General features: G+C 42.2%; 2 protein-coding genes across 5 annotated transcripts; one reads left to right on the top strand and one right to left on the bottom strand.

Moving 5' to 3' along the window:
- Window positions 1-47,786: 47,786 nt before the first annotated feature.
- arel1 (apoptosis resistant E3 ubiquitin protein ligase 1) lies at window positions 47,787-115,537 on the bottom strand. The gene is made up of 20 exons (XM_078406875.1): window positions 115,449-115,537; window positions 101,869-102,066; window positions 101,693-101,764; window positions 99,341-99,567; window positions 97,215-97,464; window positions 95,629-95,798; window positions 92,262-92,442; window positions 90,705-90,949; window positions 77,078-77,155; window positions 76,486-76,627; window positions 75,364-75,485; window positions 74,980-75,055; window positions 71,710-71,819; window positions 70,437-70,616; window positions 68,025-68,150; window positions 65,081-65,210; window positions 63,184-63,242; window positions 56,788-56,877; window positions 54,644-54,819; window positions 47,787-53,135 (listed from the first exon to the last, which is right to left on the bottom strand). Exons 2-20 carry the CDS (start codon window positions 101,870-101,872, stop codon window positions 53,033-53,035), a joined length of 2,541 nt encoding a protein of 846 aa, XP_078263001.1. The 5' UTR covers window positions 101,873-102,066; window positions 115,449-115,537; the 3' UTR covers window positions 47,787-53,032.
- Window positions 115,538-118,519: 2,982 nt separating this feature from the next.
- fcf1 (FCF1 rRNA-processing protein) lies at window positions 118,520-137,106 on the top strand. Of its 4 annotated transcripts, none has more exons than XM_078406871.1 (8): window positions 118,520-118,597; window positions 123,066-123,133; window positions 123,530-123,601; window positions 125,334-125,482; window positions 130,249-130,321; window positions 132,143-132,230; window positions 133,668-133,762; window positions 134,666-137,106. In XM_078406871.1, exons 1-8 carry the CDS (start codon window positions 118,595-118,597, stop codon window positions 134,712-134,714), a joined length of 597 nt encoding a protein of 198 aa, XP_078262997.1. In that variant the 5' UTR covers window positions 118,520-118,594; the 3' UTR covers window positions 134,715-137,106. The 4 variants fall into 4 exon arrangements, with proteins under 4 accessions (XP_078262997.1, XP_078263000.1, XP_078262999.1 ...); XM_078406874.1 differs by lacking the exon at window positions 118,520-118,597 and adding an exon at window positions 121,324-121,426; XM_078406873.1 differs by lacking the exon at window positions 118,520-118,597 and adding an exon at window positions 121,436-121,653.
- Window positions 137,107-144,179: the final 7,073 nt, after the last annotated feature.

The raw sequence follows: 144,179 nt of genomic DNA, 5'->3' as shown, positions 1-144,179 counted from the left end.
GGATTGGTGTTTGTTGGTGTTCTGGTGCAGAAGGCTGTATCTCTTCCTCTATACATATGGGAAGCCTGCAGTTTAGGTCTGGATTTTGTTTCCAGCGCACAATGGGCTCGGCAGGGAAGGGCACTGTGAACAGTGACCGATTGAAGTAGTGATTGAGGACGATGCCAACAGCTGTGGAGATCAAATTACTCGGAAATCGTGGTGCTCAACAAAACGGTCGATATAGACGATGAAGAGGTGTTGAAGGCCCAAGAACAAGCACAATAGACGAGGCTGCCAGCACTGGAGGAGAAAATTGCAAATGATGGTGGTGAAAGACTAGCTGAAAACAGAATAATCATGAAAAACAGATGAGTTCTGGTTCAGAAATTCACTAAACCCGAATGTTTTTTCACTATTGTCGATTATTCCACTGTGTGGTTTTTTTTAGGAGAGGGCAATTTGGTGCGTTGGTTCACCATTTGGTTGAAGGGAATTCTCTATTAGCCATAATAGACGGTCAGTGTAAGAAAATAACTGCAAATGCTGGTGCAAATCAAAGGTATTTATTTCACAAAATGCTGGAGTAACTCAGCAGGTCAGGCAGCATCTCAGGAGAGAAGGAATGGGTGACGTTTCGGGTCGAGACCCTTCTTCAGACTGAAGGGTCTCGACCCGAAACGTCACCCATTCTTTCTCTCCTGAGATGCTGCCTGACCTGCTGAGTTACTCCAGCATTTTGTGAAATAATAGACTGTCATGTCGGAATGATGGTTCGAGAATCAAGACAAGAGTGTTTTATTGTCATATGTCCCAAAACGGAACAATGAAATTCTTACTTGCAGCAGCACAACGGATATGTAAACACAATACTCTGAAAAACCCATAATAAACCTCAAAAAGAGTTCAGCATATGTAAAACAAACAGATAAATAAATAGACAATAAGTTGTGCAAAGTCAAAAATGTCTACAAGTCTATATAGTTGGGAGCCTGTTTGGAGGTGGTAGTGTATAATAGCCTGGTGGTTGTAGGGTTGTGGTGCTAAAACAGGAAAGGAAAACCCAAGTGAAAATAGAGTGAAAACCAGCGGTGTGCCTAATTTCATGAAAGGAAATGAGGCTTCTGCTCAAGTTTCTGAGGTACTTCACTCCTGAAGCCGTGTGGATATTTTGTGAACCATCTCCAATGTCCAATGTAACAGCCATCACCCTCAGTAAACAAGACATTGTGATTTATAACATTGTGACATAGATCGTAGTACAAGTACAGCACAAGAACAAGCTCTTTGGGCCACTATATCTGTGTCGAACATGATGCATAAACAACTTTTATCTGCCATGTCTCCCCATTCCCTGCATATACATCGGTAGTGGGGAAAATGCTAGAGTCAGTTATTAAAGATGTGATAGCATCACATTTGGAAAGTGGTGAAATCATCGGACAAAGTCAGCATGGATTTACCAAAGGCAAATCATGTCTGACGAATCTTATAGAATTTTTCGAGGATGTAACTAGTAGAGTGGATAAGGGAGAACCAGTCGATGTGTTATATCTGGACTTTCAGAAGGCCTTCGACAAGGTCCCACATAGGAGATTGGTGTACAAACTTAAAGCACACGGTATTGAGGGTTCAGTGTTGAGGTGGATAGAAAATTGGTTGGCGGACAGGAAGCAAAGAGTAGGAATAAACGGGTCCTTTTCGGAATGGCAGGCAGTGACTAGTGGGCAAGGCTCAGTGCTGGGACCCCAGTTATTTACAGTGTATATTAATGATTTGGACAAGGGAATTGAATGCAACATCTCTAAGTTTGCGGATGACACAAAGCTGGGTGGCAGTGTTAGCTGCGAGGAGGATGCTAGGAGGCTGCAGAGTGACTTGGATAGATTAGGCGAGTGGGCAAATGCATGGCAGATGCAATATAATGTGGATAAATGTGAGGTTATCCACTTTGGCGGCAAGAACAGGAATGCAGAGTATTACCTGAATGGTGACCGATTGGGAGAAGGGGAGATGCAACGTCATGGTGCACCAGTCATTGAAAGCAAGCATGCAGGTGCAGCAGGCAGTGAAGAAAGCGAATGGTATGTTGGCATTCATAGCAAGAGGATTTGAGTTTAGGAGCAGGGAGGTTCTGCTGCAGTTGTACAGGGCCTTGGTGAGACCACACCTGGAGTATTGTGTGCAGTTTTGGTCTCCTAACCTGAGGAAAGACGTTCTTGCCTTAGAGGGAGTACAGAGAAGGTTCACCAGATTGATCCCTGGGATGGCGGGACTTTCATATGAGGAAAGACTGGATAGACTGGGCTTGTACGCGCTGGAATTTAGAAGACTGAGGGGGGATCTTATAGAAACATATAAAATTCTTAAGGGGTTGGAGAGGCTAGATGCGGGAAGATTGTTCCCGATGTTGGGGGAGTCCAGAACCAGGGGTCACAGCTTAAGGATAAGGGGGAAGTCTTTTAGGACCGAGATGAGAAAACATTTCTTCACACAGAGAGTGGTGAGTCTGTGGAATTCTCTGCCACAGAAGGTAGTTGAGGCCAGTTCATTGGCTATATTTAAGAGGGAGTTAGATGTGGCCCTTTTTGCTAAAGGGATCAGGGGGTATGGAGAGAAGGCAGGTACAGGCTACTGAGCTGGATGATCAGCCATGATCATATTGAATGGCGGTGCAGGCTCGAAGGGCCGAATGGCCTACTCCTGCACCTATTTTCTATGTTTCTATGTTTCTATATCCATATGCCTCTCCAAAGGTCTCTCAAATGTCACTATGGTATTTGCCTCAACCACTACCCCCGACAGTGCGTTCCAGGCACTCACCACCCTCTGTGTAAAAAGCTTGCCCTGCAAATCTCCTTTAAACTTTGCCCCTTTCACCTTAACGCTATGCCCTCTGGTATTTGATTTTTCCATCTTGGGAAAATGGTTCTGATTGTCTATCCTACCCATGTTTCTCATAATTTTACATTCTCCTGTCTACGCCTCTCATCATGTTATTAACGCAAGATAAGTTGCAGAGTTAAACCAATACCTTCTTAGGATGGACAGTATGCTCACTTTAACTCTAGTACAAACATTTTTATATTTTATTTTATTTTAGTTTAATTTAATTTATTTTATTTTAGTTTAATTTAGTTTAGTTTAGTTTAGAGATACATTGCGGAAACAGGCCCTTCGGCCCACCAAGTCTGCGCCAACCAGCGATCCCCGTGTATTATTTCTATTAGACAATAGACAATAGGTGCAGGAGGAGGCCATTCGGCCCTTCGAGCCAGCACCACCATCCAATGTGATCATGGCTGATCATTCTCAATCAGTACCCCGTTCCTGCCTTCTCCCCATACCCCCTGACTCCGCTATCCTTAAGAGTTCTATCTAGCTCTCTCTTGAATGCATTCAGAGAATTCTATTCTATTAATACTATCCTACACAGACTAGGCACAATTGTACATTTATACCAAGCCTATTAACCTACAAACCTGTGCGTCTTTGGAGTGTGGGAGGAAACCGAAGATCTTGGAGAAAACCCACGTAGGTCACGGGGAGAACATACAAATTCCGTACAGACAGCACCCGTAGTCAGGATCAAACTGTAAGGCAGCAATTCTACTGCCGCGCCACCGTGCTGTCCTGATTAACATGATTAACAAAATCAATTCCTCCTTAACACACCAGACTTGCATTCCAGCCAGTGGCAGGGGTCCCACGTCCCAGTATTCTTCCAAGAGCACAATAACTATATTTTAAATCATTGGACGCTTCACCACGTAGTTGCAGATGCGGAGCACGGACACATCACATCAGCACACAACATTGTCATTTTATTTTGGTTGGACTTCTCAAGAATGAAAGTCAATGCATCTTATTGACTGAGGAATTTTGTTTTATATTATGAAAATCAAGCAAGTCTGCAGAACAGTACCAAAAATTTTGAATGAAGTACCTGTAAATTGATCCAAAATTAAAAATGCAAGCTCTACAATTTCCTTTCAAATGAAAATATTGAATCTGCTTCCTCTGGGGTGGGCATTGAGACCTTAGCGATGCGTTGCATTTAACAAAACTCTCCTCCTGTCCCACTAGTTCTTCAGACATCTATTGTAGTTTAAATCCCAGCTCTCCCCCTCCCTTCCCCTCCCCCTCCCTTTCCTCCCCTTATTTCTGCTTAAGGTTTAGTTTAGTTTGGCTTAGTTTAGAGATACAGCACGGAAACAGGTCCTTCGGCCCACCGAGTCCATGCCGACCAGAGATCCCCATACACTAGCACTATTCTATACACTAGGGGCAATTTACAATTTTTATCAAAGCCAAATTAACCTACAAACCTGCGTGTCTTTGGAGTTTGAGTGGAAATCGGAGCACCAGTGGAAAACCCACGTGGTCACAGGAAGAATGTATGTGCGGACAGCACCAGTCCTCACGATCAAACTCGGGTCTCTGGCGCTGTAGGGCAGTAACTCTACCGGTGCACCACCGCGCCGCTAATTCTATACTTTCTACCTACTATCCAAAGTTAACTCAATGCCTAGTCCCTTCTAAGCAGTATCGCAGAAAACGAAATGAACGTTAAAAGCCCTGGAGTAACACCACAATTTCAAGGGTGGGATTAAGTTACAGCAATGGACTTGGCACATACCACTTTGTCAAATCAAGGTTAGGCTGGAAGACTGACAGACTTGAAACTTGACCTTATGCTGGAGTTATTTACTCAATCATCGTATTGGCAAGATACTCCAGACCCTCATCCATTACAGCTGATGGAGAATCCCCTTTAGCCAAATGACAGTAAATAAACAGGATGCAATTAGAGCCTTTTTGGAGGAATGAAGGAATGCTCAATCAAGGGCCATTTTGGTGCCAACTTCACATTTTCTGCTTCCATTGGGACTTCAGCTGAGACGGCCATGGTTAGAGACTTTACCCAACCATCTTAGAGGGAAAAGTCACGCTGTCTGTGTTGGCAAAACAACTTTTGCTTTGTTTTATTTTCTACGTGACAGAGCTGTGTGACCATAGACATTCTTGCAGACATCTTCACGCGGACTGCAGCCTGCTTTAGTCAGAGGGTGGTTAATCTGTGGAACTCATTGCCACAGAGGGCTGTGGAGGCCAAGTCAGTGGATATTTTTAACAGAAATAGACACATTCTTGATTAGAACGGGTGTCAATGGTTACGCCTGGGATGGCGGGACTTTCATATGAAGAAAGACTGGATAGACTAGGCTTGTACTCGCTGGAATTTAGAAGACTGAGGGGGGATCTTATAGAAACATATAAAATTCTTAAGGGGTTGGAGAGGCTAGATGCGGGAAGATTGTTCCCGATGTTGGGGGAGTCCAGAACCAGGGGTCACAGCTTAAGGATAAGGGGGAAGTCTTTTAGGACCGAGATGAGAAAACATTTCTTCACACAGAGAGTGGTGAGTCTGTGGAATTCTCTGCCACAGAAGGTAGTTGAGGCCAGTTCATTGGCTATATTTAAGAGGGAGTTAGATGTGGCCCTTGTGGCTAAAGGGATCAGGGGGTATGAAGAGAAGGCAGGTACAGGTTACTGAGCTGGATGATCAGCCATGATCATATTGAATGGCGGTGCAGGTTCGAAGGGCCGAATGGCCTACTCCTGCACCTATTTTGTATGTCTATGTCTATGTTGCAGAGAGAAGGCAGGAAAATGGGACTAGGAGGCAGAGATCAGTCATGATTGAATGGCGAAGCAGACTTGACGGGCCGAATAGCCTAATTCTACTCTAATAACCTTTGAACCTGTACATTATTTCTCCTCACCACTTCTTGGCGGCGTTTGTTTCCTCTGCGTTTCCACCCTCAGTATTTGTCGGATCAGGAGCTGGAAAAGCCACGATTCCAAGTAGCGGCGAGTAAGAAAATTACCCTAAATCGCACCTCTGCTTAAATAGGAAGCACTCCAACGGCTTTGTCGGTGTGTGCGCTGCCTGGTATAGCATGACATTGAACCAGAGAGACCAGAAAGCATCAGATTCTGCTCCACGAAGGAAAGACCACCGAGGGTGCCTAGGCCAACTGAAGCCGTTCCTCAGTAAAAGTCGACATCAATAGGTAAAGCAGAGGAAATTGGAGGGGGCAAACCAATGCATAAGCTGGGAGCGGACGTGATTTTTATCGTGACCAGCAGTAGATATTGCAACATATCCCCTCAAAGGGTTTAATACCAAATTGAGTTGCTAATTCATGTTCAACAATGAAGGTTCATTTACTGAAACCTGCAACCCACATGTCTTTATTTAACTTGCTAACATTCATTGGCAAGTTGTTTTGCGTTGTTAATAGCATCATAATGTAACAATATAAGAATTCGGACAAATGTCTCATTTTGAGATTATAATTTTGAACTTCTGGGGAATTTTCTTTGTAAAATTGTACTAACTGTCTGGGAATGCTACAGGGACAAATAAGTTAATTGGTCCGTGAGGTTTGCTCGGGACTTGTTTCCAAGGTGCTGAACCCAGTCTAACCCAGTCCCACAGGAAACATTGCATTTAAAACATTGACCTGTGTCTCGTGTGGATGTAAATAATATGAGCAAGTGTGTTTTCGGATTGTAAGCTGTCGAGCAGTATGAGCCCCTTGTGTAATGATGTGGGGTAAGCACAAACGGATCATTCAGCCCAAGTAAAGGACCCATTCAAACTATTTGGATTCCCATCTGCTGTCTCCCAATGTGTGTCCTACTGGTAATGGAACAATCTGTTATTCTGGGCAGTCGTCTTGGTTAGGTAATTGTTATGTGTGAAGTGTTTGAAATTCCACTTGGCTTGAAACTTGTAATCATGTCTCCAGTTCGAAAGTTTCTCCATGTTCCATTGTGATCTTAAAAACTTGGACTGCCTTTCTGCCTCATTCTGTTCCCCAATGAGACGGGCCTGGTCTCGGTTTTTTTTAGACACACGGTCTTGCTTTTCCTCACAGCTGAACGATTTAAGACCCATATCTCAGCCTTTGCGAAACGTCTCAGTATCTTTCTTTTACGGAATTAGAAAAATGTCAACACATGCGGAGAACGTTTGCCACGTTGTGCCTGAGTTAAGGCGAGCTGCAGCAGCAGCAGCAGAGTGATCAGTTTTAATTCTGCTCTCGGGCTATCAAACCAGACACAACTCTCCAGGCACAGTTACGCCCAATGAAAAGGACTTGGTTCCATGAAGAGATCACGCCCTACAGCAAGCAGGTTCACGAAGCGTGCAAGTTATGAAAAGTTATTCACCTGCAAAGCCAAGACTTGGGAGGGATATGGATCAACAGCTGGGAAATGGGACTATCCCAGAGAATGTTTTAGTTAGCACAGGCATAATGGGACAATAACCTCTTCCTCAACTGCAAAATATCTATGATTCTACAGACGTTCGAACGTTTATACTTTAGACTTTAGAGATACAGCGCGGGAACAGGCCCTTCGGCCCACCGAGTCTGTGCTGACCAGCGATAACCCCGTGCACTAACACTATCCTACACACTTGGGACAAATTACAATTATTACCAAAGACAAATTAACCTGCAAACCTGTACGTCTTTGGAGCGTGAGAGGAAGCTGGAGCGCCCGGAGAAAGCCGACGCGGTCACAGGAAGAACGTACAAACTCCGTACAGACAGCACCCGTAGTCACGATAGAAGCCAGGTCTCTGGGGCTGTAAGACAGCAACTCTACCACTGCGCCACCGTGCTGCCAATTAACTGGCCTCCATTGCAAGACTGCCGGTTGGATGTGTTAGGATACGATGAGGATAGGACGTCAAATGTTCTGGGGAGAAGGCAGGAGAATGGGGTTGAGAGGGAAGAATAGATTGGCCATGATCGAATGGCGGAGCAGACTCAATGGGCTGGACGGCGTAAATATTCTCCTATGTCCTATGCTCTTAAGGATTTCAAATTATGATCCGAATTGAAGGAAACAAAAGAAACCAATACATCATGACTGCAAAATTGCAGGAGAGTAGGTCTATGAACCGTATTGTAAGAAAAAAGAAAGAGGTTAAAAGCAGTTAGCATTTCAACAATGATTGCACAAATTAGTTTGGAGTTTGTGGAGATGATGTATGGGAACAATGACTGGATAAATGACATGGAAATGTAGCCTCGGGCACATCTGTAGGAACAAGGTGACCAGGTTTCAGTTTTGATCTTAAAAGAATCAGAAGTAATCAGGCATCACTGGGGAATGGTGCACTTTCCATTTAGTGCAGTTTAGTTTAGAGATAGAGCACAGAAACAGGTCCTTCAGCCCACCGAGTCCGCGCCGGCCAGCGATCCCCGCACACTAACACCACCTCACACAGGCTAGGAACAATTTACACCTATACCAAAGCCAATTATCGTACAGGCCTGTACGTCTTTGGAGTGTGGGAGGAAACCCGAAGATCTCGGAGAAAACCCACGCGTGCCACGGGGAGAACGTACAAACTCCGTACAAACAAGCGCTCATAGCCAGGATCGAACCCGGGTCTCTTGCGCTGCAAGCGCTATGAGGCAGCAACTCTACCACTGCGCCACATTTGACATCAATATCGAACGTGTCTGAAAAAGATTGGAATCAGTTGACTATACCTGACAATGTAAGATCCCCTGTCCTTTCACTAAACCACAAGTACTGAGCCATTGGGTCACGATGGAAGTCCGATTCCAGATATCAATGACACTTCCTCATGTGTGGCAATCGCCTGCATTTGCCTCATTTCTACGCATTTATTTTGAGGATGCTACAATATTACTCCCTTTGATTGACGGAAGGGCAAGTCTGCTAAGGAGGAAGTGGGTTGAAATTAGTTTTGACATTCCAAATTAGTTTCATAATTTTGAAATTCATGCTCACAGAAATGAGGTAATTATTTCCAGTCGATCTAGGAGATTGTAGAGCACGGGGGGAGTAGCCAACATTATTCCTTTGTGTAAAATGGGAAATAGAGTAATCCAGGAAATAGGATCATCTGGATAATTACAGGACTGTAAGGCTCGCATCCATGGTGGGGAAGCTATTGGAGAGGGTTATTAGAGAAAGGATTCATTCGCAGATTGAAGCGAATGGACTAATTATATACAATCAGGGTGGCTTTGTCCAGCATATATCATGTCTTACAAACTTCACTGAGTCTTTTGAGGAGGTGATGAAGGAGATCGGTAGATGAGGGTGGATGTTGTCAACTTTAGTAAGACATTTGACAAGGTTCCTTGTGGTAGGCTGATCCAGAAGATTAGACTTTAGTCTTTAGAGACACAGCATGGAAACGGAGGCGGACTAAGATGGGACCAGATGGAACACAAAAAGCTGGAGTAACTCAGCGGGTCAGACAACATCTCTGGAGAAAAAGGAATAGATGACGTTTCAGGTCCGAAAAAGGGTCTCGCCCTGAAACGTCACCTATTCCTTTTCTCCAGAGATGCTGTCTGACCCACTGAGTTACTCCAGCTTTTTGTGTCTATCTTCGGTTTAAAGCAGCATCTGCAGTTCCTTCCTACACATGGGACAGATGAAGCTAGGTAGAGTTTGGGGGGAAGAGAGGGGGTGGGTTGAAGGTGGAGACAATTGCACAAAATTCTCACACAGCTGGACACAGTCATAGAGCTTGATGTCTAGAATCAAGGATCACAATATCAACATAAGTGGCAGGTCGTTCATAACAGAGACGAAAATACATTTCTTCAGGCTCAGTCGGTGAGTATATTCAAGACGGAATTGGTAGATTTTTAGACTTAAAGGAAATAAGAACTGTGAATTAAATACACGCCAACTGCTAGGATTATGTGCTGTGTGGCTGAGGAGGATACCAATGACATCAGTCTTTTTAGCTTTAAGGTGACCAGATTACTGCAATGTGCTCAACGTTGCCAAGTCAATTGGCATCTCTACTGGGAACGGGACAACATTAACATTTTGGGGTATCCCCTTCCAGCTATTTTTCTTAAATGGAAATGGCATGATACAAACTCCGTGTGACAAAAAAGGAAAGCAGATCGTAGTGTTTCTTCGGGCTGCCAAACAATTTCGCGAACTGGTAGAATAACAAGACGAGAAGTCTGCCTGGATTTCCCAATTTACCATTTTATTGCCTTGGTGCAGATGCGCTGCCTATCAATTTGCTGCGGTGAAACGTGAATGGTTTAACAACGGAACATTTTAACAATTCGTCCTCTGTCATTACTAAACCTCCAGCCTGCAAACAATCATCTGGATTTTCTAACAGGTCATAAGAATTTTATTATTAATGATGCACTGAGACAGTATTCAGGCTCATGGCTGTCAGGAACCTCCAGTGTACTGGCAGGCCTCCACAACGGGATGAGATTTCAACACAGAAGGCTATTTTATTCAGGTGGGTTTTTTAAAAGTAAAATCATCGATGCCTTTCAAATCAAAGCCAAACATTCCAATAAAACCCCAAAATACTGGCAATAAGTTTATTGCAGTATATGAATTATGGATGATGGACACGAAAGAAGAAAGAAGAAGAAGAAGAAGAAGACTTATGAGCAGGAGTTGGTCGCTCAGGCTTCAAGCTTTCTCCGAAGCTAGACACAAAATGCTGGAGTAACTCAGCGGTGGAGTGACTTTTCCCATTCGTTCTCTCCAGAGATGCTGCCTGTTCCACTGAGTTACTCCAGCATTCCGTGTAAACCAGCATCTGCAGTTCCTTCCTACACATGTCAAGCTTTTGTCCACCATTTGATGAGATTACGGCCAATCTTATTGTACCCTGCACTGATAAATTCATAAGTGATAGGAGCAGAATTAAGCCATTCGGCCCATCGTCTACTCCGCCATTCAATCATGGCTGATCTATCCCTTCCCTCAACCCCATTCTCCTGCCTTCTCCCCTTAACCCCTGACACCCGTACTAATCAAGAACCTATCAATCTCTGCCTTAAGAATATACATTGACTTGGCCTCCACAGCCTTCTATGGCAATAAATTCCACAGATTCACCACCTTCTGACTAAATAAATTCCTCCTCATCTACTTGCTAAAGGTACATCCTTTTATTCTGTGGCTGTGGCCTCTGGTCCGAGACTCTCCCACCAGTGGAAACATCCTCTCCACATCCACTCTGTCCAAGCCTTTCGCTGTTCGGTAAGTTTCAATGAGGTAAACACAGTGATGCCAATCCACAGTAACTTTTCAACCCTCTGCTCATTAAAAACACATCCAATTTTGCCTTAAAATGTTCAAAGGCAGCTTCCACCGACCTTTGAGGAAGAGGTTTCAAATACTCACCACCCTTTAAGCGAACAAAAATTATCTTAATTGGGCAATAACTTCTTTTAAACATTGCCCTCTGGTTCAACATTTTCCCACAGAAGGAAATATCCTCTCCATATCAACCCCTGAGAATCCTATTTGTTTCAATCAGGTGATGCAAACTCCAGCAGATACAAGCCTAGCCTATGTGGACAACACACTCATTCCAGGTATTGGTCCGGTAAACCTTCACGAGTAAATTAATGTCCTTCCTTAAATAAGGAGGGCAACACACTGTACGCAATCCTCTGTATGTGGTCTTATGGATTCCCTTGAAAACCAATGCATGACTCCACTACTTTTGCATTCAATGTAAATGCTCGTTATCCAAAATACTTGCATACTAGCCCTCTTATTTTTCATGCACTGTGATGCACATCCGCCTGCATCCCAAAGCTCTGCAATATCCCATTTAGATATTAAGCATCCATTTTCGTTTACTTGCCAAAATGGACAGTTTCACGTTCAGCCACCATATCTTTGCTCCCTCTATCCAACTGTCAAGGCCACCAGCACATCACTCATTATACACCTCCATTCAAAAAAGATTAATTCATTCTATCACATTAGCCAGCCAGACTTCCATCATATCTTTTTGGACAGGTACATGGATAGGACAGGTTTGGAGGGTTATAGAGCAGGCAAGTGGGACTAGGGTAGCTGGGACTGTTGGCCGGTGTGGGTGAGTTGGGCCGAAGGGCCCGTTTCCACACTGTATAATTCTATGACTCTATCTATCCAAGAAGTTATCTCCTATTATTTGCTAATCTACAATAACCTGGGATTTGCTACTTTGTCAATGCTTTCTGGAATTCTCAATAGAAACATAGAAACATAGAAAATAGGTAGGCCATTCGACCTTTTGAGCCAGCACCGCCATTCAATATGATCATGGTTGATCATCCAAAATCAGTACCCCGCTCCTGCTTTCATTCACTTGAATGCCGTTAGCCGTAAGAGCTATATCTAACTCTCTCTTGAAAACATCCAGTGAATTGGCCTCCACTGCCTTCTGTGGCAGAGAGTTCCACAGATTCACAACTCTTCTGGGTGAAAAAGCTTTTCCTCTTCTCAGTCCTAAATGGCCTACCCCTTATTCTTAACAAATGTGGCATATCCACTGGTTCCCCTTTATACAGGGCATGTATATTGCAGAGTAATGAAGCCATCACAGAGTGACATGAAATTCTTAGACATGCTCGTGAATAGCCAGGAAATTTCTAAGGTGAAAGGAGGGTGAAGAATTCTGCACTGCGCTTCACTTAGCGTGTCAGTAAACCTCCTCGCAGGTGCAGCAAGTGGTTTGGAGACATGGAAGAAGGATCTTGACACAAAATGTTGCCTGTCCATTTCCTTCCACAGATGCTGCCTGATACGCAGCCTCCCAGCAGTCTGTTTTTTTGCAGCAAGTGTTTTTGCATTTATATTCCAACACCCTTTGAAGAAACTCCACCAGATCAGTTGCTTTCCAAGTTGTTTGATGTACTTGCATGCATACTTTGTGCATCTACGAAATCGTCACACAAAGATAGACAATAGACAATAGACAATAGGTGCAGGAGGAGGCCATTCGGCCCTTTGAGCCAGCACCGCCATTCAATGTGATCATGGCTGATCATTCTCAATCAGTACCCCGTTCCTGCATTCTCCCCATACCCCCAAACTCTGCTATCCTTAAGAGCTCTATCTACTTCTCAACACCCATCATTTTTTATTCCAGAAAGTACTCTGTTTTCCTGATCTTTACAGGTCTTTGATTTTAATGTTTTTTTATAACTACCTTGTTCCTACAATCACAGCCACTATGCACAATGCAGATAGACACAAAATGCTGAAGTAAGTCTTCGGGTGGCGCAGCGGTAGAGCTGCTGCCTTACAGCGCTTGCAGCACCGAAGTTCGATCCCAACCACGGGCGCTGTCTGTACGGAGTTTGTACGTTCTCCCCGTGACCTGCGTGGGGTTTCTCCAAGATTTTCGGTTTCCTCCCACACTCCAAAGACGTACAGGCTTGCTATAAGTGTAAATTGTCCCTAGCGTGTGTAGGATAATGTTAATGTGCGGGAATCGGTGGACTCGGTGGGTTTCTATGCTGTATCTCTAAACTAAACTAAACTAAACACAGCGTCTGAGTTACTTCAATATCTCTGCATCTCTGGCGAAAAGGAATAGGTGACATTTCGGGTCGAGATCCTTCTCCAGAGATGCTGCCTGACCCGCTGCGTTATTCCAGCTTTTTGTGTCTATCTTCGGTATAAACCAGCATCTGCTGTTCCTCCTGTACATTCACAATGTGAAGACTGGTATATATTTTTTAATATTATCAATTGATCATGTCTTTAATTGATCCTGCCTTTTTCATTGTAATTGATCCTGCTTTTAATTGTCTTATTTAATTTATTTTATTTTATTTAACTTATTTAAAAGTAAGCATGCAGGTACAGCAGGCAGTGAAAAAAGCTAATGGCATGTTGGCCTTCATCGTGAAAGGATTTGAGTTTAGGAGCAAGGAGGTCCTATTGCAGTTGTACAGAGCCCTGGTGAGACCACATCAGGAGTATTGTGTGCAATGTTGGTCTCCTAATTTGAGGAAGGACATTATTGCTATTGAGGAAGTGCGGCGTAGGTTCACCAGGTTAATACCCGGAATGGCAGGACTGACATACGATGAAAGAATGGGTCGACTGGGCTTGGATTCACTGGAATTTGGAAGAATGAGAGGGGATCTTATAGAAACATATAAAATTCTTACAGGATTGGACAGGCTAGATGCAGGAAAAATGTTCCCGATGTTGGGGGAGTCCAGAACCAGGGGTCACAGTTTAAGAATAAGGGGTAGGCCATTTAGGACTGAGATGAGGAAATTTTTTCTCTGGCACAGAAGGCAGTGGAGGCCAATTCACTGGATGTTTTCAAGAGAGAGTCAGATTTAGCTCTTAGGGCTAAAGGAATCAAGGGATATGGGGAAAAAGCCAGAATGGGGGTACTGATTTTGGATGATCAGCCATGATCATATTGAATCAAGAGAGAGCTCAAGAGAGAGCTAGATAGAGCTCTTAAAGATAGCGGAGTCAGGGGGTATGGGGTGAAGGCAGGAACGGGGTACTGATTGTGAATGATCAGCCATGATCACATTGAATGGCGGTGCTGGCTCGAAGGGCCGAATGGCCTACCCCTACACCTATTTTTCTATGCTTCTATGTTTCTATTCAGAATCAATTCACAGCACAGATTCACAGATGTCACACTCTGCCCATGAAGCGAACCTGGTTTGAAATAACAATTGTTAAACCAGGATTTTTGCAGCAAAAATCGGAGTGTAGGAAATTGCTGGCTTTTCCCTCATGAGTCCAATCTAACTTCTCCATTGTGTCCACACAGCCACGAGGGGCAAATTTATGTTCTTGCTGCAGTTGCATCCTGCTGCATCTGGTCTGTTATGTCATTGAGTAAAGACGTTATCCCACATCATAAAAACACATAGATTTGGAAGAAACCATTTAGGGGCACAGAGCCAATCTGGCAAGCTTCTCTCTAGTTTCCAACAGGAGGCAAGATGTCTTGTAACTGGTGTCAGAATTAGAATTGTGGCAGTCTTTGGACACAATGTCAGCATTTGGAAATAGATTAAACGAGTATTACTGCCTCACAGACTGAGTTGTTCGACACAAGTGAAGGATGAGGGAGAAACAACAAATGAACAACACATGTTTATTTTCAGGTTGTAAAAGGGTATTGGTCAATATCTGTCCACTGAGTGATTTATGCAGTGAGAAGTAGAAATGGCCTTTTCCCAGCCAAGGGGGAACACATATAGAATCAATCAACAATCTTGAATAACGACGCTAGAGTTTTTAGATCATCGGTTGGGAAGATAGAGTGTGATTCCTACCTTTCACCAACATCTGTCAGCAGCCTTCCCCTCTCGGGGCAATGTCTGTGGATCTTCAAATGACCTCCAGGATAAGAAATATAAAATTAGTACAGAGATTGCGAATGGATCCTGAAACTTAAAATGTCACCGACTCTGGAATGCCAGTTCACATCTTTCAAACGCAATGCGCAAGTGGAATAAAAGGGAGTAGCATTCATATGAAAACCTAAGGTAACAGCGGGCAAGATTCTCATTCTTCCTGTACCTCGCCGTTGCTGTGCATTTGACAATGTGCTCAACTTCAGTTTCAGTTTTAGAGGTAAGGCGCGGTAACAGGCCCTTCGGCCCACCAAGTCCGCACCGACCAGCGGTCCCCACACATTAACACTATCCCACCCTGAACACAGGATCCCCCCAGGGTTGCATTCTTAGCCCCCTATTGTACTCCCTGTACACACATGACTGTGTGGCCAGGTTCAGCTCAAACTCCATCATCAAGTTTGCTGATGACACTGTGGTGGTGGGCCTGATCTCCGATAACGATGAGAAGGCCTACCGGGAGGAGGTGGCTGATCTGGCACTCTGGTGTCAGGACAACAGCCTCCTCTTGAATGTCACAAAAACTAAGGAGCTGATTGTAGACTTTAGAAGGGCTCAACATCGGAGGACGTACACGCCACTGGAGATAAATGGGATTACTGTGGATAGGGCTAGCAGCTTTAAATACCTGGGAGTCCGCATCACAGAGGATCTGACATGGACAACGCACATTGCCGTACTGGTGAGTAAGGCAAGGCAGTGCCTTTACCACCTCAGACAGCTGAGGAAATTTAGTCTCTCTGAGGATCCTTCAGTGCTTCTACTCTGGGGATGTAGAAAGCATCTTGTCCGGGAACATCACAATCTGGTTTGGGAACAGCTCTGCCCAGGACAGGAAGGCTCTGCGGAGAGTAGTGCGTTCGGCTGAACGCACCATGGGAACTACACTCGCCCCCCTGCAGGACCTATTCATCAGGAGGTGCAGATCCAGAGCCAGCAACATTATGGGGGACCCCTACCACCCCAGCAACGGACTGTTCCAGCTGCTACGGTCAGGCAAACGCCTCCGCTGTCACGCTGTGAAAACAGAGAGGATGAGACGGAGTTTCTTCCCACAGGCCATCAGGACTGTTAACTCTCATATCACCAGGGGCTAATTAAATTTACTGTATTATTTTTTTTTGTGTTCAATTTTTTTTTTTCTATTCTGTTTCGCAGTTTAGCACAATCCGCAGGCATTGCCACTTTCATTTCACTGCACATCTTGTATATGTGTGTGACAAATAGACTTGACTTGAAAGGACAATTTTACACTTATACCAAGCCAATTTACCTACTTACCTGTACTTCTTTGGAGTGTGGGAGGAAACCGAAGATCTCGGAGAAAACCCTCGCAGGTCACAGGGAGAACGTACAAACTCCGTACAGACAGAACGCGGGGTCGGAATCGAACCCGAGTCTCTGGCACTGCAGGCGATGCAAGGCAACAACTCTACCGCTGCGCCATCGTGCCGCCCTGATTTGAATAAAACCAAGTGAACCAGTAACAGTTCAACATATACAGAGCAGGGAAACACAATTTCAAAATTTGCAAGTGATCCTAAATTGAGAGCCTTAGAGTGAACATAAAGAGTATAACAAAAATACAGGAACACAATATGTAAAGCTATAGTAGGTGTATGATTAGGAAATTAATTTCTATACAGTTTAGTTTACTTTAATTTATTGTCATGTGTACCGAGGTACAAGTGAAAAGCTTTGCGTGTTATCCAGTCAGCTGAAAGACTATACATGATTACAGTCTAGCCGTCCACAATGTACAGATACAGGATAAAGGGAATAATGTTTAGTGCAAGATAAAGTCCGGTAAAGTCCGATTAAAGATGGTCCAAGTGTCTCCAATGAGGTGGATGGCAGGTCAGCACCACTCTCTAGTTGCACCTTATGTGCAAGGTGGTGAATGAAGAACCAATGTATTCTATGGAAGGTAAGTGTCTAAATGAATTCAAAGGACAAAGGAGTCTAATGGCAAATGTTTATGCTCTCATAGAAGTCGTAGTCATAGAATCATCTAGAACAGATCCTTCAGCCCAATTCATCCACTCCAACCAAGATGCTCCATCTAAGCTCATTCCATTTGCTCTCATGTGACCCCTATCCCTCTAAATCTATCCTATCCATGTACCCGTTCAAATGTCTTTTAAATGGTGTTTTAGTACCTGCCTCAAGTACCTGCCGTGCTAGCTCGTTCCATATACTTACCACTCCCTGAGTGAAAAAATTGCCCCCCAAGCTCCTACTAATCTTTATCCTCTCACCTTAAACCTATATCCTCTACTTCTTGATTCCCCAACTCTGGGTAAAAGACCCTGTGCGTTCCCTCTATTTCCCGCCCCCATCATTTATTTTCAAGGCAAACTGAGGTTTACTTCCAGAGGGCTAGAATTAAAAAGTTATATAATTATGTTAAACTTGTGTTGAATCTTAATTAGGCTTAGGAGTACAAAGCATAGACTGATCGGCCACCTATCTACCACATGCCACAGCACTGTAGAAAGCATCTTTTCAGGATGCATCACAGCATGGTTTGAGAACCACCCAAGACTGCAAAAAATTGCAGAGAATTGTGGACGCAGCCCAGACCATCACACAAACCAAGCTTCCTTCCATTGACTCCATCTACACCTCACGCTGCCTCGGCAAGGCCAGCAGCATAATCAAGGACGAGTCGCAACTTGGCCACTCCCTCTTCTCCCCTCTCCCATCAGGCAAAAGGTACAGAAGCGTGAAAACGCACACCTCCATATTCAGGGAGAGTTTCTTCCCAGCTGTTATCAGGCAACTGAACCATTCTGCCACAGCTATAGTCCTGAACTACTATCTACTTTACTGGAGACCCTCGGACTATCTTTGATTGGACTTTACTGGCTTTATCTTGCACGAAAGATTATTCACGTCATGTGTAGGAAGGAACCACAGATGCTGGTTTAAATCGAAGGTAGACACAAAATGCTGGAGTAACTCAATGAGACAGGAAGCATCTCTGGAGGGAAGAAATGGGTGGCGAGACCCTTCTTCAGACTGATCACATTATTCACGTTATACTCTTTATCATGTATCTGTACAGAGTGGATGGCTCAATTGTAATCATGTGTTGTCTATCCGCTGAATGGTTAGCATGCAACAAAGGCTTTTCACTGTACCTCGGTACACGTGACAATAAACTAAACTAAAGTCAGTATATGGGGTGTACACCATTTATGACATGCAGAACACACCAAGGTTTCTTTGTCAGTGCTTCCCAACGCACGACTCTCGGCTGGCAAAGGAGCCAGCCTGTTGCACATCATCAGCAGCTCGTTCACCTCACAGTCATTTCCCTCACCATTGTTGGTCTATGTGTGGGAACTCCTTATCCGGCAACATTGTATACTTTCACCACAAAGTGCTCAATTCTCATCAGCTGTGCCCACATCCTGCAAAATACATTGTGGTTACCTCATTGTGGAAAGTGTAAAGAGGCACTGGAAAGAGTTTAATAGAGATTTCCAAAGATGATACCACAACCGAGTAGTTAAACAAACAATGATCACATCAACCAGTCAAGAAAAGAGAAGTTAGAATTGTAGTTTAATTTAGTTTAGTTTAATTGAGTTATTCTCACATGTACCAAGCTTTTTGTTGCGTGCTATCCAGTCAGCAAAAAGACTATATATGATTACAATCAAACCATCCACAGGTGTACAGATACAGGATAAAGGATATCATGTTTAATGCAAGATAAAGTCCAATAAAGTCCGATTAAAGATAGTTCGAAGGTCTCCAATGAGGTAGATGGGATATCAGGACTGCGCTGTATGTAGAAATAAAGAACTGCTGATGGTAGTTAATACACAAAAGGACACAAAGTGTTGGAGTAACTCTGCAGGTCGGGCAGCATCTCTGGAGAACATGGATCGGTGACGTTTCAGGTCAAGACACTTCCTCAGTGTAATCTCTACAAAACGTGACAGGGGGTGAAAGTATTATATAGCATGAGTTGTTTTCATGTTCTTTACTAATATCCTGTCAATTCTAAGTGGAAGTATTAGATAATTCTAACAGGATGTATTAGCCAACCCAGGTCATAATCCAACATTTCTTAAGGATGACATATTTTTCCTTATACTTCCTTAAAGGTTTGATGCATTGTAAAAAATATTTTTAGGGGGAGTCCAAAACTACAGGCTACTAATATAAAAGACTAATTTAATAACCAAGCAGGAAATTCAGCAGGGGCTTATTTAGCACGGGATTTATTAGTACGTGATATTCACAGGCACAGGAGTGGTTGAGGCCAAACGCATTAGGGTACAGTGTGTGTAAATAAGTGTGATGGCAGCTCGTAATGTATTTGATCATTGTGTGCAGATTCGACCACACCTAAACCAATCCTCCAGTGCTGCCTTGTTCAGAAACGGAATGCTTTTCGCAAGGGTAAGCGGAAAACTGTATCCGTTGTTCAAGTTGTGGACTCTTATACATCGGTGAGACGAAACGCAGACTGGGCGATCGTTTTGCTGAACACCTTCGCTCAGTCCACCTGGACCTACCTGATCTCCCGGTTGCTAAACACTTTACTTCTCCTTCCCATTCCCACACTGACCTTTCTGTCCTAGGTCTCCTCCATTGTCAGAGTGAGGTTAAATGCAAATTGGAGGGACAGCATCTCATATTTCGCTTGGGCAGCTTACAGCCCAGTGGTATGAATATTGATTTCTCTAACTTCAGGTAGCCCCGGCATTCCCTCTCTCTCTATCCCTCCCCCACCCAAATCGCATCAGCTTCTCATTTTCGCCCAACAAACAGCTAACAATGGCCTGTTTCCTTTATCATCATTACATTTTTTGCATATCTTTCATTCGTTGTTCTTTATCTCTCTACGTCATTGTCTATATCTCTCGTTTTCCTTTCCCGTGGCTTTCCGTCTGGAGAAGGGTCTCGACTCGAAACGTTACCCATTCCTTCTCTCCAAAGATGCTGCCTGTCCTGCTGAGTTACTCCAGCCCTTTGTGTCCATAAAACTGGAATGAAAGGCAGTTTGGAAGATTCCCAATTAATAGATAACTTCAGAATGGAATTGAAGATACACGAATGAACTCAAGTGAAAGATTTGGCTTAAAACTTAGGCACAGGAATGGAGTGAAAGTTTCAAGTTTTTGGGAGAGTACAGTTTGATGACTCCATCGATCTGAGGGAAACTGGCTCAATAAAAAGTTACAAGTGAACAGCGCAAGAATTTCCATGTTCTTTACGAACATCCTGCCAATTCTAGCCGGACGAGTTAGTTTACCAGGGTCATGACCTGACACATCCTGCAGATTACGCATTTTTCCCCAATATTTCCGTAATGATTTTCCTGTAGGTTATTCTGCCAACACCCCAAGCTGAAAACTGAGCTGAAACGTGCTAAAAGGCGGCGATATATTCTCATCGATTGTTAAATAGAAAAGTAGTATAATTATCACACACAATTGTGATTGATTGATGTGACTCACTAACCCTATAAATCCACTTATTCTGTAGGATGTCTATTAATCTAGCGATGTTCTCCAATGTTTGTACTTGTGAAAATATTTGAAACAATTATTAAAGAGGTTGTAGCAGGGTATTTAGAAATCGTCAAGGTAATCCAGCAAAGTCAACGTGCTTTTGTGGAGGGAAGGTGTAGGAAGGAACTACAGCTCAATGCTCTCAAGACAGTGGAACTAATTGTAGACTTTCAAAGAGATCCCCCTCCCCTCCCCCCACTCACCATCAACAACACCATAGTTACATCTGTGGAGTCATTTAAGTTCCTTGGAACCATCATCTCCAGGGACATTAAATGGGGGGCCACCATCGACTCCACAGTCAAAAAGGCCCAACAGAGGATGTACTTCTTGTGGCAACTGAAGAAGCACAATCTGCCACAGGCAATGATGGTCCAATTCTATACTGCTATCATTGAGTCCATCCTCACCTTCTCCATCATGGTCTGGTTTGGCTCAGCCACCAAGCACGACATCCGGAGGCTGCAACGGATCGTTCGCACAGCTGAGAAGGTTGTTGGCTGCAACCTTCCCCTCATTGACGAACTGTACACTGCAAGGGCCAGGAAGCGAGCGGGCAAGATCATCTCTGACCCCTCTCACCCTGGCCACAAACTCTTTGAAGCACTTCCCTCTGGAAGGCGACTCCGGACTGTCAAAGCAGCCACAGCCAGACATAAAAACAGATTTTTTCCACGAGTGATAGTTCTACTCAATAACCAAAGTCTGTAGTCTCTATTTTGCTCTGGTTTATTTTTACCCACATGTTTAGACCGTAATGGTGTATCCGTATTGTTTCGATGTGTTTATGCTTTATTTTCAATTGTTAACTGTATGTGTTGTCATTTGTGAGCGGAGAACCAAGGCACATTCCTTGTATATGCATACTTGGCCAATAAACTTATTCATTCATTCATTCAGATGCTGGTTTAAACCGAAGATAGACACAAAATGCTAGAGCAACTCAGCGGGACAGGCAGCATCTCTGGAGAGAAGGAATGGGTGACGTTTCGGGTCGAGACCCTTCTTCAGACTGAGATGCTGCCTGTCCCGCTGAGTTACTCCAGCATTTTGTTGTGGAGAGAAGTCTTGTTTGACCAACTACAGGAATTCTTTGAAGAAGTAACATGCGTTGTACATAAAGCATGAGCCAGAGAATGTATTCTGCTTCAACTATAAATCTTGTCAAGAAAACACCATGGAACAGACATTCAGAAGTGCACCTTGTGTAACAGCAAGAGAGTATGAAGGTTACAACGAAACAACATCACACTGAACAAAGACCTTGCCAGTAATCCTATGGACACAATTCTGGAGACTGGACCTTCTGTGCTACATGAACTCTGAACCCTACATGAAGCAGACAAGGAAGATGAAGCTACCTTTCTCACTGAAGGGAAACCACATCTGGTCCTAGAGGTAACCCCTGCACAATTAGCAAACAATAGAACATAGAACAGTGCAGCACAGGAACAGTCCCTTCGGCCTACTATGTCCGTGCTGAACATGATGTCGTTCAAATAAACTTCTCTGCCTGTACTTGATCCATATCCCGCTATTCCTAGCTTATGCTTCTGCCTATCTACAAGCTCTTTAAGCTCCCATATCATATCCGACTCCACCACCATTCCCAGCAGTATGTTCCAAACGCCCACTCTCAATGTTAACTTTGCTTGATTACTTTATCTCTAGGTGCCCTGCACCTGGCCTTTAAAATTTGCCCCTCTCACCTCAAAGCTATGCCCTCTAGTCTTTGACATTTTCATCCTGTGGAAAAAAGGGAGTGCATGGTCCAAGACTGCATGGTCTAATATTTCCCAGCGCCTGCAGTCAATGCTTATGTGACCATTCCAAACGATGGCTCCAAAATCTAGACATCGAGGTACACAATTAGAGTGGTTGCATCGTGCTCTGTGGCAGGCAGTGATTCCACAAGGAAACATCTGCTGGCCAGCATGGACCATCAGAGACACACTGGCAATTAGATCCTTAATCGCCCACTCTTGAGTCTTGAGGCATCTTTGAATTATTCCTAGCTGAGTGGCCAGGTCAGTCACGACTGGCTCATTGGAATGGAAGTAGCCAAGCATTATAAAAGTGAGGTTAAACCAAGTCTTTCGACTCATTGCACCTCAAGGTGAATTTCTATTTTTAATGAACATTATTGCAATTAGTTTTAAGTAAATTTTTCTTTAATTTTGAATTAAAAAAAAATATATATCTTTCTTTATTAGTTTTTTTTAAATGAAGAGATCATCGTGGGTTCCAAATAAGAATGCCCGCAAGATATGATGTATTGGCAACAACTGCACTTCACCAGAGATTATAGACAATTTATACCGGATGGTAGGAATTCTTATTGTCCACTTATTTTAGAATTTTAAGGCTTCTTGGTTAAGACATTCAGAACTTTTACATTCTATTCCGATTACACATTGATATACATATTGGTCTTGCAAAAAAATAGATTCACTCCATGTTGACAGTTCAGTTTCCCCTGACGCATTCTGGCATTCATACCACCATGATATCTTTAGTTACAGTCTTTAAGCTGTCAAGATAAGTCAATCAGTTGAAGGCAGACAGGTTGAGTTAATCAATTGAAGACATGCGGGCTGAGTTAATCAATTGAAGGCAAGTGGTTCCATCTGGTCTGGGCTCCAAATAAACCGATTATTTGCAACTAAAGACGTTCACTTAAGCTGGATATCACAGCGGGTTAAAACATGATCCTTCAACATCCTGAACAGTGTTAGGACATAGCCCAGACAAACAGTTGGAAAGTCTCCTTTGTCTTTTGCAAGAGTCCACTGTGAAATTTCAGAATGGGCATGGGTCCACACCACAAAGCTGGAAACTGCCCATCACAATAACTCTAGTTTCCCTCTGTCCTGACTTGCAGTATGAAGAAGGGTCTCGATCTGCAACGTCACCTATTCCTTCTCTCCAGAAAAGTTGCCTGGCCCGCTGAGCTACTCTGGCATCCTGTGTCTATCCGTGGCGTAAAAACAGCATCTGCAGTTCCTTCCTGCACATTTTGCTCGATCCAAAACGTCACCTATTCCTTTTCTCCAGAGATGCTGACCTGCTGAGTTACTCCAGCATTTTGTGTCTAACTACGGTGTTAACCAGCATCTGCAGTTCCTTCCTGCACAACACGCTAACTTTGAATGGTTGTACAATAAAAAAACAAAATATCACATTGAGGTGTTACAGCTCCTCAAGCTGCAATAAGAAACATTAATTTGGTAGTGGAGCAAGCACTTTTCACAAAAGCTCTTCACTGTACACGTGACAATAAACTAAACGGAACTGAACAGATTTGCCACCAGCTTTCTCTGTTCAGATTTTTTTTTTCAAGTACTGCATATTGGCTGAATTGGTAAAAAAGTAAATGGAAGATCATCAATCTCTAGAGCAGTAATCCTTGCCAACGAAATTGAAGGACAGTGAACGAAAATATACACAGTAATGCCAGAGAAGAAAATAAAGGTGATTTAGAATCAGGTTAGGAATTGAGGGAAGAGTGGTTTAGAGGAAACCTTATAGAACATTTTATATTTAATAAATCTCTGGGGAACAAATTACTCACTAGAAGAGTGGGCATTCTAACTTGAAGCGCCAAGTCTGAATCCTAAATCAAATTTTTAGTAGGATCCTTCCAAGACACATTATGCTGGCGCAAATATCTACAATGAGATTCATTTATGTTCACATTGTAAATCAGGCAATTGAGAGAGTTAGCTATAGCTCAGGGCTAACAGAATCAAGGGATATGGGGAAAAAGCAGGAACAGGGTACTGATTTTGGATGATCAGCCATGATCATATTGAATGGCGGCGCTGGCTCGAAGGGCCGAATGGCCTACTCCTGCACCTATTTTCCATGTTTTCTATGTTTCTATTATATTTTAACGGTCTGTGACCTGGTCTTGCGTTGTGTTTATTTAAGACTAATAACAGGGCAATACAAACACTCCAGCAATTTGTGGCAGACTAAACTGTCTGGCTACAATTATTTTCCAATATACATGCACTAATGCATGAGCCACAAACTCACCATTATTTTTCCACAATTTTCTAGACCATTACCAAGAAGTACAGTAAAAAATTCTGCTAAACACAAGGACCTCCAGTTGCTGAAAACTTGAGCAAAACGCAAAGTGCTGAAGGAACTCAGTGGCCCAGGCAGCATCTATAATGGCAGTAAGATATTTAATACCTGTATACGGTCATGATGGAAGCTATGCGTTCAGAAAATGGCATCTACAAACCAAAGTGCGCACTTAGCAATGAATGCTATTGGACCTTCTTTGCTAAAACAAAAATGCTTATTCATTTTTGAACTGAAAATATCAGAATTCTAATCCCATTCTAACCAAATCTTTGCTGGCCCAGGACCTAAGCTCTGGGATACCCGCTCTGATTCTCTGCACTTCTCTCTTTCCTACTTCACAACACACAGTCTGATGTGACACTAATATCCGATAACTTGATGTTATCAATAGATGTTCCATATGGCTGAAAAATCCCACATCGCCAGCCATCTACCTCCAAATTATTTCACATCTGTGGTCAGAGGATTTAAAATTCGGAATGATTTGCTGGTTTACAATAAATAAAAGGAGGATTTCCCCTCAAAATATAATTCTTCTTTGCTTGTTTTCTACATCTGTTTTTCTCTGGACTTGTTGCATATCTTGTAACATGCTTTACCCAGGCAATAATCCTCTCCTGCTTCTCTGCAGAATATGACTCTGGTAGTTTTTCATTCCAGACTTGGCATTAGTCTGACCTGAATGGGTGTCCGTGCTTATGGTTCGAAAACTGATCATAGTCATGTACATGCATAAATATATATAAAGCCCATGACTGCTCAGTCCATCAATCTCAGTCACCCAGTCCATGATAGGCAATTATAACCATATGCTCTATCTGTATGATAATTAAGACAGTTTTATTGGGACAGATGAGTTGCTTTAGAAACATTAAGATATATTTTCACAGCTTTAATTATTTTCTGCACAAATAGTGAAATTAAACCATCAGTAAAGAGCAACTTTGAGCATTTAGCTCTTTTCCAACTCAAAAATAAATCAATTTTGAGAATACGTTTTAAAAATATAGAAATGTAGTTGACTTTTTTGCAATTTTGTTCATGATTGTCCAGGTGGAATTGAGGGGGGGTCAAGGAGCAGTATTCTCTCAAAATATGTTGAATTTTTTAACCATCGGGGAAATAATTTCAATTCCGTTCCAAATCTGAAATGTAGAGTTTAATTCCTTCGGGAATTGGGATTTGGGTAAGGTCGGGTAAGTTGAGGGGGTGGTGGTGGGTACATTTCTCCGAACCTTAGATGGGAAATAGCAATGCTTCAACACTGTATCTTCAATCAACCAAACGATTTGGCACTTGTACGTCTTTTGAGTACCTTTCAATCCTTCTGCAGTTGTACAGGGCCCTAGTGAGACCACACCTGGAGTACTGTGTGCAGATTTGGTCTTCAAATTTGAGGAAGGATATTCTATTGAGGGAGTGCAGCGTAGGTTCACGAGGTTAATTCCCGGAATGGCGGGACTGTCTTACGTTGAAAGACTGGAGCAACTGAGCTTGTATACTCTGGAATTTAGAAGGATGAGAGGGGATCTTATTGAAACATATAAGATTATTAAGGGATTGGACACGCTAGAGGCAGGAAACATGATCCCAACGTTGGGGGAGTCCCGAACCAGGGGCCACAATTTAAGAATAAGGGGTAGGCCATTTAGAACGGAGATGAGGAAATACTTTTTCACTCAGAGAGTTGTGAAGCTGTGGAATTCTCTGCCTCAGAAGGCAGTGGAGGCCAATTCTCTGGATGTTTTCAAGAGAGAGTTAGATAGAGCTCTTAATGATAGCGGAGTCAAGAGATATGGGGAGAAGGCAGGAACGGGGTACTGATTGGATGATCAGCCATGATCACGGTGAATGGCGGTGCTGGCTCGAAGGGCCGAATAGCCTACTCCTGCACCTATTGTCTATTGTCTTGTGGGACTCCCTGATTATAACTCTGAACATCTCAACATACATATTTTGCTGCTTTATTATTATAGGAACCTGGTGTTTACCAGACCAGTGCCAAAGTATAATCGATGCAAAACCAGGTATAATGGCGGCCCATACTTTGTTGAATTGCCTCCAGTTGTCATTGTAAATGCAGTTAAGTTTCGAGCTGGATCTTCCTGAGATTCCTCGGCATATCAGCGGTCGAGTCTTCTCGATGCTCCGGTAAAGGATCCATAAGCCCATTGATTTCAAGGGGATTGATTTCAAGAGGAAAGGCCTAGGGGGAGTGGGGGTGGGGGACTGCATGGAATAAACATAAGAAAGTAGTAATGTAGAAAATTAGAAGCAGGGGTAGCCCAGTCAAACCTTCAAGGCCACTCCACTGTTCAATGTGATCACGGTTATGTGGGCGGCACGGTAGCGCAGCGGTAGAGTTGCTGCTTTACAGCGAATGCAGCGCCGGAGACTCAGGTTCGATCCTGACTACGGGTGCTGCACTGTAAGGAGTTTGTACGTTCTCCCCGTGACCTGCGTGGGTTTTCTCCGAGATCTTCGGTTTCCTCCCACACTCCAAAGACGTACAGGTATGTAGGTTAATTGGCTGGGTAAATGTAAAAATTGTCCCTAGTGGGTGTAGGATAGTGTTAATGTACGGGGATCGCTGGGCGGCACGGACTTGGTGGGCCGAAAAGGCCTGTTTCCGGCTGTATATATATGATATGATATGATATGATGGTTGATCATTTGTCTAAACACCATATTCCCACTCTCTCTGCATTTTATGTCTCAGAATCGTTGTATCTCTCGAAAACGTGTTCAGAGATTTGGCCTGGGTATTAAAGAATTCCACAGGCTCAGCACACTCTGAGTGAAGTAATTTCCTGACATCTCAGTCCTAACTGTCTGGGAATGTGACACCTGGTTTGAGATGTCCCAGTGAGGAGAAGAATCTTCTGTCTATTGAACCTCGTCTGAATTTTAGAAGCATCAGCGAAACGTGTAAACTCCAGTGAATACAGGCCTAGCCAACGCAATCTATCCTCAGTCCCACCATTCCAGCAACTAGAGTGGCGAGCCTTTTGTATCTTGCTCCGTTTACACAATAAGTTGTGAATTTCCTTCAAAAACTCTCTGCAGTGTACACCACCTGTCAAATTCTTGACCAAAAGGAAACTTGTTTCCTTAATTATGAGTGGCTCGTTCGATGCTTTTAGTTATGTGAATCTATATAATAAAACTCTCGTTTGTTTGTTTGTTTGTTCCTGAACTACAGCCAAAATGGTACACGATAGCGCGACAATTTTAGACCCACCTTACTCACCGTCGTCCCTTTGGTGCTAATGGAAGAAGTTTCATTGAAATCGGTGTTATATGTTTAAAGTTATTCACATTTTGAACTTTAAATCTATCTCCTAGGGAGGGAGGGGGGAGGGTGTGAGGGAAGGAGGGGGGAGGGTGTGAGGGAAGGAGGGGGGAGGATAAGGGGGGTTGAGGGGGATGGAGTGGGGGGGAGGGGAGGGGGAGGGAGGGAGGGAGGGGGAGTGGAAGGGGGATGGAGGGAGGGGGAGGGGAGGAGGGAGGGGGTGGGAGGGAGGAGGGAGAGGGAGGGAGGGAAGGGGTAAGGGGGGAGTGGGGGAGGGGGAGTGGGGGAGAGGGGAGGGGGGGAGGAGAGGGTGCTGCACCAATGCAGGAGAGGTTTGGGCCCAACGGGTCCGCTTGGTCTAGTAACTTATAATTTCTTTATTCTTTTGAAAAACATGAGATTATTTCATTTTTAAGAGTTTTTTTGTGTGTGCCTGAATGACAAACTGGTGGACTAGATTCCCCTGGCTGCCAAAGGCTTTCAGGTAACGGTCCTCCCTATTGATTTGCTCTGGGTCCTTGTACTGCCATGCAGTAGAGTGTTTCAGGCCAGTAGGACAGCTCCTGTTCTTCACCAGAAGCAGAGTCAACAGGGCAGTACATAGGAGTCATGGCTCCATACCAGAAAAAATACCCAAGGAACCCACTGATTGACTTTAGACTTTGGACTTCAGAGATACAGCGCAGAAACAGATCCTTCGGCCCACTGAGTCCGCGTCGACCACCAATCGTTCACTAGAATTTAAAAGGATGAGAGGGGATCTTATAGAAACATTTGAATTATTAAGGGATTGGAAGCAGGAAACATGTTCCCGGTGTTGGGGGAGTCCAGAACCAGGGGCCACAGTTTAAAAATAAGGGGTAGGCCATTTAGAACTGAGTTGAGAAAAAACTTTTCACCCAGAGAGTTGTGAATCTGTGGAATTCTCTGCCTCAGAAGGCAGTAGAGGCCGATTCACTGGATGCATTCAAAAGAGTGTTAGATGGAGCTCTTAGGGCTATCGGAATCAAGAGGTATGGGGAGAAGGCAGGAATGGGCTACTGATTGTGGATGATCAGCCATGATCACATTGAATGGCATGATCACATTGAATGATCACATTGCTGGCTCGAGGGGCCGAATGGCCTACTCCTGCATCTATTGCCTATGTAACTACAGTATGTATCTATGTATGTACCCCATACACTAACACTATCCCACACACTAGGGATCATTTACAGAAGCCAATTAACCTACAAACCCATACGTCTTTGGAGTGTGGGTGGAAACCCGAGCACCCGGAGAAAACCCACCCGATCAACAGGGAGAACGTACAAATTCCGTACAGACAGCACCCGTAGTCAGGATCCTGGGTCTCTGGCGCTGTAAAGCAGCAACTCTACTGCTGCGCCACCGTGCCGCCCAAAGTGAATCGCCACCTAATAACATGCCAGTAACCCAGCTGTAAATCTGGTTTAGTCTACACTTTCTTCCTCTTTCGTATGTCAACTGCAACAGTCAAAAGTCCCACTTTTCAAGAAAGGAGGGAGAGAGAAAACGGGAAATTATAGACCAGTTAGTCTGACATCAGTGGTGGGGAAGATGCTGGAGTCAATTATAAAAGACGAAATTGCGGAGCATTTGGATCGCAGTAACAGGATCGTTCCGAGTCAGCATGGATTTACGAAGGGGAAATCGTGCTTGACTAATCTACTGGAATTTTTTGAGGATGTAACTAAGAAAATTGACAGGGGAGAGCCGGTGGATGTGGTGTACCTCGACTTTCAGAAAGCCTTCGACAAGGTCCCACATAGGAGATTGGTGGGCAAAATTAGAGCACATGGTATTGGAGGTAGGGTGCTGACATGGATAGAAAGTTGGTTGACAGACAGAAAGCAAAGAGTGGGGATAAATGGGTCCCTTTCAGAATGGCAGGCAGTGACTAGTGGGGTACCGCAAGGTTCGGTGTTGGGACCGCAGCTATTTACAATATACATCAATGACTTGGATGAAGGGATTAAAAGTACCATTAGCAAATTTGCTGATGATACAAAGCTAGGTGGCAGTGTGAACTGTGAGGAAGATGCTATGAGGTTGCAGGGTGACTTGGACAGGTTGTGTGAGTGGGCGGATGCGTGGCAGATGCAGTTTAATGTGGATAAGTGTGAGGTTATCCACTTTGGTGGTAAGAATAGGAAGGCAGATTATTATTTGAATGGTGTCAAGTTAGGAAAAGGGGACGTACAACGAAATCTGGGTGTCCTAGTGTATCAGTCACTGAAAGGAAGCATGCAGGTACAGCAGGCAGTGAAGAAAGCCAATGGAATGTTGGCATTCATAACGAGAGGAGTTGAGTATAGGAGAAAAAGGTCCTTCTGCAGTTGTACAGGGCCCTAGTGAGACCACACCTGGAGTACTGTGTGCAGTTTTGGTCTCCAAATTTGAGGAAGGATATTCTTGCTATTGAGGGCGTGCAGCGTAGGTTTACTAGGTTAATTCCCGGAATGGCGGGACTGTCATATGTTGAAAGACTAGAGCGACTAGGTTTGTATACACTGGAATTTAGAAGGATGAGAGGGGATCTTATCGAAACGTATAAGATTATTAAGGGGTTGGACATGTTAGAGGCAGGAAACATGTTCCCAATGTTGGGGGAGTCCAGAACCAGGGGCCACAGTTTAAGAATAAGGGGTAGGCCATTTAGAACAGAGATGAGGAAAAACTTTTTTAGTCAGAGAGTTGTGAATCTGTGGAATTCTCTGCCTCAGAGGGCAGTGGAGGCCAATTCTCTGAATACATTCAAGAGAGAGCTAGATAGAGCTCTTAAGGATAGCAGAGTCAGGGGGTATGGGGAGAAAGCAGGAACGGGGTACTGATTGAGAATGATCAGCCATGATCACATTGAATGGCGGTGCTGGCTCAAAGGGCCGAATGGCACACTCCTGCACCTATTGTCTATTGTCTATTGGCAATTGGTGCTTCAGATTACCGTATTTGACGCTTTGCTGCAAATGTTGCCAGTTCCGTAGAACTACCCAGGGTGGACGACGAGGATGTAAAGCAGCTCCCACCCCATCTTCACTTTGCACCACTGGAAAGGAAAATGCCAGAGTGTATTACCAAGTACGTGGGATAGAGATGTATATATGGTCAATGCTTTGATTTTTTGTGGGCAAAATGGTGCTGGTACACACATCATTCCTTGCTGTTTGTGTCTATGGCACTTCATCGTCCGATAAGCTTCTTAAGTTGTTGATGGGCCTGACAACCTAACTTAATTAATACATTTCTTTTTTTTACTTTACTAATCTTTTTGTAATATTAAAAATGTACAAAATTTGAAAATTGAGTTTTTGACTTCTTAGAGGTTCCTGTACTCCAGACTGGAGATGCAACAGCTCATAAATGTTCATGCTCATGTCATCGTCACCTTATCGGTAGTGAAATCAGAGGTGAGGACCTTTTATATAAGGAGTCTCGGCAGAAAGTAACTCAGCCATATTCCAATTAAACAGATTATTGGAAGACTCGGCACACCACCAGATTCAGGGACAGCTTCTTCCCAGCAACTGAATCACCCTACCACAACCAGAGAGAGTGCTGAACTATTATCGACCTCTTTGGTGACCCTCAGACTATCTTTGATCGGACTTTGCTGGCTTTTCCTTGCACTAAACGCTATTCCCTTATCATGTATCTATACACTGTAAATACATTGATTGTAATCACGTATTGCCTTTCTGCTGATTGGTTAGCATGCAACAAAAGCTTTTCACTGTACCTCGGTACACGTGACAATAAACTAAACTGAACTGAGATCTTTTATGGGTCACAGCTTTTATGGGTCAAGGGAGGCAAAGTGGCACAGCGGTGCAGTTATTGCCTTATAGCGCCAGAGACCCGGGATCAATCCAGACTATGGGTGCTGTCTGTATGGACTTTGTATTTTCTCCCTCTGACCACATGGGTTTTCTCCAGGTGTCCCGGTCTCCTCTCACACCCCAAAGACATACAGGTTTATAGGTTAATTGGCTTTGATTTTTTTTTTATTGCCTCTAGCATGTAGGATAGTGCCAGTGTACAGGGTGATCACTGGTCGGCGTGGACACAGTGGGCCAAAGGGACTGTTTCTGCACTGTATCTATAAAGTAAAGTCTAAAGCTCTCATCTTAGTGAAAGGTTGACATGTTGTATGTGGTCATCATTCAAACAGATTGATTTGTTACAATCGACAATAGGTGCAGGAGGAGGCCATTCGGCCCTTCGAGCCAGCACCGTCATTCAATGTGATCATGGCTGATCAGTCTCAATCAGTACCCAGTTCCTGCCTTCTCCCCATACCCCCTGACTCCGCTATCTTTAAGAGCTCTATCTAACTCTCCCTTGAATGCATTCAGAGAATTGGCCTCCACTGCCTTCTGAGGCAGAGAATTCCACAGATTCACAACTCTCTGACTGAAAAAGCTTTTCCTCATCTCCGTTCTAAATGGCCTACCCCTTATTCTTAAACTGTGGCCCCTGGCTGTAATGATAACAAAACAATCACGATGGGTGCATGAAGAAAGGCTTGCACTTGTATAAAGGCTCTCACTAGTTTTATGAAAAGTGAACTTGAAAAAATAATTTTGCAAGTAGTTTGTTTTGCTTCATTTTAATCCGGTCACATTATTTATAATAATCACAGTAACATTGCCAAATTGGGTTGAACGTGAAAATGTATTTCTCTTCCTTTGCGAATAATTACAGAAAATTGCAACAAAACTATAAAAGGGTTTGTAGTTTAGATGAAACCATCAGCCACCTGTGGCTACTGCCTCTCCTCCCTCTTAAGTATGATTGATGGAGTTATTGTATCTGAATATGATTTAATTATATCAGCCAGATCCTCCATCAAGAATACTGACAGAAAACCCCACCAAAGCCATTAATCCCATTGTTTTTAAGGAATATGAAATATCCTGGCAGTCTAATCAGGATATCCTGCAAGGCATTACCAACTGTGAGCAAACCTTACTGACCTGGTTTGGGGATTCAAGTGGTAGGAAGATTAACGCATTCACCACCAATAGTAACATGCCTTTGCAATAAACATAAGCGAGTACAATTGTAGCTGGAGGCTTAAAAGGTGAACTGGGGATGATATTGTAGTGAGACAAAGCCTTACGAGTGCTTGAAATTATGGTATAAGCAAATGTAGCAACTTACAGAGCCACTGCACCCAACATCCCAGCCATGATTAGAGACTTTAAAAGATACACAAAGTGCTGCAGTAACAAGACGGGTTACAGAGCTTCTCCAGAGAACATGGATATCCACCTTCTCCAGAGATGCTGCCTGACTTGCTGAGTTTAGTTTAGTTTAGTTTAGTTTAGAGATACAATGCAGAAACAGGCCCTTCGGCCCACCGAGACTGCACCGAAAAGTGATACCCAAACATTAACGCTACCCTACACACACTAGGGACAATTTACATTTATACCAAGCCAATTAACCTACAAGCCTGTACGTCTTTGGAGTGTGGGAGGAAACCGGAGATCTCGGAGAAAATCCACACGGTCACGAGGAGAACGTGCAAACTCCGTAGTCAGGATCGAACCCGGGTCTCTGGCGCTGTAAGTTGCTACAGGAACTCCATCGCTGCACCACCCTGCTGCCCAGTTTTTTTGTGTAAACTAGCATCTGACAATAGACAATAGACAATAGACAATAGACAATAGGTGCAGGAGTAGGCCATTCAGCCCTTCGAGCCAGCACCGCCATTCAATGCGATCATGGCTGATCACTCTCAATCAGTACCCCGTTCCTGCCTTCTCCCCATACCCCCACACTCCGCTATCCTTAAGAGCTCTATCCAGCTCTCTCTTGAAAGCATCCAACGAACTGGCCTCCACTGCCTTCTGAGGCAGAGAATTCCACACCTTCACCACTCTCTGACTGAAAAAGTTCTTCCTCATCTCCGTTCTAAATGGCCTACTCCTTATTCTTAAACTGTGGCCCCTTGTTCTGGACTCCCCCAACATTGGGAACATGTTTCCTGCCTCTAATGTGTCCAATCCCCTAATTATCTTATATGTTTCAATAAGATCCCCCCTCATCCTTCTAAATTCCAGTGTATACAAGCCCAATCGCTCCAGCCTTTCAACATACGACAGTCCCGCCATTCCGGGAATTAACCTAGTGAACCTACGCTGCACGCCCTCCATAGCAAGAATATCCTTCCTCAAATTTGGAGACCAAAACTGCACACAGTACTCCAGGTGCGGTCTCACCAGGGCCCGGTACAACTGTAGAAGGACCTCTTTGCTCCTATACTCAACTCCTCTTGTTACGAAGGCCAACATTCCATTGGCTTTCTTCACTGCCTGCTGTACCTGCATGCTTCCTTTCATTGACTGATGCACTAGGACACCCAGATCTCGTTGAACTCCCCCTCCTCCTAACTTGACACCATTCAGATAATAATCTGCCTTTCTATTCTTACTTCCAAAGTGAATAACCTCACACTTATCTACAGAGATTTTAATGTGGAATTTGTCACATTTTGTACAATACCATGCCTATTGTCAAATAACGTGAAGGATATTTACTGCTATCGCACTCCACCCATTGTACACTCTGTTCCTCTCCATGGCTCTAGAATTCCTTTCAAGAAATGCAGCCAATGAACATGGCAAGAAAGAATAGTTAGCAGTGAGTGGAATAAGATTATGCACTAAAAATGTAGTATTTTCACCATGCAATAAGCCATCACTACATCTGAGTATTGAAAGAATTTTATCAAATAACTGATGCACCAAAAAGTGGAAATGTTCTCACGACCTAACTGGAGAAGATAAAATGGATTTATTCACAAAATGCTGGAGTAACTCAGCAGGTCAGGCAGCATCTCGGGAGAGAAGGAATGGGTGACGTTTCGGGTCGAGACCCTTCTTATGGAAATATATTAAGGTAACAAAAGAGTTACAGTGAAAGAGGACAAATACAACAAGGAAGCGGTGGCATAACGGCAGTGTTGCTTCTATACAGCGCCAGAGACCCAGGTTTGATCCTGAGTACAGGTGCTGTCTGTGTGGAGTTTGTACATTCTCCCCGTAACTTGAGTGGGTTTTCTCCAGGATCTCCATTTTCCTCCCACATTCTAAAGATGTGGTTTGTAGGTTAATTGGCTTCAGTAAAATTGTAAATTGTCCCTAATGTTAGTGTTCGGGGGTTGCTGGTCGGCACGGACTCAGTGGGCCGAAGGGCCTGTTTCCACGCTGTTTCTCTAAACTAAAAAATAACTAAAAATTAAAGATGATTGAAAATAAGAATGGGAAAAAAAAAATCCGAAAATGTTTTAGGGAATTTCTAGAGATTGCTTTTCAATACGGAAAAAAGATGCTCCTTTAAAGATGGGCGAGGCAATAAAAAAGGGTATCACAAAATGCTGGAGTAACTCAGCAGGTCAAGCAGCATCTAGGAGAGAGGGAATGGGTGATGTTTCGGGTCGAAACCCTTCTTTAATAAAAAAGGGGCTCAATTTCACGGTAGATTTAGAACTATCCATTTGACCTAATTCTTCAGAATTTTATTCAGAAGGTTGAGGATGAAAATAAGATCATAAGTGTAATCAAGTTAATGACTAGGCTTGTATAGACTGGAGAGGGGATCTTATCGAAACGTACAAGATTATTAAGGGGTTGGGCACATTAGAGGCAGGAAACATGTTCCCAATGTTGGGGGAGTCCAGAACAAGGGGCCACAGTTTAAGAATAAGGGGTAGGCCATTTAGAACTGAGATGAGGAAAACCTTTTTCAGTCAGAGAGTTGTGAATCTGTGGAATTCTCTGCCTCAGAAGGCAGTGGAGGCCAATTCTCTGAATGCATTCAAGAGAGAGCTGGATAGAGCTCTTAAGGATAGCGGAGTCAGGGGGTATGGGGAGAAGGCAGGAACGGGGTACTGATTGAGAATGATCAGCCATGATCACATTGAATGGCGGTGCTGGCTCGAAGGGCCGAATGGCCTCTTCCTGCACCTATTGTCTATTGTCTATAATGCTCCACAGAATATTGAAGAATTTCAAAGAATGAAAATTGCACGATGCCATGAGGGTATTTCTTCAGATCTGAAGCATACACAGTGTATGGTGAAGGGAGAGAATGTGCTGAAGTGGAATAGGTTTCCTTTAGGTGCAATACATGATATTACACTACATAGTACATTAGATGCGTGACATTGGGAAAGAATGCAGAAATGGAATAACTTTCCTTTAGGTGCAATGTACAGTATGGGAAGGGAGTGCACTAGGAAATCATTTTGTCCAGGAGCAGATATTTTCAAGCATGAGCCATTATGATTCTTTATTGTTAAAGCAAACGTTCGCAGGTCAAAAGTAAGTGCTGTAAAATGAATAATAAAATTGGTTTAATTAAATGAGACAGAATGTAATCATTAACAATCATCAATCATCTGATGCATTAACTGGTAGAATCGAACGTTGCCTCTGATGTTTGACATTGATCAATACATTCAATAAGAAAAAGAGAATGTCTATAATTGCTGTTGGCATATGACCGCATGGGGTAAGAATCAGGAGCCAGAGATCAAAGTTTATTGCAGGAATAAAATATCTACTTCCATCCTATTGAAGCACTTTCTCCTCTCCTCTCCTCCTTTTGTTTAATAAACTATACAAGTTAATAATACTTCACATAGGGGTTCATAATCACTTTTCACAATATTATTTATTTGCCAAATGAAGTTATGGTAGATTCAATAACGATAATACCTCCAGTCTTTCACACTGCAGTGAATTTCAATTATCGATCAAGGTCACAGAAGACAACAAAAATATGTAGAAATAGGAATATTACCTCAATGCCATGAATGCCCAACAGTTTATTGAGCTCAGGAGTGTTTTGAGTATGCGTTTTTATTGTCCAAGTGAACCAATGCAGAGTGGAAAGCCAGTGAGATCGTATCCCCCCTTGACCTGTCGTGGCAGTAACGTTGCATTCTTGTGCACTGCCTAGATCATAGAGTCATAGAGTGATACAGTGTGGAAACAGGCCCTTCGGCCCAACTTGCCCACCCCAGCCAACATGACCCAGCTACACTAGTCGTACCTGCCTGCGCTTGGTCCATATCCCTCCAAACCTGTCCTATCCATGTACCTGTTTAACTGTTTCTTAAACAATGGGATAGTCCCTGCCTCAAATACCTCCTCTGGCAGCTTGTTCCATACACCCACCACTTTTGTGTGAAAAAGTTACCTCTCAGATTCCTATTAAATGTTTCCCCGTTCACCTTGAACCGATGTCCTCTGGTCCTCGATTCCCCTCCTCTGGGCAAGAGACTCTGTGCATCTACCTGATCTATTCCTCTCATGATTTTACATATATATATGTATATGATATTACTGTATATATATGATTTTGGGTGTGGTCTGCTGTATGATTTTACTGGGGTGTTTGCAAAACAAAGCATTTCACTGTGTATATATGACAATAAAGTATCGTTGAATCATTGAATTGAAACAGGTCATATATCTGTTTAGAAATTAGTGGGTTAAATGAAACTGTATTAAATTACTTACAGAGGTTTGTCGGGCGACTTTAATAGTGTTCAAATAAATCAATCTCATCGAAGGCACAACCTGTTTATGAAAAATTGATAAGGTTCAGGAGACAGCAAGTCTAAACCAGTGGTTTAGGGGGTTCACTTATTGATCATCAGTATTGATCGAGCAAAGGAGTTGAAAGTTGACTTTTAAAAATTACATTATTCACTCTGTTTGGATACTTTTCTTTAAAAAGGCGGAGTAAGTTATAAACATTCTCCTTGCCAGGGAGGCAATGTGGCTTTGGAAGAAAGTTTTCAATTATTTTACAATCAACTGACTATAAATGATGAACAAAATATGTAGGGAGGATACAAAGAAAACATTGTTTTTAATGCAGAGAATAGTTAGGAACATTGACTATCAGAGCAGTGGAAACAAAGTCAATCTAGGCTTTAAGGGGAAATTGGATAGCCATCTTAAGAAAACCCAAGGAACAACTATTCGTATTTCGCTCGGGCAGTGTACAACCCAGTGGGATGACAATAGAATTCTCTAATTTTATGCAACTTCTACTTTCACTCCCCCTTCTTTCACCCTAGTTGTTTTACCAGTTCCACGGCTCTCCACATTATTTCCCTCTTGAATTCACATCTTCCCGAGCCAACATCGGGTCGTCCAGGGCATTGCCCTGGCCATTTGTGGCCAGCTCGTATGGGTCCTGGTCTTCTCTTGCCTCCAGGTCTTCACCAGCCCCCTCCCCCGCCCACTACTTACAGTCTGAAGAAGGGTCTCGACCTGAAACGCCACCCATCCTTTTTCTCCAACTATGCTGCCTGACCCACTGAGTTACTCCAGCACTGTGTGTCTATCTTTGATATAAACCAGTATCTGCAGTTCCTTGTCTATACTTGAGAAATGTATTTGTAAGACCATGGGAAGGGGAGCTGGGGGGGGGGGGGGGGGGGTGTGAGGGAATGGGACCCAGTGAATTGGTCTACAGAGAGACAGCACAGTGGTGCAGGGGTAGAGTTTCTGCCTTACTGCGCCAGAGACCTGGGTTCCATCCTGCCTATGAGTGCTTGTCTGTGCAGAGTTTGTACGTTCTTCCCTTGACCCACATGGGTTTTTCCCCAGTTTCCTCCCACACTCTAAAGACATACAGGTTTGTAGGTTAATTGGCTTGGTATAATTATAAATTGTCCCCAGTGTGTGTAGGATAGCATTAGGGTGCGGGGATAGCTGGTCAGCTTGGACCCGGTGGGCCGAAGGGCCTGTTTCTGCCCTGTATCTCCAAACTAAACTAAACTAAGAGAGCTGGAAAAACCTCAATAAACCCAATGGGCTGAATGTTATCCTGCACCAAAGGAAAACTGTTGGGAGTAACTTAAGCAGGTCAAACAGTATCAAACAGCACCAAACTTATCGTGGTCAGCGTTTTGGGTTGAGTTCTTTCGTCCAGCTAGTGAGTGCGTCCAGCGGCAAATTTTGTGCCACAGATTCCATCATCTGTAATCTTTTGTTGCTCAGTTCTATTTTTTTGGTTCTCATTACTGCTGGCGAACAGCATTGCTGGTGAACTTGACAGAAACTAATTTGAATACTCTCTGGAGTACTGAACTGAAATAAAATATGGAAAGCAACAAAAAAAAACAGAGAAGGATAAAATATACATCAAAGTCAATTAGAAGTCATAAATGTGAACTAAAATAGATGAGATCCAAGGAAGATTCTTTTTAGAATTTAATGGGAGTATTTGTCAGACTTCATTCCATCTGTTTGAATGTTCCTGGAGTTTTATTTACGTACGGTCTCTTCTGGTGCCTCCCCAAAAATTTTTTAATTCAACTTCCAATATTCTTGTAGTTAATAATGAAAAAAATGTTTGAAGGAGAAAAATAATATTTTGATTTGTTCACAGAATCCTGAAAATTAATCTGTAATTCCAAGAAAGGCAATATTTATTGACCATTCATAATTTCCCTCCGGGGCTTAAGTCTTTTCAATCACATGGCAATAGAAGCAGCAAACATTTTGAGCTTCAGGTTTCTCAGGAAGGATACAGCACCAGTAGACGTGTGAATGTAAGTCTGGAATAAAAATCAGTGCAACTTGATACATATTGGTGGTATTTTCTATTATTTTGATGTTTATTGTTATTTAGTTTAGAGATGCAGTGAGGAAACAGGCCCTTCGGCCCACCAACTCTGAGTCAACAGGCAATCAATAGACAATAGGTGCAGGAGGAGGCCATTCGTCCCTTCGAGCCAGCACTGCCATTCAATGTGATCATGGCTGATCATTCACAATCAGTACCCCGTTCCTGCCCTCTCCCCATACCCCCTGACTCCGCTATCATTAAGAACTCTATCTCTCTCTTGAAAGCATCCAGAGAATTGGCCTCCTCTGCCTTCTGAGGCAGAGAATCCCCGCACATTAACACTGTCCAACACACATAAGGGACAATTTACAATTATACCAAGCCAATTAAACCTGCAAACCTATCTGCCTTTGAAGTGTGGGAATAAATTAGAGATCCCGGAGAAAACCCACACAGGTCATGGGAAAAACGTATTAAATCCATACAGACAGAACCCATAGTCAGGATCGAACCCAGTCTCTGGTGCTGTAAGGCAGAAACTCTACCCCTGAGCCACTGTGCTGTCCATTGCAACTAGGACTTGATTTCAGTTTCCATCAGTGTAAAAGATGCCCACACCATCTTTTCCAACCCATACCTGGTTCAGGACTGGATTTATACTGCGTGAAAGGTCTGATCCAGGGACTGGTTCAGATATCCTTGAATGAGACATTGTTCTTGAACTATTGTGCTTCGCTGGTAAACAAAGTAGATTCACAAGGAACTGCAGTTGCTGGAATCTGGAGTAAACACAAAGTGCTGGAGTAACTCAATGGGTCAGGCAGCATCTGTAGAGGGAATGGTTGTCACGTTTCGGGTCGGGACCCTCCTTCAGACTCAAAGTGGATTGTTGGAGTGTCCCCCTCAGAATGGCTTCCCTTACTTGAGTCGTGATTTTAGCATGACCTCCCTCCTGCTATTGGATTGAAAGATGTTTGCAAAGATCCAATCAGTGAAACGGACAACGCAGGCTTCCCTTTTAACTTGGGGGGAGTAATACGAGAGGAATAGATCAGGTAAATGCACAGAGTCTCTTGCCTAGAGTCGGGGATCGAGGACCAGAGGACATAGGTTCAAGGTGAAGGGGAAAAGATTTAATGGGAATCTGAGGGGTATCATTTTCACATAAAGGGTGGTGGGTGTATGGAACAAGCTGCCAGAGGAGGTAGTTGAGGCTGGGACTATCCCAATGTTTAAGAAACAGTTAGACGGGGACATGGATAGGACAAGTTTGGAGGGATATGGACCAAGCGCAGGCAGGTGGGACTAGTGTAGCTGGGACGTGTTGGCCGGTGTGAGCAAGTTGGGCCGAAGGACCTGTTTCCACACTGTATCACTCTATGACTCTATGAGTTTGCAAATATCAGGAGCCAGTCCGTATCATTTAATGTTTCAGTAAGAGTGTGTAGTTCAGTAATACTATGGTGAGTTGCACATTCAGCATCTAGATGTGTTTTTTTAATTTATCTAGACAGGAACACAATAATCCACAGTAGAAAACAAAACAAAGGGCTAAGCACCATGATAGTCCTTGATCCTGTAGACCATGTGTTTCTGCAGAAATCCTCATTGGGTTGTCACCTTCACCCTGATCTTTGACGAATGGCATTTGAAGTTGAGGGAATGATCCAGACTTTGTGGAATCCATGTGTTTCTCCTACTCCAGTGAGAAGGTGATGTTCAGCTTGAGCGCCAGATTTGCAGCCAGGGTGAAATCCTCTTGCGAAAGTTCACTACCAGTTAAATGCCGAATGCCACTGACTGCCACTGATGTAATTATCATTCAAGAGAGAGCTAGATAGAGTTCTTAAGGATAGCGGAGTCAGGGGGTATGGGGAGAAGGCAGGAACGGGGTACTGATTAAGAATGATCAGCCATGATCACATTGAATGGCGATGCTGGCTCGAAGGGCCGAATGGCCTACTCCTGCACCTATTGTCTATTGTTAATTCCTTGCCATCTTGAGAAAGGCTGAGGTGATTGTGTACAAGTAACGATATGTCAGTTGCATGTATCAATTTAGTTTAATTTAGTTTAGAGATGCAGCCCACCAAGTCTGCACCGACCAGCGATTACCAAGCCAATTAACCTACATACCCGCACATTTTTGGAAACCGAAAACCTCGGAGAAAACCCACGCGGTCATGAGGAGAATGTACAAACTCCATACAGACAGCACCCATAGTCGGGATTGAACCCGGATCTCTGGCGCTGCAAGCGCTGTAAGGCAGCAACTCTACCTCTGCGCCACCATGCCGCCCATTTAAGTGATGTTGTGTCAGGGTAACTAACATGGATGCTGAATGGTGATGGCTCCAGGACCACTCCTGCTGAGAATCTACTATTATGCTCATGGAGCAGACCTGCATGTACTACAAGGACACAGGACACAGAAATCATTACTGCTATAAGATGCAGCACTCATTGGCACAGATGACCTATGAAATTTTAACGATTAACTCTTACCATAGGTAGAAACCTCAGCTTGTTTCCATTCCATTTCCACTTTAATGGATGATTGTGAAAAGATCAACAGCTCAAGTGAATATTCTCCCCCCAAGATTCTTCAAAAACTCTGGCTAAATTTCTTCTAATCAAGTGTATTTTTGTTTGTTGTGCCCAAAACAATGTCCATTTTATCCAGAGAATTGAGAGAAGAGATATGATTCCAAATGTCTTTCTGTAGACAGTGGTTTATCCTAGTTAACTCTGTTTATTGCATCATGTTCTTCATCAGTTTTGATGTCAATTGGAAATGGGAAGCAACTGAGTTTGCAGTGACTCATGAAGATCCTTTTGCACTGGTTGAGCCTCCCTAGAATACCAGAGACACAGCAACCAAACTTTACAGCTTCAATGGGGAAGTTGTGCAGCTCAACGCCTTATTCCGTGCTCAAGGTAGTTACAGAGATGAATGATGATGGGACCAACTGATCAGCAACATAGTACCTCGAAATAAAACGTGAGGAAATAATTTTGTGACTCAGACAGTGGTATATGGAGCTAGGTGCCAGAGGACGTAGGTTGAGGCAAGTACAATAACAACATTTAAAAGACATTTGGACAGGTAATAGGATAGGAAAGGCTTACAGGGCAAACGTGGCAGGTGGGATTATCGTAAATGGGAATCTTGGTCAGCTTGGGTAAATTGGGTCGAAGGACCTGTGTCTACTGTATGATTCTACTCTTGAATTAGGATTAAGGCCAAAGGTTTGCAGGAATAAACAATTGTGCCAAGAAAGATATTTTCCACAGATTCCAAAGATTTATCCACAGTATTGTTTCGCATAACTTTCTACTGACCAGTTTCCAAAATCTAATCTCGTTTTTAAGTTTCCAAAATCTCATTGCAATGCACATGTGCATGTACATAAACACTGTGGCTAATTTACTGAGCCTGGAATATTGACCTGGAAGGAAGGGTCTGAATTCAACCTCAGAAGCTGACCTATTTAAATTCAAGTAATTAAATTTGGACGAGGAGTTGTTATCAATAATAATGACTGAGAAACCACCTTTAAAAAAAAACCCTGGGGATACATTTATGTTCTTTGATTGAGGAAATTGGTTATCCTTACCCAATCTATCTATTCCAGAACCAGGGGCCACAGTTTAAGAATAAGGGGTAGGCCATTTAGAACGGAGATGAGGAAACACTTTTTCAGTCAGGGAGTTGTGAATCTGTGGAATTCACTGCCTCAGAAGGCAGTGGAGGCCAAGTCTCTGAATGCATTCAAGAGAGAACTCGATAGAGCTCTTAAGGAACGCTGGAGTCAGGGGGTATGGGGAGAAGGCAGGAACGGGGTACTGATTGAGAATGATCAGCCATGATCACATTGAATGGTGGTGCTGGCTCAAAGGGCCGAATGGCCTACTCCTGCACCTATTGTCTATCCTGTGATCCTGCTGGTTGAATCTTGATTACTTGCTGAAATGGTGCAGAGAATGTCACTCACTTCAAAACCAATGAGATCGGGGAATAATCGCGAGCCAGCACTTGACAAATTCCATCAACAAACAATTTGAAAATCTGACATTCAGAAAACAGTTGCTGTCTGCAAAGACTATCAGCTAAACTCCGCCGCAAATACATTAAAAGCTGTGGTCTAGCAATGCATTCTACTCAGAACCGTGCATCAATCAACAGGCATTGTTGATTGGTCAAATTTCCTGCTACAGGCATGATTATGAGAGTCTGAAGAAGGGTCTCGACCAGAAATGTCACCTATTCCTTTTCTCCAGAGATGCTGTCTGACCCGCTGAGTTACTCCAGCTTGTGGTGTCTATCTTCAGTTTAAACCAGCAACTGCAGTTCCTTCCTACACAGGATTATCTAAAACTGTGCAGCAAAACTGAAGAGTTCCAGAAATGAGCAGAGCTTCTTCTTTGGTTTAAGGGCTATTCAGACATCCAGGAATCTATTTTGCCCTGAGAGTGATATTCAATAAGGACACTGGATGAATCCTTACTCCTTCATATTAAACTTGTCAACTAGCCGACAGCAGTGTACCATCCATTTTATGGCTTGTGAGTTAATAGTGCCCAAATCCGGGTCATCAGATTAAATTATCATACAGAATCACAGCAAATTTGTACAGAGACCATTCAACCAATTGAGTCCTTACCAGCTCCATGCAAAAAAAAAAATCAGCTTAGCAACCCTAAAACTTCTTTCATATCAGGTAAATATCCAGCTCCCTTTTGGCACCACAATTGAATTTGCCCCACATTTACTCCTGGCAGTGCATCCAGACTCATTATTTGCACTAAAATATGTCCACCCTTTCAAAGCTGGAGTCAAAAAGGGATACAACATAGAAACAGGCCTTTGATCCACCAAGTCTGCATGTTCCAACTAACAGTCATCTACACTAATCCTACATTAACCCCATTTAGTTTATTCCTTCCAGATTCTCATCAACTTCCCCCCAGATTCTATTACGCACCTACATACTCAGGGTGATTTACAGTGGCCATCTAACCCACCAACCTGCATGTCTTTGGAATGTGGGAAGAATCTGGAACACCCAGAGGAAACCAGCATGGTAACAGGTAGAACATGCTAACTCCACACAGACAGTGGAGGTCAGGATTGACTACAGGTCTCTGGCACTGTGAGGCACTGGCTCTACTTGCTACACCAAGCAACTTCCATCTATGTCCACTGGGAAAACCATCCCACAAAGAGAACAATTTATCTCTTGCTACAGCATTTTCTCTGTACCCTCCATGGTGTTAATTACCTCAATCAAATACCATGAACCTCCTGTTCCAAGGAGAACAATTTCAGATTCCACAGTTTATCCATTCAACTGATGTCCCTCATCCCAGTTGTCATTTTAGTAAATCTCTCTCCACCCTCTTCAATTTTTCACAACTTTCCTAAACTGTGACCCTCAGAACTGGTTACATTTCTCCAGCGATGGTTGTAACCAACTCCCCTCTTTTCCTTCAGCTGACAAAATGGAATTTCACCCAAAATGAAGCATTGGTCTCAAACATTGCTTGCAAGGTAGCAGTGATAGAAATAATCTCATTAAAAAATGTGCCTGGATCTGCACTTGAAGAGCCAAATTCTACATGGTTAGTCACTGAGATGTGAGACATGGGAGTAACCCAAGTACTCCATTTTTTGGCCAGTGTGGACACAATGGGCCAAGTGGCTCCAGTCTGCCTTGGAGAGATAAAGCTTATTAATAGTTGAATATTATGTTATGACTAACTTCTGAAGTCTTAAGCAGTTTTATATGAATGTTCAATATTTTGGCCGGTCACTCGCTTGAATCCCAAAAATAAGAAATGGTTTAATTCACTCATTTTAATCATAAACAGTATAAATATTCAGAAAAAATTCAAGGGTATTCATACCATCAAGCATTGTTCTCAGAATATAAAATTACCTGTACCTGTCTTTTATATATAAATCACATTCAGTTCACAACCAAACACGATGAAATTTTACAATATTAAAATCATCCTGGTATGTCAGTACTAGTGCCTTGGTAAGAACATTTACCAAGATACTAACAGGCGCAATACGCGGTCCAGTGCATTGTTTTTGTTTCCTCTGTTTATTTTGCACATTCTCCAAAATCACCTCCTTACCAAGCGAGGAGCTGCAAATACTGGAGTTTTGTAGGTGGTATCATCGTAGGTTTTGCAGCAAATCCCTAAATCCTTTCCTCACCGCGAATAAGATCGACAACATCATGCTGCATAACCCGATTGTATTAATGCTCTGATATGAGCAAAGATGATGCACATAAACTCCGATATTAGAAAAGGGAACTAGAATGGGATTAGATGAGTTTCCATAAACATCAATGCCTTGTTATTAAATTGCTCCCAAGATACAGGGTGGGGAACCCTGGCAGGGTGTGACTGCTTGCCACTGCTCAGAATTGCAATAATCAAGATTTATTAAAGCAGAACTGGGGCGGTGTTGAAAATCAAAATAAACTTGTCTCAATCTGTTTCTAAGCAGACAAGTGATATGGGGACCAGTCCTGGCCAGCAGACAACCTTACATTCCTTTCATCCAACAGTGTCTGCAATGAATGTGATGGATTTAAACAGAAGACTCCTACACCCCATGGAATAATCCAACAACAGATAAAGGGCATGAACTTTTAAGTGAAAACAGTGAATGACAGGACAGGACATGCCCATTGTCATAATAAAGAGAAAAGGTACATTAATGATTTAAACTTTGTTCCTTCATCAAAAAAAAATGTTAACGCACTGATTAAATATTTCAATTTGCAAAATATTCATTCAGACACTTTATGTCTTTGTTCAACCTGTTACAAACTGCAGCACACTTTCATTTGGATTTCTATCCCAACGTAGAATAATGGGATCCACATGGAGGTATTTTTCACTTGAACGGTGGTGCTAAAGCCCCAAAATAAAATCTCATAGTCTCAACTCACAACTCCACCTGTTTCTGTGCACGTTCAAAATGAACTGTATAGCTGACAGCACAGAAAGAAGATACACTCTCTTTAACATCAAAGGCTACAAGAAAACAACATTCACCATCTTTATCAAGTCTGCCATTTAAAGCCCGACTCTGCTATTTTCTAATGTGTGGGAATTCCATCTGGAAACAATGAATTCTAACGCAGCAGTACATGCATTTGCTCAGTAACTGAAAAATTGTGCTCTGTAACTGATGCTTTTAACTTGCCAGATAAAAATGTTAAGAGTTAAGTGTACTTCACTGTGATTACTCCCCCTCATTTTATGGATAGCTACCACTATTTTTTTCACTACTGCTGTTGATAAATTAATTACGTATCAATGTTATGACAGTTCTGAAAAGGCAACGATTGTCTACAACTAAACTCCTGCAAGCCTCTCACCGCTCCACACCATCGTTTTCAATGAAGTCACTCAGAACATCGTACAGGTTTCCCGCAAAATCTATGAACCCTGTCCTTCAAAAATACTCAAGCTCTCCATATTAGAAACTCATCTCCCTACAACACGTCAAGGTGCCTGAATATTTGTTTCTCTCTGCCTCCGTTGTCTTCTATCCCAATTTTATCCCTCTGGTCTTAATTCTCTCCCTCGGATAAATAGCTACCACAGGTATGTAGGTTAATTGGCTGGGTAAATGTAAAAATTGTCCCTAGTGGGTGTAGGATAGTGTTAATCTACAGGGATCACTGGGCGGCACGGACTTGGTGGGCCGAGAAGGCCTGTTTCCGGCTGTATATATATGATATGATATGATATGATAGTTTCCTTCACAATCACCTCATGGATAAAGCTAAAAATTAAGACCCCAAAACGTCTCATATAGTAGACCAGCATCTATAAGCCAATGATACAGTGCCCTCCATAATGTTTGGGGCAAAGACCCATCATTTATTTATTTGCCTCTGTACTCCACACTTTGAGATTTGTAATAGAAAAAAATATCACATGTGGTTAAAGTGCACATTGTCAGATTTTAATAAAGGCCATTTTTATACATTTTGGTTTCACCATGTAGAAATTACAGCAGTGTTTATACATTGTCCCCACATTTCAGGGCACCATAATGTTTGGGACACAGCAATGTCATGTAAATGAAAGTAATCATGTTTAGTATTTTGTTGCATATCCTTTGCATCCAAAGACTGCTTGAAGTCTGCAATTCATGGACATCACCAGTTGCTCGGTGTCTTCTCTGGTGATGCTCTGCCAGGTCTGTATTGCAGCCATCTTTAGCTTATGCTTGTTTTGGGGGCAAGTTCCCTTCATTTTTCTCCAGCAGTAAAAGACATGCTCAATTGGGATCAGATCGGGTGATTGACTTGGCCACTCAAGAATTGACCATTTTTTCGCTTTGAAAAACTCCTTTGTTGCTTTAGCAGTATGTTTGGAATCATTTTGTCTTGCTGTAGAATGAACCACTGGCCAATGAGTTTTGAGGCATTTATTTGAACTTGAGTAGATAGGTTGTGTCTATACACTTCAGAATTCATTATGCCACTACCATCAGCAATTATATTATCAATGAAGATTAGTGAGTCAGTACCTTCAGCAGCCGTACATGCCCAGGCGATAACACCCCCATCACCGTGTTTCACAGATGAGGTGGTATCCTTTGGATCTTGAGCAGTTCCTTCTCTCCTCCATACATTGCTCTTGCCATCACTCTGATATGTTAATCTTCGTCTCACCTGTCCTCAAGATCTTTTTCCAGAACTATGGTTTCTCTTTTAAGTACTTCTTGGCAAACTGTAACCTGGCCATCCTATTTTTGCAGCTAACCAGTGGTTTATATCTTGCAGTGTAGCCTCTATATTTCTGTTCATGAAGTCTTCTGCACACAGTGGTTATTGACAAATCCACACCTGAAGAATGTTTCTGATCTGTCAGACAGATGTTCGGGATTTTTCTTTCGTATAGAGAGAATCCTTCTGTCATCAGCTGTGGAGGTCTTCCTTGGTCTGCCAGTCCATTTGCGATTAGTAAGCTCACCAGTGCTCTCTTTCTTCTTAATGATGTTCCAAACAGTTGATTTTGGTTAGCCTAAGGTTTGGCTAATGTCTCTAATAGTTTTATTCTTGTTTCTCAGTCTCATAATGGCTTTTTTGACTTTCATTGGCACAACTTTGGTCCTCATGTTGATAAACAGCAACAAAAGTTTCCAAAGGTGATGGAAAGACTGGGGGAAAGACTGGCGCTGAGAGCTCTCTTATACCTGCATTAAGGAGGCATTTAAACACACCTGAGCAATTACAAACTCCTGTGAAGCCATGTGTCCCAAACATTATGATGCCCTGAAATGAGGGGACTATATATGAACACAACTGTAATTTCTACATGGTGAAACCAAAATGTATAAAAACTGCCTTTATTAAAATCTGACAATGTGCACTTTAACCACGTGATTTTTTTCTGTTACAAATCTAAAATTGTGGAGTACAGAGGGAAATCAATAAATGATGGGTCTTTGTCCCAAACATTATGGAGGGCACTGTATACCCACAGTCTCCTAGTCTAAAGAATTTCAAATTTTGTGAAAATGATTAACTGTTAATATAACCTCGTTGTATGTAACTCCTCTTAAATGCTGTGTAATTTTACCAAAAGGTAAATGAGTGTAAATCATTTTCTTTAAAGAATATGTTTATATCCTGGTTATTAATTGTTAAATTTTTGGCTGCTTTACTGATTGAATTTGTAATATTTCACGTCATTAAAGTTAATCAGAACATTATTAGATTTGAATTCTTTTTTTAATATAATTTTGGAGTTAATGACTGTTGCAAGTGGATTATCTAATAATGGTTTTGTATTGAAAACAAATACACAATTTTTTTGGAGAAAGTGGGTGGATAAACTCCGTTGGTTGAGATGAGCAGGTACAAGTGAGAATTCAGTCAGTGTTTGCATTGAATACATTGTTTCCCTTCTTAACACAACATTTTTAATCTTGATTATAGAAACCCCAGATCGGTGCATATTTCACATAAAAATTGTGCAACTTTGCTTGACTATTCCTCTGCCTCAGTTCCAGGGAGACAAAGACCTCACAGCTTTGCAATGTTCACTTCTGAGATTTGTGTCCAAAAAGTATATCCAATTGTACATACAGTCTAAGTTCAGGAGTCAATTTGATGCCAAAACAAAAAAAAGTTCAGATTCCCTAAGTGAGGAAACAGACTCCTCACTTTCTCTTTCGAATCAATTTTGGCATTGATTTATACTTTATACTCCAAAACCACTTTGTACCACTGCTGTGCCTCATCTGGGATGCATTGTTAAAGAACACCCCTCTCATTCGATTACCAGGGTGCAGAACAGAATAATTTCCAAACTCACAAAACTAGTTGTTTTAAGGCACCAATTCTAGGTTTGGGATAATAGATGAAGGAAGTGAATTTGAAATTCAGGCTAGTGATTATCATACTTTCACAATTACACAGGTTGACTAGAATTCTTCATCAGAATATGCCATATGGACTTGTAAACGGCTGGTGTTTTCACTTGGGATGGAGGAGCCCTCACAAATGGAGGATTCCGACCAGATTTCTCTAAACTTCAAGAGCTATTATCGTAAAGGTCACTGGTTATTAAAAATAATCCAAAAGGTTTACTGCAAAGCAAACTGTACAGAGGGGGGGGGGGGGGGGGAATCTTGGAAGGATTGTAAAGTGCAATTTTCATTAAAAAAAGAATTAATTCTATTTGTAAAGCAATTCACAAATATGGCCAGTTTAATACCAGAGAGATTCCAATAGTGAACTGATGAGGAACGCCGTCCAAATCCCAGCGAGCAACATTCCAGCAACAGAACAAATAATGATAACACAAAATGCTGGAGTAACTTGATGGGACAGGCAGCATCTCTGACAAATAATGAATTGTTCAAGCGGCAGCAAGAAGCTACAGAAATTGATTACCCATATAACCTACCAGGAGGGAGACAGAGCGAGCTGGTGTTGATGTTGGGGGCAGTGGTGCAAGGGTCAGGAGAATGTCTGAGAGTGCAAGAAGTAGGTGGTAAACCAGTGTTGGGGCAGAAGGAGCGCAAGGAGGCAGAGGACAAAGGAAAGTGTGAGACGGCAGGAGCGCGTGACAGTGGGAGCTGAAAATGGAGCACGGTAGTAAGAGGGAATGCAGACAAGTGCAAGGATGAGAGCGAAACAGAGATTGAGGGCGAGCGTTCAGATGGAAATAATGATCGCACGTGTGAAGATATGTGTTGGGCAGGGAACAAGGGAAATCGCAGGAAAGCGAAGGAATGGGAACGCGAGGCCCACAGAGAGATCATGAAAAGTACACAGAGAAAAAAAAGGTGCAAGGGAAAAGAGAGATACACTCTTGAGCACGTTTCACTGAAAGTAATATTATTTGCATCGTACATTTTTGGTTGAGAATTTTGGAAAATGTAAATTTCGTCTTTGTTGACTTACTATGTTCAGCAAGTGAATCTTTGACTTTTGTAATTCCGAAATCATCTGTTAATATCTAAGGCAATTGTGAAAGAGTTTAAAAGAATTGTCTTTATTTGTTACAAACTAATTGTATTCAAACTCATTTTCACATTTTTTCCCTCAATTGTGCATTTTGCAGTCGTCTTACAGCCTTGACTATTGCAGCCACATACCTACATGTCTGATTTATACTAGACTTGGCTCGGTGTGATGGAGGAATGTAAAGGACAGCAAGTCAACATTTTATTTTGTGTGGGTGTGAGAAAGAGGACATTCATTCTCACACTCATACAACAGTTGGACTTCCCTTTTCCTGGAATATTGTATAATATCAGAGTAGAAGACAGAAAAATGTTGAGATAGGTAAGGGACACGGAACACTATTTTGAAACACCTTCTGTTCTATCTGGCTGGTTATGTGTTCAGCACCAGTTCTCAAACTGAAATATTAAATTCAAAGATACTCAGCCTTCTTTTCACTTTGCAATGTCCCAGTAATTAAAAAAAGCTGGACCCATGCAATCTAGTTGGTCTTCAGTTGTGCAGAAAACCTGTCTTTACACAACACATTTGCTTATACCTCACAATAATTGACCGATTTCCCACTCATATTATCTGTGATATACGACACCCTGATAAAACATGCATTTCAACTACAAAATACAATGACTTATTTCTAAAGAGGTCTTCATAACAATGTTCCTAACACAATCTCTTTGGGAATATGATATATTAATGAGAAATTTGATGACAAAGGAAAAAGAGGCTTGCTTATTTTCTGTCATGAGATAAACAAAAATTTTAGGTAGTGTGCAGTATTCTATTTACAAAAATCTGCTGAAGAAATGTACTACTCCAACATCTCAACCTCTTCATTATTAATCACCTCATTGTTCTTCCACTTCATTACCAGAATTATTTGACATTTTTCTTCTGAAATTTCCATCTAGAAACTTGAATAAAACTTTACAACAAAACAATTGATCACGACCCTGTGTTTGGCCGACATCCACCTTGATTTGGATAACAAAACACAACTCGGAAAATATGCAGTACTTGGAAGTTTGTGCGGTTGGTTGTAATGTTCAGTTGTAAAGATAAAAGGCCAACAGTTTGTTGAAAGGTGGCGCCCAAGCCAGGCGACTCTCTGCATGCTGGTCTCAGACACGGATCTGCAAGCACGCATTACATTCGCTCCACTAAAATAAACGAAGGTACCGTCAATGGGATAATTTGGGAGATAGGGCACAGAATCTGGAGTGACTTGTGGTTTTCTTCACAGTTGAGTGCTTGATTCTGTTGGATAAACTTGCAAGGCTATTAGAATTCTTGGTAACTTGAGATAGAAAGTCTAGGTCTGAGCCCTTTTTCAGCCATAGGGAGAAAATGGCAGTGGACACAGACTGCTGTTTGCTACAATGACCAGAGTGTTCTTTTTATTTCCATCAAATTTTCCAGTCTGATGATAAATTCTTCAAGCTTCTCCCATATTAAGCCATTGGTGAATCAGATAAACAAAGAAGGACCCATTCTGTGAAAGTTTTGTTTTTATGTTGGAACTGAACACTTGTCTGCCCAGTTGCTTGCCAGGCTGTTTGGAAAACACTGACTGGAGCATACTGATTTCTCAGCATCTTTCAAACCTTCTTGTCAAATGTCTGAAGGGTACAGAGGCAATCATTGCACAATCTATGTCCATATGGCAGAGTGGAAAACCATGGGGATCTTTGATCTATAACTGGACAGATCCTGGGTCCTGTACTATCTGCCACTGGACGGGTCATTGTGTGCCAAAAAGCCTTAGAATTACAGCATTCCAAACCCTTCACTGCCTTCATTAATGGCCAGTTTTAACATCTTATGCAGCTCTTCGTGGGAATCATAGGTTGGAAGGCACAACTGGTTAAAGCTGGAGATACACATTAAAAGAGAAATTGATCAGTCCAAAAACGATTTGCAGTAGATTATTTTTTTCTCTCCACCATTGTCATTAAATATTTACTCAGTGCCGGCTATATAATGCTCCTGGTCCCTACACAAATATGGACTCCGCAGACTGGTTAGCACGCAACAAAAGCTTTTCACTGTACCTCAGTTCCCGTGACAACAATTTAAACTCAAACATTGGGATGGGGGAATAACCAACTCTCAATTAGGTGGTTTGTACAGAATTTATATTATTCCAATAACACCCTTTTCCCCTCTCAGTCCATACATCATCTGTTTCTGCCCATTCCATTCTCTTTCTCGTTGCCGCCCACATTAGTCATTCCTTCCTCTCCTCCCTCTTTCCTCAAAGTCTCCTCTATTTCAATGCTCCAGTTCATGGAGAGGAACAAATCTCTTCATTTCGTTCATCTAGTGCTTCACCCTAAGAAACTAATCCCATGCCACCACCCTGGGTGGTGCCGTAAGTGGCAGCCTCGTCAACAGCCAGTTGCGTCCCTTTCTTCTTTTGATGCTTTTTGTCTATTTTCACTTGTATATTTTAGTGTATCTTTAGTTTTTTGTATTATGTGATGCTTGGGGGGGGGTTGGAGGAAACTTTTTAAAAATCGCTTCTCTTGATGGAGATGCAACTTTTTCCGTATCTTATCTCCGTCCGCACTGCGGCTTTAACATCGTGAAGCTGGCGGTCCCTTTGTTAGGGATTGACTTTGGGAGTTCCAACCGCAGGAGCTTCAACCATTCCGATCGCGGGAGCTTCGATCACCCCAATGCGGGGCCTTGATCGCCCCGACTGCGGAAGTTTCGTTTGCCCCGACCAAGGGAGATAAGGAGGAAAGGCGGTATAAGTTATTTGCCTTCCATCACAGTGGGAAATGTGAGGTCGCTGAAAAAACAAGATGGACGTGCTGCCTGCACTGGTGAGGACTCGGAGGGAGTGCCGTGAGTGCAGTGATCTCAGTGTTTGTGGAGACATGGCTCCATGAGGACATCCTGGTGTCTGGTGCGAGTGTGGACGACATTCCGACTGTTCGGGTGGACAGGGGCTACGCAGAGAGTGACAGCAGTCGGTACAACTCTGGTCACATCACGATAAAGGAGCGTGTGTGTGTGGCCCGGACATTGAACTGATGGCTGTGGGTCTCCACTTACGCTGTGTGCCCTGGGGATTCTCACACGCTGTTGTGGTGGCTGTTTCAGTCTATGTTTAATTTTTATTTTGGTATGTATCTTGGTGCTTTTTTGCATGACTGTTGGCAAATCAAATTCCTTGCATGTTTACATACTTGGCTAATAAATTAATTACAATTACAATTTTACTTCACACTCTTTCCTGTTGCATGTGTTCTAACTACCTGTGGATCTGGTTATAGATGATAGTCCCAATAGGAGAAAGAAACGTTGCTATTTTCAGCAGCCGATAGATCGAGCGCCCACCCACAGACGCATCCCTTTTGCTGACCCACTCACCAGGTATGAGCTGTGGGCAAGGAACTCTGCGTAGGTGCTGCAATGATCTGGAACGATGGGCACATTGCCACAAATCCTCCCGGTGGCAGCTGGGAAGAGCCCGTTGTGAACTGCAACAACCGAGCAAGTTCCTCTTGAGTGAAACTAGACACCACTGTCCAGAACCACTTCATTACCTGTGGTGGAGGTGGGATGGCGGTGGGAGAGGGCAAAGAGGAAGGGACAGGGAGAGAAACACACGGACATATGATTTAAGATATGTCAATCTTATTCGCTGTAATTTATCAATGTCACATTTCTGGTGGGTTAAATACCAAACTGGGAACATCTTTCCACTCAATCGTGGTGATTCAACACCAAGCCATTAACCCCTATAATCTTCCAACTAGATCTTAACTTACCAGGATAGGGTCTGCTAACAACAATCAGCTCCTTGAAGCAACTCTGTCCTGATAGGTAGTGTCTGACGTCAAGCATCAAACCTATTCACGAACATGCTTCGTCAGAGAGTAAGTTGCATCATAAAAGGAAACATCAGGAACCTTGTGCATTGGTGTCAGATCGACAACATGGACCTTAACGTCAGCAAGGCGAGTTGGTTATTGACCCAAGGAACCAGGAAGGCGAACACAACCCGGGGTTCATCAACAGAGCTGTTACAGAGCATGTCAACAGCTTCAAGTTCCTAGGCATCCATATCATCAGCAAACTAGCCTTTCACTGAACACAGATATGGTTGTCAAGAAAGCACCGCAGCAGATTAACTTTCTTAGGTATGTGAGAAGATTTGCCAATTCCATGAGGATTCTCCTGAACTTTTACAAAGGCACTATAGAATGTATCTGATGCATCTCAATCTGGTCAGGCAGTTGTTCTGTGCTTAATCACGGTGAACACAGCCAAGTCCATCACAGGCTTGTAACTCCCTTCCACCCTGTCCATCTTCATGGTGCGTGGAATAAGGCAGCTGAAAGTATCAGCAGGGATGCATGCCACCCTGGCTATTCCCTCTTTTCCCTTCTGGGAGAAGACACAGAAGCTTGAATGCCCTGTTATCCAGCCACAAGAACAGCTTCTTCCCCACGGCTCTGAGAAGCTTAAGGAGAGACTGGATAGGTTGTGGCTTTTATTCCTGGAGGCTGAGGGGTGACCTCAGAGATATGCAGAATTGTAAGGGGATTGCTTAACATGAATGTTCAGTCTTTTTCCCAGGTAGGGGAATCTAAAACTAGAAGGGCACAAATCTAAGATGAGAGGGAAAAGATTTAAAAGAGACCCGAGGGGCAACTTTTTCTATACAAAGGATGGTGAGTATGTGGAATGAGCTGCCAGCAAAAGTATTAGAAGTGGATTCAATAACAATGTTTAAAAAGTATATGGATAGAAAAGGTTCAGAGGGATCCAGGCCAATTGCAGGCAAATGGTTCTATCTCAAGTAGGCATCTTGGTAAGCTTTGGCCAAAGGACCCGTTTCTGTGCTGTATAATTCCACGACTCCGACAACGTAACAGCTTGTGTGTCTATACAGCCTAGTCTGGGTTCTTATATATGAACATAGGGCGGCACGGTAGCGCAGCGGTAGAGTTGGTGCTTTACAGCGAATGCAGCGCCGGAGACTCAGGTTCGATCCTGACTACGGGTGCTGTACTGTAAGGAGTTTGTATGTTCTCCCCGTGACCTGCGTGGGTTTACTCCGAGATCTTCGGTTTCCTCCCACACTCCAAAGACGTGCAGGTATGTAGGTTAATTGGCTGGGTAAATGTGGGAATTGTCCCTAGTGTGTGTAGGATAGTGTTAATAAAAATAGAACTTGATCATATAATGATCACTATTAGACAAAACTTGCATCGTTGTGAGTTAAATCCAGCTTTATTTAATATTAAACCTAATGTATTTTGCTGTTTGTATACTGACACCGCAACGCAAGCACGTTGTTATAAACATCTTCAACATGAATCTAAAATTCGTTTTGATTGCTTAATTCGACACATGAAGTTTACACTGCCTGCTAATCGCTTATTACATAGAAAGGGGCTTAATTTAAAATACTTCAATAACATTTTCATTTTCTTATAACACCTGAAGGGCTGAGTTGTGCCAACCATGCCACAATAGATTCCCATTGCGTTATTATCTAGCCTTACCTTTTCTCGGAAATGCCAGGATCCTCCAACAATGACAGCATGAGTCTTGAAATCGGGAACATTGATGTTTCCAGTCCCACACATCAATAGCTGGAAGTCAGAAATCAAGAATAGAAATCACAATAGCTTTATCCCTTGATTAAAAAAGTGAACAGAACAACACTAGTTTAGTTTATTATTATTGTCACGTGTACCGAGGTACAGAGAAAAGCTTTAGTTGCGTGCTAACTAGTCAGCGGAAAGACAATACGTGATTACAATTGAGCCATCCACTGTGTACGGATACATGATAAAGGGAATAATGTGAATAACATTTAGTGCACAATAAAGTCAGATCAATGATAATCTGAGGGTCTCCAATGAGGTAGATAGTAACTCAGGACTTCTTTAATTATTACAGAGATATACCAGAAGATCTCACACAATATTGTTCACAGTTGTATTAAAGTGTGTAATAATGGGAGCATTATCAGTTAGGATTCATTGTTGAAGTAATAACCAGGGCATTATCAACTAGGATTGATAGTCAAAGTAATAACAGGGATATTATTCGGATTAATAGTCAACATAATGACAGGAACATTATCAATAAGGATTAATAGTGAAAGTAATAACTGGGACATTATCAATTTGGATTAACAGTCAAAGCATACGGGGAAGTGGGTTATTACAGAATGACTGGTTCACATACCCTACATTAATAAAATTAAGTGATTTATAATTGAAAATTTGAAGAAAAATTGTGAAAAGTAATGTTTTTCATACATTTTTCAGCTGCACGATGTACTTTAAAATGGGAGCTTCAAAAGCCATTGGTTGCAAAAAATAACTGGTGAAGGGCGTGCAGGAGTTCAATGAAAACAAAAGCAACATTTTGAATGCTGGCAACATGCAAAAAGTAAGGAAAACTAATGCTTCAGATGCCAAAAATGTCTGTCTCTTTCAGGGGTCGTAAGCCTCTCTTTCTACATTTCCAGCTCTGAACATCACAGTGGGCAAGTTCTGATTTAAAAATAGACAGGTGAGAAATGGAGATGCGGCAAGTTGCAAAGAGAGGACAACATATAAACAAGAAAAATCTAAAAGGCGTGAAGACCTAATTGGACTAAAGAAAAGCAGAAAGTAGTGGGTGGGGATAAAAAAGCAGTTTAAGCTACAATGGAGAGTGGGAGACCACTAACAAAATGTGTGTGTGTGTGTATATATATATATATATATACACACACACACACACACACACACATATACATATACTTCACCTTTAGAACATAGAACAGTACAGCATAGGAACAGGCCCTTCGGCCCACAATGTCTGTGCTAAATGTGATGCCAAGACTGAACTTTTCAAATGCTTCAAAAGGAGGAAGTGGAAGAATGTGTTCTGGTTTACTTATGTGTATATTTGAAGAGCTCTCAAAAGGCACCATAAAACATTGGGTGCAGTGTCAAACCAATTTGCAATTTGTGTAACTTCACATGGAAGCTGATGCTCTCCTTCCACAGCAAAAGAAAAGTCTGCAGTCTAGGCAAATCTTGTACGAATAGTTCTTAAATCCTCAATCGACTGAGGCACAGATAGAAGGCTGACAGCAAACAGCTGCCTTTGCCTCTTGGCCTCACATTGGTAACTTGTATTGTTGGCACATGATTGCCATCTAGTGGTATAAAGTGATTCAGTGTAAGAAATTTAAAGCTTGTTTCATAGGGCGACACGGTGGCGCAGCGGTAGAGTTGCTGCCTTACAGCGAATGCAGCGCCGGAGAATCAGGTTCGATCCTGACTACGGGCGCCGTCTGTACGGAGTTTGTACGTTCTCCCCGTGACCTGCGTGGGTTTTCTCCGAGATCTTCGGTTTCCTCCCACACGCCAAAGACGTACAGGTATGTAGTTTAATTGGCTGGGCAAATGTAAAAATTGTCCCTAGTGTGTGAAGGATAGTGTTAATGTGCGGGGATCGCTGGGCTGCGTGGACCCGGTGGGCCGAAGGGCCTGTTTCCAAGCTGTATCTCTGAATCTGAATCATAACTTTAGACCTTAGAGATACAGCATGGAAACGGCCCTTCGGCCGACTGAGTCCCCGCCGATTGCAACTCAGTGCTATCCTATAAACTAGCACTATCCTATAAACTAGGGACAATTTACAATTTTTACCAAAGCCAATTAACGTCTTTGGAGCGTGTGAGGAAACCCGAGCACCTGGAGGAAACCCGAGCACCTGGAGGAAACCAACATGGTAACAAGGGAGAACATACAAACGACATACAGACAGCACCCGTAGTCAGGAATGAACCCGGGTCTTTGGCACTGTAAGGCAGCAACTCTACGGCTGCACCACTGTGCCGCCCCTTATATCCTTCATAAAAGCAATTCTTTTCAAAATGCAACACTTCCCGGTTGCCTAAACTACCTGGCCCAGCGGCAAATCATTCAGAATAGAAAGTTTTAAAATTCAACTTCGATCTGAACTAATCCTGTTGGCATTGAGGAAGAACAAAAGACGAGGCAGGCGTGTTGAGGTGTTATTACTTGCTGGCTTGATTGTAATATCCTTTAGCATAAAACTAATTTTATATATGGAAAATACTTTACAGGAGAATGATAAGAGAATCCCGGTATCATAAGGGACAGGAGTAGAATTAGGCCATTCGGCCCATCAAGTCTACTCCGCCTTTCAATCATGACTAATCCATCTCTCCCTCCTAACCCCATTCTCCTGCCTTCTCCCCATAACCTATGACACCTGCATCAGTAGAGCTTCATACAGAACAAATAACAACCATTTGGTCAGGGTAACAAAAATTGGCAGCAGCCAAGGAATTATTATCCAGCAACAAACAACTGAGAAAGGAGCACCAAGGGAGAAAAGTGAAAGTGGGAAATGCAGAAACTACAAGTTCATAAATAAAATAACACAGTGGTTACTTTACAGGACTGGTATATAATTGCCTGGATAACAGATCTGGGGATCACAGTTCAAATCTCAATAACATAACTCGGAATTTTAAATGCAAGTAATTAAATATATCTAAAATGTAAATGAAACCAGTATCAGTATTGGTGGGATGGAACATTGGGAATGGCGTTTAAAACTCTTCTGCTATATGTTCTGAAATAAACACAGCAATCAATCAGCTCATAGGTAATTAAGTTTGAGCAATATAAGTGGACTTAGAAAGTGACATTCGGATCAGAGTTCTAAACATAACACTGAAGATAGATACAAAATGCTGGAGTAACTCAGTGGGACAGGCAGCATCTCTGGTGAGAAGAAATAGGTGATGTTTCAGGCCAAGACGGTCAGACTAAGAGTCAGGGGAGGGAGACGTAGAAGGGTAAGGTGTGAAAGCACAAATCAAAGGGGATGACGATCAAGGAAAATGTAGAATGGTTTACTGTTAGCTGAAGGGAAGGTGACAACAATGCATACAAGAATTCAAATTTAATCAGGTGGACAGTGAAACTAGTTGGAGAACTAGGATGGAGGAGGGACGGAGAGAGGGAAAGCAAGGGTTACTTGGACTGATCCAGGATGGGGAGGAATCTGCCTACAGATAGGAAGTGACACAGCTGGCGTCCTGGTGCCATCGCAACAACCTGGAGCTCAATTCTCTCAAGACAGTGGAATTGATTGTAGATTTTAGGAGAGCTCCCCCTCTCCTCCCCCCCATTCACCATCAACAACACCACAGTCACATCTGTGGAGCCATTTAAGTTCCTTGGAACCATCATCTCCGGGGACCTTAAATGGGAGGCCACCATCGACTCCACAGTCAAAAAGGCCCAACAGAGGATGTACTTCCTGCGGCAGCTGAGAAAACACAATCTGCCACAGGCAATGATGGTCCAGTTTTATACTGCCATCATAGAGTCTGTCCTCGCCTTCTCCATCATGTCTGGTTTGGCTCAGCCACCAAGCATGACATCCGGAGGCCGCAGTGCATCGTTCCATCAGCCGAGAAGGTTGTTGGCTGCAACCTCCCCCCCCCCCCCCCCCCCCCATTGACGAACTGTACACTGCAAGGGCCAGGAAGTGAGCGGGTAAGGTCATCTCTGACCCCTCTCACCCTGGCCACAAACTTTGAAGCACTTCCCTCTGGGCGGCCACTCCGGACTATCAACGACACCATAGCCAGACTTAAAAACAGCTTTTTTCCACAAGCAGTAGGTCTACTCAATAGCCGAAAGTCTGTAGCCTCCTTTTGCTCTGGTATTTTATTTTATTCTTCACATGTTTAAATTATGTTTTATTTTTAATTGTCTACTGTATATCGTGTTGTTATCCTTGCGAGCAAAACACCAAGGCAAATTCCTTGTATGTATACATACTTGGCTAATAACATTTATTCAATTCAACTCAGTTTAATTCAACTTGAAGTTGGAGAAAGCAATATTTATACCGCTGGGTTGTAAGCTACCCAAGGGAAATAAGAGATGCTATTCCAATTTGCATTGGGCCTCACTCTAGCAGTGGAGGCGGCCCAGGAACGAAAGGTCAGTATGGGAATGGGAGGGGGAATTAAAGTGTTTAGCAACCAGGAGAACACGTAGGCCTAGGCAGACTGAGCGGAGGTGTTCAACGAAACATAAACACTGCATGGACATAGGGAATTATGTGCAAGTGTCAAGATAATAGAGCCCATTCTAAGCACATCGTAAACAAGAATGTCAAATTACATTAGGCCAACCTGAATGTCAATAATTATTAAGCAAGTAATAATGCCCAGAGTAACACCCAGTAACCCTTATCTGAAGCTTTGGCATGAACAATAATATGTCATGAAAGGGGGGTGAGAAGGGTGTAGGCGAGTTGTGATTTATTTTCTTCCTGAACGGTCCTCCAATAATCAGTGTGTATATTTCCATGTCCAGACAGAAACAATTGCTGCCTGTTGTTCTATATTGCAGCAAGAATCCAGGGGGATGTCAGCAGCAAGTGTTCTCAGGTTGATTAAAGCATGCACGCATTATAACACTTGGCCCCAGGAGTGCCTTCCGACCGCACAAGATTATTGCATCCATTTCCTGCCAAGTTATTCTTGTCAGTCAAAGAGTGCTACATTATATGCATCTTGTGTATGTATTTGTGTCCTTTGAATGCCGGATTAAGACCATCCCAACACATGTGTAGGAAAGAACTGCAGATGCTGGTTTAAATCGAAGGTAAACACAAAATGCTGGAGTAACTCAACAGAACAGGCAGCATCTCTGGATTACGACCCACTCTACATCAATGGGGTCTGTGTGGAAAGGGTACCAGCTTTCAGGTTCCTGGGTACGCACATCGCAGAGGATCTTACCTGGTCTACCAACACCATCACCACAGTAAAGAAGGCACAGCAGAGACTCCACTTCCTGAGGATCCTCAGGAAAACCAACCTGCAGAAGCTCATGTTGTCCTTCTATCGCTGCTCCATCGAGAGTGTGCTGGCATACTGTATAACCACATGGTATGCCAGCTGCTCAGAAAAGGACAGGAAGGCCCTTCAGAGGGTCATCACGACGGCCCAGAAGATCATCGGCTGCTCACTGCCCTCCCTGGAGCACCTGTTCAGCCTACGCTGCCTCAGTAGAGCAGGCAAAATAATAAAAGATCCATCCCACCCCGGCTACCGTCTGTTTGTTCATCTGCCCTCTGGTCGACGTTTCAGGTCGATCAAATCCCGAACAAACAGACTTAAGAACAGTTTTTACCCCAGGGCCATAAGAGAACTGAATACTACCTTTGCACTAGGCAACACCGTTAAAAAATCTTGTACTTAATATAATTGTATTTAATTGTATTTATGTATTTATTTGTTTTGCATTTATTGCATATATGTTTGAACGCACCGTCAGGATTGGCTATTTTTTAATTTCGTTGTACTCGTTGCAATGACAATAAATGAATATTATTATTATAGAAGGAATGGGTGGCGTTTCGAGTCGTCTGAAGAAGTTACTACAGCATTTTGTGTCTACCATCCCAATCCATGTTCATCTGGAAATTTCAGAATAATTCTGGACTTGAACCTTCACCAGAGTGACTAATTGCACTCAAATCACACAATCTTAATTCCACAGCTACGCATAAAATAAATTGCCTTGCTTCACTTAATATGACAATCTAATTCTTCATTTTCTACTGTAGGAAAGAAAAGCACAAAAGGTATCTCGACACTTGAGCAGGGATAACCATACCAAAATCACCTCGTTCATAACCGTACGGGAAAATTGTGCTGTGGTTATTTATAGTGAATCAGAGTGTAGCTTTCCGACAAAAAATGTACAACTTCTTGTAATTTGAATGTTCAGAGCAAGTGTAAACACATTTTTCAATATTTGGATAAATTCCCATAAATGTCCGTCAAAGACATGCTCACGTCAAAGGGAATCAACTGCTTCTTGCGCATTACATACCTCCAACTCATTTTCATCAAAAATTGCTAAGAGATTTTCAGGAATTAACTCATTTAAACCTACGGGGGAAGAAAATGTAAAAATATAAAGTTAGAAAAGGTTAATATAAGCTCATGACTTTCAGTTAATTAATTGTGATTGTTTCGCTCGCCTCCTGGAACAAATCTCCCAAAGAACATAAGAAATTGAAACATCAAGCCTGCACCGTTCAGTAACATCATGGCCGATTCTATATCTCATCAAAGTCACCCATTTCCCATATCTCATGATGTCCTTCATTGTTTTAAAACCACGGCCTCAACCTTGAGTATACTCAAAGACTGAGCAATTGCTGGCCACTTGGGTAGAGAGTGCCAAAGTTCTGCAATCTTCTGAATAAATTACATCCATCTCAACTCTAAATCTCAACTCATCTCTGGAATACCTAGATAACAAGGACTCCCACGTTAGACTCATATTTATCCACTATAGCTCCACCTTCAACATCATAATCCCATCAAAATTCACTCCAAACCTCTGAACCCCTCTCCCCTCTGCCATTCGACCTCGACTTTTTGATCCACTGACCACAATTAGCAAGGGTAGGTAACAACATCTCCTCCATAATAAGTCGCGACAACGCCACTCTGCAAGAATGATTTCTCAGTCCCTTACTATACTCTCTGTACACTCACAACTGTTCGGCCAAATTCAGTTCTAACTACAGCTACAAGTTTATAGATGACTCCACTGTGGTGGGCCGAGTTACAAACAATGACGAGATGAAGTACAGAAAGGAGATACAGAACTTAGTGACACTGTGTTAGGACAATAACCCCTCCCTCAATGTCACCAAGATGAAGAAGCTAGTTATTGACTCCAGGAAGCATGGTGGTGTACAGGCCCCAATCAGCACCGATGATGCAGAAGTGGAAATGGTTGAGAACTTCAAGTTCCTTGGCATTAATATTACCCATGATCTGTCATGAACCAACTACATTGATGCAACAGCGAAAAAGGCACAACAATGACTCTACTTTCTGAGGAGGTTAAGGAAATCCCAACACCTCTACCAATGCCTCCACTTCCTGAGGAGACTAAAGGGAGCATAGTGGTGCAGGTGGCAGAGTTGCTACCTCGCAGCTCCAGAGACAAACGTTTGAGGCTACTCAACAGGGATGAGTTTGTCACAATAACTATTTAGTATAGACATTAAGCACATGCAAGCCTAAGCATGTTTAAAGCATCGCTCCAAAAGTAGCCCAACTTAAATTCCTCCACAGACCACTGGAATGTGAATAATTTATAACTAACTGCTTTAGCCAGAAGGTGATAAACAGGCTGTAAAGATTATGCTGGAAGACAAGCGGAAAACATTAACCAGAACATTGTATTTAAAATAAGGCCTGTGGATCGCCCAAGGTGACTCTTTCAACAAATACATGCAGTGACCAAATTCTAGATTTACAGTTCTCCGCTGGGAATGGTATTTGAATGATTTTAGATTTAGATTTAGAGATACAGCGCGGAAACAGGCCCTTCGGCCCACCGAGTCCGCGCCTCCCAGCGAATCCTGCACATTAACACTATCCTACACACACTAGGGACAATTTTTACATTTACCCAGTCAATTAACCTACATACCTGTACGTCTTTGGAGTGTGGGAGGAAACTGAAGATCTCGGAGAAAATCCACGCAGGTCACGGGGAGAATGTACAAACTCCGTACAGAATTTGACATAAAAGCACTGCACATAGTTACTCATATTAACAAATTTCTTGCTCCATGAACAAATGTGCAAAAGCTATTCTGGACGTTCATCACAATGATTTGATAGATTAATTCTGCTCAAGTTCACCAATAAGAACAATGGCTCTACTCCTTTTACACTCAAGTTTAATCGTAACAAAGTCATACCTTTAAGGAAATACTCCACTTCCTGGCGCACCTGGTTGGCTAGCCTGTATTGTGCAAGCATGTTCAAGTAGAATATCTTGTTGTCGTTGGTTACTGGTACCTGCGCACCACCAGCTATCAGCTCCATAACCTGAAAGTTAAAATACGTATATTCAAAGTGAAGATCCAAAAGAGGAAATGCAGAAGCTTTCTTGCCCATATTGCCACTGGAATCAGTGATGCTAAATGGTGTATTGCCTCTGAGGTGTCAGGACAAGGAAGCAATGGGAAATAAGTTTAAAGAAGAATTCCCATGGGGGTGGGATGGGGACACATTAGTGCAACAACCTATGCAGCTGCCACACAACTCCAGTGGCCCAGCTTCAACCTTGACCTCGGCTGCTGTTTGCGCGGACCTTTCACATTCTCCCTGTGACCGAGCCGGTCTCCTTCAGCTCCCTCTCTCATCCCAGAGATGCACTGGTAGGTTAACTGCCTACTGTAAATTATCCTTAGTGTAGGTGGCAGGAGGCTGGTTGACAAAAAATCAAGGCTAGTTGACGGACATGTGTGGGGTAAGAATAGGTTACAGATAAATCGTGGGGAGGATGGGGTAGGGCCAATGAGAATGCGTTGAGCTGTCATGATGGGCTGAATAGGCTCGCTCTGTATTGTACAAGCATGAACAATGCAGAGATAGACACAAAGTGCTGGAGTAACTCAGAGGGCCAGGTAGCATCTCCGGAGAAAAAGAATGAGTGACGCTTCGGGTCGGGACTCTTCTTCAGGGTCACCTTAGCTCATTTTTGGCTTTCTCAGCCAAAACTGAAACATCGCCTATCCATTTTCTCCAGAGATGCTGCCTGACCCACTGAGTTACTCCAGCACTTTTGTGTCTAACTATTGGTATAAACCAGCATCTGCATTTATTTGTTTCTACATTTTGAACAATACAGAGGCTTTGCATTGTTCACGTTTGTGTAATCTAGAGGGAGCCTATTCAGGTTCATATCAGCATCCTCAATGTAAGGACATATTTAATAAAGAGTTTTTCGGGAATTAAGGGATTTATTAAAATACAACGCCCCCAAATTCCAAGTATTAATCAGTACCATTGTTTAACAAGTACTTGAATTGACTGCTGAGTGAGGCAATCTTCAGTCTACATGAAAGAAAGGAACTAATGTTTCACCTGACTCAGTGAAAAGCAGCAAATATGTATTCCTAAGTAGGGGGATAGTAATATATTTAGGTTAAGAGGCACGAAGATAAAAGAAAAAAGATAATTGTATTAAAAAATATCCATGGCAGTAAGCAGACTTCATTCAGATTAAATCGAAGGTAAAGAGAAATGTAGCTTTATAGTGACAGAAAACATGAAAACAAATGCATCCTTAACGAGGGCCTCTGAGATAATTAGTTGACAAGTGAAAAATAAAACACAGAACAAAAAAAAAGTTAATAAGTATAGGAAAAGAGCAAAACAGATATTAACAAAAAAAAAGCACAAAAGAACCACAACATTTTTTGTAAAGTTAGTGAGAAAGGAAAGGGAAAAATAGACGTTTCTCAGATTAGATAAATAGGGCAAGCAGCGTTTCATGTCTTTGTAATGTAAACATTAAATGCATTTGTTGATGAAGGACAAGAGAATTGAAGAAGTAATACCAAAAGTTGTTGCTAATACCATATTATTGGGGGGACTAGAGAGAAATCAGGTAGTGGAATGGCAAATGTGACAATGGCGTGGAAGACGGAGAGATACAAATTAATGTAGAGAAGTACAAAGATATACAGTTTTTAATATAAAGCAGGGAGAAAAGTATGCATTTTAAATGTTAAGGCTTTAAACAGAAGTAGCACATTAGCATCCAAAAGCATGTTGTTGGTTTATAGACTTTAAAGATATTGCTGCAAAACTGATTTTTATTTTGCACAAGTTGAGGCCACATTTGGTGTATTATGTAGTTCTGACAAGAATACCAATAAGCTATAAAGTAGAGGCCATTCGATCCACTGCTCTTATGCTGGCTCTTTGGTGGAGCTATCCAGTCAATCTCATTGCACAGCTTTTCTCCATAGCCTTGTAATTTATTTTTCAACTCCCTTTTGAAAGTCTCAATGGAATCTTCTTCCATCAATATTTCATCCATATTTTTCTAGAGCACAATTTATTGATAAGTTTAAAAAATATATATTCAATTGACCTCAGATCCTTTACCCAATCAACTTAAATTGTTATGTGCTGTAGATAAAGTATGATAGAAAATTTACACAAATTTAAATGGATGCTAAGCAGAGCAATGGGTTGCTTCTGAAGTGGTGTAAGCAACCCAGAGGTGTAGAAAATCATGAGAGGAATAGATCGGGTAAATGCAGAGTCTCTTCCCAGAGGGGGAATCAAGAACCAGATGACATAGGTTCAAGTTGAGGGAAGAAAAACAGATTTAATAGGAACCTGAAGGGTAACTTTAGTTTTACACAAAGAATAGAATGAGCTGCCGGAGGAGGCAGTTGAGGCAGGTACTATTGTGATGTTTAAGAAACATTTAGACAAGTACATGAATAGAACAGGTTTAGAGGGATATTGGCCAAACACAGGCAGGTGGGGCTGGTGTGGGCAAGTTGGGCTGAAGGGTCAGTTTCCACACTGTATGACTCTAAGAATTATGTCCGATTGAGATCGTAAGATCATAAACGGTTACAATGAAAACAAACGTAGATTACGTCCAAAGACGTACAGGTATGTAGGTTAATTGGCTGGGTAAATGTAAAAAATGTCCCTAGTGGGTGTAGGATAGTGTTAATGTACGGGGATCGCTGGGCGGCACGGACTTGGTGGGCCGAAAAGGCCTGTTTCCGGCTATATGATATGATATGATATTATTTTTTTGGACAGCAATGTCCTTTGAACATTCAATTTTATTTCAGGAGCAGATAGTAAGTGAATTCATTGCAACTCTACCTTCTCTAACTGTCCCGACTTGTTATATTTTTCCTCAGCAAAAACAAGGTCCATTTCACTCACATCATTCTTCAGAATGTAACAAACTTTACTTTTGTAGAATTCTGGATCATCTGTTGCAAAATACTGAAAGGAGAAATGATAAAATGGAGATGATTTCTAAATTGCATCACAAAAACCAGCACTTTGGTGCTCGGCAAAAACATAAAAGGCAGGTACATTGGAATTTTTTTTAGTGTCAATATTTTTACAAATACAGAACATCTCTCTTTAGTGTTACTAAAATGAATTTTCCAACCAGTGTAGATATAATTTGCAAATTAACAAGCAATTTAAACCAATGCAGAATGCACACCAACCAGTTTCCAAAACATTATCCACTACATATTTAAATGAGGACTCAATAGACAATAGGTGCAGGAGTAGGCCATTTGGCCCCTCGAGCCAGCACCACCAATCAATGTGATCATGGCTGATCATTCTCAATCAGTACCCCGTTCCTGCCTTCTCCCCGCTATCCTTAAGAGCTCTATCTAGCTCTCTCTTGAATGCATTCAGAGAACTGGCCTCCACTGCCTTCTGAGGCAGAGAATATTACTCTAAAGATAGAAGTGCATCGCTTCAGTCAGGAACTAACATGAAATGAATTCATCCATTGAGTGTTTCCCTTATTTAGGCTATTTGCATCTGAAACTATTAGACTTTAGAGATACAGCGCGGAAACAGGCCCTTTGGCCCACTGAGTCCTGACCGATCAATGATCACCCCAGGGCCAATTTTACAACTTACCAAAGCCAATTAAGCTACAGACCTGTACGTCTTTGGAGTGGGAGGAAACTGGAGTACCCAGAGAAAACCAATGCAGTCACGGGGAGTACGTACAATTTCTGTACGGACAGCACCCTTAGTCAGGATCGAACCTGGGTCTCTGGCATTATTTGGTGCGACACGGTGACGCAGCGGCAGAGTTGCTGCCTTACAGCGAATGCAGCGCCGTCGACTCAGGTTCGATCCTGACTACGGGTGCTGTACTGTACGGAGTTTGTATGTTCTCCCCGTGACCTGCGTGGGTTTTCTCCGAGATCTTCGGTTTCCTCCCATACTCCAAAGACATACAAGTTCGTAGGTTAATTGGCTGGGCAAATGTAAAATTGGCCCTAGTAGGATCGTGTTAATGTGCGGGGATCGCTGGGCGGCGCGGACCCGGTGGGCCGAAGGGCCTGCTTCTGCGCTGTATCTCTAAATCTAAAATCTAAATAAGACAGCACCTCTACAGCCGGGCCATTGTGCCACCCCTACTTCACTGCCTGAATAATCTATCACTTGCCATTAGCTTCAATACTAGCTGAAAATGATAAAGGACTGGGACTGAGGATGGTGGGTGCATAGCGGTTGGGTCAAGTGCAAAATAATTCCGAGTCTTAAGAGAATTGAAAAGCTAGCCTTACAACTAACAGTCATATCTGGGCTTTCTTAGATTTGAGGGAGGAATAGTAGAAAGAAAAAGAAATCCAAATTAAGCCCCAAATCATCTTGTAACAAGTATTGATTAGTTTATTCCTTTGTCGGGTACTCTGAACTCACACTGTTATACATTTGTAAAAGCAAATTAATGGGGATGCTGTAAAGAAGAAACAAAATAAACAGAAAATGCCAAAAATGACTCTGCGGGTCAGGCAGTGTTTGGAAGAGAAAGAGTTAATTTTTCGGGCCAATGACAGCACTGAGTCATTAGCACAGGGCAGCATAGTGGTTCAGCAAGTAGAACTGTCACCTCAGAGCTCCAGTGACTCAGGTTCAATCCTGATCTCTGGTGCTGTCTATGTGGAGTTAGCACATTCTCCCCTGGGTTTCCTCCAGGTGCTCCAGTTTTCTCCTATGCCCTAAAAACCCCCCATGTGGGTTGATATACCCTGGTGTATAGATAAATAATAGAATCAAGGGGGGCAGTTGATGGGAATGGGTGGACATTAAAATTGGGGTTAGGATAGGAATAATGTCAAAATGTGTGTTTCATTGTCAGTGTGGACATGATGGACTGAAGGACCCATTTCCATGCTATTTCTCTCTTAAGACGATCAACTTTCATCAACAAAATATAATTATCACTTCCTAATAGCAATCACAACTTCTCTAACTTCAAGTAGCCCGTGCTTTCCCTCTCTCTCCATCCTCTCCCCCTTCCCAGTTCTCTGACCAGTCTTACTGTCTCAGACTACATTTTATCTCTGTACCGCCCACTCCTTTGATATCAGTCTAAAGAAGGGTCTTGACCCGAAACGTCACCCATTCCTTCTCTCCAGAGATGCTGCCTGTCCCGCTGAGTTACTCCAGCATTTTGTGAATATCTTATTTTGTCAAACAAGGTGTTTGACAAAGCCACAAGTAATATTTTATCAATAAATCCATTACCTTATAGTGCATCCGGAGTCCAATAATTTGTGCCAAGAACGAACGGGTAAAGCGAGCGCAAACCAGTTGTTTATAAGCCCCACCCAAGGAAGATTCATACAAACACTTTCCAACTACTTTCCCTGCAAACTCATATAACTTTTGTCGGAGATGAGAAGGTCGTTCTGGGTTTGGATGCACCTGAATAGGCAAATAAATCTTGGTCATGAAGACATTCAATGAAAAAATGGAAAAATTGGAACTCTGAAATAAATTAAAAAACAAAATGCTGGAAACACTCATCAAGGATAACCTGCCAAGTGTTTCCAGCATTTTCTGTTATTAAGTCATCCACCTCATGATTTATAATTGGCAGTTGCCTCGATGTTCAGATTCAAAGACAAAGAAAATAATCCTACAGTAGTAAAATCCTAGCTTGCCCAAACTCTCCCGATAGCTCAGCCCCTCAAGTCCTGGTAACATCCTTGTAAGCTGCACTTTGTCCAGTTAATAACATCTTTCCAAAATTGAACATAATACTCAAAATGTAGCCTCACCAACATCTTGTACAACTGACTGATGAAGACCAATGTACCAAAAGCCTTCTTTACCTCCCGATCCACCTGTGATGCCACTTAGAGAATTTCTGTCAGGTGTCCCCTCAACCTCTGGAGTTTTAGAGAAAACAGTCCAAATTTGTTCAAGGTCTCCTCAGAGCCAAGACCCCCAGATCTAGACAGCATTCCGTTAAACCTGCACCCTCTCCAAAGCCTCCCCATCCTTCCTGCAATCAGACAACCAGAACCGCACTCAATACTCTAAATATGGCCAAAAGTCTTATATAGCAGCATGGCACTCATACTCAAATGGCCAACCAATGAAGGAGAGCAAACCATACCCCTTTTTTTTTTAAACTGTTTTATCTACACACATCTCACACAAGTAATAAGTGCTGAAAGCAAAACACAAAGTGCTGGAGTAACTCAGGAAGCATCTCTGGAAGACATGAATAGGTGATGTTTCAGGTTGGGACCCTTCTTCAGACTCGAAACATCCGGACCTGAAACGTCACCTATCCATGTCTTCCAGAGATACTGCCCGACCCACTCAGTAACCCTATAGCACTTTGCGGATTCCTTCCAATGGTGAAGGGCCAGGCTTCTCAATCGCACCACATTCTGATCATTAAAATATAAGTTAGTTCTACGCAAGTATGACTTCCTGGAGTTGATAATCAGTAATTTTGAAATCAAAGTGATATGGAAAATTCTTAACAGTTGAAATGTAAACTTACCAGTCCCTGGTTATTGTCACTGAAGTACATGAACAGATCATTAATGGGGTCAAAGAGTGCTTTACAGGTTAACTCAAACCATTCCCTGCGTGGTCCACCCCAGTCTAGTGCTAAAACATGACATAAAAGCATCATTAGTTTTTTTCAGTGTTACTTCAGTAAAGCATTTGCTCCTTTTGACATAACATTATTATTTCTCCAGGCAGCACAGTCCAGGGAAATTGACAGTCGATGTTTTACATGTTCTGAAAGAGGGGAGGTGCCCAGTTTAAACAGGCGAGGGAGTGGAGCTGAGCCAAGAGTTGGCAAGTGAAATGTGTAGGAAGAAACTGCAGATGCTGGTTTACACCAAATATAGACACAAAATGCTGGAGTAACTCAGCAGAACAGGCGGCATCTCTGGAGAGGAGGAATGGGTGACCTTCCCCTAAGGAAACAATGAACCATCTCTCCCCCACCCTAGTTCCCTGACAAGTTTCACTGCCCTGCTGATGAATTTTACTGCATGTATGCCTCATTGTCACCTTCCCCATAGTCAACAATGAACCATGTGGTTGAGATTAACATCTGCTTCGATCTGTCCTTTTCACACCTTGCATGCTCTTTGTAACCTTCCATATCTCTAGTTTCCTTCTCCTCTGACTCTCAGTCTGAAGAAGGGTCTCACCAAAACGTCACCTTCTCTCCAGAGATGCTGCCTGTTTCGCTCAGCTACTGCAGCATTTTGTGTCTATCTGCTGGCAAGTGAAAGGTGGGGTCAGGAGAGGAGGGGTTAATTGACAAATGGAGTCAGTGGGGAAGGGTGGAGATAGCAAAAGAGGATGGGTGGTGCTGTGAAGACACTAAAGGGCTGCAGATTGGAAAATCTGATAAGGGATGACTGGAACCAAACAAGAGAGGGGCAATAAGAGTAATCAAGAGATAATTAATGAGCGAAAATTATGAAATTATTTACAATTCTAAAATATGGATAATTCAGAGTTGTTATTTGTGAAACTAAATTAAAGAGGGACAAATGGTGTTGTTGATTTGCAATTTTGTGATCTTGTCTCAAAATAGTTTTTACAATTGATAAGTAATGGATATGGCAGCAATATAGTGCCGGGTGTGTGACATTAAGGGTTAATTTCACGAAACACCAAATGCAGTGTTGAGAAGAACTTTGAATATCACAAAGACATCTGTAATTAAGGTGAAATTTAAATTGGTGTCAGTGTTGAAGGGAAAAGATGTGGTGTGAAAGCAAATTTTAACAGATATACATAAGCGTAAGAAATAAAAAGATAGCAATGAATCTGTAGTTCAGATCTTGCGCAGTGGGTCAGCCCTGGTGACTTGAGAGCATTTCCTGCTCCGACATCTTAACAGTTAAAAATAATTATAGTACACTAGATGTGGTGAGCCCAGCTGTACCACAAGTTCTTTGGATAGATACGCTAGTTTGTGCAGTGAAAATTAAATTGTTTTAGTTCATAAGGTCATAAGTGATTGGAATAGAATTACGCCATTCGGCTCATCAAGTCTACTCTACCATTCAATCATGGTTGATCTATCTCTCCCTCCTAACCCCATTCTCCTGCCTTCTCCCCATAACGTCTGACACCTGTACTAATTAAAAATCTATCTATCTACTGCATTTTAATACTTTTCTGTACTATTTTTAATGTATCCATTGGTGTATTTATTGCATCTATCATTACCATGTGCACCGTTTACTCTTCATGCAAATAATTTCATTGCAATCTGACGAGTATTTGACAATAAACTAATCTAATCAAATCTCTTTAGTTATTTCAAAAGCAATTCACTTTGTTACACTATGCTCCCTTAATCTAATTAAATAGAGATGAAAAATGAAAATGTGAAGAAAGATGGTGCAGTGCTCTTACTGAATCAGACTGAATGACACGACAAAGGTGGTGCGATGTGGTGTTATTAGCAATAAGGGCGGCACGGTGGCGCAACGGTAGAGTTGCTGCCTTACAGCACTGGTAGCGCCAGAGACCTGGGTTCGATCCCGACTACGGGTGCTGTCTGTACGGAGTTTGTATGTTCTCCCCCTGACCGCATGGGTTTTCTCCGAGATCTTCGGTTTCCTCCCACACTCCAAAGATGTACAGGTATGTAAGTTAATTGGCTTGGTAAATGTAAAAATTACCCCTAGTGTGTGTTGGATAGTGTTAATATGTGGGGATTGCTGGTACAGTACAGACCCGATGGGCCGAAGGACCTGTTTCCGCTCTGTATCTCTAAACTAAACTAAATAGAGGAGCCAGATTGCCCATTTATACATTTGATTCTTGCATTCTTTTGCACTGTTATGTCCAAAAAGATCAAATGAAGGCCATATTCTGACACATGGAGAGAATAATAATAGATCAGTTGGTCCATGTGCACTTTCTATCTGGTAGTTATGTAGCATTGATGAAGGTTCAAAAGCTTATTATCTCAAGGGTCTCTCAGGAGAAGATCATGCATGGAGATCACAAAATGGAGACAAGCACTATGCAATGAAGTTTACAACTCGTCATATGAAACTAATGAGATTTTCTCCGAACTGCTTCCACAATTCAGAGGTAATTAAGGTGCACAATAAATTCCTATGTTTGTATGATGTGGTGTTATTGGCCATGTGTTATAAGGGATTTAAAAAATGCTGATTCTCAGAATTAAACTGATAATTTGTGTTATTATTTGTGGAATTCTCTGCCACAGAAGGCAGTGGAGGCCAATTCACTGGATGAATTTAAAAGAGAGTTAGATAGAGCTCTAGGGGCTAGTGGAATCAAGGGATATGGGGATAAGGCAGGCACGGGTTACTGATTGTGGATGATCAGCCATGATCACAATAAATGGCGGTGCTGGCTCGAAGGGCCAAATGGCCTCCTGCTGCATCTATTTTCTATGTTTCTACTGATAAGTTTGAATATTGTCACATTTTGAGAGGGAAGTGTTTGAATAAAGGCAAGGCTTCCAAAGCAAATTCCAAACCCACCCAAATAAAACCTTGTCAAACTCTCAGTCAAATCAATTTTTCATCATAGCCTCCACTGTCAATGACAAATTCTTGATTAGAACGGGTGTCAAGGGTTATGGGGAGAAGGCAGAAAAATGGGATTAGGTGGCAGAGGTCAGCCATGTTTGGATGGTGGAGTAGACTCGATGGGCCGAAAGGCCTAATTCTACTCCTGTAATTTATGAATATTGACTTATTAAATTCTGCATTAAACTGCAACCACTTTTGGAAGATTTCTATTTTTTAATACTAACCTTCCTCATCCTGGAAAATAACCTCGAAATTCTTGCTCCATTCAGAGGATGAGAAATTTCGCGTAGCTTTCATGGACTAGTAGCATGTAGAAATTTAAAAGTGAAATTAAAGACGGATTAAGTTACTCATTAGAGTTGCTATCAAAATCTTTTTTTCTTTGGCAAACTAAAATCTGATGTTGTCTCTTAATATAACTTCCAAAGTTACAATGCTTTAAAGTCAATTCAAAACTATTAAGTTAAACAGATGAATATATAAAATGTGGCACTCCAAAGTTTAAAACAAATTGTCAAGGACAGTTAAATATACTACTGTTTAAATAATAATCTACTATTCTATTAGAAAAACAGGCAGCCAATAAACCAAGTATGCACTCAACCCACCGACTCAAGGAAATTGTGGCGGCTAACTTTTAGCGCAATCTTTGTATGTGGTCGTTTCACATGCATCTGACGGAGTTCCCGCTGAAAGAAGCTTACTTTATCTTGGAACGTTTCAGAACCCCCTGAAAGAGGAGAGAAAAAAAAAAGAGCTTCTTTCGAATATCCATTCTGGCTAAGAAAAGGAATCTGTGATACCTGGGAGATTGCATTTATATTAACATTAGCTGAGCTGATCCATCACCAAGCAACAAACTCAAAAATAAAATGTCTTCAATACCCCACCTGGGATACATATCGTACACCACAGCTCTTTAAGTAGGGAGGTCAATCCCCAATTTAATTTCTCATCCCAAGTTCATTATTCCTGACTCTACAGCAATCCCTTTGTGTTGCCCGAGCTGCCAGTGTAGATTATCTCTTCAATTCCTCCAGGTACAATAAACAGAAACGTCCCTTGCACAATTAAAATGTCACATTACATGGCAAATAATAGTTTCCAATGGCTGATTACAATATACAGCACAAGCACGTCATGGATCACAGTTATAGAGATTGCACAAAAAAATATTAAATGACAAAATTAACTTTACAGGAGTTATTTAATACCAAGTATGCTTATGCAGAAGAATGGGAATGAATTGTAGCGACGGAGGACGGATGAAACAAAACACAAGTAAAATGTAGTATGAACTGAAAGAAATTGATTTTTTTTTAATACATTAAATGACTGTTTTTCTCCTTTCCCTAAAATAAACCTATTATGCAGTAGTCCTCAGGCAACGAGACATGTAGTTAACTAGATTCAGTCACATGAAGACGTGACATACTGATCCAAAATAACTTGGCTGCCAATTTTTTCTTTTCTTTTGCACCCTAGTAAGTGGCTAGTATCCACTTGGCAGTTCTTCTGAGCCCTCTCCTGCCTGAGCTGAAGACATGGGCACTTTGCCGCTCATGAATCAGGGGACTGAATTTGCATCCAAGTTGTACTTGGCAGCGTTTTGACGCTCATGTTCCCTCTTTAGCTGTCAGGTTCAATTGCACTAAAAGTTAACAGCATTGCTCCCTTTCTGTCCCTTGACACCTATGCACCAATAAAACACATAAGCTTTCCATCCTTACCAATGTTGTTATGCAAGAAACGGATAAATGTTGCTGCCATGATGTTTCTCTCTTTGCAACTAAGTTCCACAGGAGGTTGTATCCCATCATCCACCACTAGTGTTAGGAACTTATGCACTGGGTCTAGACCATGGTAGTAAAACTGAGAAGACAAAGGCACTATTATACATATTTTCCACCAAATGTGCTCTCCAACTATAGTCTTCTGAAACTTATTCTACAATTCTATTACTAGCCTGCCTGCTTTGTACCAAGCATCTACATTACATTGCTTGGACAGTGACAGACATTTTGGCTTGAAGTGTGGATTGGAAGAAAGATTCATAATCAAATCTAACCATGGATGCTGACAGCAGCCCACTAGAGTGTAAGGAGGATTGATAACTCCAGCTAACTCGTCATATACACCAATCAAAGAGACCAACTATAGAGTGTCCGTAGTACCCTAACAAACAAAAGTTAACCCTTAGCAATCTAACACTGGCTACATCTTGCGAAAAATAAATATGAAACATGCTACATGGTGCATCTATCCATTCTGCCATTCCCCATCACAATACCCAGAAAGTGGATGTGCAGAATTCAGACCCACCTTTGTTCCTGGACATACTCTGAAAGTGAAAAGTCTCCATGGAATGATTTTCAGGTAAAATTCTTTCACCGAGAATTGCTAGAAAACAAATATTCGGTTCACTATTTGGTTCATACCATTTGCCAAGTACGTTGCTGTTAATTGCTTAAGGTTTTACGTTTTAAATATTATTTCGTGGCGAGTAAGAGATGAGAGAGATACCAAAAGGTCTCATATAGTGTCTTAAGTAGCAGTGATGTATTTAGCCAAGCTTAAGAAAGGGAGATGAGAGCGTGGATTATTTGCCTGCTGCCCTCTATATTAAAGGAAGTAGCTGAAAAAAAGCAATCAAATGGACAGGATTCCTGCAATACCAACCACTCAATTGCAGATTGAGATAACCAGATTCAATTGCAATGAGATAGCTTCCTGATAAATAAAGTAGCCAGATAGACAAATTGTCCGAGAATTGGCATGTACCCGTACAAAAACATACTCTAATAAAAATGAATCCTGCATTGTTAAGCAATAGAGATGAACATTAGTGAGACAGCTTGTTATAAAATTCCATATTCTGTTTTAAACTGAATTTAAATTCCCCATGTCTTTGGGTTGTTAGTCCAAGCCTCTGGTTTACATTAATTTAATCACTGCACCACACTGCCTTTGCACCACATCAAAATCCTTCACCGTTTAGGGATCATAATTGAACAGAAATACAGTGGACCAGTCACACAAACCCCGTGTTAAAGGCTGGTTATCTTCCTGTGAGTAACTCATCTCCTGATACTCAAGCCCTTTCCACTATCTGCAAGGCACATCAGGAGCGTGATATTCAACTTTTGGCAGTCCTATAAACAATAGACAATAGGTGCAGGAGTAGGCCATTCGGCCCTTCGAGCCAGCACCACCATTCAATGTGATCATGGCTGATCATTCTCAATCAGTACCCCGTTCCTGCCTTCTCCCCATACCCTCTGACTCTGCTATCCTTAAGAGCTCTATCTAGCTCTCTCTTGAATGCATTCAGAGAACTGGCCTCCACTGCCTTCTGAGGCAGAGAATTCCACAGATTTACAACTCTCTGACTGAAAAAGTTTTTCCTCATCTCCGTTCTAAATGGCCTACCCCTTATTCTTAAACTGTGGCCCCTGGTTCTGGACTCATGTTTCCTGCCTCTAACGTGTCCAACCCCTTAATAATCTTATATGTTTCGATAAGATCCCCTCTCATCCTTCTAAATTCCAGTATATACAAGCCTAGTCGCTCTAGTCTTTCAACATACGACAGTCCCGCCATTCCGAGAATTAACCTAGTAAACCTACGCTGCACGCCCTCGAAAGCAAGAATATCCTTCCTCAAATTTGGAGACCAAAACTGCACACAGTACTCCAGGTGCGGTCTCACTAAGGCCCTGTACAACTGCAGAAGGACCTCTTTGCTCCTATACTCAACTCCTCTTGTTATGAAGGCCAACATTCCATTGGCTTTCTTCACTACCTGCTGTACCTGCATGCTTCCTTTCAGTGACTGATGTACTAGGACACCCAGATATCGTTGTACGTCCCCTTTTCCTAACTTGACACCATTCAGATAATAATCTTCCTTCCTATTCTTACCACCAAAGTGGATAACCTCACACTGCATCTGCCATGCATCTGCCCACTCGCACAACCTGTCCAAGTCACCCTGCAACCTCATAGTATCTCATAGTATCTTCCTCACAGTTCACACTATCACCCAGCTTTGTATCATCTGCAAATTTGCTAATGGTACTTTTAATCCCTTCATCCAAGTCATTAATGTATATTGTAAATAGCTGCGGTCCCAGCACCGAGCCTTGCGGTACCCCACTAGTCACTGCGTGCCATTCTGAAAGGGACCCATTTAACCCCAATTTTCTATCCATGTCAGTACCCTGCCTCCAATACCATGTGCTCTAATTTTGCACACTAATCTCCTATGTGGGACCTTGTCGAAGGCTTTCTGAAGGTTGAGGTATACCACATCCACCGGCTCTCCCCTATCAATTTCCTTAGTTACATCCTCAAAAAAATCCAGAAGATTAGTCAAGCATGATTTCCCCTTCGTAAATCCACGCTGACTCGGAACAATCCTGTTACTGCTATCCAAATGCTCCGCAATTTCGTCTTTTATAATTGACTCCAGCATCTTCCCCACCACTGATGTCAGACTAACTGGTCTATAATTTCCCGTTTTCTCTCTCCCTCCTTTCTTAAACAGTGGGTTGCTACATTACAGGAAGAATGTGGAGCCATTGGCGAGGGTGCAGAAGAGGTTTACCAGAATGCTGTCTGGATTAGATATTAGCCAAAAGGAGGATTTGGATTGTTTTCTTTAAAGTATCGGAGGCTGAGGAGGGACCTGATAAAAGTTTATGAACTCACAAGTCACCTGCCTTTGCAGATTATCCCCAGGGAATCTTCCAGCAGAAGGCCTGTTCACAGCTGAGTGAAGAGCCCCAGTGGCAAGCATTAGTGTAAGAAGGAACTGCAGATGCAGTGGGGTTTTTCCAGGTGCTCTGGTTTCCTCCCACATCCCAAAGACGTGCAGGTTTGCAGGTTAATTGGCTTCAGTAAAGTTGTAAAATTGTCCGTGGTATGTCGGAATGGGTGAGGTTTCGGGTCGAGACCCTTCTTAGTGTCAGGTTCTGCTACCTATATTATCTTGACAAATAGAGAGGCCCTCTCAGCAATGTTTAAACTAAATGTTCAAAGAGCGTTGAAGAACTAAAAACCACTGTTTTAAATAAATTTAAATGTAACACACTCAAAACATTTGTTACAATGACAATTATTTTTAAAATTTGCTGAAACTAAATTCTCCTTAACAACCCCAGCCCCGCAATTGTTTCATTTCATTTATTTTAGTGGACTCATTGGACTTGCAGATTATGCTGGCACAGGCCCAGCAGGCAGAATTACCAGCCTAAGTGCAGGGAAACTGGAGGAGGCCTGTCTGCCAATGGTGCCTCCATGAAAGTTCATGCTCGGAGCAGCTGTGCTGTGCATTGGGGTCTAAATTAAACTTAGAGCTGAATGCACAGCACAGCTCAGAGCAACAAAGCTCAGAGCCCCAAGAATGGCTCATAGTTGGAATGGAAAATTGTAATTCAGCTTGTGAACGGGAATCCTGAGCGCCTGCCAGTTAAGTGGGTAAAGGGCGGAAGATCCAAGCAGATCTGCCATAATGCAAGCTGATAATCGTGGCTATTATTCCTCCTACTAAGTACATTGTTTTCTCCTGGACTGCAACCTTGACGTGGTGGAGAGGCTGGTGTACTCCAGTGATCCTGTGAGCTATGCCGGATGGGGTTTTATATCCCTGGCAGGTTCAACCAACCCGGACAGGTCATGGGTGAGGAGGCAGACGAAGCAGTCCCTGGTCCTCCAAGTTGGGGGTTGGGCGTTCATCGCTCATGCACAGACCACATAGCAACACTACGCATCATCATTGAACAGCCTATTGAATGGAACACATCCCTGTACACCAACTTCATCGACTTTGAGAAAGCGTTTGACAGCTTAGACAGGACAACACTATGGCGCCTAATGGACCACTGTGGAATTCCCACCAAGATCATAAACTTAATCAAGAACTCGTATGATGGAACCTCATGCAAGGTTATGCATGCAGGCCAGCTCTCCCAGAGTTTTATTGTCAAGACGGGCGTCAAGCAGGGATGTCTATTGTCACCATTCCTGTTCCTCCTGGCAATTGACTGGATCATGATGGAAACAACTGAAGGGAAAATAAATGGAATTCAGTGGACAATGTGGGAACAGCTAGATGACCTTGACTTTGCAGACGACATAGCTCTCCTTTCACACACACAGATACAAATGCAGGAAAAGACGGACAGACTCTTACAAGCTGCAACAAAACTTGGTCTTACACCCAATACAGCAAAGACACAGGTGATGAAGATCCACTCCAAAGCCAGCAACCCTATCCTCATGCACAGCACTGCCCTGGAGGAGGTAGAAACATTTACAAACCTAGGCAGTGTTGTGGACACCACCGGAGGGGCAGATGCAGACATAAAAAGCAGAATCAATAAGGCTAGGCTGGTGTTTAACATGCTCAGGAAGATCTGGAGTTCAAAATACATCTCAATCAACACCAAAATATGCATCTTTAATTCAAATGTGAAGCAGGCAATGCTGTATGGATCAGAGACATGGAAAACAACAAAACACACAACAAACAGGCTGCAAACATTCATTAACACCTGCCTCAGGAGAATACTAAACATCTGGAGGAGAGACAAAGTAAGCAATGTGGACCTTGTAAGATTTGAGAAGTTTTCCCTCATTTGGAAAGCAACACAATACCAAAGAGCTGCAGTTTGGACATTTTAAACGAGAGACTGGGGCTGATAGCGGAGAAAGGCTGCGGTCAGATTAACAAAGGATGTCACAATCTGTGGGTCCTAAAATGGCCGCAGGACCTTGTGACCAGCCACAAAAAAGTAAAAACCTTACAACCCAGTCTCTAGGTTTCTGCAAAGCTACGGCCAGAACAAAGGATGGGTATTGGCCATGCAGAAACCTACGAAACCAGGTCGGAGTCCAGACACTGGGGCGCTGACATCAGCATACTCACAATGCCCCAAGCCGACCTAAACAGTTCATCTCAGTGAGGGGGCACAATAGCCCATAGAAAACTACCTGGTAGGTGATGGGAAACCAGTTAACACCCATCACCTCACAATGAAATCCCAATTTACACCGTCTGGCCATCCCCGGTATCCCCGAACATAAGCGCAGATCAGAAGAAAACCTCATACATATCTTTTTGAACAAAGAGATTCCAAGATCTGGCGGGAGATAGGACGGGTCAGAAACAGTATAACTGGCCACTACTTTTGGGTGAAAAAGTTAAGTCAACTCGAGAAGAAAACCTGCAGGGAACGCAAGCAGGCAAGAAAACGAATGCAGGAGGAAGAAAAGACAGGCAAGAAGAACGGATGCAAGAGAGAGGCACAGGCACGCAACTCGAGGAGAAATACTGCAAAACCAACAGCCAGTAACCCCAGTAATAGCCCCATGGTGAGCATGCACCCAGATCTTGCATATCCTGGACATAGTTTAGTGTAGAGGGGAGGGTGGTTTGAATAAACGTTGGGTGTGTAAAGAAGTGTGTGTTGGTCAATTTTGCGATGTGTCGTACGTTCCCCATCTTACAGTCGTGTATATGTCTTATAGAACTGTGTGTTTTATGATTCATAGTTATAAGTATTCGTGTGATTCGGTATGTGTTTTATAGACATGTATTATAGAACTGTATAAGTATTCATGGACAATAGTCCCAAGTGCTGAATAAAAGCCTTTTCATTTAAACCCTGGTTTTGAAATCTGGTCTGGTTGAATTTTTTCTGCACTATAAGAGCTCCTGCATCTAAGCCCAGTGTCTAGAACCGTAAGGGGTGAGTGGGTCGAACCACTCACGGGGAACCAGTGTGCACGGCCTGGTCAAGGGATCAGAGCAAGGCACGGGGACCTTAGGTCGGGCGAAAGCTCGGCGCAGAAACCCCTTACAACCTGTGGAAAAGAACAAGCCAGGATCTCATTGACTTACAAATTCGAAATTGGAGTTGGATTGGACACACCCTCTGAAAACCTGCCACAAACATCACCCTGAAATGGAACCCCCAAGGAAAAAGGAAAAGAGGTCGCCCCAGGAACAGCTGGAGAAGAGGTGTCCAGGCAGAAATGTCTGGGAGTGGGCTCAACTGGGGAGATCTCAAAAGAACCGCCAACAACCGAGTGAGGTGGAGGACATTTGACAATGGCCTATGCTCCCTAGAGGAGCAAAGGGCTTAAGAAGAAGAAGAAGCAGCACATTGTAGTGTCATATTGAAATGACTGCAGATTTAGATAGGGAAGTCCTATGCTTTTGAGTCACAGATCTAAGGTTTGAATTATCCTCTATTATAGTCATGGAAATCACATTTTGGAAAATTGGTCAGGAATTACATCCCATCGGAAACACTGTTCATTTTACCTCCCCATGTAGTTACAAAGTTCAAAGCCGGTAGTGGTGAAAATGCTTTCAGGCAGATATGAACAATTTAAATACTAATTCTTGAGATGGGCTCATCACATTTTTTAATTCAATTTTACTAGTAAGCATTCCACAAGTCACAGAAAGGATATAGTAATGTTACATAGGTCAATAAACAATTGCAAATAATTTTCTTCCCGGCTGGCACTTTGCATTTTGAACCTTATGGCAGTTATTACCTATTAATCACCTGTGATTGATTAATCATCTGTGATTTCCCCAATGAGTATCGCCAGCTCAGATGTTTGGATGCAAAGCAGTCCATGGATAACTAACATCACGATATTCACTTGCGACAAGCCGCAGAGTGCAGACGATCCCCATTACTAACAGTAGCTGAATTGAGAAATGTAGTGACACTGCTATAATAGGGGAATGTCTAATAGTACATTTGGATGCATCCTACGGACATTTGGATGCATCCTCATCCTCGATAACATTAATATATCTTTTCTTTATTTAACGGCACTATAATCCAGTTGGCCACACCCAGAAATAGGTCATTAAGCAAATATTTAAGCCCTTTGTACATTGAACCTCCACTAGTGAGAGTCTAGGACCAGAACCCATAGCCTCAGAATATAAGGAAGTACCTTTAGGAAGGAGATGAGGAGGAATTTCTTCAGTCGGAGGGTGGTGAATCTGTGGAATTCATTGCCGCAGAAGGGTGTGGAGGCCGTCAATGGATAGTTTTAAGGCAGAGATTGATAGATTCTTGATTAGTATGGGTGTCAGGGGTTATTGGGAGAAGGCAGGAGAATAGGGTTGGGAGGGAAAGATAGATCAGCCATGATTGAATGGCAGAGTAGAATTGATGGGCTGAATGGTCTGATTCTGCTCCTATCACTTATGAACTGTCATGACTATGTGGCTCATAGTCAGATGGTTTCAGTCAACAGAGAACCAGAGGCAGAGCTGTACTATTTGCTCGTAAGGCACCTGCTACTACAAGGAAGAATATACTTGGAACATGCATTAATAGCAAATGGCAGCTATGTTTTGACCATGGTATAGAAAACTCGGAAAATTACATCACGATCTCTGCAAAAATCCTACAATCCTAAGAAAGGGAGTGATGCAGTTGTAGGATAACAGTTTCTAAAATCAAATCCATCCGCAGACAAATACCTTAAAGTTATATTCACATTACTGCTTATATCGCTATTCTCATTCCCTCTCAGTTTTTAATAATGACCTGATTTGATCAAGAATTGAAGATTTGTGTTTCCCCCATCACTGTGTCTATGTCAATCCATGTTCAATGTTTCCTTATCTTCAAATTACATTAATGCACAATTTAACAACCTCAAGCTATGCTTACCCAGGTATGGACCTGATGAATTAACCTCAAAGATGGGTCTGCAAAGCTCACCAATATCCATCCAAGTATAAACCTCTTCAACATTTTTCAATAACTTTCTTACTTGGTCTGGAAAAGCTTTATGGATTAGTTTACGTTTATGTTGCTGGGAGATTAAATTTGATTCATATGTGGTGAACTCCAAGGGATACCCAAGTTATTCACGTTGTTGATCGTGATCCTTAGCTGGGGTTCCAGATGGAATATTTAATAAATATTGGTTTCTCTGTCAATTTTAAAGTGAACTAGACCAAATGGACCCGTTGGGCCCAAACCTCTCCTGCATTGGTGCAACATCCTGTCCTCCCCCACTCCCCTCTCTCCTCAACCCCCCCTCCCCTCTCCCTTCTCCCCCACTCCCCCCTTCCCTTCCTCCTCCCCGCCCCCTCCTTTTAAACTTTAAAATGTGAATAACTTTAAAAATATAAGACCGATTTCAATAAAACTACTTGCATTATCACTAAAGTGGCAACGGTGAGTAAGGTGGGCCTAAAACTGTCGCGCTATCATGTACCGTTTTGGCTGAAGTTCAGTCACAAACAAGATAACAAACGAGAGTTTTAGTATATAGATGAAACAGCTTATATAACCTATTCATATCTGGGATTCTGTAGAATTACAATTATTTCGCACTGCACGAGTCCCAAGGTGTACACCAGGCCAACACCACTGTTCCCTAGCGTAGGGTTTCAAATTTGCCATATGTTTTCTTATTGGTTGGTCATATGAGAATTCTCACTTTTTAAGTTGGCAAGAGTCAGTAGACAAGTAACAAAGTAACTCAATTATGGAATGAGCTGCCCGAGGAAATGGTAATGGAACAAGCTTCCAGAGGAAATAGGGATGGAACGAGCTGCCAAAGGAATTGGTGGAGGCAGACACAATGACAACATTTAAAAGGCATTTGGACAGGTACTTGGATAGGAAAAGAGTAGAGGGATTTCAGATCAATGCAGGCATATGAGATTAGTGAAGACAGGCATCACGATCAGTATGGATGAGTTGGGCCGAAGGGCTCATGTCTGAAGAAAGGTCTCGGCCCGAAACCACTTATTCTTTCTTTCTAGAGATGCCGCCTGACCCGCTGAGTTACTCCAACTTTTTGTGTCTATCTTCGGCACATTTCCAAGCTGTACAACACTAAAACTTTATATAAGCCCATTCTCATATAGCTTGTGAAATTACTTTTGACGTGACAAAGAACAGAAAAAAGACAACATTTTTTTTCAAACTTTTCTGTTCATTCATGTTTCGCATGTGCAAGAATCCATTAAATTGTTTTGTAAATTTAATTCCCACTGGAATCATTATCTACCAGTTTTCCAGAAGACAAGAAAAATGCAGCCCGACACGAGAGCGATCATGTTATTCATACATGTATTTCAAGTGCTGGAGAGGGGCCTAAATTTGTGACCTGCTGACTCAAAAGTGAGAATACTTAGTTGAGCCAAGGTAACACAACTGTTGAATAAACATCTTGAATTTCTCTCTCAATATCGACACTGATTTAGTGCCCAGATGTTTAACATTTTTCAGGTCCAAGAATACTTAAATTAGTACATATAGTTCTTTCCATCACGCTAATGTTCGGATCAAAATGCTACTAGGAGAGGCTGCCAAGATGGCTCAATCTGATCACATTATTAAATCAATGCTTTTCAACCTGACAATTTTCCACCCTCCGAGGCATAGACCAGAGGAAACATATAGCAAGTAATTAGTGCCAACCCTAGTTTAATAGAATGTTTATTGATAGAGCCAGTCAGAGAAATTAATACCATCTGCCATTAACTATGTGGTGAGAGGAAGCTTGTAACATTAATCTGATAAATTAACACCGACATGATTTTATGAAATAAAATTGTTGTTTGACAGCACAATTGTACAGATTTGTATAGGTCTTATTTGTGTATGAGATAAGGGGGAAACTAATAAACTTGACATTTTTTAATTATCAGATATTCTACAATGTGCCACATAGTCTGTTATTAGACAATGGTCTCGGAGTTAAAAATCTTGTATGGCTGAGAATTTATAAATAGACAAAAAGCAGAGATTAGGATGAAACAATTCATTTTCAACATGGTGGAATGCTGCTACATATACTGACTCTCAGTTGCTTACAATCTAAGTCAATTGCTTTGACAGCAATCCAAATATTATATATAAACAAGTGTGATAGCAATACAACAGCAATTGGTGAAGTAATCTGTAGAGATGATTCAAGATACAGTTATTAGGGAAATCAGGTGGCACAATGTGGGAAGTAGGAAATTTGCCGTGTCGGGAGGAAGAATGGATGAGCAGAACATTTTTCCATGAGAGATGATTAGTATTCAAAGGGATAGTTGGGTGTGCTGACAATGTAAAATTAGGTAGGGAAGTATTTCATGGAGAGAATATATGGAAATATAAAATGATCATGCAAGGTAGCAGATGGAATATAATATTTATACCAGAGGAGCATGATAAATGTGTAATATATTTCATTTCTTTCATGACAAACTATAGAAAAGTCACCTTTTCTCTATTTTCTCTTTCGCACTGCAGAATTTGGGTAATTCACTGGGATAGTACACAAAACAAAGTTTTTCACAGTATCTCGGTATGCATGACAGTAAAAAAAACAAGAGACACATTAGTGGCATTTAAGAGACTTTTGGATAGGCACATGGATATGCACGGAATGGAGGGATATGGATTATGTCTAGATAGACATGAGTTGGTCTTGGCATTCTGCTCGGCAGATACTGTGGATCGAAGGGACTGTTCCTGTGTTGTACGGTTCTTTGTTATTACCAATAAAGAACACTATCACGTATATAATTCACGGAGTTAATGTGGCTGAGGATGACAACAACATACTGATAAAGTGCTTTTATCAGCCCAATTCATTGTAGTCATGGTACATAACAAAGTGGTGAAAGGAATCCTATAAAACCATGCGCAGTGATACACGAGAATTATGAATTAGAACTTTGGTGTCAGCAGTTAGGAGATTAGCTCTAACAATGTACCCAAAGCAAATGCTGCTCTGTTGACAGGAGTATTTCAAAGTATGCTTTTGTGCTGCAGAGTTCCAGTCTAACCTGTTCTGGAAAAAAAGCATATTTATCAGTTCAAAGAAAGTTTTATTTAGGATTCTTTTTGTGCTTAAGTGGACAAGTATCTTTATAACATAAAAGGTGTCTGAACTTTGCGTAATATTCAGATTTTTCAGATGTTCGCTCAAACGTGGGGTAATGTTGGAGGAAAGTCAAGTCAAGTCAAGTCAAGGGGGATGGGTAGAAATTCAACTGAATTTTGTTGCAGGCAATGTGTTGTCTGTGTCATTACGAGTCAGTTATGCATTATATGCTTCAGGGCAGAAGAGATTAGATGCACAGGAGAATTTTTCAGTATCTATACACCAAAACTCGTTTGTTTGTTTGTTCTTGAACTACAGCCAAAACGGTACACGACAGCGCGACAATTTTAGGCCTTCCTTACTTACTGTTGCCCCATTGCTGCTAATGGAAGTTTAATTGAAATTGGTGTTAGATTTTTTAAGTTATTCACATTTTAAAGTTTAAATCTATCTCCTAGAGAGGGTGGGGGGGAGGGAGTGAGGGGGGGGAGTGAGTAAGGGAGGGGGAAGGAGGGGGGTTGAAGGGGATGGAGTGGTGGAGGGGAAGGGAGGAAGGGAAGGGGGAGGGGAAGGGAGGAGGGGGACTAAGGGGGGTTGTGGGGGATGGAGTGGGGGGAAGGGAAGGGAGGGTGAGAGCGGGAGTGGAGGGGGGAGTGGGGAGGGGGGAGGAGGGAAGAGAGGGTGCTGCACCAATGCAGGAGAGGTTTGGGCCCAACGGGTCCACTTGGTCTAGTAGAATATAAAAGATGTCCTTTTACCACTTGCCTGCAAACTGAAGGTAAAGTATTTGTTAAATAGCAGTGCATTTTTCGTTCTCGTATGTATGTGCATGAGGATTTCTTGAAATTTATCAACCATTATTAAAATGCGTTCAAATTTTAGCACATTATTACATTATTATACATTATTAAAATAAGTAATCCTGTTAAATTCCAGGAAGCACAACGAAAATAAGCATGAATCTCCCGTCCTGGTGAATTATCGTCCAAGACGATATTTGATGTTAGGCTAATCGAATCCTGTTGAGAAACAGAATATTTTGTTTCTGAAACCTATAGTGTCAAAAAATCTGATAGGAGAATAAAAGCATTTATTAGCTGGGGATATACAAACAGTGGCAATGATGAAGGTTCCCCATATTTAGTAGGAACAGGAGACCAAACAGGATGTCGCCTATCTGCGACATTACATTGTGACTTTCACATTGTCAGTCAGCCCATGTCTTCCCGAAAGCCTTTCTCAGCTTTCCTCTCCTAGTTTTTTTGCCTGAATCATTGTTTACCTCTCTTATACTAAATTGGGAAGCACTGAGGAAATAAAAGAGCACTATATAAATGCAGATCGTTCAGATTGTTCTCCACTACAGCTCAAACTGAAAGCCGAGGTAAGAGAAATATGCTACAACCACTTTAAATGCAAATATGAGATCTTATGTAACAATAGAAAATGCAAAACACAAAGCAGATCAAATGTGTCACCTGACTCTCAGTTTGAAGAAGGGTCTTGACCTGAAACATCTCCCATTCCTTCTCTCCAGAGATTCTGCCCGTCCTGCTGAGTTATTTCAGCATTTTGTGTCTACTCAACAGATCATGCAGCTTCTCTAGAATGAAGAGAGTTACCATTTCTGGTCAAAGACCCTTTATCAGAACTTCATTTAAAAAGTGAAATGAATTGAATTGTAATTTTCCCATTTGTTTTAATTAATATTATTATTTTAATGCATTTACATAAAGTAATCATGTTTAAAGTGAATAAAGTTCGGATGAAGTATCTTTAACTTGAAATGTTAGCTCTGTTTCTCTTTCCCCAGATGCTGCCTGAACTACTGAGTGTTTCCGGCATTTCTGTTTCTATATATCAGGTTTCCAGCATCTGCAGTTGTTTTTTGAAGTTTTCATTTACTATGTGCTCTTACATCAAGCTTTATATATTCAACTACTGGAATGGAAACAAAGGGTGTGCAAGACTGTGCTCTGCCCACCAGCCGGAGTGCAGAGAACAGAAGAGATTCTGAAGAAAACTCCTTTAAAACACCATTCATATGAATGGAAGCACCTGGAATAGACACCATGCATTGCAAATGAATTAAATCAGGAAGTAGCATACTGAGAGATCACTACCATTAATACATTCACTATGATACCTTGTGGGAACCATCACCTTATGGAGAATTACACCAGATCACATTGAGCTCGCCCATTGCTCACCTACCAATCTAACTTTATAGAGTCAATAACCTTCTGCTTTATTGCAGGTTATTGACTCCTTCGCGACAGCTGAATGAAGTCAGGAATCATTTGCCCCTTAATGTGGGATATTAGGACTCCTGATATCCCACATGACTCCTAACAACCCTCATCACTAAGGCCATTCTGTCAAGCCGAGTTGGTCATGACTGACCACGAGACCTCAGGCGATGCAGAATGAAGCACTAACCCACTGTCCATTCCTTGTGGCCTTCAGACAGTTTGCTTCACATTGACTTTTCTCCCAGAATCAGAAATATAATTTTTTTATAACTTTTTTAAAAATCACTTAAAATTTTCACTCAACGATTAATATTAATTAAATTAATGCAACAAAAAAAATCAGAAGTTAAGGTAAGGGATTTATAAATGAAGAATGGCAATCCCTTACAAATGAGAGGGGCTACAGTAGATGTGCAGCTAAAACTAAGACACTGGATATAGAGTCTATCTGGTGCCTATGCTTTGTTCATTCTGAAATGCTTCTGGTCTCAATGGCAAGACCAACAATAAAGGAAGAGATCAAATTTATTTGTACCCAATTTCCAGCGTGCCCCCTGCATCCGCATTGATGTGCACAGACAGTGGCAAGGCATGCATGCACTGGCAGTAGTCCACTGGGTTGCTGCTGGTGGACCCAGTAACTTGCTGTCAGCGGGATCCTCCCCATAGTTAGATTACTTGCAATAATAAATGGAGTAATAAAATTGCTTATAACAAGTATTCCTTTTTAGATCAGGAACTATAAAATTGACCTCTATGTTGAAGACCCTAGTTTAATTATAATAGTAATAATTCAGGACAGATTTCATAGTCTTTTCCTACCTTTGGAGATAAGTAACAATAAACCTTTTTGGGTTTCTTCACTTTCTCAGTTGTCTGATCCCCATCTTTATCATCTTCTTCCTCATCAGTGGTGATCGATTGGTGTCGACTCGCAGTGGAATATGTGATTGGTGATGATTGCCAATGTGAATGAGCATAATTTGTTGTGCTGTACAAGTAGGCCTCAAAATAAACACTGCTTCCGGGAGATGATACGTTCTTTTCAACTATATTCTTTTCATTTTCTGTTATATAAAAAAAGGAAATAGTTAATTAGAATTTATCAGATTATAAATATTTCTGAATGAAGAAAATGTTCTTCATGCAGAAACACTTCTAATGAGAAAAAGCAGTATATATCATATTTCAGCATGCCAAGTATTACTATTGACAAAGTAAAGATAGAAAATGCTGAAAACATGCAGTAAGTTCATCAGCATCTGTGGAAAGGGAAACAAAGTTAACATTACAGGTTGAAAGATGAGGAAAGAAAGACCCCAAGTTAGTTTTAAATTGCTGAGAGGGTAGGAGAAGAATAGAGACGACAAACAGAATGTACTTGGCCTGCATGCCGTCTTTAAACTTTGCCTCTCTCCCCTTAATGCAAAACACTTTAACCCCCCTTCCCATTCCCACACTGACCTTTCTGTCCTGGGCCTCCTCCATTGTCAAGAATGAGGCCCAACGCAAATTGGAGGACAGCACTCATATTTCGCTTGAGCAGCTTACACCCCAGTAATATGAACATTGACTTCTCTGGCTTCAAGTAACCCTTGCTTTCCCTTTCCCTCCATCCCGCTCCCTTCCCAGTTCTCTGACCAGTCTTACTGTCTCCGACTACATTTTATCTCTGTTTGCTCTGATCAAATAAAAAAAGCAGCTAACTCAAAACTAACAATGATCTATTCTACATTTTCCTTGTTCTCCATTCCTTTTGTCCTATTTTCCCACCTTGCACTTCCTTATCTATGTATCTCCCTCTCCCCTGACATGTCTGAAGAAGGGTCTCGACCCGAAACGCCACCCATTCCTTCTCTCCAGAGATGCTGCCTGTCCCGCTGAGTTACTCCAGCATTTTATGTCTATCTCAATGCTATGCCCTCCAGTTCTTTAACATTTTCACCCTAGGAAAAAGGTTCTGACTGTCTACCCTATCCACGCCTCTCATAATTTTATATACTTCCATCAGGTTTCCAGGGGAGACCTGACAAAAGTGGAACAGGTTGAGGGAAGTCCCACCTAGTCGGATGACAGTAGAAGGCAGTGGTGGAGACCATATGGTCAACTGTGGCAAGCTCTGCAGATAAAGAATGATGAAGGGAGATAATTTACCATGGATACAATCATAGGTTGCCATTTGCGATTTTGATAAATCTCCGATTGGGAAATGGACGAAAACTTGATTTGGAGGGTTTCTTGATGCAGGAAAGGTGGACATGAATTTGGGAGATAGCAAAATCTTGGAGAAGGATTGGAAATGGAGCAATAGTTTGCAGAGAAATCTAAAATGGCAATGTACTTCACAGTTAATAATTCGGGCTTCAAAACCATACTTACCACCAAGAATTATGATGTCAAACTCCCCATTACCAATCAATTGATCCCAGTACTTAATAGATACCCGAAAACAACCTCTTCTCCACAAGGTCAGGTTCAGAAGCACCAGGCACATGGTCTTATTTGAAGAAATGGTTTTGTTAAATAAAACATCTGATATTTCATTTTCTTGGGTTCCAAGCTGAAATACAAATGGGAGATGAATCAGGTACAGATTACTTAGTTTAGTTTAGTTTAAAGATACAGGCCCTTCGGCCCAACGAGTCAGCACCGACCAGCGATCCCCGCACATTAAAACTATCCTACCCTATGTCCAATTTCTCTATTTATACCAAGACAATTATACCTACAAACCTGTACATCTTTGGAGGAAACCGAAGTTCTCAGAGAAAACCTATGCAGATCACGGGGAGAATGTACAAACTCTGCACAGACAAGCACCTGTAGCCAGGATCGAACCTGGGTCCCTGGCGCTGTTAGCGTTGTCAGGCAGCAATTCTATCACTGCACCACAGTGCCGCACATTACTTGTGTAATGCACCACTTACTGGGTGTTTTCACAATTTCAGCAAAATGTTTTAAAATCTGTGACACTCCAGGCTATGCAAAGCACAGAGAATAAATTATTCAATGTCAGCTTACATCCATAATATTTCATTTGACGAGAAAACTGATTTCAGCTGTTTTGCAATAGGTCTATGTAGAGTAGAGGTCAGGCATTTCCTAAAGGGATTGGAGGAAAATACGGAGAGAAGCTACTTCTGACTGAAGTTATTAATTTTGCAATATTCATCGGCGGCAGTGAAATTTTGAGTCCACATCTACCCAATCCCGTGCCCTTCGCACGGAACAGTGTGCAGCTGGAAAATAACTGTAGGGAAAAACTGCAGATGCTGGTAAAATAACTGGGTCAGGAGAAATAACTGGGTCAGGAGAAAAAACAGCTCAAATATAGCTTCCAAAAGTAAAAGCCCACCCATGAACATAAGTACTTGGATTTCAAGACATTTCTGGTTAAAACTGCAACCACCTCATTTACATTCCCTCCCCTTCTCCATCAACCTTGTGCCACCTGCACTCAAGTCAAATGCTCTCAGGCACATTACTGGGTTATCTTAAATCACCCATTAGGAAGAATGCAAGGACAGAGAAATGTTCAATCTTGCTTTAATTTGACCTACAAAGGACTGGGCTGCAAATACATCCAACATTTAATGAAGTAATGGAGTCATACCTCATGGAAACGGACCCTTCTGCCCAACTCATCCATTCCGACCCGATTTTATAGCTGGGCTAGTCCCATTTGCCCATATTTGGCCTATAGCCCTCTAAACCTTTTTCTATTCATACACTTGTTTTAAACATTGCCATTGGGGCTGCCTCTGTAATCTGCTCTGGAAGCTTCATCTATTTAGGCACCACCCACTGCGTGAAGAAATTGTCTTTCAAGTCTCTTTTAAATCTTTTATTTCTCAACTTAAATCTATGCCCTCTAGTTCTGGATGGTTCTACCCTGGTAAAACAAAAGACTGAACATTCACCCATGCTTCTCATGATTTTGTATACCTGACCTGTGCTCCAAGGAAACCCCCCCCCCCCCCCAGCCTATCCAGCCTCTCTTTATACCTTAAGCCCCCCCCCCAGTCCTGGTAACATGCTGATGATTCTTTTCTGCACCCTTTCCAGCTTAATGACATCTTTCTGAGGGCAGGGCAATCAGAACTGCACACCATACTCCAAATGTGGTCTCACCAACATCTTGTTCAGCAGTAGTTCAACTCTTGTACTCAATACCCTTACCAATGAAGCCAAGCACGCCAAATGGCTTCTTCACCAGTGAAGAAAGCTAATGGCATGTTAGCCTTCATAACAAGAGGATTTGAGTTTAGGAGCAAAGAGGTCCTTCTGCAGTTGTACAGGGCCTTGGTGAGACCACACCTGGTGTATTGTGTGCAGTTTTGGTCTCTAGATTTCAGGAAAGACATTCTTGCTATTGAGGGAGTGCAGCGTAGGTTCACGAGGTTAATTTCCAGGATGGTGGGACTGTCATATGTTGAAAGAATGGAGCGACTGGGCTTGTATACACTGGAATTTAGAAGGATGAGAGGGGATCTTATTGAAACATATAAGATTAAGGGATTGGATACGCTAGAGGCAGGAACTATGTTCCCGATGTTGGGGAAGTCTAGAACCAGGGACCACAGTTTAAGAATAAGGATAGGCCATTTAGAACGGAGATAAGAAAAAACTTTTTCACCCAGAGTTGTGAATCTGTGGAATTCTCTGCCTCATAAGGCAATGGAATGCTTTCCAGAGAGAGTTAGATAGAGCTCTTAAAGATAGCGGAGTCAAGGGATATGGGGAGAAGGCAGGAATGGGGTACTCGTTGTGGATGATCAGCCATGATCACAGTGAATGGCGGTGCTGGCTCGAAGGGCCGAATGGCCTATCCTTGCACCTATTGTCTATTGTCTATCTACCTGTGTCATCACTTTCAAGAAAGTGTTTATACCCTTACTCTTAAGTGTCAATACTCTCCAGGACCCTACAAATTACTGTGCAAATGGTGCCCTGGTTCGACTTACCAAAACACATCACCTCACACTCATCAGGGTTAAATTCCATCTACAATTCCTTGGCCCACTTCCCGAGTTGATCCAGATCCTTTCATAAATTTAGTCTTCCTCACCACCCACTACATCACTAATTTTGGTGTCATTAGCTTCATCCTAACAACCTGGTGTAACACAATGGTAGTCTAACTGTCTAACCTGCTTTCTACCACATAGTAGAACTGATAGCATAGACATTAACGGAGACTTGGATCAATACTAGCTTTGCAGGTAAAAGAATAACAAGGGGGCATAGATTTAAATTAATTTGAGGAAAGGTTCGGGGGATTTTGAGGAAATGGGTTTTCACTCAATGAGCATTGAAAATCTGAAACTCACCGGTTGAAAGGGTGGTGGAGGCAGAAACTTGTATACAAAAGGTATTAGGATGATCACTGGAAGTACCAAAGGTTGGGAACTGGAATTAACTTCAAAATCATTTTTAACTTGAGTTAAAATCATTTTTAACTTGCATGATTTTGATGAACCTAATAAGCAGCTCTGTGCTTTGAATTCTTATGAATGCAAGAATTTGTAAATCATCGGCTTCAAATCAGAAATCATTATAAAACATCACTTGGTGTGCCACCCATTCAGATGATACTAGTCAATTCAATTTATCTGGAATTTTGGCTGAGTTTCTGAAATTTTCTGTTTATTACAGGAAGCAACTTCCCACCAATAATTTAAACAACAGGCATAATTTGTTATTTTATTCCAACTATTTCTTATTGTCCTATGTTGTAGCCACTCACCTCTTTTATCTGTACCTTGTAATTATCTTGATCAACAATGGCCAGAGCATTACTTGTCGGATTGTCATATTCGTCACGAGGGGCGATCTGCAATGTGTGTTCCTGCCCACTTGTCAAGACCAGAGTGGAGAAGTGGTAAAGGATTTTTGTTTTTGTTGGAAACACTATTCCTATAAATGAAGGAGAAAATTGCTTTCATTTTGACTATTGAGATAAGAGAATTAAATGTTTTTGCACTTGCAAATTAAATTGCAGGTCAAATACAGGCAACCTCTACTGGGATTGCAAGAGGACATAGATAGATCAGAAAGAAAGAAAAGTGAGGGGATTGGAGGGGGTGTTACCTGAAATTGGGAGAACTCAATGTTCGTGCCTTTGGATTGTAGGCTACCCAAATGAAATATTAGGTGCTGTTCTTCCATTTTGAGTGTGGCCTCACACTGGCAATGGAAGAAGCTGAGGACAGACAAATGATATGGCAATGGAAAGGAGAATTGCCGTGGCTGGCAATCTTGAGCCAAGAACAGAAGAGAGCAGGAGGGTTGAGGAGGGCTTGGGGGTGGAGATACCATAGTGGGTAACCCCCAAGCCCTCCTTCTTATGTGTCCAATTTGTGGATTAAGGACTGAATTGTGCAAACTCGTTTCAATTTGAAATCAGATAGCTGAAAAGAATAGGTTTAAAAACCAAAGCTTTATTGGAACTTTATGACAGTCATTTTCTCTTGCCTTCTTACTGATTGTTAAACTAGGAAAAAAAGACATGTTAACAACTTGTGAGCTTTAGGTATTTCAGGATACGTGTCCTCGTGCTAGTTTATCAATCATTAATTTCTTACAAGGAGATCTCATTATAGAGCCATTGTTGTTAATTAGATAGATTAAACTGCAATTTTGGAGAATTGTCAGAGTGCAGACAAGGTGAAACTATACTATAAACATTAACTCTCAAATAAATGACTAAAAACATCAGGGCAAATCAGTGACAGAAATATAAACATGAATAAACTGCTCCTCTGTTTGAACATTTGTTGTTTACAATTGACCTGAACGGAGCAGGGCATTCTAGTAATCTGCAAAGAAAGAAATTGCTATTTCATCACTACCTCCACTGATTCTGCAATTCAATATGCCACGGAGAAGGACTAAATAGAGGTCAAGCTCTCCCCATATCGCCCATCCCCACTGTCATACAAAGAGAGAAATAGAGGGTAACGAATTTAGATCTATTTTTAGCTACCACTTTTGGATAACTTCACACTTACAAATGGTGTAAAACTAGAAAATATGGTTAATATTCAGGTAATAACTGTGGAGAGAGATAAAATTAATGTTTGGGTGATCGACCTTTAATCAGAACGGAAAGATAAACCGTATTGCGACTTCTTCCACAATTAGTCATCAGAATATTCCCACCAGGTTCAGCAACTGTGACATTTTCCTCCTTACTATTAATTTATGGAGCCCTGAGGCAAGGTTCTTGTTCCTACTGCAATAATTGTTGCCTACCGTTGTCAGACCAACTGAGAGACACAGCAAGTAGGTGAATCTACGCCTTAGTAAAAACATACACACATTCACACCTACCAGGTTGAAATGTTTTGTAGTATGGGCTGTAAGCCACATTCAGTCCTCCGAGTTTGACTATGACTTCATACCTTCCTGCCTTCCTCACTGTGAAGCCCACCTTCACCATATTATTCACCATATTATCATTTTGTGCCTGAAGCACTTCCTGTGTAACAGGAACATCTAACCCCAGTTCCATGTGCGAGATGTGAATTCGTAAGCCCACTGGGCGATGCGCAGGGAATGGTTGCCCATTCTTATAGAACAACTATACAGGGAGATAAGAAAAAAATATTTACACTGGTAAATTAGGTATTAATACTCCTCCTGATTATACACATTCTTGATGGTGAAAAGATAAAGCAGAGCAGGAAATAAATAATATTAGCCACTTTCAATTGAACTTAAACAGGCACCACAAAGATTGAAACAAATTAATCACAGAAATCTTTCAATAAAAACATCCTTTTCATGAATGAAGATGTAATTCACATGTGTATCAAAGTTTAAAGGAATGTACAGTCCAATTTAGTCTTGCTGTTGATTTTATTTTCAATAAAAAGAATTTCCCTTTTAAAATGTATTGGTCTGCTTCTGAGCACATTTAATTATAAGTTTGCGTTGGGTAAGGCAGCATTGAACATTTAGCTCAATGTCCTCAGGTTGAGGATAGGAGACAGACAATCTCCTCCTCCCACTATTGGGAAAATCACCTGAATATTGCTGAGAACCTGACCTGACCACGATGCACAGTGAAGAAATTATCTGTATTTTAACCAAAACTCCCAGCCTGGGGTTAATCAAGCTATTACTTTCATAATTAAGTAGAACGGTTTTCCCGATTTAAAAGAAGAATGGGAATGCTCCCTCCTTCTCATTTATGTTGCAAAGGGCTCTACTGGATTCGCCTTGAAAACCAATGTAATAAGATACCTGCATTTTTACTTTTATTTCTCTCACACTGAACAGGGTAGCCTTTGATCAGCGTGCAATTAATGCAGCTGCAAAGAAATGCGCTTTCAACTACATCTTATCTCCTACTCAATGACCTTTCATCTGACTGATAAATTCTTTGCTGAGAAATTCAACTCCTAAACATGCAATATAACAATCACACTGCACTGTAATCTGTGTCAGAAACTCATTTCCATGGATATAGCATTATCTAACTTTTTCACAAATTACAATGCATAATGCCTGGGAATACATTTCTAGATCGTGAACTGCTGCTCTCCTCATAAGTGCTGTTCCACAGTTCCAGTTTGTTTCTGCTTTTATGACCTCCTATGCTTTGTCCTGCCCTACAACTCTTCCAGCTTTCTTTCCTCTACCCCTGCAATCAGGGTCCCAATCCAAAACGTCACCCATCCATGTTCTCCAGGGATGTTGCCTGACCGACTGAGTTACTCCAGCATTTTGTGTCTTTACATGACTTAAGTACATATTCAAATCAGACTCAAGAATGGTGTGCAAGAACTATCACTTTCAATGGACCATTCTTTATGTAAATCCTTATATTGAGGCCAAATCTGCCCCTTCCTGTGGTTCAAGTGGACACGATGAGGTGAATGGCATATAACAAGTGTTCTTCTAACATACTGACAATAGCATTTTTTAAGGTACCACAAAATGCTGCAGTAACTCAGCAGGTCAGGCAGCATCTTGGAGAGAAGGAATGGGTGATGTTTTGGGTCGAGACCCTTCTTTAAAGTATTAACACAGGTTAAGTAATCATCCATTGTTAAGGTGGATCCTCCTGTACAACATTATCCGGTTAACTATGTGAAATCCTTTGAAAAGTTTTGAGAAGACGTAACGAACGATGTGCTGCACAGATACGTCCAACTAGCTTTACACCACTGACAGATACCCCAAGTTAACAAAAAACAGTAATCATTGCTCCAGATCTCCATTTTGGCATCTGCTTTTAGATTATGTGCATGCTTTTGTTCACAAGGCCTTCGATTTTGTTTGCAATAATTGCTTTTCATTATAAATCCTAACATTCACATTTGTAATCAAAAATGTGTACTTTTATCATTGCAAACCATAATTAAACCTCTCAAGTATAAAACAAATAAACTTCAAAACAGTGAACTTTTCAGTTGTTTTAAAAGCAAAGAATACTATTTTGTTTTACTCACATGTACTCTAAAGGTCAAGATGCGCCCTACTTCCTGAGGGTCCTTCCAATCCCAGGTGACGAGGCATGACCTTGGATCCAGGTAGTTTCCACGGACATAGTCATAAATGGTTCGGTTCGCCTGCCGCCCTCTGTGGTCATTCTGAAGAAAATTAATTACCCGGGCCACGAGTTCGTACAGAAACTTCACGGTAAAGAAGAAAGCTATGATGGAAACTGCAATTCCACCTGCACAAGAATAAAGAAATCATACATTGAATCGATGCTAAGTCTCAGAGCATTTCCCATCAGTTGCATCACTTCACTTAGTTTTCCTGTAACTTATTCCCTCTCATGTCTGTCAGCTCCTTGAGATTCGCCTGCCAACCACTTTTATTAGGTAAAAGTTATGTGATTCTTTGCCTGGGCAGTTTGCAGCCCAGTGGTATGAACGTCGATTTCTCCAACTTTAGATAGTCCCTCTGTCCATCCCTTCCCCTCCCCTTCCCAGATCTCCCTCTATCTTCCTGTCTCCACCTATATCCTTCCTTTGTCCCGCCCCCCTGACATCAGTCTGAAGAAGGGTCTCGACCCGAAACGTCACCCATTCCTTCTCTCCCGAGATGCTGCCTGACCTGCTGAGTTACTCCAGCATTTTGTGAATAAATGTGATTCTTTGATATGCGACAGAAAACCAGAGCATCTGGAGGAAACCCATGCAGTCTCAGAATGAACATGAAGACTCCTCCCAAACAACAGTGCAACAAGCAAACTTCATCTGGAGAGAGACTTCCAATTTCACCCATCTGACATCTTCAGCTCTTACGTGCAAAATATACGGTTTTACAGATCCCCGTTCCCTTAAAATTGTGATGCTTAACTGGATATCATCCAACTGGATAGAAGACCTAGAAGATGATATCCAGTTAAGCATCACAATTTTAAGGGAACGGAAACCGTATATTTTGCACGTAAGAGCTGAAGATGTCAGATGGGTGAAATTGGAAGTCTCTCTCCAGATGAAGTGGTGTCCTCAAATTTGTGGTGTCCACAGATTTGTGGTGTCCTCAAATATATCCTCAATCATTTGCTTTTGCTACCATGAAAACAGAAAATCTGGGAGTTACCCTGCAGGTCAAGCAGCATCTGCAAAGAAAAGCAGAGTTCACTCCTCTCTGCAGATGCCATCTGTTTGTTGAGTTTCTGCAACACTTTGTTTATATTTCAGATTTGTTGCTGTTTTATGGCTTTTATGCTGTCTTGCAAGTAGTGCCTACGAGGTCAATCATTTACAACTTCCGAGTCCTAGGATTGCCATATTGCAATGTATACTGCCCATAAGGAAAATAACCATATTCAAAGAAAGACCTCATCTGCTTTACCTTCTGAGGAACAGGCAGAGTGGTGGTCACAGGGTGACATTGCCAAAAACCTATTCCAAAAATTCAGAGACTGCACTAAAGCACCATTACTCCTTCGAGAGATCACTCTGATAATCACTTGCAATGTTGTTTTATGTCAACCTGTTCCCATTTGATTCCCTGGGAGCACTGTTGTATACCCCCTCCCATCACTATAGCATACTGCCCAGTAGCTGGAAGTGCTGTAGGCACCGCAGTGTGTCCCCTCAAATGCTCGATTCAGAGACCACATTTGCTGGGCTGATTGCCAACAGCTACGATAATCACAACACAACTAACGGCAACACTATCAGTTTCAGTGTAGCGATACACAGGAAAGCCTTGCAAACAAAACCTTGTTCTGTGAATCTTGTAAATGATGCTCTCAATTTTTATAGGAAAGAACTGCAGATGCTGTGTTTAAATCGACGATAGACACAAAATGCTCAGCGGGACCGGCAGCATCTCTAGAGAGAAGGAAATGGGTGATGTTTTGGGTCGAGACCCTTCTTCAGTCTGAAGAAGGGTCTCGACCCGAAACGTCTCCCATTTCCTTCTCTCTGGAGATGCTGCCAGTCCCGCTGAGTTACTCTCAATTTGTGTCTATTCTCAATTTTTATAAGTCTTCTATCAGCAATATTAGAGCAACTCACAAATCTCTTTTACTACCATTAATAGGTTGCAATGAAAGTTCTAGCCCAGGGTATCCATTGACAGTGCTATACCACAATTGGAGTACAGTGCTTGGGCGTTTAACAAGTAAAGTCAAACAGAAATTGCAGTAACTTCTTCTGGAAATACAGGGAATGTCTTAAAATGCAGTGAATGGAGAATATTTGCATTCAAGAAATGTACATAAAATCGGTGTCTTTATCATGCTTGATTGACAATCCCTTTAATAATGTATACAACCCATGAAACAGCTTAAGTGCTCAAATTTAGAAATTTATGGAAGGAATTCAAGTTGTACTCACCAATGACGACAATCATCAGGTCTTTTCTTACAGTGCAAAATGTGATGCTAGAGGCAAAGAACACTGCTCCCACTGTGGGAAAGAGTCAGAATTAAGGACACAAACTTCCCTAAACAGGGGGTAAATGGAAAAGTATGAATCGTTTAAAAAAAAAAAAAGGCTGAATTTTCACATACCCATGGGCCACTTTTCAATTCTGTGCCTTTGGGCCAAGTTGTGAACAAACTTAACTCTGTGCTCCCGCTCCACGTGTCCCCTCGAGGACCTTCCCACCAAACTTGTGGCAATCAAAGTAGAAGTAGCCGCAGTCCGAGAGCTTCCAGTGACTCGTCGCCAAACTGGGGCAGATCAGTTATGTTGCTGATGGTTTCAACCTGGAATTGGAAAGCTGATATGTGTGACTGGTGTCAATTACAAACTGCCTGAGATCAAGGAAACCATTCAAGAGCATCCAGTGAGAAGGTAGAGGAAAAATGCAACCTATCTCAAACACTAATGCATTTATTAGAATGCTGAGGGTACAACAGCTTTGGTAGACAGCAGGGAATTAGCATACGCTTTCTTAAGGTATTGTTAACTCCAACTTTAAACAAGAAAAAGTATGAATAATAGACGTTACAAGAACTATTATGTAGAATTTGGCAGAAGAGAATTGCAAATCAAAATAAAGCTGAATAAATCCATGATCTAAGCTTATTTTAGGTATAGTTTTATTAAGTCTTAAGACATTGATCAGCCAGTAAAGTGATTGGAACTATATTACATTATTCAAGAGGCAAATGGATTATGCTTTAGTGAGTAAATATCATAGCCAAACAAGAAAACATGGTAAAGATAAGAAAGAAACAAAACACTGAACTCTTGAAAACCTTATCTTGCCAGCTGCTGCCATGGCAAAAGAAGAAAAGGTAACTATACAGCAGAGTAATTATAGCAACATTGTCAACGTAGTAAAATTAATATTTACTCAAACAGACTTAAAAACAGTTTCTTTCCCTGGGTCATAATATCTGTGAATGGAAATACTTGACTTGATGTGACTCTCACTTTCTTTGCACTTTTTAAAAATATATATAGCATCTTAGGTGCAAAATTCATTTATTATTTATTAGTTTTTATTGGTTTTTATTGATATTGGTACTTATTGTGTTGGTTCCTATGTTTGTGCGATTGCTTTTGGAAGATTTGCACTGTCGCACTGTTTCAGATGTAGCACTTCTAATTTCGTTGTACTGTTCATACAATGACAATAAAGGCGTATTATTATTATTATTATTATTATTATTAATCCCCTTGGGATTAATCCCCTAAAGCAATGGGATGGTTCTGTCATCATTTTGAGACAGAATAGGGATTGAGAGTAAATTGACATATGGAAACTAATTCTATCAAAATATTAGCCTATGGATTGGGGAGATGGGGATTTGGGGTGTGGGAGGAGGTGAAATGGCAAATGAATTTGGCCTTTTTGTCCTCTGCCTTTCTCCAAAGTATTACCAGCATTATTTGTTATCATTTTACGACTAAATAATTCTTTTACCAGAATGCCCATTTCCCATTTCTTCTCAGAATGTGATGTATTCCTAGGTCAGTTATTTTTAATTTTTACCCAGGAACCATTTATTAAAACCAGAATCCATGTAAACATCAACACAACTTTGACAAAAATAAATTATCAGTACCCTATGAAAACTCTGTCTCCGTTACAAAGTAGTCAGAGTCAGGGTAATACAGCATGGAAACTGGCCCTTCGGCCGATTGAGCCCACACCAATCATCAAACAGATTTTGAAGAAATCTTGTTTAATGTCCATTAACCTCCCCAGATTCTATTACTCACCTACCCACTAGGTGCAATTTGCAGTGGCCAATTAATGTACGAACTATTACATCTTTGCAATGTGGGAGGAAACTGGAGCACCCAGAGGAAACTACGCAGTCATAGGGTGAATGTGCAAACTTCTGCACAGGCAGCACTCAAGGCCAGGTGTGAGGCAGTGGCTCCACTAGTGTTTAGATTCAGTGATTATTTGCCATGCAGTAGCTTGTGGGAATGGCACATTTGTTTTACAAGTGACAATCTATTTCAATTCAATGCCTTGGCCTGGATCCACAAAGTACAGATAAAGCTTCCTTTGTTAAGATTTAACAATTTGTTTTACCTTTAAAAGGACTAAAAAAATAATTGCAAGGTTATCACTCCATCAAACACGTATCAGATGTCACACAGACTAAATGCATTCCTTCTGCACTGTACATATCGCAACTGAAACCCTCCATAGGAATACTTCCCTCAGGCATCAATATAGAATAATTACAAATCAGGAGCGAGTAGGCCTTCAGATCCTCAAGCTGCTCAGCCATTTAGGAAGACCACCACCATTGCTCAGATTGTGACTCGATTTCTACATTCCCACATGCCTGTGGTAGCATTTTACCTCTTTGTCCGGAATCTATCAATCTTTGCCCTAAATATATAGAAAAACCCTGGTTCCACTTCTCAATGGGGAAGAGTTCCAAACATTGGAGAGAATAAAACTGCTTTATCTCTGCCTTTAATGCAAGATGTACTAGTTGGTACGTTAATCTTCGGATCGTTCACCTTGTTGTGGTCAAGAGGCTTGCATGCCCCCATGATTCCGAGAGCGATGCCGTCGGAAGCACTACCACCCAAGGCGGTAACGTTGAGGATGAGGGTCCAGACTAAGAATGATCAAACCTACAAGACCTCAACAGCGGACCAGGCGGACAAAGTTATCTTGAACTCAACGGCTGTGAAGGCGGATGAAGGTTGCAACAGATCTATCAGCTCCAATCGTCTTGGTTCCCTTGCCATTGGAATTAGTTGCTTGATTTGCGAAGGACCGTGTGCTTCTTGGAGTGCAACATCAAGTACACGTTAAACAAACACATGCACAGGCGACTTCGTTTTTCGGAACGTAGACCATCATCCTCGACCTCGAGGGATAGCCACGACGAATTCGTAAGCCCTTATTTTTAAACATTTACCTCTAATTCCAGAATCTCCTGAAATACGAAACATCCTTGCCACATCCACCCATCCTAATCCTTCAGGATATCATTTCGTTCAAATGTTTCCCTATTAAACTCCAGTGCAAACATACCTAGCCTGCCTAACCTTACCTTACAAAACAACCTACCTGTTTCAGATATTATAGACAATAGACAATAGGTGCAGGAGTAGGCCATTCGGCCCCTCGAGCCAGCACCACCATTCAATGTGATCATGGCTGATCATTCTCAATCAGTACCCCGTTCCTGCCTTCTCACCATACCTCCTGACTCCGCTATCCTTAAGAGCTCTATCTAGCTCTCTCTTGATTGCATTCAGAGAATTGGCCTCCACTGCCTTCTGAGGCAGAGAATTTCACAGATTCACAACTCTCTGACTGAAAAGGTTTTTCCTCATCTCCGTTCTAAATGACCTTCCCCTTTATTTTTAAACTGTGGCCCCTGGTTCTGGACTCCCCCAACATTGGGAACATGTTTCCTGCCTCTAACATGTCCAATCCCTTAATAATCATGTTTCGATAAGATCCCCTCTCATCCTTCCAGTGTATGCAAGCCTAGCCGCTCCAGTCTTTCAACATATGACAGTCCCGCCATTCCGGGAATTAATCTAGTAAACCTACGCTGCACGCCCTCAATAGCAAGAATATCCTTCCTCAAATTTGGAGACCAAAACTGCACACAGTACTCCAGGTGCGGTCTCACTGGGGCCCTATACAACTGCAGAGGGACCTCTTTGCTCCTATACTCAACTCCTCTTGTTATGAAGGCCAACATTCCATTGGCTTTCTTCACTGCCTGCTGTACCTGCATGCTTCCTTTCAGTGAGTGATGCACTAGGACACCCAGATCCCGTTGTACGTCCCCTTTTCCTAACTTGACACCATTCAGATAATAATCTGCCTTCTTATTCTTACCACCAAAGTGGACAACCTCACACTTATCCACATTAAACTACATTTGCCATGCATTCACCCACTCACACAACCTGTCCAAGTCACCCTGCAACCTCATAGCATCTTCCTCACAGCTCACACTACCACCCAGCTTTGTATCATCTGCAAATTTGCTAATGGTATTTTTAATCCCTTCATCCAAGTCATATTAGACTAGTAAACCTTCTCGGACACCTATTTTTTCATAAATCTTTTTGTAGATAGTTTCTGATAATTATTGCGATTGACTCATTGATTTTCCAAAATGTAAATGAAGAAACAGCTCAGCTAGAAAATGTGACATTAGTAAAATTGTAATTACATTCCATTATATCCGGTTAAAATAAATCAGAAGTTGAATGCTGGAATATGAATTAGGGTTTGAAATCAAATAGGTAGATCTATTCCAGATCATGCCCAATATTCGCCCCAACATCTATCCACCTTGATAGTGAGCTTTTTACTAGATTGTGCAAATACCTCACATACCAACACTTTGTGAATCTGGCAATCCCCATCGACCAACACTCTCCTCCGCCTAACAGAGCTGGTTCTTACCCTCAACAACTTCTCCTTTGACTCCTCCCACTTCCTCCAAACCAGAGGCGTTGCTATGAGCACTCGCATGGACCCTAGCTACGCCTGCCTCTTTGTCGGGTACGTCGAACAATCCCTGTTCCAGACGTACACTGGCCCCATCCCCGAACTCTACCTCCGCTACATCGACGACTGCATTGGTGCTACCTCTTGCACCCATGCAGAACTCACTGACTTCATACACTTCACCTCCAATTTCCATCCTGCCCTTAAATACACCTGGACTATCTCCGACATCTCCCTCCCGTTTCTGGACATCACCATCTCCATCACAGGAGACAGACTAGTGACGGACATTTACTATAAACCCACTGACTCGCACAGCTATCTGGACTATACTTCTTTCCACCCGGTCCCTGCAAAAAGTCTATCCCCTACTCCCAATTCCTCCGTCTACGCCGCATCTGCGCCCGGGATGAGGTGTTTCACACTAGGGCTTCCGAGATGTCCTCTTTCTTCAGGAAACGGGGCTTCCCCTCCTCCATTATAGATGAGGTTCTCACTAGGGTCTCTTCTACATCCCGCAGCTCCGCTCTAGCTCCCCCTCCCCCACTCGCAACAAGGACAGAATCCCCCGCGTTCTCACCTTCCACCCCACCAGCCAGCGGATCCAACATATCATCCACCAACATTTCCGTCACCTACAACGGGACCCCACCACTGGCATTATCTTCCCATCCCCTCCCCTCTCTGCGTTCCGCAGAGACTGTTCCCTCCGTAACTCCCTGGTCCACTCGTCCCTTCCTACCCAAACCACCCCAACCCCGGGCACTTTCCCCTGCAACCGCACGAGATGCAGCACTTGTCCCTTTACCTCCCCCCTCAACTCCATCCAAGGACTCAAACAGTCTTTCCAGGTGAGACAAAGGTTCACCTGCACCTCCTCCAACCTCATCTATTGCATCCGCTGCTCTAGATGTCAACTTATTTACATAGGCGAAACCAAGCGCAGGCTCGGCGATCGCTTCGTTGAACACCTGCGCTCGGTCCGCATTAACCAAACTGATCTCCCGGTGGCCGAGCACTTTAACTCCCCCTCCCAGTCTGACCTTTCTGTCATGGGCCTCCTCCAGTGCCATAGTGAGGCCCGCCGGAAATTGGAGGAGCATCTGCAGTTATTTTCTTATACAAGTGAAATAAAGGTCCATATAATATATAATGCAGAAAAACCCTGAAGGAAAAAGCATCACAAATGCTAGAAATCGTAAATAAATGTAGAAAATGATGGAAACACTCAGCAACTGTAAAGAGAGAAGAAGAGTTAATGTTTCATGAAAATCAGAAAACATAATTTGCATACATTGGAAATCTGAAATAAAAACTGAAAATGTGGCGGACACTCAGCTGGTTAGGAAGCATCTGTGGAAAGAAACAGTTAGCATATTTGGCCTAAGATCTTTGTCGGAACTGGAATAGACAGATAAAATGTTAAGGTTCTGTTAAACCGAAGATAGGGGATAGAAGGGTAGAACAAAAAGGGGAAAACACCAAAAGGATGCCAGCAAACGGGTTCATGTGACAGTTGAAGTATAATAAATGTTATGTTTTGCCATCAGCAGGGCTGTGGGAAATGCCTATGAGGTTGAAAGGAAAACTGTCAAGATCACAGATGCGTGACAGCAGAAAAGACAAATTCCTATTCAGACAGAAAGTATAAGCAAGTTACCTAAATTTGGAGAATTTGATATTGAAGGCTGGAAAATGGGCATTGCTCTTTAAGCTTGCATTGGGCTTTGTTGCGATAGAATAGGAGGGCATAGACAGATAGGTCAGAGTGGCACTGAGATGGAGAATCAAAATGGCTCACAACCAGAAGCTCAAGGTCACTCCTACAAACCGAACACAGGTGCATTGCAAAGATATTGTCTAATCTGCATTTGGTTCCTCCCATGTGACCACCAAATTGCGATCATCAAATGAAATACACTGAATTAGAAGAAGTGCAAGTGATTTGTGTCCTTTTGTGTATGAACCAGCCTCTGCAAGTCCTCGTTTCCACAGAGGTATTAATGAATTGCTACTTCATCTGGAAACACAGAATCCTGAATGATGGAAAAATGTTAATGTTTCAGGTTGATGATATTTCATCAGAATTGAATGTGTTGGAAAAATTACAAACCCAAAAATGGATTATATGTTCTGGATCTTCATGGGAACAAGCAATTTCATTGCACCCTGGTGTATATGACAATAACCTAATCTAATCCATATCACTTCAATACAGGGATGTTTGGGAGGCAGCAGTCCATTTATTTAGGAGAGTCATACAGCATGGAATCATGCCACTTGACCCACCGAGTCCTTGCTGACCATTGATCATCAATCACACTAGTTCTATAATCTCACTGTCTCATCCAATTCACAGAGGCCAATTAAACCACAAACTTTTGGGATGCGAGAGGAAAGTGGAGTGCCCAAAGGAAACCCATGCCGTCACAGGGAGAACATGCAAACTCCACATGGACACCATCCCAGGTCAGGATTGAACCTAGGTTTCCAGTACTGTAAAGCAGCAGCTCTGCCAGCTGCACCACATATGGAGGGTTTAGCCGATCTTACTTCTGACCCATTACTACCTTTTTAAAGATCCAGCGCAGCAAGCATAATTTTCTTATTGAAAAAGATATGGTGTGATCAAAAGTAGGTCAACGCTGACTTAATTTGATAAACTCACCTTGGGCATTAAATTGAAATAATAACTGTAATTAACATTATCAAACATTAGTTACTGCTGTGAAAACTGTCCCAGAACTATCGGTTAATGAATATATACAAAGTTGTTATCGTCAAGTCGAGTTTATTGACATATGCACAAATACAGTGAGTTACAGTAAGCACAGGCACATAGACAGACACAGTTTCAAACACATAAAGTATACACAGATTGCACAAATCCTACAAGAGTGTGAAAAGACAGCAAAAAACTGGACATTAGTACAAAACATTGATAAAATTGCTGATAATGTTGATAAAAAAAGATTAACATGAAACATTAACCCCATCCTGCACATCCAGTTAAGCGTGTTTGATTCTGTGTGGCATTTACATCCTCTCCCTATGACCCTGCAAGTTTCCTCCAGTGCTGTTCTTAACCACATCCCCAAGAAGTGTTGGTTATCTTCTTATACAACTTGCTACTGTAAACTGCCCACTGTCGATTAGACGGTAGGAGAATCAGAGTGTGTTCATTTTCACACAAGGGAATAAGTCCTAGGACATGGGGAATGGGATTGATGGAATTGCTCTTGGAAACGTAGTGCTCAATGGGTTGAATGACGATTGAAATTACAAAGGAAATATGAGAAATTAAAAATATGATCTCATTGACTGGCATAGCAGGCCGAATGACCTACCCCGGCTTCCATATCATGGGACATTCCATATTACTTGTAACTGAGACAATAACCGTTACAAGCATCAGAGTAAGTGACGGTATAAAGAAACGCTACGAAATATAAATACTGCTGCCAAACAAAATTCACAGACTCTTACATATGAGAATTGCAAGACCCGTTGCAGGCAAGTTAAATCTCCCACCACTCACATTCTGCATGGTTCTAATAGTTTTGAATATTTTCTAATAGTTACTAATGGTTTTGAATATTTTCTTTAGCTCCCACAATTTTTGCCACTCACTAATTTAGAAACTAATCAATTTCATCACAAAGCTCCACTCCGAAGCTGGTGTCTAAAGTCAAGAAATCCAAAACATACGTGTCCCAAGTATATTTTCCTTCAGTCTCAGCCCTAAGTGATCATTTATTCTTTCTACTTCCATGAGGTCTTAATTAATAAGCTCCAGTCACTTTCAAGTATCATTCAGCCTATACTGACTCACATCAATGCGCTCAGATTAATTCCTTTCAACATCAAATCATTCTACATACTTCCTATCTCTCAAGTTATACTGTAAGTTGCAACTGCCCCATCTTTTGCATGGCTATTCCCTCTACAACCATTCTGGCTTTTTTTGGGTTGATCAGACAGAGTGTTATTTTATTTTATTACACAAATTCGAGACAGCAAAAAGGAATAATGCAGAAAACAAGACATTATTACAAAAAAAACATTGATACATTGGACACAAAGTGCTGGAGTAGCTCAGCAGGTCAGGCAACATCTCTGGAGAACATGGACAGGTGATGTTTCTGGTCAAGATCCTTCTTCAGACCGAGAGCAGGGAGAAGAAAGCTAGGAGAAGGGAGAAGCAGGACAAAGCGTGGCAGGGTCTCGACCCGAAACATCACCCATTCCTTCTCTCCCGAGATGCTGCCTGACCTGCTGAGTTACTCCAGCATTTTGTGAATAAAAGCGTGGCAGGTAATAGCTTCACGCAGGCGAAGGGGGGTTGATTGGCAGATCTCTGGCATTTGTTCCAAACATCGAAACCCCCCTCACTTGCACCCACCTATTACTCGCCACGCTTTGTCTGGCCTCTCCCGATTCCAACCTTCTTCTTCCCCCCCCTCCATAGTCAGTCTCATTCCAAAACATCACCAATCCATGTTCCCCAGAGATGCTGCCCGACCCACTGTTACTCCAGCCCTATGTATCCCTTTTGTGTAATATCCACCATCTGCAGTACCTTGCTTCTAGTGTTATTTTATTGATCATCCCATATCTTTGTCCAAGGAGTAATAGACAAGCATCTCATATCTGCATTTTATTTTTACATTCGTATCAGCTCATGGTGGACATTCAGTCAAGTTGGATTATTCCATGTAAATATAAATTGGATTGCTTGGCATTATCAAACAATAGTGGAACAGATCTTTAAGGTAGGACAGTATTGTAATGGGGTTACTGTACTTTTTTTTCAGAACTTTAGCTGCATTTTATGTGAATTATTTAAAATGCTTCTAAAAACAAGGCCAAGAGTTCTGAATGAGGACTTTGAACTCCCAAGAGTCAATTGCAAAATAAATGGGAAGAGCATTTGAAAAGCTGATCCTTTGCCCTCTCATGCAATTGCCTTGAAAGTAAAAAGGGTTAGGATATAAAAGACACACCAACTATTCACATGAATGATCACAGAACGATTATAACAATGACACATTAAATAAAAACATGTCCTTACTTTGTAACAACAAATACACGGAGTTCTCAAGGTACATTCCCACGAGTGAGAACAACATTGGTCTCAGTACTCGGTGATGTCTTTTTAGCATTGCAGATGCATTACTAACAGCAGCACAGTGCAAGGAAGTTGGTGTGAAACCCTGCTTCCTTTTGCAAGCGTTCATACAGTTATGAAACAATGATCTCATTACCACACACCACGGAACCGTGGCAACCTGCAGAAATATCAATGAGGGATGGAGCTGGTCAGATTGGAGCCGCTGGTGGGCTGCTCATTGCTGGCATGTGGGGCTGACAGTATTCTGGCTGGCAGGGTGAATATAGGCCTTTTCTCAGTACTGGCAGTGACTGGTATTAACAGACTGCCCTGCTCCCACAACGTCCCTCGTCACCACCAAGGGAGCTGTGGGGTTCAGGTCTCTTTATTTGGCTACACAGCTCTCACACTCCAGAGATTTTGCTATGGCAACAATCCTGACAGCCAGCAGTGGAGAGGGCAGGGGCTTGTGCCAGCTTTCCAGTACAGCTGTGCATAGTGCTTCGCCCAAGTGAATATCTTCAAATGGTTATGTGCCGATGAGTATTCAGACTCCAGGACTAAGCGCAATGTAATGAATCGGCTTTTTGCAGAGGTGCACGAAACAGAGTAGCAATGTACACTTAATTAGTTATAAAGAGTTTTCTGAGAGTGCTATGAAAGGAACTGTATAAATGCAAGCCAATTTTCTTTATTAAAGGGCATTTCAAAAATAGCAACTTCAGCTAAAAAGCACATTTGTCTCACAGCTATCATTATTGTCGTTGTGATCAGTACATAGCTGTAAATTTCCAACTGCCTGCGGTTTTTCCCTGTTTCAAAGATTATCCATAGGCAATTAGGACAACATATTCTATTCTGTAACCTATCTACTGGGAAGTCAGTGACTTGCAATTAAGCAAAGCATAATCTAATTTTTTTATGAGATAAACATGCGCCATGCTAAAATTCAACTGTATTGTGATGAGCTACTTGCAAATTCTCGCTTGCAATCAAATTAGTTTTCAAATTTTGCAAGAAGTCAGGTGCATCTCTGCAAGAGGGAAACAGAAAATATTGAGGTGTATCCACACAATTTCCATAATGGATTCCTGCCAGTTGGATAAAATAGACACAGCTGGTTGCATGTGAAAATTTGGCTGCCTGCCCTGTTCTCTGATGCATCAATGGTGACCTTGGAAAAATGCCACTGTGGCAATGCATACACCCCAAATAAAAAAGGTACACCGCTCACTTTCCATCGACTGACCAAAAGAATGACATCAAAATGTTTTTTAAATGTGACTTTGATCTTAGTTTTCAAATCCAAAGTTTAAAGATTAGCGTTCAAAACACCTGATAAACACCTCATGGGATTGACACAGCATTTCACTCCTCAGCACATTCTAGTCATAGTGATTTTCCACTACAACATACATGTCTTCAGATATTGGATGTACAATAGGTTAAATTCGTCTTGGATGCAATCGGCCACAGTAATAAAATTCAAATGACGTAAAAATCACTGAACTACACAAGGTATTGGAAAACTGGAGGTATTTAAAGTTAATTAATAACTTTCATTTTATTTAGTATTTTAGCACAGTAGAAAGATCTCAAGGCACTGCACAAAAGTATTTAGACAAAATAAAATCAAAACCCTGTTAGAAATGCTAATATCAGTAGTGTATAGCATTCTTTCAAGAGGTAGTTAAAAGACCAATAAGATAAACCAGAAATGTAAAGTGATCAGATTATAAAGCTTATATCTGGGCAGCAAAACGTATTGGCCCAAAGAAAGACACAACGTTCTGGAGTAAGTCAATGGGTCAGGAAACATCTCTGAAGAAAATCAATTCGTGATGCTTCGGGTCAGGACACTTTTTCAGACCCCACAGGTTGTGCTGAAGGAATTTAGGATCCACAAATAGGAATATGTCTCAAGATATTCTTCACCATCACATTCCATCTCTGAATTAGAAACTAATCTCAACTTTCTCCCTCCCCACCACAACCCAATTTTAATTTGACTACTTTGAGGAAACATATTCAATGCACGTAAAACAATTCCGGAGTATTCATCTTTTTCTTGGTCTAGACATTTAGTTTGATATTCTGTCCTTTTTCTATCATTATTATTACCCAACTATCTAATAGACAATAGGTGCAGGAGTAGGCCATTCGGCCCTACGAGCCAGCACCGCCATTCAATGTGATCATGGCTGATCATTCTCAATCAGTACCCCGTTCCTGCCTTCTCCCCATACCCCCCGACTCCGCTATCCTTAAGAGCTCTATCCAGCTCTCTCTTGAATGCATTCAGAGAATTGGCCTCCACTGCCTTCTGAGGCAGAGAATTCCACAGATTCACAACTCTCTGACTGAAAAAGTTTTTCCTCATCTCAGTTCTAAATGGCCTACCCCTTATTCTTAAACTGTGGCCCCTTGTTCTGGACTCCCCCAACATTGGGAACATGTTTCCTGCCTCTAATGTGTCCAACCCCTTAATAATCTTATACGTTTCGATAAGATCTCCTCTCATCCTTCTAAATTCCAGTGTATACAAGCCTACAAGTAATATTATCGCTCACCCCTATCTACTATGATCATCCCTATCTACTATAATAATATATAATTAGATAAAATTCTAGAAAGAGTATATTTGGAACAAAACTCTCACTTCTGCGTTTGACACAAAATGCTGGAGTAACTCGGCGGGACAGGCAGCATTTCTGCAGGAAAGGAATGGGTGACATTTCGGGTCAAGACCGTTCTTCAGACTGACGTCAAGGGGGGGGGGGGAGAAAGATAGATAAGGAAGTGTGACGGTGTGAAAACAGGGCAAAGGGAATGGAGATCAAGGAAAATGCAGAATAGATTATTGTTAGCTGGGAGAAGGTAACAACAAAGCAAACTGAGATAAAATGGAGTTGGAGAAAGTAAGATTGGTCAGAGAACTAGGAAGGGATGGAGAGAGAGGGAAAGCAAGAGTCACTTGAAGTGACCCTCTCACTTCTGAGTGTTGCAACTCAAGAAGACGATAGTGACCTAGGGAGAGGACCAATGGAAATTCATCATAAAAGGATAAATTGGAAGGACACACTCCATGATTGTGTTCCTTGACTATCAAAAGTTAGTGTGATCTAACTGAGATGACACAAAGGACCTGAAAGTTAGAGTTGAGTGTTTAAGGGTGATAATCAGAAACATTTCATCATCTGAATGGTAGTGGAAATGTGGAATTCTCCCTCCAAAGCTGCTGAGGAACGAATCAGCCCTGAATAGAAAAAACATCTGCAGCTGAATGCCCTATCTCTGGTCCTCCGTTTCGAACACTGTCCCAGATGCCCAACAATGTCGAGAATTGGTTTAAAACTGATATATTATGACAACAGTACCCAAACAGCTGTATATTTTTTTCAAACAGTGGGCAATAGGAAATCCTACAATGCCCTAGTTGGAATCAATGGCCATATTTATTTAAACAGCAAACATATTACAGAAAAAATAATTATGAGTAAATCAGTGTGCAGATTTTCATCAATGCTCACAAAGCCAGCTATTCTCAATGTGTAGTCCAGCAGGAGGGATTTAGGCCCCCTTACACATGTGAGAGACTTGAACCTAACTTGGAATGTGGTCATAGACATAATCCCATGTTAAATAAATACCTATAAATACTGTGAATAAATGCACATCAACAATATTACGAGCTACAATGCTCCATTTTCAAAGTTTTTTTTAAAAGGTCTTCATCTACCCAGGAAAGTTATCCAAAATTCTATAACTGGACTAATTCTCTCAATTATAAAGTCAGTTCAGAGTATATCAATTACACAAGAATGCTGTTATGTGTACGATAAAGCTCAGTGTTAAGAAATCTCTCCTCGGGTCAAACCTCTCTGAACACTGAAAGGCTCAAAGTTAACTTTTCAAGACAAATGAAAGGTCATCAACCCGACAATTAACTAAGTTTCTCTCTCCACATATGCCACTCTGATCTGGTGAGTGTTTCCAGGATTTTCTGTATTATTTTAGATTGCTAGCTTATGTAGATTTTTCTTATTCATGTATCACTGAAAACTGCCATTGTGTCTTACCTTCAAATAAGACCTTGTATTCAAGAAGGTTGTTAGCACTGAGCCATTCTTTAATCTGTTTCTTCCATCTCAGTTCCCAGGCCAGCACCCAAAAACAAAAGGAGAGCAGGAATGTCAAGATACACTTCAATCTGACCACTGCAAATCAGCATGTACAATGAATCACAAGTTTCAGAATTCAGTTAAAACATTGAGAATATCACAACTCTGCCGTGTTTGCTGTAAATTTATTTTGGCAGCATAATAATAATATCTGCAATGTTCCCTGCTGAACTAGACTGGTAACAACAATCAGTCACAAAGCCACACGTGAGCAAATCATGGTTTTAATTTCATTGTCCAAGTTATTTCTGAGAGGAATTCCATTCTTTGAGAAGAAAATAACCGAAAAAAACACATGGAAATTAGTGTCGTACAGCATTATAAAAGAATTACAAGGTTGGATTTATCTGGTATATAAACATAGCACAAAAAGTAAGGAAATTTGTGTTTGGTAGATTATTTCTTTGTTGTAACAATGCTTCTTGGCAATAAATCTTATACCGTTGGAAAGCCTGTTTATTTCCCTTTTAAATGGTGCCACATTTGTAAGGAACATGCATTTGTGGGATGAGCAGCAGAGCTGAGTATATGGGTTGCGCCCATGAAAAATTTGCCAAATCTTCTCTGCCAATGCCAAACAGCTTATTCTGCCATTGACTCTTGTTCGGTGTTGTTTGGTGGATTGGATGATTGAAGTCTGAAGAAACAAGACATATTGGCAATTTAACAATTTATTCATTTAATAAACAGGAGCCACAGTAGCGTGTGGAAGAACCATACACAGCCATAACAGCCTGGCACCTCCTCCTCATGCTGGTCACCAGCCTGGTCACACACTGTTGTGGGATGGCATCCCATTCTTGTCAGCACCTGGGGGTACCAGAAGCTCAAAACAAGAGTCAATAGCAACAGCAGAATAAGCTGTTTGGCATTGGCAGAGAAGATTTGGCAAATTTTTCATGGGCGCAACCCATATACTCAGCTCTGCTGCTCATCCCACAAATGCATGTTCCTTAGAAATGTGGCACCATTTAAAAGGGAAATAAACAGGCTTTCCAATGGTATAAGATTTATTGCCAAGAAGCATTGTTACAACAAAGAAATAATCTACCAAACACAAATTTCCTTACTTTTTGTGCTATGTTTATTACAGTTAATGAGCCAAAATAAAAACTGGATACATTTTCCCGTTACAACTTCCAGCTACCAAGCTACTTAGGTAATGCAGAGAAATATCTGCCCTGATTATGTCTCCTGAAAATCCTACAGTACAAAGATCAAGATTTTGTTTGTATTCACACTTGTGTGTGTAAAAAACCCAGAAATCAATGACCGAATGGGGAATTGTTTGGTCCAATGAATGTACCTAAGCCCAGAGTCAACTGACAGGATGAGTTCTTGATGCTAATTCTAAATTAAAATTGTTTTACACTCTTAATCAAGGTCATTGCGTACCTATGATCAAAACCCAAAGACTGTCCCTTTCTTACCGCAAATGAAGGCTGGCATGGGAAATAGCAACTTCACAAACGGTGTTTTCTCCTACAGCCATGGATTATAAATATGAATTTGCCAGCATAAAGCTCCCAAAACATTAAAAAATGTACATTCACAAAAAAAGAGACAAAGTGCTCGAGTAACTCGCACTTTGTGTCATTTTTATAAACCAGCACCTGCAAGTCCTTGCCTCTACATCAAAAACATATATATATATTATATATATATTATATATATATATATATATATATATATTTTAAAAATCGTCTATTGGTTCATTGTTCGAGAGGACGTGGTGTAAATGTTCTTTTCAGAGCTTGTGTTTTTGAAATGCCTTTTCGGATTGACTCTGCCATCAATAACCAAGCGAGATTCGAAAATGAAACGAATTACCCATCTACTCAACTAGGAAATCATTAATAATTTACAACAACGACGAGGAATTTCTTGCCCCTTGTACCCTGGTCAACTGTTTTATCAGCCAAGCCTTTGCCTTTTAAACATGTGCAACCCCTAGTTGACATATCTATGCATTTTTCTTTTGCAACGACATCCTTCTTTCTCCAACTAACACACTGCGCTCACAAAAGGTTTGCATATCATCCAGTGAGCCGATGGTGACGGCGGGGATGTATCTGACTGAACCTGCGCTGATTCTTTGCTGAAGCAGCTTGCTCCAGATCCAGATCCTTACACGGCTTTGTGTTTTAGAAAATGCTGATAATTTTTTTTTTTTTAAAACACGTAGAAGGGAACTGCAGAAGCCGATTAAACCGTAAACACAAAAAGCTGGAGTAATTCAACGACTCAGGCAACATCTCTGGAGAGAAGGAGTGGGTGATATTTTGGGTCGAGACCCTTCTTCAGACCGGTTGTCTCTGAAGTCTGAAGAAGGGTCTCGAACCGAAATATCACCCATTCCTTCACTCCAGAGATGTTGCCTGAGTCGCTGAGTTACTCCGACGTTTCGTGTCTATATTCTGATTTTAAATATATATATATACACATATATACACATTTGGTTTAAAAGAAACAAGACAAAAGTGGTGGTGGTGATGATGATGATGTTTATTTGTTCTCTTTTGAAAAGAGAACAAACAAACATCTTCATCACCTCAACCACCACTTCTAGCGCTGCTGGATTTTACTCTTGCAAGATTTCCTACCTCCCTCCTTCCATCTCAGCTTCAACCTTTTTTTTTGTGCCGCTATTTTACTTCTTGGAGCTGTGACTATTCCCCCTTCATGTTTAAAAAAGGCTGATGAGCGCCGAGCGACGCCCTGCTTCGCCGCTGACACTTCCTTCGCCGGCTCGTTCCCAGGGCCGAGAGCGGCCGGAAGCTGCAGTGAGGGAGGGGGCGGAAGCTGCAGTGAGGGAGGGGGCGGAAGCTGCAGGGACGCGGGGCGGAAGCTGCAGGGACGCGGGGCGGAAGCTGCAGGGACAGGGAAGGGAAGCTGCAGGGACAGGGGGGGGCGGAAGCTGCAGGGACAGGGGGGGGCGGAAGCTGCAGAGAGAGGGGGGCGGAAGCTGCAGGGAGAGGGGCCGGGTCGGCGCGTCCCACTGACGTCGGCTCTGGGTTGCGGACCATTGACGCGGACGGCCAGCGATGGTAATGGCGGGCGCTTCGTGGAGAGGGGGAGGGTGGGAGAAAAAACGGGAGAGGAAGAGGGGGGTCTGGGACTGAGAGAGGCCGGGACTGAGTGAGGGAGAGAGAGAGAGATACTGGGAGTAAGGGGATGAGAGAGGGAGACGGGCTGAGGGAGGGGAAGAGGGACTGAGACTGAGGGTCATAGTATTGGCATGCGACTGTGTGCTTTCAGGCAGAGTGTGTCTCAAGTGCCCCACTCTCCAAAGTAATTTGACATTCAGAACCTCCCCCCCCCCCCCACCCCCAGGGTGGAAATATCCAACACGAGAGAGCATAGTTGAAGGGTAAAAGGCTTAATAGACATGAGGACTTAAAGTGCTGGAATAACTCAGCAGGTCCTGCAGCACCTCTGGAGAACATGGGTAGGTAACGTTTTGGGTTGGAACCTTTCTTCAGACAGAAGAAGGATGTCAACCTGCAACGTCCCCTGTCCATGTGTAGGGAAGAACTGAAGATGGTGCTGTATATCAAAGATAGACACAAAATGCAGGAGTAACTCAGCGGGTTAGGCAGCATCTCCACAGAAAATGAATATTCCTATTCATTTATATCCAGAGATGTTGCCTGACCCGCTGAGTTACTCCATTATTTTGTGTCTGATGTTGCCTGTAGATTGGGCTATTGCATGCTAGCCAATCGTAGTGCTTGTTAGTGCACTACAAGCACTTGAAGTAACTGACGCGTCTGATTGGGTTTCCACCATGGTCGCCGCAACTAAGAAAAACAAACAGGAGATCTGCATCAATCCCAGAGATCTTAATACTGCTATCAAGCGCCCTCACTACCCTATGCGAACCACAGAAGATGTCGCTGCACAGATTGGTAACGCAGCAGTGTTTTCCGTCCTGGATGCCAAAAGCTCCTTTTGGCAGATTCCACTTGACCCGGACTCATCCAACCTCACTACTTTCGCCACACCCTTTGGCCGCTTCAAATTTCTGAGGTTGCCCTTCGGCATCAACTCCGCCAGCGAAGTTTTCCAACGTACCATGGAACAGTTGTTTGCAGAGCACCTGTGCGCCATCATCGTTGATATTCTTGTCTACGGTCGCGACCTGGCTGAACACAATGCTAATCTGAAGAGAGTACTCGACTGCGCCAGGGACATTAATCTCAAACTGAATCTACTAAAGTGCAGGTTTTGCCTTCCTGAGGTCACTTACGTCGGACATGTTTTCACCACCAGCGGTCTCCGACCAGATCCACTGAAAACTGCAGCCATCAATGAACTGCCGGTTCCTACTGACATCGTGAGTTTACAACGATTCCTCGGCATGGTTAACTACTTGGGGAAGTTTATCCCCAACCTTAGTGAATTATCAGCCCCCCTGCGCGAACTGACGCACAAAGGCACAGCGTGGTCCTGGTACCCGCAGCACCAAAGGGCTTTTGACACCCTCAAGCTACAGCTGGCTAGCGCACCAACACTTTCATATTTTGATCTGGAGCTACCGGTTACCATCACCTGCGATGCGTCCCAGTACGGGCTAGGCGCTGCGTGCCTGCAGACCACGACTGATGGTGGCTTCGAGCCCGTCTCGTATGCATCCCGTACTCTGACTGACACCGAGCAGCGCTATGTACAGATCGAAAAGGAACTCGCAGTGGTTTTCGCCTGCACTAAATTCAAGGACTTCATCTTTGGCAAGACCGTTACCATTGAGACTGACCACCAGCCGCTGGTCACTATTTTGAACAAACCGATTCACGCTGCCCCGGCACGATTGCAATGGATGATAATGCAGCTGCAGCGCTTTGATTTCCAGATCGTCTACAAGAAAGGTAAAGACATGCACATAGCAGACACGTTATCCAGAGCCCCGCGCAGAACCAATGAACGGCACCTCTCCGAACAGGACGAATTCTCAGTCATGAAGGTCGCGTTTGTGCCGACTGATCGTTTACGCCGCCTAGCCGAACACACGGCTGCTGATGAGACTTTATAATTGCTGTCCACAGTCATACGGGGCGGTTGGCCCCACAAACAGTCAAACACCCCGCCTGAGATACGCCCCTACTTCCTGGTTCGCGACGAACTAGTGCTCCAGGACGGAATCATAGTCAAGGGCCACAAAGTGGTGGTTCCAGCCGCACTCCGGGATGAATACTACAACGACGTCCACAGGGGTCACCCCGGCGCTGAGGCAACCCTTCAACGGGCGCAAAGCATGTTTTACTGGCCTGGGATGACTAAATACATACGTGGAAGAACCGAAACGTGCGCTGTCCCGCCTCTTCCATGGTCCTCATTGGCTACCGACATCTTCGAATGGCACGGGAAACACTACCTGGTTTTGGTTGACTCTTACTCGGGCTGGTTCGAGATAGACCTTCTGCAGACCATTTCCTCAGAGGCTGTGATCGAGAAGCTGCAACGGCACCTCTCCGTACATGGCTCCCCTGCACGTATTCAGTCTGACAATGGCAGGCAATTCACCAGCCAAGCATTTAAGAACTTTGCTAAACGATGGGACTTCCAACACATTACCAGCAGCCTCGAATTCCCGCAGTCCAATGGGCTCGCCGAACGCGCCGTCCGGAGTACGAAACAACTCATGGAACGAGCCTACCTTGCCAAATCCGACGTATACCTGGACTTACTCAACCTACGGAACATTGCACGGGATCCTGTCCTAGGCTCGCCAGCCCAGCGACTAATGTCTCACCAAACCCGTGCTCCCCTGCCTGTCTCCCAGCAGCTACTCCAGCCGCACGTTCGGTCCCCGCCCGTGGTGCAGAAGCATCTACATCGTCAACGGGACACACAGAAGCGGTTCTTCGACAAGTCCAGTAAGCCACTCACACCTCTTGCACGTGGACAAGTGGTTCGTCTGCAAACCGACAAGGGCCATGCATGACTGGGACATATTTACGGCCCTTCCAAGGAGCCACGTTCATACCTGGTCGAAGTGCATGGGGTCATCTACAGACGCAACCGTCAACACATCCTTCCGGTGAAGGAACCGCGTCCTGCGACTCCGGGTCCTGACGCCCCGCATCTTGTGTTCTCTCCCACAGTTGATTCACCACCAACCGTTGTTCCTGCCGCGGGTTCCCCGCGTCGGTCGGTGCCTGGCGCGCCCATGTCGTCTCCCACTAGTCCTGTCAAGTCGCCTGTTGTGTCCCCACTCTCCTCCCCTTGTTCTCCCGCGAAAGGAAGTGAGGCGGTCTCTTACTGCACGAGGGCCGGACGGGTTTGTAGGCCACCCGTTAGATATGGCGATTTTGTGTAACTGTGCTAGTATATTCTTCACATTTTTGTTTTTCATTGCTCAAGCTACCGTTGTTCCTTTATTTCTACAAGAAGAGATGTAGATGGGCTATTGCATGCTAGCCAATCGTAGTGCTTGTTAGTAGTAGTTCCGCCTAGTATGTGCTTTATAATATTAAGAACTCGCCTACGTCAGGCAGTAGATGTAGCAGCTCGGAGCTGTAATGTACTGCAGGTCCTATGATGTAAGGGCGTCAATACAATGATGCGTTGTATCTTAGCGTGTACTTAAGCACTTTATTACATTGCCTATCCATGTTAGCCAGAAATGCTACCTGACCTGCAGAGGTACTTTGCACCATCTGTAGTCCTTTATTTCAACTGAAAGTTTAATGGAGATGTGCAGGGCAAGTTGTTTTCTTTTTTTGCAGAGTAATGGGGACCCGGAACACACTCCCAGGGGTTGTGGTGGAGGTGGATACAATGGTAGTGTTTAAGAGGCTTATAGAGAAACACATGGAAGTGCAAGGAATAGAGGGGTATGGATCATGTCTCAGCAGATGAGAGCAGTTTAGCTTGTAACATGTTTGTGACCGATGTTGTGGGCCGAATGGCCTGTTGTTGTACTGTTCTATGTTCCAATGATGATAATCTTTCAGCTGCCCTTCTCTGAATGCACATTGACCTCCCGCCGAGTGTCTCAGGTGTTAAAATCAATTGGTCTGAAGAAGGGTCCTGACCTGAAATGTCACATCCATGTTCTCCAGAGATCCTGTTTGACCGGTTGAGTTTTGTAAACCAACATCTGCAGATCCCTGTGTCTTTGAAAATCAATTGGTCTGAAGGAGGGGGGAGGGGGGGGGGGGGCAAAAGCTAGAAAAGAGGTGGGGAATGGGACAAAGTGTGGCAAGGGATACCATGGTTGGAGAGCAGCAGTTGAAGATGTTGAGTGGAGGGATTAGGATGGCGATGGCCTCCAGTCATAATTTCCCAAGCAAACATACTGCAGATGTTCGGAATCAGATATAACAGTAAGTATTGGAACTACCCAGCAGGTTACGCAGCAACTTGGCGAGAAACTGAACTAAGGTTTAGATTTATGACTTTTTGTCTCTTTTGATGCTACAGCAAATTGTGCCTTATATTTAATGCAGTTATTTTCGCTTCTGGGATTCAATCTATTCATTGCCTTCTCAATTGTTTGATTCTACTTGTCAGGGGAAAGCAAAGAAGACAAGAAAATATGCAACCATGAAGCGAATGATTAGTTCGCGTGATCCAAGAATGTAAGTTTTATAATTGAGTTTGTAATGGAGTCAAAAGATGAGACAAACTACTGGCTTCAATTTCAATGTTATTCTGTTGCATTGCCATTTGAAGACTTGCTACTTGGAAAATAATATCTTTATCAAATAATTGTAACAATGCTTATCATGCTATTAATATTTGTTGCTTGTTACACATACTTAGTATACTACTTGAGAAACTTCCAAAAACTCCAAAACATAACAAACGGATGCTGTTTGTTAGATATTTGTTAGATATTAAGGCATCGATTAGCAAGTTATAGATTTGGTCTCCAGAAAAAAATCCTGATGTTCAATAACTTATTGAGCTCCAACAAGTTATTAAGATAATGGTTAATTGCTATAACTGGCAATAATAAATTTGTTTTCTTTCAGAAAAGAAAATGAGAGAGCAAAATCTAAGACGGTGAAAAAAGCAGACCCCAGTGCCCTGAAAGTAACAGAAGCGTACGTCTTATCCTAGAATTATAAATTTTGAAGTAATGTTTATAATAATATTCAAATTAAAAAAACTAAGTGTTTATAGTGAAATATTTCTCTGCTTTTTAAATGTTGTAATAGTACTGAAATATGAAAATAGTATCTGAAATATGAAGAAAAAAAATTAAAAAATATTCAATGATATGACTGGTACAAATGGAAATATTGGTATATATTCCATCATTTTTTAATGTATGGTCTACACCTATACCCCAACAGGAAGCAAGTCCTATTCATCGAAACATAGAAAATATGTGCAGGAGTAGGCCATTCGGCCCTTTGAGCCAGCACCGCCATTCAATATGATCAAGGCTGATCATCTAAAATCATGTTCTTGCGTTCTCCCCATATCCCCTGATTCCATTTGCCCAAAGAGCTATAGCTAACTCTCTTGAATACATCCAGTGAATTGGCCTTTACTGCCTTCTGTGGCAGAGAATTCCACGGATTCGCAACTCTAGGTGAAAAAGTTTTTCCTCATCTCAGTCCTAAATGGCCTTCCCCTTATTCTTAAACTGTGACCCCTAGTTCTGGACTCCCCCCAACATTTTTCCTGCATCTACCCTGTCCAATCCTCTAAAAATGTTATATGTTTCTATAATATCCCCTCTCATCCTTCTAAATTCTAGTGAATATTAGCCCAGTCGATCCATTCTTTCATCATATATCAGTCCCGCCATCCCGGGAATCAAGCGCTGCACTCCCTCAATAGCAAGAATGTCCATCTTCAAATTAGGAGACCAAAACTGCACACAATACTCCAGGACTGAAGAAGGGTCTCGAACAAAACGTCACCCATTCCTTCTCTCCAGAGATGCTGCCTGTCCCACTGAGTTACTCCAGATTTTTGTGTCTATCTTCGGTTTAAACCAGCGTTTGCAGTTCCTTCTTAGACAATATTCCAGGTGTGATCTCACCAGGGCCCTGTACAAGTGCAGTAGGACCTTCATGCTCCCATACTCAAATCCTCTCGTTATGAAGGCAAACATGCCATTTGCTTTCTTCACTACCTGCTGCTTACTTTCAGTGACTGATGTTCAAGGGCACTCGGGTTTCATTGCACCTCCTCTTTTCCTAATCTGACGCCATTCAGATAATAATCTGCCTTCTTATTCTTGTCACCAAAGTGGATAACCTCACATTTATCCACATTATACTGCATCTGCCCACTCACCCAACCTATCCAAATATAATTCCTACCTGTGAGTGACCATTCACTTACCTCCCACCTCCCTGAAGTCTCAAAACCCTCTTAACGCCCATATGATGCATGCTTGCCTTCAGCATGGGCATCAGCATTACTTACTGCCTCGTTAGTGGTTGCAAGAAGCAAGACTGAGTTCTTAATAGATATCATCTTCCCTTCAATTGACAGGTGGATGCAGAAAATAACGTGTAAAAATAAAGGGTGGTTCTTATGCACTCCTGCCAATACAAAATGAACTAAATAATTAAATGAGGTGGAATTTGTCATGGTAGCTGCTGTATGAGCGCTATCTGATTAAAACCAGGAATGAATACGATGACATTCATTTGGTGGGACAAATCACTCCGAGAAGCTGAAAATGTTTGCATTTAGTTTCTAATCATATTTCAAAACCTTGATGAAAATTAAAGATTTTTTAAAAAGTATGTAATGACATACTGGAGGTAAAGTTTAGATATTATAGAAATTAAACAATTTTTCTTGTTTTCCCAGGGTGAAATATCCTTCTTGTCTGTTCTTCCAATATAACACACAGCTGGGTCCTCCCTACTACATCTTGGTTGATACCAATTTCATCAATTTCTCTATCAAGACCAAGCTAGATATTGTGCAATCTATGATGGACTGCTTGTATGCAAAGTGTAAGTTCCTAACAACTTTTCAGTTCACAAACTTTGTGAACATAGTTGAATGTTCCTTTGGTGCGAAGTTTAAACATTCATCCCATTATTTTTTATTTTGCTATTTCCTTACCTTCTCCCTGGTCTAAATATCCCCTTTGGTCTGTGGTTCCTTCTTTAATCTGCCATTATGAATGCAACTTTCCTCTGCAGTCACCTGTTTTAATAGCTTTATGTCCCAAATAATTATCCCTATTTTATGCACTTCAACTCACTGAATCCTCCAAACCTCCAAATTCTTGTCACCAATTATGGTCAGCTTCGTTTTTGTCATCTAAATTTGTGCATAAAGAAAGCAATTTGACATTTCAAGTTTTTATTTTAATTGATTCCTACTTATCTTTGAAACTGGGGACAAATCTGAGACTTTTGCCATTAACTAATATCTTGAAAAACGTGGGGAGTGGCATGGGTGAGCAAATGTGCAACAGCCAGTGGCCTGTGAATCAAGTTACGTAGAGGTATCGCGAACCAGAGGACATAGGTTGAAGGCGAGGGGGTAAAGATTTAATAGGAACCTGAAGGGGAACCTTTTTTACACAAAGGGTGGTGGGTGTATGGGGAGGTAGTTGAGGCATGGACTATTGCAACATTTAAGAAACATTTAAACAGGTACATGGATAGGATAGGTTCAGAGGGATATGGGCCATATGCAGGCAGGTTGTATTGCACAATTGAAAGAAAACTGGAAGCTAACAACACAAGCAAAAAACATCAATGACCCAAAGGTTAATGTGCAAGGATGGAGAATCAATGTAGTTGTTTATTGTGGCGTATATCACGTGGCGGCGCCTAACGGCAGCGGCTGACTAGCAGTCTGTCCGTTTTTTTTCCCCCTTTTTTTGTTGTGTGTCGGTGTTGGGATGGTTTTTATATATATTTTTTTGGTTGTGTATGTGTGGGAGGGGGTGGTGGTGTGGGTGGGTGGGTGTGGGGGGGGACGACTTTTCTCTTCCTCACGGCGCGGGGTGCGGCTCGGCTGCGGGGCCTAACATCGCCCGCTGCGGCTCGGCCGCTGGACTTTACATCACCCGGTGCGGCTTGGCCGCTGGACTTTACATCCCGGTGCGGCTTGGCCGCTGGACTTTACATCCCTGTGCGGCTTGGCCGCTGGACTTAACAGTGCCCGGTGCAGCTCGGCTGCGGGGCTTAACATCGCCCGGTGCAGCTCGGCTGCGGGACTTTTCACCGCTGGTGCGGCTCGGCTGCGGGACTTAACATCGCCCGGTGCGGCTCGGCCGCGGGGCTTAACATCGCCCGGTGCAGCTCGGCTGCGGGGCTTTTCATCGCTGGTGCGGCTCGGCTGCGGATTTGACATCGCCCGGTGCGGCTCGACCACGGGACTTAGCTGCGCAAGGCTTGGTCACGGGCCTTTCATCGCCCGGTTCGGCCGCGAGACGTTTCAGCGCCCGGTGCGGGGACTGTGCGGGTCGGTCGGGGACGAGCTGTCTGTCCGTGGGCGTGGGGAAGAGAGTGGAAGTTTTGTTGCCTCCATCACAGTGAGGGGGTGTTTGGAGTCACTGTGATGGACGTTTGTGTTGGGGTTATGTGTCTTGTGTTCTTTTTTTTTTTTTTTTTTTTTTCTTTTTTTTTTTTCTATGACTGCTATGTAGTTTCGTTCGGTACTTCGGTACCGAACGACAAATAAAGCTCTGTTATACCTGTTATACCTGTTATAAACAGTCGTAGCATATCTGAGTTAGACAAGAAAAAATTGTGTAGCATTAACATATAACAAACATATAACATATAACAACTACAGCATGGAAACAGGCCTGTCCGGCCCTACCAGTCCACGCCGACCATTCTCCCTGACCTAGTCTCATCTACCTGCACTCAGACCATAACCCTCCAATCCCCTCCTATCCATATACCTATCCAATTTACTCTTAAATAATAAAATCGAGCCAGCCTCCACCACTTCCACCGGAAGTCCATTCCATACAGCCACAACCCTCTGAGTAAAGAAGTTCCCCCTCATGTTACTCCTAAACCTTTGTCCCTCAATTCTGAAGCTATGTCCCCTTGTTGGAATCTTCCCCACTCTCAAAGGGAAAAGCCTACCCACGTCAACTCTGTCCGTCCCTCTCAAAATTTTAAAAACCTCTATCAAGTCCCCCCTCAACCTTCTACGCTCCAAAGAATAAAGACCCAACCTGTTCAACCTCTCTCTATAGCCTAAGTGCTGAAACCCAGGCAACATTCTAGTAAATCTCCTCTGTACCCTCTCCATTTTGTCGACATCCTTCCTATAATTTGGCGACCAGAACTGCACACCATACTCCAGATTCGGCCTCACCAATGCCCTGTACAATTTCAACATTACATCCCAACTTCTATACTCGATGCTCTGATTTATAAAGGCAAGCATACCAAACGCCTTCTTCACCACCCTATCCACATGAGATTCCACCTTCAGGGAACAATGCACAGTTATTCCCAGATCCCTCTGTTCCACTGCATTCCTCAATTCCCTACCATTTACCCTGTACGTCCTATTTTGATTTGTCCTACCAAAATGCAGCACCTCACACTTATCAGCATTAAACTCCATCTGCCATCTTTCAGCCCACCCTTCCAAAAGGCCCAAGTCTCTCTGTAGACTTTGAAAATCTACCTCACTATCAACTACTCCACCTATCTTAGTATCATCTGCATATTTACTAATCCAATTTGCCACACCATCATCCAGATCATTAATGTAAATGACAAACAACAGTGGACCCAACACAGATCCTTGGGGCACTCCACTAGACACTGGCCTCCAACCTGACATACAATTGTCAACCGTTACCCTCTGGTATCTCCCATTCAGCCATTGTTGAATCCATCTTGCAACCTCACTATTAATACCCAACGATTTAACCTTCTTAATCAACCTTCCATATGGAACCTTGTCAAATGCCTTACTGAAGTCCATATAGACAACATCCACAGCCTTGCCCTTATCAATTTCCCTGGTAACCTCTTCAAAAAATTCAAGAAGATTAGTCAAACATGACCTTCCAGGCACAAATCCATGTTGACTGTTTCTAATCAGGCCTTGATTATCCAAATAATTATATATATTGTCCCTAAGTATCTTTTCCATTAATTTTCCCACCACAGACGTCAAACTAATAGGTCTATAATTGCTAGGTTTACTTTTAGAACCTTTTTTAAACAACGGCACAACATGCGCAATGCGCCAATCTTCCGGCACCATCCCTGTTTCTAATGACGTTTGAAATATTTCCGTCATAGCCCCTGCTATTTCTGCACTAACTTCCCTCAATGTCCTAGGGAATATCCTATCAGGACCTGGAGACTTATCCACTTTTATATTCTTCAAAAGTGTCCGTACCTCCTCTTCTTTAATCCTCCTAATTTCCATCACTACTCTACTTGTTTCGCTTACCTCACATAATTCAATATCCTTCTCCTCGGTAAATACCGAAGAAAAGAAATTGTTTAATATCTCCCCCATTTCTTCCGGCTCAGCACATAGCTGTCCACTCTGACTCTCTAATGGACCAATTTTATCCCTCACTATCCTTTTGCTATTGACATATCTGTAGAACCCCTTGGGGTTTACTTTTACATTACTTGCCAAAGCAGCCTCATATCTTTTTTTCGCTTTTCTAATTTCCTTCTTAAGATTCCTTTTACATTCTTTATATTCCTCAAGAACCTCATTTACTCCCTGCCGCTTATATTTATTGTATATCTCCCTCTTTTTCCGAACCAAGTGTCCAATTTCCCTGGAAAACCACGGCTCTTTCAAATTATTATTCTTTCCTTTCCACCGAACAGGGACATAAAGACTCTGTACTCTCAAAATTTCACCTTTAAATATCCTCCATTTCTCTATTATATCCTTTTCATAAAACAACAATTTCCATTTCACTCCTTTTAAATCCTTTCTCATCTCCTCAAAATTAGCCTTTCTCCAATCCAAAATCTCAACCCTTGGTCCAGATTTGACCTTCTCCATAATGATATTGAAACTAATGGCATTATGATCACTAGACCCAAAGTGCTCCTCAACACATACCTCCGTCACCTGACCCATCTCATTTCCTAACAGGAGGTCCAACACTGCCCCTTCTCTGGTAGGCACCTCTACGTATTGCTGCAAAAAACTATCCTGCACACATTTTACAAACTCCAAACCATCCAGCCCTTTAACAGAATGTGATTCCCAGTCTATATACGGAAAATTGAAATCACCCACAATCACCACTCTGTGCTTACTACTAATATCTGCTATCTCCTTACATATTTGCTCTTCCAATTCTCGTTCCCTATTTGGCGGTCTATAATACACCCCTATAAGTGTTGCTAAACCTTTCTCATTTCTGAGTTCCACCCAAACAGCCTCCTTAATCGAGCCTTCTAGTCTGTCCTGCCAAAGCACTGCTGTGATATCCTCCCTGACAAGCAATGCAACACCCCCACCTCTTGCCCCTCCGATTCTATCACATCTGAAACAATGAAATCCTGGAATATTTAATTGCCAATCGCAACCCTCCTGCAACCATGTTTCACTGATCGCCACAACATCATACTTCCAGATGTCAATCCAGGCTCTAAGTTCATCCACCTTTCTTACAATGCTCCTAGCATTAAAATATACACATTTAAGGGACCCATCATTTCTTATTAAGAAATTACTTGCTGTAAGATGGCTGTTGTTGGCAAACCACTTAAATGAAATGAAAATAAAGCAGAATTTCTTCATTTTTCAGGTATACCCTGCATCACTGACTGTGTGATGGCTGAAATTGAGAAACTGGGACAGAAGTACAGGGTTGCACTCAGGTAAAACAAATTCTGAAGCATGTTTGCCTTTCTAGGAATCTGTCGCTTGTGTTCTCTCTTCTTTCCTATCTCACCACTCGAGTAGGCTGCCTAGGCCTAGGCTGATCTTGACATCATTGAGATGGTGCAATTCGGCAACGGCGCTGCCAACTTTGAGGTATGGCATTCGGAAGTCCCCACAAAAATGTGGCTCCAATGCTGTCGGTCTCGAGCTGGGCTTGTAAGTCTGCCCTCCGGGGGCTGCAAGCCTGCCGGGAAAGCGGCACCTCATTGGCAGCTCGTTAACCGGCGCCCGTGCAAGAAATGCAGGTTTCACTGCAACTTCGATTTACATTTAATATTTGTTTTATATAACTTTCTAGTAGTCCATGGAGCTTCAGAGGCACGGGGGGGAGGGGGGGTATAATTAGTGGGTCAGGGATGCAATGTTGAATTATTACATGACCTCTGTTGGTCCGGCAAGGCTCTGGAACCAAGGGTACCGGAAAATCCGTGATTTACCTGTATGTCATTCATTATTTTACATGTAGAGATTCAAAGGATGTAAAATAACATGATCATTTGTGTAGATTAATTTTAGAATGCTTGACAAATATAAAGATAATTCTGCTACAATGCATGTTTTTGTAATGTGAATTGGATATAACACGGTCGATGGATTAGATATTACAAGGATTTATTTTTGGTATTAAACGGGCCAAGTATTAAACGGGCCAAATTGGTTATAGCATGATTTATTTTGGCAAATAGAGAAACACTTAAGTCACTCTGGAATTAATAAGCAGAAAAGAAAGCTGTCTTGGAAAGATAATAGTTGAGAGAAAATAAACTGTTTCCTTGTAATCCTCCCCCCGGTAATCAGACACCATTGTCTCATAAGAGTAGTCTTGTCAGTTTCACTGCAGGTGGCTGTTGAAAATTTTAAGAATTAGCACTTGTGCAACGGTACTCGATTAAACAATGTACCTACCTACCATACAGTCCTCAATATTTTTGAGTCGCAAAAATAAACTTTTTGCTATTAAAAAGGCCCTTATTTTTGAAAGTCCTGTGGGAGAAGTACTTTGTTGTTGCAAGTCTGAAACACTCTAGTACCTGAACACATTTTCCCCCATTAACTCGATTTTTTTATAATGCATTTTCTATATTGTCTGGGGTTATGCAGGAGAATGGGGTTGAGAGATAGGTCAGCCGTGATTGAATGTTGCAGTAGATTGATGGGCTGAATGGCTTAATTCTGTTCCTGTAACTGATGAACATGATAGACAAAAAGCTGGAGTAACTCAACAGGACAGACAGCATCTCTGGAGAAGCTGGCCACTACAGAAGGAATGGGTGACATTTCGGGTCAAGACCCTTCCTCAGACTGGATTATGACCTTACAATATGAGGATTTTTCGGAAGGCAACAATTTTGTTACTGCAGTACTATCTGTATTCAATTATCCAAGAAGGTGAATGCTCCATTTTGGGAACACGAAATCTAAGATTCTCCAACAGCACTGATCTGAAACAACAAACAAAGAAATGTCGAGTAAATGCATTCAATATTATTTGAAATGTCCCAATAATTGGAATTCTCTGCCTCAGAGGGCAGTGGAGGCCAATTCTCTGAATACATTCAAGAGAGAGCTAGATAGAGCTCTTAAGGATAGCGGAGTCAGGGGGTATGGGGAGAAAGCAGGAACGGGGTACTGATTGAGAATGATCAGCCATGATCACATTGAATGGCGGTGCTGGCTCGAAGGGCCGAATGGCCTACTCCTGCACCTATTGTCTATTGTCTACAATAATGTTTGTGACACTTTTTCTACTTGTCTAGGATTGCAAAGGATCCACGTTTTGAACGACTACCCTGCACACACAAAGGAACATACGCTGATGATTGTTTAGTGCAGAGAGTCATACAGGTATGAAAGAAATGCACTGCCAGTATAAAGTCAAAATTTTTTTTTTGTTATCCTCAAGACAGTTTTATTTTGAATTATTTGCTTGTCCTCAAACTGTTTAAGTATTCAATAAAATCGTAGAAAAAAACCAAGGCTACATTTGATGTAGTTCTTTGGAAGAACAGTCCAAATAGACTGGCGCTCTCACCACCTTTCCACCCCTTGCACAATCACTGAAGCATTTTCTCCTTATAATATTTAATTTCTATACTTTTGAGGGAGAATTACCATTGCTCTCTGACAAGGCCTTCCAAATCACTCATTGCATACAAATGCTGATCTTCTGATTCTTTACAGTGACCTTAAATCTGTGCCCTTAATTCACATCCATTTTGCTGTTGGAAACAGTTTCCCTTGCTCTTTCTGATCCCTTAATGATTTTTGAATGTTGCTATCAAATTTCCTTTTTGCCTTCAGTGCTCTAAGGAGGATAACCCCAGCTTCTCCAACCTATCCATGAAACTGAGTCTTTCTCCCCAGTACAATTCTAGTAGAAACAAAGAGATGAAGATGCTGGTTGATACTCAAAAGGATACAGTGTTGGAGTAACTCAACAGGTCAAGCAGCATCCCTGGAGAACATGGATAGGTGATCTTTTGGGTCAAGATTCAGAATTATAGTAGACCTCTTTTGTCCCATTTCCAAAGTTTTCACAAACATCTGAAAGAAGGGTATCATACAACAGAGAACAGGGTCTGAACCAACCTATTTGCACTAAAGCTGCACCAAACCCATTTTATTCTCCCCTCATTCCCCTCAGTTTCCCCAGGTTTGACCATTCACTTACATGTTATGGGTTATTTTAATTGGCCAAATAACCTATCAAGCTTTGTGTCTGAGTTGTGGGTGGAAACCAGAGCACCCAGAGGAATCCCATGCGGTCAACGAAGGAACAAGCAAAGTTCACAAATATTGCACTGGAGATCAGGTTGAACCCAGGTCGTTGGAGCAGTGAAGCAGCACTTTTACCACCCGAGCCATTTTGCCACCCAAACCAGATAGTTTAATCATCTACAATGTCTGTAACTGATGCAGGCTTGTTTTTTAAATTGCAGCCGTTAGTTAAATTAGTTCTCAATTTAAATTCTTCAGCTGCCATGATGCAATTTCTGCTCAAGTCAGGATCAGTGGTCTAGGGTGTTGGATACAAATTTCACCAATCTTATCGCGGCACTACCATGCGCCATACATACTACCATTCCTTTCCATCTCGTCCCATTCCTTCTCTCCTGAGATGCTGCCTGACCTGCTGAGTTACTCCAGCATTTTGTGAATAAATACCTTCGATTTGTACCAGCATCTGCAGTTATTTTCTTATACATACTACCATAATCGTTACAGAATTTGCCTTTTTTAACTTTAAATAGCAACATAATTATCCTTGTCTTTCTTTTACAGCATAAATGTTACATTGTAGCAACTGTGGACAGAGATCTTAAGAGGAGGATCCGTAAAATTCCTGGGGTTCCTATTATGTACATCTCTAATCATAGGTAAGAACATTAAAATAGCAGAAAGATGATCTTTGATTTTCCAGTTAGATTGAAATCATTCTTTTGAAATTTGTTTTCAGTTAACTTGGGGGTGAAATATATGGAGGGAGAACCGTTTGATGAAAGTGTAAGAAATTGGCCCTCAAAATCCCACACCTGAATTATGGAGTTGGAGCAATGTGGAACAGATGATATCACTTGGCCATTGACCATACTCATAGAATAACTATTTTAACGCTGATTCTTTGGATGCCTTGACAAATTTTGATTTCTCGTCCTGTCTGGTCACTTCAGTGCTGCTCCATATCTCTGTTTAATATTCACAACTTGGGTTTGGCTAAACATTCAGAGTGCCCTTTTAAGAAGGGTGTTTCCAACTTTTCACGTAAACTCCTGCCAGCCTTGGCTCAGTGACAACGCTCTCGCCTCTTAGTCGGCCTGGGTCCAAAGCTTGCACGAGCAACCTATACCCCCAATTCAGTCTTGAATTCAGCACAGCACCTCTGACAATGCAGCCGTCATCCATTGATAGCTTTGTAAGTTAATTTGCAACGTCTAATTGTTCACTTTGGCATGAAGTGTTTCATGGTGGGTCATGTTTGTTATTTCAGAACAAAAATGATCCCCTGGCATCATTTGTTGCACACTTTGCTCTCCGGTCATTTGCAAGTTATCCATTTTGTGTTCTTTCTGGAAATTGGCTTTCATGTTGCCCAGCGTTACAAAATCATAAGCCTGAATTATGGCAATAATTCTGCTCCTGAATGTGAAACAATAATGGACTTTCTGAGATAGTGAAAGACACTTATAAATGAAAATTATTTTTTCTTTTGCTAGGTAGATTATGTTGCTATATAGTTTAGTTTTGATACTGCTGTGCAACTTAATTTTTTTTTCTTTCAGGTATAACATTGAACGAATGCCAGATGACTATGGAGCTCCAAGATTGTGAAAAGGCAACATTATTCTGGTTGTACCAAAAGACTCGTTCTACATTTGTCATAGATATTTTTGTTACTATTTTAAAACAGCTGGTTGTAGTCTGCAAAAGCGGCAAGCTATTTTTTTAATTTTTTTCCCCTTCCAACATCCACTCCTCCTCATAGATATTACAAGGAATGATTCTGTAGCTAACATACAGCATTGCGATACCGGACCTGTGCAATGTGCTTCTTGAATCCTGATGATGAAATCAGTGCCCTAAAGACTGAAAACTCCATTTTGTCTTTCCTCTAATCCCAACTTTCAGAATTAGAAACAGGAACTATTGAATTTTCATAAATCTCAAGGAGCAATGATGAGTAACACAAAACTGAAATAAGTAAACAGTGGAAGAAAAAAGTTGAATTCTTTTAATTTGTCAACATAAAAGATGTTTTTTCTTAACAGTAAGGGAGTCAGTTTCTCATGTAGTTTTGTGGTGAAGAGTAATACTGTTTATAAAGCAATCTATAGTACCAGTAAGACAACATGTACATAGAAACATAGAAAATAGGTGCAGGAGTAGGCCATTCGGCCCTTCGAGCCTGCACCACCATTCAATATGATCATGGCTGATCATCCAACTCAGTATCCCATACCTGCCTTCTCTCCATACCCCCCTGATCCCTTTAGCCACAAGGGTCACATCTAACTCCCTCTTAAATATAGCCAATGAACTGGCCTCAACTACCTTCTGTGGCAGAGAATTCCACAGATTCACCACTCTGTGTGAAAAAAAACTTTCTCATCTCGGTCCTAAAAGACTTCCCCCTTGTCCTTAAACTGTGACCCCTTGTTCTGGACTTCCCCAACATCGGGAACAATCTTCCTGCATCTAGCCTGTCCAACCCCTTAAGAATTTTGTAAGTTTCTATAAGATCCCCCCTCAATCTTCTAAATTCCAGCGAGTACAAGCCGAGTCTATCCAGTCTTTCTTCATATGAAAGTCCTGCCATCCCAGGAATCAATCTGGTGAACCTTCTCTGTACTCCCTCTATGGCAAGAATGTCTTTCCTCAGATTAGGAGACCAAAACTGTACGCAATACTCCAGGTGTGGTCTCACCAATGCCCTGTACAAATGTAGAGGAAGGAATTACGGATGTTGGTTATTGTGGGTGCCACCTTTCCTTGATCATGGTTGCTGGGCTTTGATTTGTTCCTTTCATACCTTTCATTCATTTGGGAAGAGGTTGTGAGTGAGACTGCGTAAAATTCTGTGAGAAACATTTCTAAATTTATCTTTTGATTTTTTTAAATTCATCGTGAATAGCAGTCATTGATTGTTAGTATGTTTTACACTGTTAACTAATACACCAAGCAGTTGCACATCAGGTAAAGTATGGATGGATAATAAATTATTGTGAGTTGAGGCCTTGTAATTATAGATGTTTTGATCTGTTTTCATACAATGCTTCGAAGAAGGCAATCTTGAAACAATATATTAATAAACTAATGCTAAATTTGTGGATTGTGATAACATGTTTTGGAGAAAATTATAGGTTTAATTTGTATTCGAGACCATTGTTGATTAACTTTAACCTACAATACATTGAAATAAACACACATTTATTTTAAGTAAGATTACAAACAGTTTTCTTCCCTGTTTCTATGTAGTAGAGGATAGGGGCTAATGTCCAAACAGGAGCAATATTTGAAAAATCTTAATATTTGAAAAGCTCTTTGATCTATGAATCCTATAAATAGTTGACCATTGCACATCTGAATTTTCTTATCTGTTGAGCATAGTTGAATGATGTGTATAAACGGCAGATTTCCTGTCCATTTCTGGCCCTGTCTATGTCGACCTTTCTGCTTCATGTGTCCTTGGTTTCAGCTGTCCGCCCACATTTTGTGGCAGGTCCACGACAGAACTGTTCACAGGAACATCAGCAAAGGAAGTGGCATTTGTTGGAAACAAAACAGAATCACCATTAGTTCAGCTGAAAACTCATATTTTACCTGATGTGCAACTGCTTTTTGTAATTAGTTAACCTAGTGTACTACATATTAGCGTTAATCCCCATTCACTATGAATACAAATATTTCACACTTTATTGGCCCTTGCAACTGACAAAAGTATGTTCGATGTAAATTCCTCTCATGAAGATTGTGTATGTGCATATGTATAATAAAAATGTTAATTCAAGAGAGTTTCATTGTCATATGAATGTTATGGAATGAGTGATTTCTGCTCATTTGGAGTACTTTTTGGTATCAATATAATTACCTGGAATATAAAAAAATTTGCAGTGAGGTTTGATTTGTCAATGATTTCCAAATAGGAATACTTTTTCGTGTGTCTAGAAGGTTGTGTCCACGCTTGCTTGTGGGCTAAATAACCTGTACCAGCAAAAGCACTGAATGGACTACATTATGATGGCTCTCCGAGCTAGGAAGAAAGAAAAGTAGTCCAGATATTACATTAATAATATTAATGAGATTTAAGTAAACGATCTGTTACTAGTGCAGAGTATGCCTTGACTACTTTTAAGTAAAATGCATGTATGGAGATTGGCTCCTCAAAAAACTTTCTTCTGCTCCAGCCATGTTTAAACAGTTCAAGTTTGAACTAGCATAAAGCTAGCTGGTTGTCACAAATGCTAGGTTCAGAAATTAAATTTTCTCTCATTTTTGAAAGGAAAAGCAAAAATGTTTTAAAGTAATTCAATTCTTTCGAAGATCTCTATGACTGAACAGATCTACCTTTAACCCCATGCAACTCAAACATTGTCATACTTGTATTGATTAACCAATACCACAAAACGAAATGTTTTGAAAATAAACTGATTACATTTTTGATTGAATAAGAAAATAACTGCAGATGCTGGTACAAATCGATTTATTCACAAAATGCTGGAGTAACTCAGCAGGTCGGGCAGCATCTCGGGAGAGAAGGAATGGGTGACGTTTCGGGTCTGACCCAGTCTGAAGAAGGGTCACCCATTCCTTCTCTCCCGAGATGCTGCCCGACCTGCTGAGTTACTCCAGCATTTTGTGAATAAAACATTTTTGATTGATCCTTGTGAACTATAATTGAAAAATTGGCTAATTATATCATGAAAAATAGTTATCAATATAATTAAATGCTCAATTGGAATATTAATTAATTTGTTATCTTTACAAGGGTTTTTTTGTGAGGAGTAATGATCCACAGCACATCCCCGTGACCGCGTGGGGTTTTCTGAGAGATCTACGGTTTCCTCCCACACTCCAACGATGTACAGGTTTGTAGGTTGATCGGCTTGCTACAAGTGTAAATTGTCCCCAGTGTTTGTAGGATAGTGTTAATGTACGAGGATCACTGGTTGGTGCGGACTCAGTTGGCTGAAGGGCCTGTTTCCGCACTGTAACTAAACTAAAACCTTATAACAAACTATATATCAAAGCTAAGTTTAAATGGTGAATAAATGCTATATGTTGCATATTGCCAGCTTTCAATTGAATGGATTGAATGCATGCTGCAATAGTTGTTACTGGAATTCTGATTTTGTATTTGTATCTCTTTATATTAAGTTCCTATTTTTGACTGCAACTTCCTTACTGGAGTAATTTAATGTTTTATTTTGTAAACCAGCATCTGCAGTTCCTTCTTTCTTCCTTGGGTGGTTAAAGGACAATTGCAGGGCAAGTCATTGGATGAGGCATTCTGCACGCCGGCTCATTGTTCTAGCTAAGTTGCATGGTACGTGTTGGCAATAAGAACGTAAAGGAAAAATTAATAACGTATGATCAGTATAATAATGTAAATGTGTGCGAGATGCTAATTTCCAAACTCAAATTTGCAGGAATTATTTTGTCTTCTCCAATCTCCAAGCTTTGAAATTCATATTACAGTCAACAACTAATTAATTCATGTAGGCGCAAAGTGTCAGAGTAACTCAGTGGGTCTGGCTGCATCTCTGGGGAACATGGACAGGTGATGATTCGCATCGGGCACCTTCAGGCTGAAGGAGGATCCCAAACCAAATCGTCATCTGTCCATTCCCTCCAAAGATGTTGCCTGACCTGCCAAGCTACTCCAGCACTTTGTCGTTTTTGGTAAACCAAGTTGTGGATGTGCCAGAATGTGCAACTTGGTCAGTTTTAATGAATTCGGGTTGCGTGGGTAGTAAGGAAGACAAATGCGATGTTAGCATTCATTTTGAGAGGACTAGAATATAAAATATTATAGGGATATAATGCTGATGCTTTATAGGGTATTGGTCTGCTGCATTTGAAATATTGGGAGCTGATTTGGGCCCAATAGGTGAGGAAGGATGTGCTGGCATTGGAGAGGGTCCAGAGAGGGTTTATGAGTGATCCAGGAGATGATTGGGGGTAATGTGTGATGACAGTTTGATGGCTCTGGGCCTGTACTCATTGGAGTTTCGAAGGATGAGGGGGGATCGCATTGAAATTTACCGCAATAGTGAAAGGCCTGGAGAGAGTGAATGTGGAGAGGATGTTTCCACCAGTGGAAGAGTCTAGGACCAGAGGGCACAGCCTCAGAATAAAAGGACGTACCTTTACAAAAGGAGTTGAGGAGGAATTTCTTTGGCCAGATAATGGTGAATCTGTGGAATTCATTACTGCAGGCAGCTGTGGAGGCCAATGTTTGGGGGGTATTTTTAAAGCGGAGATTGATAGCTTCTTGATTAGTATGGGTGTCAAAGATTACAGGGAGAAGGCAGGAGAATGGGGTTGAGAGGGAAAGATAGATCAGTCATGATTGAATCGTGGAGTAGACTCTGCACTGAATTACCTAAACTGCTCCAATTGTTTTATGAACATATAAGCTGCCTTTACTGTGCAGCTACTTGAATCCTTTACTTTGTTAAATGCACTCTTGCCTCATATTTTGACGTGTCTCTCCTCTTTCCCAATGATTTACATCGCTATGAATTCCATCTTTTCTCTGTGAAATCTAATTCTTCATTCTTAACATCTATTCAATAAAGATATTTCACTTTAATTTCCTACTGGAATACATATTATGTTAAATGAGAGCTTTTTTTAATGAGATTTTGCATGATTCAACCATGGTGTCAATTCCAGCATTAATGCAGCCAAGGGAATGAATTATGGTATTTGAATGTTAAAATATATCAAAATCAGAGAGCCTTGCAGCATGGGAACGAGTCCCTTGCCCCACTGTCGTGAATTGATCTACAATGCTTTATCCTAATAGCCACTTATTTTTACCACACGTGGTCTCCACCTCACCAGATCCATGTAACAAAGTTATTGTTGCTTTGCCAGGGGTCTAGATTTACTTACAACGACCATGATAAATTGTGTGCCCTTGAATAAAAAGAAAACTTGACTGCCCCATACTAAAACAGTATGTAGAGATCTTTATCCCTTCCAAGTGCAGCAAAAAGGAGACTCTTTTAAGGTGGGTCTGTGGAGGGAACTCTGAGCGAAAGATTTAGAAGGTAAAGTTGAAGAGAAGGGAGAGAAAAAGCAGATCTGTGTTTCCCAGCGTCAGCAGTCAAATAGAAGAGAGGGATTACGGTTTCATTTTCCCCAGCAGATTTGCATTGTAATTGAGAGGAGTAATTAAAGACAAACAATGACGAGAAAGCAAAATAAAATTGATAATGGATATGAAAGTAAAATGCATATTGAGGAGTTTTCAGCAATAAACGTAAACATTTTCATTGGAAACACAGTGAAGTCTGCATCACCAGTTGTGATCCAAGGTTCTGGTCACTTTACTTCTCCCATTTTGACCCCTCTGACTCCTTAAACACTGTAGGTTCAATGGTGCTTTTCAATAACAGCACTCAGCTGAATGTACCCTCAAGGAACTGGGCCTTATTTTCTGGCCAGATCTAGATGCAACATTGAGATCAACAATTTCAGATAATCATTCATGTCATTTTTATTTTAGCCTTCTACATTTACTGTATATTCTTCTAATTTAAATAATTATTTTGTATTCACTTGTTCTCTTCCATTTCTTATCACCTTGCACAATTTGCCAAGGTTGAGTTACTCCAGCACTTAATCTTTTTTTGAAAACCAGCATCTGCCTTTCCTTTTTTCTACGTTTTATCTGTCCTTGTTCTGTCCTGGAGGAGAGAGAATAAGACCAGAGGTGCAGGAATTAGATGGGATGAATTCTCCAACTTTACCTAATTCACTTTAGGGTGGCACAGTGACACAGCTGGTAGAGCTGATAGGATCAAAATGGCAGCGCTGCCCTAGCAGCTGCGGCTTACCTGCGGTCTGTTTGTCTTTTGTGTTTTTTTGTTGTTTTTTGTCTTAATTGTAGTGTTTAGATGTGATGTGGTGTTTTTTTGTGGTTGTGTACTTTGTGTGGGGGGGGGGGGGGGAAGGAACTGTAAAATTGTAAAATGGTCTCTTCCGAACGGAGACCCGACCTTTGTTTTCTGGGCCGTGTGTCCGTTCCTGCTGCGGCCTACCATCGGCCAAACACCTGGAGCTGGCGGCCTCCACCTGGGACCACCTGGGCTCTGGTTCGCAGAGCCCGCGGACCGGACTTACCATCTGCGGAGCTGACTGCCTTCGGAGGCTGCGGGAGCGGCTGCGACTCGCCTTCGTCGGCTTCGGCGTGGGCCGCGTGGATGTCGGAAGCTCGCAGCCCCCTGGGTGGGGACTGACATCGGGAGCTCCAGCAGGGGCAGCGTGTTCGCTCGCCCCGAATCGCGGGGCTTGGGTCGGCCCGCTGCGGACCTTTCACTGTCCGGCGCGGCCTGGCAACTTCAACAGCCTGACCGCGGGAGAAGAGGGCAGGGGAAGAGAAAAGACATTCTGGCCTTCCATCACAGTGAGGAGGTGACTGGAGGAGACTCACTGTGATGGATGTTTCTTTTTTTTTTGTTTTGTGTTGGTTTGTGGTTGGGTAATTGCTTATTTTATTGCTCTTACTGTTGGACTGTGGGTGACGAAATCTCATCCAAAGGACTTGTTTTTTTTGGATGACAATAAAGGTGATTCTGATTTTGATTCTGCTGCCTTACAGCACCAGAGAACCGGGTTCAATTTAGTGCTCTTGAGTGCGCCAGTTTCCTCCCACATCCCAAGACAAGCATGTTTGTATGTTAATTGGCCTCTGTAAATTCCTCCCAGTGTGTAAGAAGTAGATGTGAAAGTGGGATAACATGGAATTAGTGTGAACAAATGACTGATGGTTGGTGTGGACTCGGTAGGCCATAGGGCTTGTTTCTATATTGTATCTTTCAAGCAATCAATTCTTCAGAACTGGCCATTCTTGCTGCAAGTCATCCATCTGTGATTTTTGTCACCGTTTTTCTCTTTCCAGTGGTACAACCTTTTCTGTTGAGCAGATTCCCCAACCCTCTTATTAACAATGCGTAGCACAAAGATGCATAATCACATTCTGTCCAATGTGGTAAAGGAGAAGGCACATTTCATAAGAAGGAAGATGTTTCAAAGGTACCTGTGTGAAAAGTCTCATCTTCAAAGCAAATGCAATGGAGATGGAAGAACTGGGAGAATGAAACAGAATTCTGTCAAGATGCAGGAGGGTAGGTGATATAGTCAAGATACTTGTGGGAGTGCTAGGGGATCTCAGCGGGCCAGACAGCATCTGTGGAGGGAAATGGACAGGCAAAATTTCACCTTGGGACCCTTTTTCAAGTCTGGAGTAGAGGGGAGAACGTTGATACAAAGAAGTGAGAGGAAGGGATGGGGAAAGAACTGGCAAATGTGAGATGGACCCAGATAACAAGGGATAGATTGGCAATATTCTAGGTAAAATCCAAGAATGGGAATACTGTCTCCCAAATCCACCTCTCCCCTTTTGCTGCCCATCATCCTCTTCCTCACCTGGTTCCACCAGTCACCTGCCAGCCCCTAACTCGCCCCTTTCACCTCATTTATCTTCCCAATGGGGTCCAATCCGATCAGTGATGATTTAAAAAAAAACGCAAACTATGTTTAGGCACCCGTCTAAAGATATATAAAGAATTAAGGTAATAAGGAATACGAGTAGATTTAGGCCATTCGACCCATCAAGTCTCTTCCGCCATTCAATCATGGCTGATCTATCTCCCTCCAAACCCCATTCTCCTGCCTTCTCCCATAACCTCTGACACTTGTACTAATCAGAAATCTATCTATCTCTGCCTTAAAAATATCCACTGACTTGGCCTCTACATCCTTTTGTGGCAAAGAATTCCACAGATTCACCACCCTCTGACTGAAGAAATTACTCCTCATCTCCTTCCTAAAATAACGTCCTTTAATTCTGAGGTAATGACCTATAGTGCTAGACTTTCCCACTAAATGACCTTAAACGAATTGAATTAAATACTGAAATAGACAAAGATCATTTGATCACTCAATCTGTTGGACCAAACATTTTATTGATTTAAACACTCTACATAAATAATTTTCCAGTCAACTTCTCATACAAGTGCAGGTCTTTTGACAAAAAACCTTTCTCAAGGTTTACTCAAATATTAAGAAGGGTTTCAGGTCTGCACCACTACCACACCTGGGGCAGTCAGATCACCTGTCCATATTCCTAACTCCAGCATACACCCCACTCAGGAGGAAAGCTCCAGTCACCATAAAGACTGTTAAGACATGGCCTGAAGGAGCTTCCTCGCAGCTGCAGGATTGCTTCGAAAGGACCAACTGGGATATTTTTGAGGATCAGGACTTGGAGGAGTACACATCAACTGTACTTTGCTACATCCAAAACTGTGTTGACAATGTCACCGTCGACAAACGTATCCGGTTGTATCCCAATCAAAAACCCTGGATGACAAAGGATGTCAGGTCTCTCCTCAAGGACCGTAACACCGCCTTCAGGTCTAGTGATAGAGCTCTATACAGTGCTGCTAGAACCAACCTGAAGAGAGGCATCAAGGATGCCAAAGCGTCCTACAAGAGGAAGATTGAGGACCACTTTTCCAACAATGACCCACGGCGGGTATGGCAAGGCATCCAGCACATCACCAACTACAAGACCAGCAACCGCACGACTGCCGACGGCGACGCCTCGCTGGCTGAGGAACTTAACTGTTTCTTTGCTCGTTTCGAGGTGAAAGCTACAGTGGCAGATATTACACCCTCTCCAGCACCTGACAGCAACACCTTCACTGTGCAGGAGTATGATGTTAAGCGCGTGCTCAGAGCAGTGAATCCCAGGAAAGCTGCAGGCCCCGATGGTGTGACGGGCAGAGTGCTGAGGGAATGTGCAGACCAATTATCTGAGGTCTTCACAAAAATCTTCAACCTGTCCCTTTTAAAATCCACCATCCCTCCCTGCCTGAAGTCCGCCATAATCATCCCACTGCCGAAAAAGTCTGTCATCAGCGGTCTTAACGACTACCGTCCGGTAGCACTCACACCGGTCATCACAAAGTGCTTCGAGAGACTGGTCCTGCAGCACATCAAAGCCAGCCTCCCACCCACCTTCGACCCACACCAGTTTGCCTACAGAGCAAATAGGTCTACAGG

The sequence above is a fragment of the Rhinoraja longicauda genome, chromosome 10, assembly GCF_053455715.1.
Source record: "Rhinoraja longicauda isolate Sanriku21f chromosome 10, sRhiLon1.1, whole genome shotgun sequence".
Taxonomy (NCBI): Eukaryota; Metazoa; Chordata; class Chondrichthyes; order Rajiformes; family Arhynchobatidae; genus Rhinoraja; species Rhinoraja longicauda.
Note: the sequence above shows the minus strand (reverse complement) of the source record. Positions and strands in the feature narration are given on the sequence as shown.

Coding starts and splice junctions, on each gene's coding strand:
- arel1 (XM_078406875.1), bottom strand. Junction 70,617..71,709: donor GTGACAATAACCAGGGACTG/GTAAGTTTACAT, acceptor TTGCCTATTCAG/GTGCATCCAAACCCAGAACG. Junction 54,820..56,787: donor CCTGGCATTTCCGAGAAAAG/GTAAGGCTAGAT, acceptor CCTCCACCACAG/GTAATGAAGTGGTTCTGGAC.
- fcf1 (XM_078406871.1), top strand. Junction 123,134..123,529: donor AGTTCGCGTGATCCAAGAAT/GTAAGTTTTATA, acceptor GTTTTCTTTCAG/AAAAGAAAATGAGAGAGCAA. Junction 133,763..134,665: donor ATGTACATCTCTAATCATAG/GTAAGAACATTA, acceptor TTTTTCTTTCAG/GTATAACATTGAACGAATGC.